Raw genomic sequence first — 144,179 nt, forward strand, 5'->3', positions numbered from 1 at the left:
AAATAGAAAAAAATAAAATAAAAGAGTAAAACGCTTGAATATAATGATCTGATGATAGCAATAGTCAATGATCGCGTTGAAAAAAAGTAATTGGAGCATTGAAAAACACAGGTGTATCTAAAAGATTGTCCACCACAAAATAGAAATGGAACTTTGAAACAGTGATTTGCCGTTTTCCCTAATTTTTGAAATTCTCAAAAATCAATTCATTGATATAGAAATTTATCACTGAAATGATTGGTAAACGAAATGGAAATTTTAAATTCATTTTCAAGCATTCAAGTTCCAACATCAGACAGCTGTTCGAACCCATCATTGTTAGTCTCAACTCTCCTGAATGATGAACCTGAGGTCGATGAAATTCCACTTCACGAAGATGGAATGGGTGGAATCGGCCGAAGACTTATCCATGAATATAGAAGACCAAAGAGGTTCTTCACGGCTGTCAATTGCAGAGCCAAGATTTGATAAGGACCTTCAATGTCTGACTGAAAAATCAAATTTTTTTTCAAATTCTACATCCGATGCTAAATTGTAATCTCGACCATTTCCAGTTTTTTGCAATGATCTGCAAAGTTTGAAACTAACATTTCTTTCCCAAAAATTAATCTCTCCTAAAAATCTACCCTTCCAATTTAACATTTCATCTTCATCACAAAAGATTATTTTTTAATTGGTCATCCTTTAATAATGATACATATAAAATGTACAGGGTGACTAATCGAAAACGAAACATCCTTCTTTTACATGAACGCAAATCCAACAATTGAAGCCAGTTATCTGGTATTTATGGATTCGGCACTCGAATAAGGGAAATAATGACCTCGAAGTATTTTAGTGGCATTGATGTTTCAAAATACTTCAAATTTTTTTTCACGAAAGTTTTCAGATTTTGAAATCCCACGCGATAGTTTTTAATACATTTTCAAGCTTATGAATTCCCGCACCTATAGTGTATATTTAACGGAAGAGAAACCTTCAAAATGAAAATTTATTAATCGCCATTGATGAACAATTATGAACGAGAAAAAACAGTAAGACATTTTTGGGATAAAAAAAGTATGTTTAATATAGAATGTGTGATTTATTAAGACATCTAATATTAACAATTTACACTAATATATGCATATCCGGATGGATTTTTTACAGCAATTAATAGTTTTGTACAAATATTTTGTACGACAACTAGGCAAGTATCTGCATTGATATTTCAAGAAAATCAACCTGCTTCACGCAAACGGGTCGATATTCTCGAGAAAAGTATCTCAATAATTTCAACATAACATGTAATAATACTCCAAATATATATACAAGGATATAACTACTTTGTTCTTTATACATTCATTTTATAAATAGTACATTAGTTTTTATACATAAATACGGATTAACAGTCTGACAGATTCATAGTATAAAATAGCAGAGCAGCCCTGAATAATGTGAGTTTTCTGCTTGGGGTTCGTAATGTAGTAAGATAGATGAAACAATGAATATGTCATTCTGCATGTTGCTTGGCACTTAGTTAAGTTTAGGATTTGGAAAATGTACAAAACATTACACGGGACCAAGAAGAGTTCTATAAAATAATGAATAGTGGGGGAGTATTTACAAATTTCATTATTTTATGAAACAAATACTATTTTTAAACTAATTATATGTACAAACAATTTTTAATAAAAACAGATAACAGGTGAATTCCATTTCACAAATATTCAAATTGCACGGAGTTACCAAATATTCAACATATGCAAAATATTACGAAAACTATGGGTCAATCCAGAAATATATAAGCTTCAATTGAATTTTGTGTACAGTGCGTTGATGGGTGTAACAAACATTATTCAATAAATTTTTGATTTTCTAGGATTTAGAAATGGCATAATATATGAACTACATGAAATGTAAATGATCAGAAATAATAAACTGTTTGGAATAGTTCTCAACTCGAATTCAGTTTGCATCCTTGACTTTTCTCCATAAACACCAATTCAACGTAGATCATTGAACGATAGCTATCACCTTCGCTGATAATAAAAATTTCATTCTCTGGCTCTTTTCGCCAGAGCCTTTGCCAGCTACCACACCAATCCTTCACTGAGTTGCTGGGGGTTGTCAGAGAAATTTCCAGGAGACATGAATTCGGGACTTCCACCCCTACCGCCACCATTACCCTGCATCATGTCAGGTCCTGGACCTTGTTGTGGCATGAATTGGTTTTGTTCGTTAGGCATTCCTCCAAAGTCTCCAGCACCCATAGGAATTGGTCCTGAGTGATCCATTGGTCCTCCTGAAATCATAAAATATAGTATTGGTGAGGAAACATTCATAACGAAAGGTTGTTCAATCTGTTGGAACGATAATTCGCAGAGGGTGTTCTTTTGGTTCAAGATATAAGATATGAAATCTTTCAGAACTGTATGGTTTTGGATCTTGTACTTTCAGATTTTAGGGACAGAGACAACCATATTTTTTGCACAATATTATTGAAATAGGGGTCAATAAAATTGAAACATTATTTAAATCAAAAGGGGTATATTTTACGGAGGGATCAGTTTTGTGTGAAGGAAGAGAAGTATTAAGCCGAAACCTTTCTTTCCGAAACCATTATATTTCATTAACAAACAGTATATACCACATAGAATGTGAGGAACCAAATAAGAAACAAAAATATTTTTTGTGACAAAAAAGCGAGAAGAGGTCGATTCTCAATGCAAGTGAAAAATCTCTCTATCATAACCTCAAACCTCATCAATGGTACCATCAGTACCACACCGGCCAAGGAGATCCTTCTAGATCTACCTCCTCTACACATTTTTTTGGAGAGACCGGCTAGATGGACTGCATACAGACTTGTGCACATTGTCAATTGCACTAATCAATTTAATGCAGAGTGCAACAGACTGTTGGTTGATACTGGAAGTCACAGCATTTTCGAAATGACCTCTGACTTTATGCCTCCAACTGTCAACTACGAACTGCCTTATAAAGTACTGTTCCCGGGTGGAGAGTACTGGATCCTCCCGGAGAAGGAAATATTAAGAGCAGACAGTTGTTGGTTCACAGATGGATCAAAACACCTTCCGGAGGTATCAACCTGCCCAGGAACCTATGCGACTGTATTTCAAGCGAAAATTTACGCTATTGAATTGTGTGCGGAGAGATCGAAAGAATCCAACCTCATACACAAATCAATAAAATATTGTCGGACAGTAAAGCGACGTTGGAGGCTCTTGGCTCCTACCGAGCAACGTCTAAATTGGTAGCAAATTGCCAAAAACGACTCTCCTCAATAGGAAAACTTAACAGATTGTTTCTGGTCTGGATTCCTGGCCATATTGGCCTGGATGGCAATGAGGTTGCTGACTCTCTTGCAAAGGAAGGTGCTGCAAGCAGCTTCATAGGACCAGAAACTATCATCGGCATCGCTTTAGGCTTTGCCAAACAAATATTGAACACCTGAAAGGCAAGAAGATTTATGGACTTCTGGCAGAATCTTCCAAGATTGCCTCACTCCAAAGTGTTTATTCACTCTTCGAAGCTTTTTACTAGACAGTTGTTGGACTACAGTAGGGATGAACTACGATGTCTAACAGGCCTTCTTACATGTCACTGTCATTTGAATTATCATATGCAAAGACTCGGACTGTCGGAAGACAGTGTTTGTCGCCTCTGTTTGGAAAATGATGAAATAGCAGAGTACATACTGGGATCCGAATAAGGTTTTTAGGGTTCGGCAAAGCCATACTGTTGCTATCTGATCCGTAAGACCACTCACCATACAAACTAATCGGCTTAGTTGAGAAGCTAGGTTTATTTGGTCGAGTGTGAATAGGTGTGAGCCACAATAAACCCTTGCGGGTTGCGGTGGAGGATTCAATAGACCCACTCACTTCGGAAGTAACCTAACCAAACCTAACCTCAATCAGTGTACCTCCTCACACGCTTTATGGTGACCATCACCCTTAGAATTTGGAGAAAGTACAAATTGCGTCATACACGTGATCGTTCACTATGTTACTTTCCATTTTGGCGCAGAAATGCTCCAATATGTCAGAAAACGTTTCGAGACTCATACTCTTGTATAGCAATTAATGGAGAACATCTAGTGTGAATTAATGTAGTTTGAACTGACAGATATTATGCACGGCTTTCCAGTTTTGATTGCATGAAATGACTTTTGTGAAATTATTGTTATCATTTTATGATTTGTTCACATTATCTTTCAGATGAAGTATAATAATTTGAAATGGCGAACAGTTATTTTTTCCGCCAAAAAGAAAAGTTATTCAGTAAACAGTTACATGCATAAATTTCTAATGAAATTACCTTTTTAGTGATATATCACCCTTAGTACTTTCCCAATTTAAATTATGGTGTGCAAGGGGCAGAGAAGGAGAAATGACCGTAGGGATTATGATAGAAAGATATTTCCCCTGGATTGAATATCTACCTGTTTTTGCATTATCTTCTCAACAAATGGGTTTTAAAGGTATTTGATCTGTTTTCTTTTTCACTGTTCATTGAATATGGTAGATTTTTATATTATCACTTTATAAAACCACAAAACGTGTTTGAATGGTGACTAATTTTGGAGAGAAAGCTAATCTATAATGGTGTGAAAATCTTTCAACAAGGTTTTTTCAATTTCAGATACGTCTCAATAAGGGTAATTGAAATATACATGTTGATGTTGAATAAAATGTATCACACATTTACTGAAATTGAATCATACCTCCTTGTCCAAAAGGTAAACCTTGTCCTCCAGGTCCTCCTCCCGGATGGTGTCCGGCGAAAAACGGTCCATCATGAGGATGAAAAGGTGGGCCTCCATAGCCGAATTCGAATTTACCATCAGCGAAATACGGAAATCCTGGTGGGCCGTCTTCTAAGCCTCCAGGAGAAAGGTTCATAGGGAAGCCTCGCATTTTTCTTGAACCACCGAAAAATGGACCCCGACCCATCGACGTCAACTGTTTGAGTCGTCGCTCTTTGGATCTTTTGTTTTGAAACCACACCTGAAATAAAAAAAAAACAATTAAAAAATTGTATTTGATCAGGTATTAGAATTGGTATTCTTTTGTGAGTTACAGACCCGAAATTTTATTATGTTCATGAAATATTCGTTTTAAAAATTGGTAGATATAAATTGAAGGAAAGAGCGTATGAATTAAACTTGACTCATATGTTAAAGAATATAATACCAATGAATGCTTTCGTGAGAAAATATTATAAAGTTTATATAATAAAACCTGTAAATTTTTTTCAATATAGCTTTTGTGTTCAGTCCATTTTTTATGTTGATTTAAAAATACTCCGAGATCTCTCTCTCTCTCTCTCACTCTTTGTATGGCCATTGCTTTCCTCTCGTGCGCATTGGGCCAAAATCCTCCTGTCAATAATTGACAGGAGACACAGCAGTCTTACCCGAGACAATGCTGCCACCCCCTAGTTTTTTCTCACATGTTTGTAAATGAAAATACTTCATTACTTCAAAGTTCGCACATGACCTCCTTTACGTGGTTATCAGAACCACCCGGCCTGAAGACCGGTGTGAATGAAGCGGGCCTTCACTTCACATTTGTTAAACATTTTCACATATAGATTTCTTTCACTCGTTATCTTTATCGTCTGTCCACTACCACGAAACCTTCAATATTCCCAGATAGTGAATAGACTTCTATATTCATAATTACTGACAGTAATAAGATCCATTGTTATCACATGATATATTATGTAATTTGATTGTGAGATTTATTGGTTGATCTCGGATTCTGCCGTACTTTTTGACACTTTGCCAAGAAGAATTTGTAAAAATAATGCTAGTATCATCAACATAACAAATATAAGTCTCAATACTGTTCCTTGAGGTACGCCGGTTTTCATAATTAAATCACTTTATAGGTTTTCCTATTTTTCAAAGTAGAAAAATCATGTTGAATCATATATTTTCTTTGGTTATTGTAGACAAAGAAAAACATGATATATCCACCACGTGCCCTTCGATAACGTATGCGATGCGATTATAAACCCTTCATCTGAAAACTCTCACAATAAAGATTTAGAAAATCTGGTTGACGTCAAAGAGAAAACTGAAGTCGGGCGATTTTACGGTGATGTAATTTATGAAAAGGCAAAGTATGCATTCAAAGAAAGAAAACAAAAAAGTTTAAAATATCTGAAATGGTGACGGGCACCAGCTCACTCGGTTTATACGAGAATTCATAGCCAACTTGAGTTTTGAGGCGGTCGTCGTAAACAACTCATTCGGGCCGTAAAACGTTGAGGCGGCCTTTTTCAGATATATAAATATTATTTTTAATATGTGTTTTACGGCTTTATAAATATTTTATATTTTTATATATTCAGGTGTTAAGATTTTTGTAGTTTATAGGCGGGACGGCTCAAAGCGCTTGAATGTGTAAATGTCAAATTTTTATTTGACCGATTCCACATATTTTCTGGTCTTTCTTTTTTCGTCTGCCTTCTTGAATGAGCTTGATGGCATTTTATGTGAATTTTGTAATACATAAATCATTGTAACGAAGTATGGGTAATAGGAACCACAATAGAGCTTTTTCGAAGAGACACCACATAAAAATTACGTATTTTTTTACAAAAGGCAACTACCTATGAAACTCTTTATTTTATTATTCACTCCATCCAGTCCTGGTTATGTGAAACCCATCAATCGAAACAAGCTCACAATTATACAGGGGGTTCAGAAATTTGACTACCTTATCAGGATTTTTATTTTTTCAGTCACTTCACATGTTATGAATAGCATCTTGAATGGACATGATTCCTTTTTTGATTTGCTCCACTAACCAACTTTTCTAGAAGTTTTTTTGTGTTTTGTAACGCTGAGAAAAGAGTTTTGTATGTGTTTACTATACATACAAATAAGAACATGATACATGTCCATCATACAGATTTTTAAATTTCGATCATCAATGAAACATTGAATAAGAAATATATTTTGCTGCAAATTTTTGAAATGATGAGCCCGATAATAAAGTATAATTTGTCAAAGAATGAAATCATTTTGAATTCACAATGGAAGTCATGGAACAGTTTGTACAAAAACATTCTTCCACAGGAAAGAGAACTCTGCCACACTGTTCTAGACACCAACTGATTGATAGTCTAAACTAATTTTCTATTACTCAGTCCTATAATATGTGGCAGGATGAAAAATCCACTACCAATAATTTCTCGCTAAGGGTGAAGAAACCATAGTTTCTACAAAACGTAAGAGCGTACGACAATGGTAAACACTCTCTCCATCTATGTAGCTAATCTCAATCTCTTCAAGAGCAGTTCTGAGCTAGAAGCCAGATACTTCTCGTAAACGGGTATCTGATATGTAGAAGATGTGTTTGTTACATTCAACGTTAAGAAAAGTAGAAGACGTGACTTTGGATCCTCTCAGCATCAGCTGAAATTGAAAACAAACTGTGATAGCCCTATCCTTGATAATTTTCACAAGGTCTAAAAATTGATTCCGAATAGGAAAATAATCAATACTATATTAGAGAGTTGGTAGGCCGTAGTCTCAGACTGGTATTCCCACAAATAACTACGACAAAAGTTGACGGGCCTCTATTTTCATGTGCACATAAATATATTGATGAAAATGTTATCAGGGCCATAGTTGACAGACATGAGTATCATTCAAACATAGACGATAAGTGTACACACCTTAACCTGTTACTCTATGTGATCCAATCTGCAGCGTGTTCAGCCAGGAATTGACCAATAACCCAAACCTATTATACAATACATGTTTCTTAGACGGAAGTTCTTTCATGTTGAACGGTGAAGTGAATAGATATAATTGTCGTTACTGGAGCGATGTGAATCCTCATTTGGTGATAGAAACACATTTACAAACTCCACAAAAATTCAATGTCTGGGCCGGCATTCTTGGTATTCATATTGTTGGACCATTCTTCATTGAAGGTAATCTCAATGGAGACACATTCTTAAATCTATTACAGGGCTGTGTAGCTCCTATGATTACACAAACTATGGTCACACAAACAGTTCAGCAGAAAAAGAAATAACATTCCACCAGGATGATGCACCTACACATTTTGATGTTTGAGTAAGACAGTTTTTGGAAGAACAATTTCCAAAGCATTGGATCGACAGAAGGTGTAGTGGCCAGCTAGATCACCTGATCTCACACCTATGGACTTCTTTCTGTGGGGACACCTGAAGTCGAAAGTGTACTTTACTAAGCCTACAAATCTAGAAGACTTGCGACTGAGAATTGTTCGGGAATACTGATAGCTGACACCGGACATCTTCAATAATGTACGGAACGCTTTCGAGAGTCAACTGTATTATTGTATGGAACTAGGTGAAGGTCATTTTGAACAATTTATCTGTTGTTTTTGTTTCCGCTGATATTATTTGTTGTTGATTTCCTCAATAAAATGAGCGACAATTTTCTGTTTTTTTCTTGAATAAAACGTTGAACATTTAATTTCTCGCTAATAAACGAGCCAATTTTGAAAAAAATTACAAAAGTAATAGAGGGACACACGACCTTTCAAATGATGTATCACTCGACCCCCCATGTCATTGAAAAAAATAATAGAGGGGGTAGTTGCTGATCGCAGAGGCGTGAAGTTTCGGGTATGATCTCCATATCAGAATCAGCCCCCCTAGAAATAAAACTTGATGTGTTCTTTGAAATTTTCGATTACATTTTTGTTTCTGACTTACAGGGGGTCAAGTTTTCGTTGAAACGCCCTATTTAATCGTATGAATAGAACTTAATTGAACTGATTTGATTTTTTTTTCAATCAGGCAGAATTTTCAAGAAAAATTTCTTGCTCAATTAACAGCTTGCGGTAAAAATTTTCTTCCTGTCACAATGCCGCCATCCGTTAATTTCCAGAAATATCCTACACGTGTGTTGGTAGAGAAACCGCACGTAATTTTGCAGTTTTCATTTAGGTTTCCATATGACTGAATGTGTGCTTCTGGTCCCCAGGATACTTCGGGCCCTGGAGAATAGGTTACCAGCCCATTAATCTAGACCGCTCCTAATATTTTATAAAAACTACATTTGTTTCGAAAGCAACTGGCGCATTTGGAACGCATTTGTTTTTCATAACTAACCTAGTCTCCAAAATCTTACAAAAATAAAAAACTGTCGAATCAACCATTTTCGTAATCCCATACTGTTATTGTGATTTAACGGTATTCAGATGACAATTGAAAAGTTAATGTTAACACCATCCGTCCGTTAAGATTTTTTAACGGTCGACGGCCGTTTCAAAATTTTCATATTCTTTTTGATATCGCTCTTGAGTTATTTTCGGCAGTAAATCAACACTCGCTGCACATGATTGTCCCAATATTTCAAAAGAAATTTGATTTGTTTCCTCAGTTTTTTCAATTTGATCCATGATCGTTGTTGAAGCGAACTCGCGAACAAAAAAAACTGACGTTGTTCATAATATTGTTGTGATATTGTTAAAATGTTCCACGACAACACGATGTTGGAATTTTTCTGTAGAATTACGAGGTACGTGGTTTGTTCTTTCCTTGAAATCAAAATGTAATCTTTCAGCGGGAATACGGAAAGTCTTGAACGACACCCAGCTGATACGCAAATAACGGATTCGGTTGTTATAATCCTCGGCTGCGCCTTGGATTACAATATTCAACCTCATCCGTTCTTTGCTACATATCGACCTTGTAACGTCAATAACTAGATCAATTTGAGTGTCTCTGATTGAAGTACAAACAGTAATTCAATCAGTAAAATATGTGGTATGTATATTGTATCTCTATTCCATGCAAGCAACAACTTTGAACTCAAATTTACAGCAAATGTACGGCGACTGTCAGAAGATTACAATCATTTCTACGCAGCTCTATAATTATATTCCTACCGCGAGTTGCCTAAAAATCACACACTCAGACCACACCTCAGTAATACGCGCAATTTACGAAGACGCGCTTCAGTCGTTTTTAAATGAAATTCTTAGAGTAGTTTTACAAATGTGCTATGAAGAAGACGTCGCCAGATGACAGTTGAAATGTTGACGTCGCACATTCACACTAATTTTAACCTGTTTATTTGTCAACGAAGTTAATCGACCAAATAATGCAGTTCTCGAATAGCGTTACAACAAAACCAAGAGTAGAAGAGTTGAAAGGTCTTAATAACTTTAAATCTGGATCTCTCAAACTTCACTTCACTTTTCATTGCCGAAAAACCTCAAATATATCTAGATGCTGACTGTATTGAAAAAAATATATAATTTTGCCGCTAACGGTAAATTCACGTTAAATTCACAGCATCTTTAAGATATTTAATTTTCATTTAATAATCCAAATGTAACTAAATCTTTCATAAGTCCCGTGGCAGTGTGCGCCAATTAAAGTGCAACTTGATCCCCGTCAAGAGTAACGTTGATTTGTTTATGTTTATTTACTGTATTTTTCATGAAGATGTCATCAAATTTACATACTTCCTCATTTGAGAACAGATCATCTATAAGGAACAATTCGTTCAGGCCAGTCTCATTTGAGAACTATTTTAGGCAAATAGTTAGGTTAGGTAAGGTTAGGTTAGGTTAGGTTAGGTGACCTTATTGAACAGAATTTCCACATTCAATGTCTGAACTTCCAATGATGATAAAAATTCCTTGCGTGTAAAAAATTTAAATTTTCAATGAGAATTGTGTGTATAAATGTACACGCAGATAAGTCTGGAAATCGTAGTGGAGAATGAAATAATATATGCATGATGAATTAATGACATGAAGTGATATTTTTCATTGTTCGAGGAGTTGTTGCATGACAGATCGACTCAACAGTACTCAAACTATTAATACTAACAGGACTATCGAAATAGATCAGAAGAATTTGACAAAAGTGCAATATTTAAACCTGCTTTAGATTCGGATCAACGATCTTCAGCAAGTCTTTGAAAATCAAGTCAAACGTAAACAGCGATTACGTCTACAGGTGTAAATAAGACTTCACCTTGATAAGAATCACATTTCAGAAGTCGGGAATAGCAAATATATCATCACAACATGCGTAGCACCATGTGTCTGTGTATAGAAAGAAATTGTTTATTGAAGAAAAAAGAAACGAAACTTTCTATAATTTTTACCATTTTTATTTGTAACTAACGTTACTGCAGTTTCATCCTATACGGACATTTTCAACTTTTATTTGTAACGTTAGTTACAAATAAACATAGAAAGTTACATTTTTTTTTCATTATGATTTCCTACCACGTAGTAACGCTATATCCATTAATTTATTAAATAGTTTATTCGTCACAGATATGGAAAATTCATCATGATCCCTTAAGTACTTGATTTTTAACTGTATGTGACATTTCTATACCTTTCAAATATAATCAAATGTTTGCTATAATCTTTTCTGGAAAGAAATGGTTTCTTCTTTATAAAAAACAAAAAATATGGGAATCTTTCAAAGAATAGAAGAAAGCCATTACCTTCAAAATATGAACATTGAATTATACACAAAAACACTTTTCACTATTCAGTTTGTACTCCAAACATTCGTTAGAGAATTGAATCAGATATCATTCACAGGATTGCTACACAATATAGTATATGAAAGAGGTGAAATTTCACCCACATGGAACACTGCCATCCTCAATGGCGAACATCCAATGTTTCGGAATGAAACCCTTGCCTTATTGCTTCTTCAGCACTAATCTGGATGAGATTACAAGAAAAAGCATTCAATTCAATCATGAAATTACGACTTCATGTCACAAATGAGTGGAATCCACCCATGTCATCGATGACGTTATGACATTCATTTCCTCATTTGATTTGATCCCAGTCAAAATCATTCTTTCCCAAAAATTATTCTCACTTAAAAATACCCCTGTCAAAGTGTTATCATCATTTAAAAATTTTTGCCATCTCCTTTTTGCTGAAATTCTGATTTTCTTCTCCGCTTTTTCCTCTATTGTTGTTATTATTATGTTCAAAGCAATCATTTTAGTCTAAGACATGGCAGTGATAGCAAGCAAGCAATGAACCAGTGAAATAATTGCAGTGATATATATATTTTTTACAACAGTCATGACTTTTCTGGCTTTCTATATGAATTTTGCCTGATCAGTGAATTCCTAATGTACAGTACGTGTAGAAAAAAAAATTCTCGAAGATATTTTTTCATCGACAAAGTATGAATATTTTATTAAATTGAGGGATGTAGCCTTTACTATGTGGCAGGAAGTCATCATGAAAAATGAGAAATGAAACTTTCTGTGTTTTTTACCACTGTTATTGGTAACTAACGTTACTGCAGTTTCGTCCTATAAGGGCATTTTGAAACTTGTAAATCAAACTAAAAATTATTGATTACATAAACCTTTATATAACACCAGTGTATGTTATAACAGAGGTACTTAACTTAATTGAGTACCTGAATTCTGTGACAATGTGGGTAGGTACAGTAATTTGAAAACCGGTTTCACAGATAAACAAAAAAAAAAGGTACTCAATTAGGTACTGTATTGAATATGTCACTTATGAATTTTCATCAAGTATCGGCCAATTCCATCAAATATTTTCAATTTTTGTAGAGTGCAATCTAAGTTTATCCTGTTTCTGAACATAGAACAGAAACGATGTTTACTCTTGTGTTTCTCCCTGTATTTTAGAAACTTCTGAAAAATGAATTATTGGCATAGCGAATGCGTAGACCAAACCGCCCCGATCTCAACAACAGTTGTCGGTCGAGATGAACGCACCCCCGCCGTTTTTTATACCCACGGGGAGTCTTTGTAGTGCCGATGGACGGTGTGGTGCCCCACGGTTAAACTTAGAGGCTCAGGCGCCCTCTTTTACCTTCGTCAGGACCACTCGAAATCGGAGATGCACGATTTTTCGCTGGAATATTAATATTTATTTCATCCTTAGTTTTTTACAATATATCATTGACATCAGAATGACTTGTTGTTTCTAATATTTTTGGTCTAATTTTATACTTTAGCAAACCTGAAAAATGTATAATTATTACCATTATAAATATGAGCTGATATAATCCATTTTATGATTTGAATCTTATTAGAAAAAATTTAATTATGTAAGAAAACTACTAAAAAATTTATTCAAAAGAGAAAATGAACATGTCATCGACAGAGTTTTTAGAAATAACCAAACCAAGTTAGACGAAAATGTAAGGATTCCCTAATGGACAGAATAAAACACAAAAACAAGATTCAGATGCATTCTTCCGTTTACAGTGTTTTTTTTAAATACATAAGTGTAATAAGTGAGATTTATGCTGTATATGAAATTCATTTTTATATAACTGAAAACATTCGAAGAAAACAAATTCCATTATGTTCTATTCTTGAAAAACAAATCAATCTGGTTCTTCAATTCATATGAATAAACAATTCGTAAGAGGCGATGAAATATAAGCAATGAATTACAGTCCATAGTATCTACATTGGGTGTTAATAAGTGACCAGAACATTCTCTAAGGTAGAGAATTTAGAAACATTTTGAGCGTATAAGAGAAAATTGATTCGAATCGAAATGAACATACATGAGCTTGTGTTCCACTGTTTAGAACCTTTGGTGTAGTAACGAATATTACTGGAGTTTTTTCCCAACACCCAATCGTTATTTCAACACCTAGACATGGGTTTCGATCACCAAGTGATTATCTTCAAGAGGAAAATTAATTAAAATACCAAACCGTTAAAATACATTTTAACGGTTTGGTATAACATAAGAAATAAAGAGAATTTCTGGGTGAAATTATTGTTTAAGGACCAAGCTATACTTATATGTTCATGTTATACTAGAAACTTCATTTATAGTTGAGAAGAATTGAATGATTGATGTGTTGCCTGTTCACATTCAATTCTTCCAACCGAAGTTCTTGCAAGAATCTGCTCATTACATCGTTAATTAGAACATAATAATCAGGGGCATCACCTTTACGTTTTTATATCTTGATTGTTTTTTTTGTTTAGTGCCCATATATCAAGTAACACACTGGGTATAATTCTATGTTCGAATCTTGTAGTTATATCTTATATATTTTTGTGATTTCTGTAATGGAAGCCGGCTAGATCACTTAGCGTCCATTTTGATTAGAAATCCTTCATTTTATTGTTGATAACATGTTTGATCCATGGCTATAAAAATCCCACGAACAAAGGTGGATAAATCAAAGGACGGGGTAGTATCGATGATAATGATAACAATTTATTGCACAAATTTTAATGAAATTTTTAATCACCTAAACATATGATACATATGAAAAATCATCGAGGTTCACAGATATTTCCTATGATGATTTGAGGTACTTACAAAAATAAATAATACAGTTCAAACTCAAAAATAAAGAAGTGAATGAAAGAATAGTATTCGGTATATGAACGAACTGAACATTGGTATCAAAAACCTAGGGGTAATATTTGACCAAAAATCAACATTTGGAAGACACATTTCACGAAAAGTTTTCTGAATCTCAAGGGGCTTATGGTTTTATTATTAGAAATTGCAGAAACTTCCATAATAATAAAGCTATGAAGTTGTTGTGTTACACCTACATATGTTCGAAGATCGAATAAGCAAGTGTCGTCTGGAGTCCATTCTATGAGATTTATAATATATGCATTGAAAGAGTGCAAAGGAAGTTTATTAAGTTTTTAATTTTCAGAACAGATAGTTCTTACCCTGGAACAAGTTAACTTTAACGTAACACGACCTGTTTCATAATCTCAGTTCATTTTAGGCCTCTCAGAACAAGAACTAATATAATGCTCATTTCTGCAATATATGTTATTTGCACGAATTTCAGTAGTTTTTTGTTCCCACTGTGATATATTTTCCACAAACCTTTATAATTTTATTAGAGTTGCAAAACAAAAATGTATTTAATTTAGGTAATAAGGATTACTCATTTTTCTTCATTCATTGCTCTTTGTTCGAATTTTAGCATTGTGAATATAATTTTGTATTGTCCTATAAATGGGTAATTGTTGGACAATAAAGCTATCATTATTATTATTAGTTTCTTAAGTATATATGCAGTTACAGTTTGTAGTGCAGAAGATATTATATCATTCTAAGATTTATTTGGCACATTATTCGACAAATAAGCAAGTAGCAGAAGAAAACAAATAGATATTTTTGAACGAAAAATATATGTATATTGAAATAATTATTGAAAAATTTGATCAAAAGGAATTAAAATGCAATGAAAAGTGTGAAAACTCTTCATTTCATATTGTGACTACCGATAGCTAGTTATGTAGATATTCCAATTGCCGGAGTTGAAAAACAATATGTACCAAAGTTAACCGAAACTCAGTAAAATAATTTGCATTCAATTATGAAAAACACAATAATTAAATATATTTGAAATATCTGACATAGAACAAATCAAGATAAACTATTTAGGAAGTATTTGAATTGCAATTCAATCTGCTGGTAGAAGAGTATATCAAAATATCAATTAGTGACATCAACTATCGTTTATTTCATACTTTCCTGTTGTCCGAAATTAGAGCTGGGGAAAAAACTTCAATACGCACTTGGTAATTGAACATAAATAACTCTGTGCCACTGAATTGAATTCTGGGCACAATCAAATTATAAACTGTATGTCAATATTTTACTGTTATATCTAGATTATCAAATTTCAACAGAAATTAACAATTACCGAGAGGAAATTAGATTTGCAGTTCAAATAGGAAGCCAACCTAGCAGTTATTTTCGGCCAATTTTAATGGGACCACACTAAAACCATTATAAATAGCAATACTACCAACCGCAGACGTAAAAACTTGCCACACATCGTGGTCATAAGTGAGATGTATTGGGAAAAGTATTCGAAATGAGGCACAAAACAAATGACATCATTTCTTAGATTTCTTTTGTTTGATGCCAAACAACGCAGGTGTTTCGAGAACAATTGTGTCAGATACATATTTTTAATCAGCGTTTCTCAATTGAATTTTCAGCAAAAGTTTGAACTCTTCCAAAATTATCAAAATATATGATGGGATTGGCCGATACTTGATGAAAATCCATAAATAACGTATTCAAAAAACATTTTATTGTGAGATTTTCACTGAACAGTTTCACAAAAACGCAACACGTGTTTCGCCATACAATAGCTTCTTCGGGTGTGTCTTTACTGAGTGAAGCGTGTCTTTACTCAGTAAAGCCACTATATGGCGAGACACGTGTTGCGTTTTTGTAAAATTGTTTAGTGAACATCTCGCAATAAAGTGTTCTTGAACGCGTTGAAATTATCAATATGGAAATTAAGAATAGAGGGTAGCACAATATTTGAACAATCTAACAAAAACACAAGCTGGCATCATCAGGAGATGATACAGTGCCATCCCCAAAGTATGCACCATAAAGGAAACTTATTTTTTAAGGGTTTTTCGACAAAAAGTTATTCCTGATAAAAGTTTGTGCATCCCCTAAAACTAAACATGTACCAACAAAATGTAGTAAAACACACGTAATATACGAGGGGCCTTCAAATATTTGATTTTGGGACAAAAGTACGATGAATAGACATCATCCTGTATACGACGGTTCATTTGAAAAGCCTGTAATATTACGAATCACACAACTATGGTGTCAACCACGGTAAATTTTTTTGAAGAGTAAAATAATTTTCAAAGTTTTTGGTGCAAAGTTATTTTTATTTTTTGTCAACACCAAAAAGTACTCAAAATTATACAGTAGGTATTGTAACAAGAACTTGATATTCAATAATATCAAATTACGAAACATTAGAATTAAATAGGTATTTCGGAATGAACTCATTGATTTTCTGAAGATTTTCTTGTCTAAAGTGATTATCTAAAATAATCTCTAGAAAATCAATGAGTTGGTTCCGAAATACCTATTTTATTCTGATGTTTTGTGATTTGATATTATTGAATATTAAGTCCTTGTTACAATACTGTATAATTTTGTGTAATTTTCGGTGTAACCAAAAAATCAAAATAACTTTGCACCAAAAACTTTGTAAATTATTTCACTCTTCCGAAAAATTGACCGTGATTTACACCATAGTTGTGTAATTCGTAATATTAGAGGGAAATAAACCGTCATATACAGGATGCTGTCTATTTATCGTTTTAGCAATTTTTGTTTCGTACTCCCCATTAAAAAATAATTGGTAAAAAAATAAAACAAATGCTGAACAACTTTTCGAAATAACATTTCCCGCAATTTTTCAAAATAAGAGTACTTTACTCTTGTCTCAAAATCAAATATTTGAAGGCTCCTGGTATATTACGTGTGTTTTACTGTATTTTCTTAGTGCATGTTTAGTTTTAGGGATGCAAAAACTTTTATCAGAAATAACTTTTTGTCGAAAAACCCTCAATAAATAAGTATCTCATATGGTGCATACTTTGGGGATGACACTGTATATTGGCGTCAGAGACATTGTTTTTGTTCCGTTGCGGAAAAAGTTTACCATTCAATTTGTCGAAAAATTACCGCATATTTCAAACTACTTTTAAGTATCTTAATTATACAAATTACTTATAACAAATTATTTATTGAACATCCAATGATTGAAAATCACTAATGAAACCTTCTATAATGAGTTGGTCATTGAGTATTACGATACTTTTTTGTTTTAGTAAATCAATTTATGGTAAAAATTTCATATTTAGCCATTAATATAACTTTACTAACGCGATTCCCAAGTGTGATAAGCAATAATAATAATAATTGTTAACGAAAGTTTTAGAATAGATTTTCTGAAAAAAAATGTTCAGAAGTAACTCTAGAAATAAATTGATGGATGTAGCCGATACTATGTGGTAGCTGTTACAAATAAAAGTGGTAAAAAACAGAAAGTTTCGATTCTCTTCTCTTCATAACTCTAGAAATACTTTTGCAATCCCTCTGATCGGAATATGTAAAAGATGTGAGAATGCAATGACTGTCTAGACAAAAATATAATTCAAAATTTTATATTTAAACTGTTACACATAACATACTCATAAAATACAAATATTGTATTTTCTATCTTCAGTTCGAAAATTCATCAACAATTTTGACATATAATAAAGAATCTTTGGCTAATACTGCAAAGGGGCAATCTTCAATTCAGTTGAAACCTTCAAGTTACAAAAAGTGTGCTAATGAAAAGCATTTTTTTTAATTATTGACTTCCAAATGTATACCTACCAACAGATCAATCTATTTTGCGAGTTATCATGAGTCAAAATTGTTTCTGTGAAAATTTCAAAGGATTTTTGGTACATTCAATTTTTTAGGATAATCTAAAAAATACAATAAACATTCCAATTAAATTTATTTTTCTCTGTTCCACATTTTGGTGGGGTATGTACAAAATATATTTTCTCAATAAATAGTTCCTATGAAATTCCTCGACATCAGAAGAATCAATCATTGGCTCAATATATCTGAAAGAATAAATTCGGTAATGTATTGACATATCATTGAACGGGTATATTAAAACTGATATGATAATGGTTGAATATACCAGCTACCTTTAGATTACAAAATAAATGTAAGAACTGTTTGCATCATTCCTATTAGGTTATTTGAAATCGTAACACTATAGGGAGAACCCCTGTTACCAATTTTCAAAACCATTTTTTCTCAATCTAATATATCTTGACAAAAGAATGAGTTCGAATATTTCAACACAGTATAATCAACCGCCTTGTAGGTCACATCAATCATCCATTATTTGAAACACTTCGCGTCGCGTTATTATTAATATAAGAAAAAACGAAAATTCCGAGTGAAACCGCAATTCAAAAACCAAACACAATAAAGTATTACAAGGTTGAAGCCTATTATTTAGTTTTTTGCAGGTTTTTATCAAGTTACATTCACTTCAATCCACGGAACCCCATTCGATTCGTTGCTTATGCGAGTGATTGACTTCTAATTTGGCTAGTTGTGGTAATTTTCCAGTTTTCTACTGCCACATGTCAAACAGAATCATAATTCGGTAAATATCAGTCGAAATGTGACCCCTCTAGCGATGAACAATAAAAGCTATGTATGATGCTTATTTTATGACTATTCTCACCAGCGCCGTAGATCTTGTTTGGCTTTGGAATAGCAAGAGGGAAACGAAGTTGAGAGTCAGTCAAGTTCAAGTTGGAAAAAGGGAGATGTTGACTGAATATGTTTACTGAAAATTGTGTAACTCAAATATGTTATCACGAATTTTTATCGGCAAATAACATCACTAACAACAAAACAGTTTACTGCAGAATTTATAGAAGTTGTATAGTGGAGAAACAAATCAATGAAAATGTGAAAAGGAATTATAATTTACATAACAATTCGTTAAAATATTCCAATCTATCATTTCGTCTGTTTGGGGTGAATGAAAAAAGCAATGAAATAGTTTTCACGAGTATTGGGCTAAAAAGAGCGAAAGAGTTAACACAAAATAAAAAGTCTAAATTGTACACTTCAGAAGAGAAATTCCACTTGCCTTTCTTCCACCCTTAAGATAGGAGAACTAACCATATTCGAAAAAAGTCAGGTTTTTATAAAAGGTTTCAGATGCGATAGAAAACATGTTCTAAATATATACCTCCAGAAAACATGTAGTTACAAGTAACAGTGTCGTTAGTACTATAAAAACTTTGATAATCCTTGCTCACCAAGTCAAATATCGTGAGGTAATCACTCCAATCTGATCTCCACAGATCAAACACATTTTCAAAATATGAAGAATGATTTGGTGGTTAGTAATCTTCACATTTGGTAGGATGGGAGTGCAAGTTCTGGTCTTGTTATTTGTAATACGTTCAGGAAATAATAATACTCGCATGTTATCGTGGTGGAATTAGGAATAAACAGATGTGAAATAGACTATCTCAAGATGTGCACTGTGCTGGACAGAAACATCCTGCACCATGTGGATGTCGGAGAGAATTACTTACTTCGGGGTGGAACAACGTCACTCACAAGAGGTAAGCTCAGTGAAAAACTGTCTCCGCGGAAATTATCAGCACAAAGTCCGACATATCTGGTCATCGGAACTGTCGGGTAAGTACAAAGTTGCTGCCACAAATATACTTACCGTTCCGATTTGACTCTACTACTTTGGAGTATTGAAGTGGAGAAGCTGTTCTCCTTTTTTCCTACCATATTAGCAATATGTTTTCTTTGTTTAGCATTTCTCTTATCAATAAAGTTGTTATTGAAATTATTATCACCCTACCTATAAGTTATAAACAGATAGACAGAGAGAGAGAGGGAGGAAGAGAAATATTTGGTTTCAAGAACAAGCAAGCTTAAAAATGTGATGCACCATGTTAGAAACATACGCATCATTCAATAAAACAAAAAAATGTTCTAAGAAAAATTGTTATTCAATTCTTATGATTTATTGATGATTCAACACAAAGTGTGGCGAAGCTAACAAAATAAATCATTTCCGTCGTTACCTTTATAAAAAATTCAAAAGTAGCTATATTACTTTGAATATTGTTTATTCCAATAACCAAGTATATTCAGAACAAATCATTTTGTACGCCACTGTTTCAAGTTGAAATAGAGCTACCCACTTGAATAGATCGCTACAATAACAGCATAAAAGAGTATTGTTAGTTCCAACCCCTGGGTTCTGTTCAATAGGAATGGGGGCGGTCTGCCAGTATGTTACGTTTTGTCCAAAGAAAAGGGAAGCATAAAGGGCACCACAAGTCGATTACTTGCGGTTACAAATTATCTTGATGACATAAATTCATGAAAAATTCAGCCTGGGGTAGTTCGTGTTGATTCGAAATATATGAATTATGAATAATAGCGAGTTATTTACTGTTCCATGATCGATTAAGGGTTGAATTGTGGTAAGATACACGTTCGGTCTACAAACAATTTATTGATGATTTGATGGTTAGTTGAACAAATGGATGATACTCGTAGGAAATGATATTGTGCTTGTTAGCTCTTAAGAGAGAAACAAAAGCAACAGAAAACACTTCATATACAAAGTTACTAACGATTGTAACTCTGATTTTCCAAACGACCAAAATCACAAACTCCCTCTTTCTTGTCTGAATCTAAATCTGATTATCGTAGCCGCACATGGCAAACTTTTCTGAATTGTGCTATTGTTTTACAAAAGAAAATGATATTAATACCATTTTTGTCTCTCAAATGGATAGCTCGAAACGCAACCTTCAAAGCGTTATTTATAGACACGCACCGACGCCCCCCTGCCGGTATCGCCGCAATCGCTATATCCCTGCATTTTAATTCTGTATATCTTCGAAAATATTCATTTGAACATGCTGTAACTGGACTACATTAAATGCACAATGTATTCAAGGTACTTAATTGGATAAGGAATAATGCTGTATTGCTCAAAACCGCTTCGTAAAAAGTAAAGGATGAAAAATAGTTACTGTGGGTTATCCCTAAGAGATATACATATACCATCTCGTAGGGTTCAGCCAGCGTTTGCAATGTAAGTGCAAAAAATGTGTTTATTTACGACATCACATTAGAAACCTCTAAAATTATCAGTGTTTCTCTACTATATTATGCATGTTATATACATAAAAATCTTACTCTTGAGTCACTCCATCTATTAAAAAACCAGCATCAAAATCAGTTGCGTAGTTTTAAAGATCTGCGCATACATAGGGACTGACAGCGGAAAGCGACTTTGTAGTGATCTGAATTTTTTTAAAAATTTTGGGGCACAATGAAATGACAATCTTAATCGCCAGGTAGATACTGGTTACTAAAACTATTTTTTTTTTTCGAGGAACCCTGTCAACAAAAACATATGAAACATCATTTTGAAAATTTGGAAATTTTGATTTTGCAAAACATAGTTGCATATTTGAACTTGAAATTTCCCACTTCCATTCAAAATTATATTTTGAGAATTCAATCAAAATCTACTTTGACCTCAGAAATTACGACATTGAACTGGCCACTGTCTCTCTGTGTTTCTATAGCACGGTGACTATTTTTACTCTCTTCTATGCATCACAGAGGACGAACTAGAATAGTTTACGTTATGATAGATATATTACAATAGGATAGTGACACTTTGAAAGGATGCACGAGTTCTTTGATTTTTTTGAAATGTTTCAATTCATGTAAAAATAAAAAAAAATTGAAATGGTTTTTTTACAGATGAAGAGAACCCTTGAATATACTAGATAAAGAAATAGTAAAGTTCCAAGATGGATAAATAACATTGTTGTCTGCAATTTTTATTTTCAAATTTGATGGTTATGAGAAGGAATGACCACTTAGAGAATACCAAGTGGATATTATCGTTGTCCGAAATTTTCAAGTCGAAACAGTTAATAATAAATTTTGAGTTGAGAGACAAACATTTCGATTACTGAATCAAAAAAATACAGGTCTCAAAGCGAAGTAAGAAAAAAAACAAATAATAAGATTAGTGTGACCTTTCTATACGTCTCCGTTCATTTACAATCACAAGAAAGTTAAACAAAAACTAATGAATGAACAAGAAACTATTTGACTTTGTGTAATTTCCAGTCATTTGTGTTTTTATTGAAGTAGTTTGTATTCATGAATATGTGTTTTTTTCAGTATCAACGACTACTACAATCCAAATAGGAATGTAGTTGACACGTCATGAAGAGAACTTCGACCACGCCACTGAAGATGACTGCCGCAGTTGCAGTCGAAACGTTTGGAGATTGTAACAAAAGAGGACCACGGCATAACCCGGAAGCCAATCAAAATATAATTCGTATGTTTATGTACCGCTAATAGTTATAAACAGAATCAGTCAGAAAAATCAAAAGGCGAAAATAAAATATGTTTTCTAATCCACAATATGAATAACACTTAGAGAGAATATAGTTTAAAATTTGTTAGATTATGAATTTGCACAATGGGTACTCGATCCAAGTTTGGTTGAAATGTGTAATATAATTAGGTAACATGTTGAGATATTTCTGTCGAATTCCCCGCACTGAATATTCAATCTCAATGACCCATTAAAAAAATCACTGCGGTAAAATGCACCCCGGTGAGTCTGGTCTACCAAATAGGTCAGTTTCTGAAAAATGTTCGATCCTTCTTGGTATTTTGGGGTGCTGTGTAGACGGCTGGTCGTTTTTCATATTAGCAACGGTCTTCAGCCATTTTTATTAATTAATCTATGATTTCTGTTATAATTATAGGTTAGCCAATTCTTCTTGTACAGTTTTCTGAAGAATTATTAGTTATTTGGTTTGTTCCTTCAGTAGAAATGATAATGATAGTGGGCGTGCTAATTATTTTTGAGAACTGTTATTTAGGAGGATGATGATACTGAAATGAGTTATTATAGGAGAGATGAGTCTAAATCATCTAAACTGAAATGAACAGTATATTTTCGAATGGTATTTTGTTTGAAGAGCTGCTGAGAACATAATTTTGTATTAATTTGTGCCATAATTACATATAATTATGGTTTATATCCTCATGAAATTTGATGTTATGACATAAAGTATGCACATACTTCTATGCGTGAGGAGGTTTAAAAGTTATGTTTCATTCTACGTATAGTTCTAAGAAATTGAACAGATGATAAATTACTGACAGATCTAGAAGGCTAATAAAATATGCTTGTCAAAAATAACAAACAGTTCGTCATTTACTTTTATTGTAGATGATGAGAGGTGATTACGAAATATATTTTATAGTAGAAGAGCTTTTTGACTTCTTACTTCTCCAACTTCATACAAAAAAAGGTGTGTTTTATTTTAATTACTTCTTGCTGTGATTTATTCGATTATTTGTTTAAGTTTATTCATGTATTAAAATATTTATTGAAATTTATTTATTACTTCCGGTAAAATTAGACTAAAAAATAAGAGTGGAGGTACATAAATTTACAACAAGCTGCAAATGCGTTTAATAGTTCAAAACATAGTTAAAAATGAGATTTTAAAATTCCGAATGATTGCGATGCCAGGAAAAAAAATTATTCGAGGTCAAAGGTCAAAAATCTCGAAAAAATTTGGTTTTTCGCGATTTTCAGGAAAACGGTGAGTTTCATAATAAAATAACCTCAGATAAAAATTGTAGATCATAAAATTCTCTACAAAAAATATATCAATTTTTTTTTCAGAGTCACCGTTTCTGAGATACGACGAGTCAAAAAGTTGCAATCGTCATTATATACATAAGTGTGTGTGAAGTTGTAATTTAAGTAAAAATATTTTTCTATTGGTATACATAAGTATAAATACAAGAATATCAGGTAGAATGAAATCCAGTCCCTTAATTTGTACGCTAGTGTATTATTGTATTAGTGTATATTAAAGCTGCAGAACAACGTCGTCGAACTTTGGCAACATCTTCATCTTCCGATATTCTATTTGATGAACTTATGACAGTTCCTACCAGTCAACAGAAATTTCTTGCAAATACAACAAATCTCGGTTCATTTCAATGTTGAAGGATAAGTTTATTGGCGAAAATATATTGGTTAAACAGGCTAATAACGATGCCGACGTACTGATTATTGAAAAAGCTATAGAGCAATTTAATTTGACAAATACAACTATTGTTGTTGGTGAAGATGTAGACTTACTCGTACTTCTTACTGCTCGAACTCCACCTGAAAAAACTATTTTCTTTCTAAAGCCAGGAAAAGCTCAAAGTCAAACCGAAATATATTCGTCAAAAAGTTTATCTCCTTTTGCATGTACTATTTTTACACGCAATAACTGGCTGTGATACGACATCTGCATTTTACAGAAGGGGTAAAGCAACCGTCTTTAAAATATTTGAAATACAAGATTTAGTTCAATGTGCTGAAGTTTTCAAAAAAAGTAATTCGACTCAACAAGAAATTATCACCAACGGGATTCAGTTTCTTCTTTCTATGTACAAAGCTCCGAAAAAAAACACCTGCTTAGATAAGTATCGATATGCATGTTTCGTAAAAAACACTGAAAATAAGAAACAGGTGCAATCAGCTTGTCTTCCTCCAACCTCAGTTGCTGCTCATCATCATCTTTTCCGGGTATATTACCAAGTTCAAGTGTGGCTTGGTTATCAGCTAGACCCAAAAGACTGGGGTTGGAAGTTGGTCGACAATGCATTAGAACCTATCCAAACTTTACTCCCACCTGCGCCGGAAAAACTGCTGAACACAATTTTTCGCAACTGTAAGAAGGAATGCAGCGCTAAATGTGGTTGTAAAAAAGTTGGACTGTTATGTTCTCTGGCATGTACACATTGTCAAGGCCAGTCATGTTCTAATGCTGAATCACCAATAGTGGAGGATTCGCTGATACCAACGAGGAAACATGCGATACATCACTCTTGACGCAGTTTACCTACACCCAGGATAAACATCAAGAAGGAGAAGAAGATCAAGAAGAAGAAGACTAATAATAAGAACGACAAGAAGAAGTATTTGAAGGTTATGACTCAGATGAATAAACTTTTACATTTTTTTAATTTCAATCGCTTTTATAATTTCCAACCCTTCCTAATATATTTTATTAGGCAAGTTTTCAATTTGACAGAATCACAAAAGACATGTGGAATAGGCCTACTGGGGAAACCACGTTAAAAAAACGCGCTAAGCACACTACCTCATAGGTGGCGTGAAAGGGTATGCATATAATGACGATTACAACTTTAACAACTTTTTGACTCATCGTATCTCAGAAACGGTGGCTCTAAGAAAAAAAATATTGATACATTTTTTGTAGAGAATTTTATGATCTACAATTTTTATTTGGGGTTATTTCATGATGAAACTTACTGTTTTCCTGAAAATCACGAAAAACAAATTTTTCTCGAGATTTTTGACCTTTGACCTCGAATAAATTTTTTTCCAGGCAACGAAATCATTCGGAATTTCAAAATCTTATTTTTAACTATGTTTTGAACAATTACACACGTTTGCAGCTTGTTGTAAATTTATGTACCTTCCAATGTCTAGATTGGCCGAATTATTACTCTTTTTACAAAAACTGAAATTTTGACTAGGTAACTTCAGAGACTTCCCCTCCGCTTGCGACAGAGGACGGTTGTGCCGATAACGACCGTCCTCAAAGATAACACGTGAATGTCGTGGTCGAAGTGGAGTCCAAAAGTGAGGTGTTTTAGAAAAATAAAGTCAAGTTCGAAGTTGAAGTGAAATACATTTTGTGTGGATATCGACGGATTCGACGAGGTCGTCAGTGTGATAATAGATGTGTTATTTGTGAAAGTCATTTTGAGAGGAATGGCGCCCTCCTAGTAAAAAAATTAAGTGTTTTCATGAAAGAAAAATGGAATGAGAAAACTTAGGGTGGCAGCATTGCCTCGAGCAGGACAGCTGCGCCCCCGGACGACACTTCTGTTTACTATGGACAGGAGGAGTCAGGCCAGATGCGCTCGACTGAGAAGCAGCGGCCATATAAATTAAAGAAGAAGAAGCTAACTTCAGTGTGTCGGTTTATCGTGACGATGTGCGCGCGCATCGCCATAATAAGTATTACTTCAAACTGTGGAATACTTCCACTTCGAAGAAGAAAGCAATTGAGCTTCAGTAAATGGCTGCCGGCGGGTAGGTCAGAACCGACGATGTATACATATTTTCTATATTGATTCCATTTGTTAGACGTGATAATTTCATGGTACAAACCTGAATAACTCTCATTGGTAATCCAGTCTCTTTCGCAAGCTGCTCTCGTATATGCCTAGTCGGTTTCGGTGTCTGAGAGAAGGCAGTCTTTAGTATTTCCAGCTGTTTTGCTTTAATCGTCGTTCTGGGCCCTCTGCGTTTCGACCCAGCTCCACTATCATCAGGACTTTTGTTTTCCGTTTGTGAATCTCTTGTTTCTGGGTCGCCGTCCAATGACGTTTGATCTTCGGAGTCATCCTGGCCTGTTTTCGAATCCTGTAACAATGAAAAAATCAAATTCCACTGATATGATTGGCCATATTGAGTACAGTTTTCCTGATTTAAATTCATTCAACAGTTCAACAGTTAACAATATTTCGGAAGGCAAGAGGTCTTGATCTTGGGATGAAAGAGGCAGAAAAACAATACTTGATTACTTTATGTTGGTTCAGATTAATAGAAACTTTCATTTTTAAAATAACTTTTGAAGTTTTCAATAAAAAGGTTGGAGATGACGATATCAGTAATACGCCTACCAAAAATCCAACTTTTATTTCTGATCTAGTTAAAATATGAATAACTTTTTATTGAGGTATAGAGGATTAAGAAGGTAAATATTCTTGCTAGAAAGCTCAGATTGCAGGGTTTATCACAAAAAAGTTGTGGTCTCGATCATCTATGCAACAATTTTCAACAATTTTTCTATAATCTCTTCGATAACTTTTGTATTGAAAAATTTCACTTTATACTTTTATGTAGATTATACTCCAACTACTCACCGGATTTAGGGACTGTCATAGTAGATGAAACATATATTTAGAAAAAATCAATCGAAGAACTGAGGAATTAATATTGACGACATTTGAGAGACTCAATTCATCAGAAAGTTAGAATTTGAATCGCTGGCGTTGATGATGAACGATGATTCAATTCAGATTTAATAAGAAACCAATTTTTTTTCTATAACTGAGAAACTTGAGATATTTCTAATTCTATTTAATTTTTTTATTGTACTTTTATTTTTTCAGTTGTTTAAATAATTTTTCATCGAACATAAGTAAACTAATTCATTTACCTACCTGTCCTATTGAGCTGCTGATATCTGAATGAGGCAAGGAATTGTTGTTCGTTTCTCCAGGTGCAGGTGGAAGGGAGCCATGTAATGAATGATGTTTCAAAACTGAAGACGCCGTACTGTTGTCATCGTCATCATCATCTTCGGACGCCGAACCCATCAGAGATTCTGAAACAAAATAAAATATGGTGATATGTTCATACATGATAAGAATTGACAAATTATTTATTTTCGATTACAAATATATAAAGTGAATGTCACATAGAACTCTATTAGGAGCTGACGGTTGAAAAGTGAAATTATGAAAAATGAGAGGTGAGCATTTTCAAACGAATACAATAAATTATTCGTTTGAAAATGTTCATAGGAGATCATCATGAAATTTATTGCAAAGAGAAGGCTAGAAGTTCAAGGAGTCATTGTATGGAGTTTTTTAATATCAGTCACCAATATGAATCTGGGCTGTATATAAAGAGTATCGAGTTGAAGCTTGGAGTATATCAGTTAGATTTTCCAAACAGAATGCCATGTACCGCTTTCAATATTCGCAGTCTGCCATTGAAAAGCTTTCAAAAATATGATATTGTATAGGTGTGCATTTTTGGTTCAGCCTTACACCACTGATGAGACCTACGGCGAGCTGAAATAGCGCTGACTGGTGTTGAATCATGAATGTCGAGACTGGCGTCGAAATTTCGAGATTAAAATCGAAATTCGAATTATGAAGTCGTAGTGTTCAAGAAAGAAGTAATAAAAATATGTGGCCTATTTTGCGCTTCCATAGAAGTGTATTTTCTTCCTCCAAATTTATCGTAGAAATCAATTTATACCAATATAAGAAAATGGGCTTTCACAGCCTGAGTCACGATTAACGAGAACAAAACTAAGGTTTGAAGGCAATGCTTATACTACCAAGAGTTTCGTCTGCTACTGCGGCAGATATCTCCACTGGTGCATGTGTCAACTGTGAGGATGAAGATACTATCTCGAAGTTTCACCAACAGTCGTTGCTAAGATACTAGTAGGAGGCGAAACATTTGGTACAACATATTCCTTTCTACCACGGCCCAACAGATCAAAACGTGTTCCCTCTAATAAGGATATATCATTATAAATGTATATTCTATTGGGAAAAATGTCGACAAAAAAACGACAGTGATAAATAGCACGTGTTCCCATGGGTTGGGCTACCTATCGGGCGCGTACCCAGGTGGCGGATAGGGGAACGGCCAGGGGACTGAAGGACCTGTCCGGAAAGCCAATTTGGCCTTACGGACGGGGTTGCCTGACTCCTGGTCAGTGGCAGATATGAGTAGGGTGAAGGGAACTAAAACTCACCAAAAGCCACCGTGGACCAGCCTACCCAAGCTAAGGTGTAAGGAATCGTGCCGACAGCTGAATGGTCGCAGAGTTATATATATGGTTACGAACGATCCTCTTGGGGAACTGGGAGAAACCTCATTGTAATCAGCTTACTTCTGGTAATGCGGGGATCTGCCAGAGGTGACTCTTCCCTTGCTACTCGTGGGAACACACATTAATGAAACAAACACAAAAACAGAAACAGAAACAACAAAAACAAAAACCAATCCCGAGGCTGGACAGAAGTGCTCACCTCAATCTGAGGCGGTGGCTGGGGATGAACAGACGTGTCCACCCCAATCTACCGCTTGGAATGAGGCTGGACATAGCAGATCACCTCGTGATGTAATACTAAGGCCAAGGCGCAAGCGCATTTGCGGTACCGAGGCCAAAAGGAGATAGAGAGCGAAAGAGGCAGGAGTGGCAGCAACTATAAGTGCATCCTCCCCACTCCATCTCCAACAGCACTTCCTGCAGCGGGCGCCAAGAGCTCCACCTTGAATGAAGGCAAGGAACCAGCTGCCCCTACAGAAAAGCTCCCTCACTTGTGCACCTTCACGGAGGGAACCTCAAGAACGTTGAAGAAGCCGCGCAACGACAGTAATGTCGCTGCACCTTCCAAAACCTTCGCGGAGGCCACCGTTGCCAAAGAGAGTGTGTGTTCGGCGAGTCTTAGCCTACACCTGCTAATATAAAGGAGATGTCTCCTAGTGACCTGTTCACCTTCCTGAGAAGGACAGGATGGACGATGACTTAGAAGGACAACTCCTCGGGAAGATGTTCAATGGGTCACATGTGGCCTAAGTGCTGTGGGTCTACACTCACCCTCCCTACTGAACAGATACAGATGGCACGTGTTATGTTAAAAACGTAAAGCACGAAACTCTGGGTAGAGTGAGAGATATTCCAGTAAATGAAATTTAATATCCTTTGATCTTGCTTCATTTGCATCACTTCCGTGATCCTGCTTCATTTGCATCACGGAAGTGATGAAGTGATGAAGCAGGATCAAAATAATAGAGAATTGTAATTTCGAATGGATATTGTTTTGAGTTTGTATCTGTATCTATAGACTTTTTCTTCTTTTTTATCGGAAATATTCGAGAGTTCGGAAACTATCTTTGGATATTTGTAAAATTGTTCACATATATTAAAGCTGAAGCTGCAGGAATTCATCCGAAAATATCTAATTGAAGAACATAAAAGGACATAAGACCTATCACAATAAAAATAATCTGATAGTGTAGAACATTGAAAGAAGGGTGAGGATTTGTCCCTCTACCATAAGTACAAACACGAAGAGTTTCTGTCTCACGCGTTTGATATTTCGACATAATTCGATTACCAGATCGCTTTTACTCGTTAGCTCTTGAACTTTCTCAAAAACCATTCATATTAGTAGTTATCGCTTTATTAAAAACGGCTAGACTCCAAGAGTCCAGTATCTACATTTGATTAGAAAAGACCAAAAATTTAACATACTATTTGCAGATGCTTTTTCTAGTCTTTCCGATTGAAGATGCCAAAGCATATTTTTGATGACAAAAAGAAGCTCAATACCCTGAAAACTATATGGAAAAATTTTTGGCCTGAAATTACAATAATAAGTGAAGTTTGATGCTGAAAGAAACCAGACATCAGTTATTTGTGAAAAAATTAATGTGGGGGAACAGAACATTGATTCACAATTCCGTTAGCTGAGTCGAACAATTTGTTGAGGGACAGGTCATACGCAGACATATTATGTCTTGCTCATCAAAAAATTGGGAAACTATTTTGAACTTGAACATTGTGAACATCTCAACAACTTTAAATGTTTATTAAGCTCAAATCAGACCTTCTTTGGAATATGGCTCATATATATAGCCCCTGCACTGACCCTGCTAGATTTTAGTAGTGTCAGTGCAGCCCTTTGCCTAACAGTGTCTACCCAATAGCATCCCGAACATCACAGGAAACATTGAAGAAACATCGAAAGAAAGATGGGGACGTGTAGTTTTTCTTTTCCAGTTAGTTCAATTGGGAACTGTTAGACTGAATTAATGATGTTTATTACTGGAGTTTTATCCCAACACCAAACCGTTATTTCAACACCTCGACACGTGTTTCGATCACCAAGTGATCATCTTCAAGAGAAAGATTTAACTATATATACGTACAATGTTATACTTATTCATACCATAGATATCTCTGCTAGGTACCTCGATCTTGGGTGTTATAAAATTAATTTCACAATGTTGCTCCATCTACTAGTCTCAAATTAATTTTACAACATGTCGTTTTGTGATAGTCAGCTAAATCGGATATTCAAAATATTATTTCAACAAGCTACATAGTATACTATTAGGTATTGATCCCCCATCGTTATTCATAATATTATTATGTTTACTTATTTCTACACTCTAGGCATTTAGATGCCTGTTGTTGTTAACTTGTCTAAGTAATCTTAATGAACTGAAGTCTATGGAATGGTTGCAGTCCTGACAATTAATTTCCTGAATTCCAGACTTTTCCGAATTCTCGACTTTGACTTTGGACTTTCTAAAAGGATTTGTAGTGTATGACTTGTTTTAAATACCACCTTCATACCTAGTTCCTTGAAAATCAGCTTCTGAAAACTTATTTCTTTGGAGAATAGTATAATTGTAGAATAAACTGTTTTTCAAAATGAATGTAATATTTTGTGAGTGTTAAGTGAATGTATTCTCGTAATAGTGCCGCTTTGGAAAGTTTTTTGACAATATATTGGTAATATTTGGTAATATAAAAAACAAAAACAGTATAATACCACCCGGTTAGTCTTAAGAATGTTCCTCCAGTGCATCTCCATTAGAAAATATAAAGATGTATATGGTTATTGGAATCATTGCTATGCTATTTCTCTCTCCATACAAGCCATGAAATTTCATTTGCTGTAGTCACCGCAAAACATTTGTTTGTTCTGGATGGAATCAGCAAGAGCAGTGAATCAACTTTCCGGACATCGCCAGTCAAAGGTGTGAAATACCGTATCCTTTGCTTCACCAAGACTTATGTGTAGAGGGGCCGGAGGGCATTTATTGCCTTGTTTCCCAGCAGGCCCAATACTAATTGGGCCCGGTCGGGCCCCATGCGGTCTCCGATACGAGAAATAATGGTTGCTTATTTGCTCGATTCAATGAAATTACAGGGTGAACGTTCCAATTTAAATATTCGCCATACATTATTTGTTTCTCAATATATTATCAACACTCAATTAATTTTTCCTTTTTTTTTGGTAAGAATAAAAAATACTAGGTTCCCAATGATATTTTTTTCTCTGATTTCTGTGATAGTGGAATCCAATGAAATTCCATAATGTTCATGATATTACATTGATAATAACAGTCTGGAAATCAATGGAATATATTTTCCAAGACACTAGAACTGTTTCTGCTCAAGTCAAAAAATTAGTACTTGTGATGCACTGTTTGGAACCTTTGGTGTGGTGATAATTATTATTGAAGTTTTTCCCATCACCAAACCATTATTTCAACACCTCATTTATTTATTTATTTATTTATTTATTTATTTATTCATCCAAACAGGCTGATTAGCCTAATTACATGGATATAACAAAAAAAAAATTTTTAGTTCAATACCAATACATATACAATAAAATTAATACTAAAAATAGCAACATAATGTTTACACAACCTTAACTGCAAATATACCAGAATGACAGGGAGACGTTATTCAGAAATACTAACCAAATAATTTAATATCAATTGGCGAAAACTGTTTTGCGATAAAGTCCAGTCCAATGATATTAAAACACCTGTTTGATTAGCCAATCGGAGCATGTATACAAGAGAAGATCTAGATCCGTATAAATTTACAGGATAGTTAAATTCAAATGATGAACGTGTGCGTCGCAGCGGTACATTAAAAGGTATTAACGATAGAATTTCCGGACAATTTATTCTATTGTTTGAGATTTTATACAAAAATATCATAATATTCAAACAACGTCTTTGCTGTAGAGATAATATTTTAAATTCTGCTCTAAGTGTTGATGTTCGCACCGTTCTATAATCCGGCCATTTATGATATTTTTTGAAATACAGATATCTCAGCAATTTATTTTGCACTTTTTCTATATCACCTAATAGCGTTGCATTCTCGTTTGACCAAACTTCGGATGCATACTCAAGTTTGGGCCGAACTAAGGTATAATAAAGTAATTTAATAGTTTTAATACTGTTGAAATGTCTACTTTCTCTAATTATATATCCTAACATTCGATTAGCAGATTTGATGACATTGTAGATATGGTTGGCAAAGGAAAATGTGTTATTATAGGTTACCCCCAAATCTTTAACTTCCTCTACACGCTCCAATGCTTCATTGTCCAATGCTTTTCATGTGTATTATTCAAAGAATATCAGCTCGAGCTGATTCTGGAACGACAGGCATATATTATTTCAACCACTGAAGAAACCCGAACTCGAAAATCGATGTAATAAAAAACAGATAGACAAACTGATATTGCTAGAAGACTGATCTGAGATTTTCATAAATATTATGAAGATAAGTCTTCAGGAAAAAGAAAAGTAATTTCTACACTGAAAGTGATACTGAATATTTTATTCATGATTATTCTTCCTTCATAGAAGGAAGTGAACTATCAAGCTTGATTACTTTTTACTTGTAAATCAGGTAGTTATAGTAATTCCAATATCCGGTTATAAGAGATCATATTTGAGTTTAGAACTTCGAGCTGGTGGCATTGTTCACTGCATTTTTACCGTGATGATCCTCAAAGTATCAGATCATATTTCCATAGAACTTGCAGTACCACTTCGACTAAACATAACGGTCCAAGATGTTTGGTTTGAATTCTTCAGGTAGAACCTTTCAAGAATCTCTTCTGCCCGACAATTCTAGTTGCCTGTAAAATATTTCGAATACATGATTTTCCATTTTTATCTTCACTCAGAATATTCAACATTAATATGACTTTCAACTCGCTACCCAATTGTTGCCTTCTTACGAACCACTCTCAAATGTCGAAACGTGCGAGCCAAGGGTTAACGAGGTTACGCCAAACGACATGCAATTCCCAGCACGGTCAACAGCTAACATAATATCATTAATATATTTTAAATCCAGTAAGTCAATTGAAGTTATGTGGGAGGTATACCGACTTTTAATTTGTCAAAACAAAAAATAAACTGGATAAGAAATGCATCTGGACTAGGTAGATGAAGAGTATTTACAAGTTTTATTGATATTTAATGTTATTTTGAATATAACGCCAATCCTTTTCAAAAGCCTGAATGCTAAAGTTTATATATACATACATCACTTTCATTCGATCTAATTACTCAACATCAGAGGGAATAGTCTCAGAAACTATGAGGATAATTATTCAGTATTTTATCATAAGGTAGGTTACATAACCTTTTAATGAACAACCAACCAAGGGTTTTGGACCAAAATGAACATAACGTACTGGGCTGTGCAGATAACTTACGAGTAGTCTTAACTCACAAGATGTTTTGATAATATAATAAGTGGACGAATGCAGCATGTTTTAAATGATATGACACGATACACAGAAAAACAATTGCACTTAAACCAAATGAATTAGCATTCAAAAGAAGTTATGATAGATGAACTGGGATCTCTATAACTTTTGGGTGCAGAGAACGCAATTGTGGAAACAAATCACAGTTCTAAGAGGTGATACTAGATCCCATGCTAACCAGGAACTAACCTATCAAATGGAGAGGTAGCTCTGCCGCTAAACAGATGTTCCTTTAAAAAGAATTGGGGGATTAACCAGTTATACTCAACGATAGTTGAACCTATGATAACATATTTGATTCGGTCTCCAAAGATAAAAAACCAGATCATCATTTACAATCCAAGCAGAGAACTGAGAACGCTTGTTTGGAATAACGGGGGCATCAAGAACCATATTCAGAATCGCACAGGTTCTACTACCTTTACACCTGGTAATTACGGAGAGATAAAACTGGTTCAATTTAGACTAAAATATTGATTGTTCGATTAATGTATATCATGTTTATAGACAAGATGACAACAAAATGCAGTTTTGGCTTCAACTTCTCGTTTGAGAAAAATCGTAAAGAGTGATTGATAAAGAATTTTTCCAAGGTATAAAAACCAGAAGTACGTGGTGTACAGATATGTTATAAAACGAATATGGGAGTGGAGCTACTTTAGAGCTACCTAAACCTTATAGCATTAATGGATCTAAAAGTGATATCGAGACTGATTTGGAAATATTGTGAGGCATTGCCAAGATATATTTAAGAACAAAGACGGAAAAAACATTATAAAGAAGAAGAGAACCAAAGGAATCAAATCCTTTTATTTGTCCTACACCTGAATGAAACCTGAATGATTGTGAAATGTTCATTCAAATTTTGTGTACCATTCTGACTGTTAACCAAACTCCAAATTAGTTTTACACTAAGGTTCGATCAGTATATTGAATATGTTGGTGTAACTATTCCAAAACAGAAAGACAAATACAATAAAACAAAAATAAAAAACACACATATGAAGAGGAATGGTCTGAATTATATCAATATTTGACTAACAGCTATGATATGTATCATGATCAGAAAAGAAAAGGATGTTATGAAATGAGAATGGAAAAATACTTTAGCGATGATGAAAATAACCGATCTGTTAGAAATGAGTAGGGATGAAAAAATAGTTTTCACGGTATTACCGTGAACAAGAATTTTGCACAATAATTACTTGCTGTCATTTATTATGATTTCATAAGGATAACATTGTGGCGAAACAATAAAATGTCACTGTGACCCTGTATAACTTCTTAACGATTCTTGCGGTTAACCTATGTAGCACTAGAACAACACAAATTGACTTAGTATCTGGTTAAGATTCGGGACGTAACAAATGTGTGGGTTTTTCGTGTAAGAAGCCAATAAATTGTGGTGTCGTAGTTCTTTACAAGTTCAAATATACATTTTTTTGTCACAGTGAATCTAAGTTCAAATTTGTCCCTCCACTACTTATTTCATTTTGCTGGTGGGGCTTGTAAAACAGTTAAGTTATGAAATTTTACGTTATTCTTACTGTAAAGGAAATACATTGACAGTTAAGAAAATTTCCACGTGAAATGCTGAAGACAAGTCCACACATCCAAGGTTCAATTAATTACACTTTTGGTATACTTCAGAGAGTAAACAGTTCCACTAAATGTCCGTACTATCCCCTCGATTGGTCGAGTGGAGCATTACAAATTATGAACAGATACTATTTCGATGAGTGCTACAGAATAGAGGTGAGAACCAAACCTTTTCTTTGTTATTAAGATGCAAACAATGCTGCCTGATCTGGGAATAAGGATTGCAACATTAGGCTCTGATTTTATAAAACTATTAACTAGTATTGAAAAAAGTATTTGGTAATATTCACAAGATTTTTTAAACGTTATTTCACAATATCTTGAAGATTTTACTATAGTTCTTATGCATCTCCATAAATAGAAGTTTTGGTATTGAACATTCAAATACTTTTCTTAAAACTTCTCTCACTCTATAATTAGACTTTCGTGTGGAATAAATATGAATCAATAAATAAATCCGAAAGGTTTGTAGTATTATTCCTGACAAATTCATATCTATAGGCAACATTCCTTCGTGTGCAAATAATCCCAAAAAACACATCCCCATTTGTCAAACCACCAAAAAATTTATGTAATTATTCTTTTAAGAGTGTTCACAACGAAATAAAAACGAAACGGTGGAACGTCAAATATATTTACTAAAACGCCGTCCACTTACAATGGGTACAAAAACTTGTTTGTCATAAATAGTATGCAAATTTTTGTGGCAGTCCAAGTTATGGACGTGTGAAATATTGCACTACTGTACTATACAGGGCGATGGCTATTGGCTAAAAACATATCATTAATAAAATTATTATTTTGAAAACATGACCAACCATTGACCACTTAGACTTTGATTTCATATATTTGGTTAAGGATGTTAATACTACATTTTTACGACCTTATCGGCAATGTTTCCCTACATTAACTTATTTTTTAAAAAACAGCTCCATTTTCGATGGATATTCACTTCAGGATGTGTCTTTATTCTGAATCATTTTTCATTGCGAGAATTAAGAAAGTAGAATTACCTTTATTCCTTTACTAAGATTTATTTCTGGTGCATGTTGCATTATATCAACGATAACAAATGAATTCAGAGCCATAAATAAAACAATAATTTTTCATCAAACTTGGCGTTTTAATATAAGACCTCATAAATATTCAACAAGAAGAACAGAGAAAAAGCGGCTGTCTCTCTTATGTTAATTTAATAGTTGTTTCAATATCCATAATCATGGTATATGCCATAATTAACAGGAGTCCCGTTGAAGGAGATCGATTTCGAATGAAGAACGCTGCACTTTAACAAATCGAATTATTTAATGAGTTCTATCTTCGGATAAAAATGATACAATATTTGCATATGAACTACACTTATTGAGATTGAAAAGTATAGAAATACCGCATATATTTTTACAATTTATGGGAATTAAAAATGCAGAGTAGAAATTGATTCTGGTGTTGTTGACTCGTATCTCCTCAGTCCACTTTTCGGTACTCAGTCACATTTTCTAAATAGGGAACCAATCGAAAAACTGATAATATTGTTTGATAGGCCAGTCAATTTTGACATGATTTTTGGCAAATTTGTTAATAATTGCAAGATTTTTGCCACTACAGTTGAATGAGAGAAAACATTTGAACAAAAGTTCCTCAAAAAAATCTGAAATGCATACAAGTTTAACAAAATTGTTTGGCAACCAGAAAAATGAATGAATTTATTGTATCCAGAAATTTCTCCATTTGCAACAGAAAATTCTGTTTTTCATTTGAACTTCCCGTCTTTTTCGAAATACATTTCAGAAAAATTACAAAATACTCTCATTATGGTTGCAAATGTAGATGTTTTCATGTTTTCATTCATAATAATTTCAATAACTTGCTGATTGGATTATATATGTTTTACCTGCAGAACTTTTATAATTTTGATAAATCAATTAGAAGAAAAACGGGAGGCATAAGGAAAACATGACGTTCCGTAACTCTTACATAATTAAAAATAACATTCAGGGTTTGAAACATTATTAATAGCGGTACTGAAACTTTTTCGCAATTTTCAAGGCAAAATATGGCATCAAAACCTTTCACATTATTGAAATTATTGTAAACTAACAACCCGCCGCCGGCTCCCCGGCCCGTACCGCCGCAATTGCTATGTTCCTGCATTTTAAATCTGTAAGATCTTTGAAAATATTCATTTGAATTACATGCTGTGAAGAACCATATTGATCTAAATTGTATGCATAATGTATTTAACGTAGTTAATTGGATAAGGATCAATGCTGTATTGCTTAAAATCGCTTCGTGAATAAGCTATTATTTCTAGAGGATAAAAATGCTTATTGTGGGTTAAATCTAGGAGATGAAAATATACCATCGCGAGCTTTTTTGTAGACTTTTTTAAGGTGTACAATACTGTAGTAGGTATATTATTTTGATCTATTTCGAAAGGTTCAGCCACATTTGTAATGTTATTGAAAAAACCCGTATCAAAATCCGTTGTGTGGTTTTAAAGATCTTAGTATACATAGAGACAGACAGCAGGACTTCGTTTGTACTACATATTGACTGATAATAATAATACTATGTATTTATTTTAGATCATACAATTATTGTATAGGAAACGTCAAATACAATCGAAACAACAATATGCAGAATAAAATATAACGGAGTTACATTGAGTCAAAAACAATTAATATATACAATATACATTCAAATACATTTAAATAATACACACTTTATGTACAGTCACTTTTATCGAAGTTTTCCACTGAATAAATAGTCAGATCAATTGAAAACTCTTTGAGGTTCATTTTGAACTTTTTGATATCAGAGATTTTTTTTAGAGTAGTGGGTAGACAATTGAAAAGTCTTGTTCCGGCCAAAAAGGGATTATTTCATAGGTTGACGTCCTATGTGGTTTGATTTTGATTATATTTTCTGATCTTGTGGGATATCGATGGCACTGAGAGTTGGACTCGTAGTCATCAATATTTTTCCACCAAACAACCATATATATGAATTGCTGGAAAGTCAAAATTTTATTTTGTTTGAATGAGGGACTATATGATTCGGTTCTACCGGTTAAAATTAGACGGAGAATTCCTTTCTGAGCTATATAAACACGACCCGCTTCTGTACAATCTCCCCACAATACGATATTGTATGAGAGCGTAGATTGAACTATATACTACCCGTTAATAAAATATTTTACATCCATAACCTGACATAGTTTCAACAGTGCATAAAAGCTGCTATTAAGTTTTCTAACCGCATGGTTTGAATTTAATTTCCAAGATAAATTAGTGTCAACCAACACCCAAAAATTTGTTTTTTTTTTGGGAAAGAAAGTTTTTGGCTTTCTACTACTCCATCTTGATACAAAAAAAAAGGAATGAGGGAATCTTCCAAATAAAGGAAGGAAGTAATCAATTTGAAAATAAGTAACACTATACATAGATGCGTAGATCATGCAAAGAAGTAATTTTCTGACAAAAACTGTAAGAAATTCCTCCTGAAACAGCTACTTTCATACAAACATTGAATTACACGAAAGAAAAAAATCTTTCGAAACAAATACTTCTATATGAACACTGAATTATACAGAAGATACTTTTCTCTACTCAGTTTATATTTCAAACATTCGTTGTGGAATAAAAATCGGATATCTTTCATATGAGTTCTACTTTGAATGAATGCTAATAAATTGCACTTACATGGAACACTGTCACCCTCACTGGTATACACCGATGTTTCGCCTTAAGACACTTGCCCCAAGGCTCTTTAGTACCAAATTGGGTAACATTATAGAAAATACACACAATTCATTCATGAATTACGATTTTTTATTGTCACGGAATACGCTTGATCTGCTTATGTCATCGATGACATCGTGATGACATTCATTCACCTATTTGATTTAATCACAGCCAAGAGAAATCTTATTTGAATTAAAGGGGTTATATGTCTAGAAGTGAATAATTTTTGGGAAAGAAAGTTTTTGGCTTCCTACTACTCCATCTTGATACAAGAAAAGGGATGAGGGAATCTTCCAAAGAAAGGAAGAAAGTAATTAATTTGAAAATAAGTAACTCTATACATGGATGTGTAGATCATGCAAAGAAAGAACTGAAAGAAAGTCCTCCTGAAACAGCTACTTTCATATAAACATTGAATTACAAGAAAGAAAAAATTCTTTCGAAACAAATACTTCTATATGAACCCTGAATTATACATAAGATATTTTTCTCTACTCAGTTTGTATTGTTTGTTTGTAGTTGGAAGATTCCCTCATCCCTTTTTTTGTATCAAGATGGAGCAGTAGAAAGGCAAAAACTTTCTTTCCCAAAAATTAATTACTCCTAAAAATATAACCCCTCCAATTAAAACATTTGGTTGTTTCACTTGGGAGAATTGTAACATTATTGACTAAAACTTGTATATGATTAGTAAATACCAAAGAGTTCAATCAATATTGATTTTTCTGCATTAACGACAAGTTTATTATCATGACACCATGTCGTAAAATTATTGCTGATGAAATTCAGCCTCTCTTTAACCTTCTTAGGACTATCTGCTGCAGCAGAAATCGATGTGTCATCAGCATAAAATACAATCGAGGATGTTCCAATATACTCTGGCAGGTCATTAATGTGTAGCAGAAATGTTACTGCCGACTGATCTATGGAGAGTGTTGATGGATCTAAAGTTTCATTGTTTTTGGTAACCTGCTTCTCAAAGATATCAATAATAGATTTTCATTGACTATTTTGCTGATTTTTCATCACGAAACTTGTTATAAGTAACCACAAGACTCCTCGTCAATGACGACAAAAGAATTCGACGCATCCCTTCCAGCTTTATCGGTAATATAAATTTCCACCCCCGACGAAAATACTCTTCGTTTACCAAACGCAACCTCTCACTTAACTATCGATTAACTTTCCCTCGCTTCCCCTTTCCAAAATTGCGTCACTGCGTTCGGAAACACTCAACGCCAACTTGTGAGTTTGAGTGTTTGCTGCAAGAGTAGGAAAACAGGAGAACATGTGTAAAATTTGACTGAACAAGATCAAGGGTGCGCAGAACTCAATAAGGGAATGTTTCTGTTTTTGACATGTTTCGTAAGGAATAATTGATCGGATATGCGAATGAATAGGGATTGACTATTTCAACCTTTTCGGTGAATCGAGGTTTCCTTCTGTGCTGGCTATTATTGCAAGAGAGAAAAGAAAATATTTCTTGTTTGAAGGTGATTGACAATGTTTCGTGATGAATTTCACTAGTTCGGACTTCCATTGTCTATTATATAAAATGATTTGAAATCCCTGAAACAAGTAAAAAAGAATAATTAAAAAGAATAGTTGAAAATAACAATTATATTAAGCAACAATAAACCTGAAATGAAATGATAGTGAAATAACCTACAAGTAAAAAATATAATAATTGAATAAATAAAAATTAAAGGAATGCAAAAAGAAAATAATAAAATAAAAATAAAAAAGTGTAGAGATTCCAAGTCACGTTAGTTCACGACGTTTCGATTGTTGGTATCTACAATCGTCTTCTGGTGATGACTGATATTTCTTGTTACTCCATTCGGCATTTCGACTAGTTTCTTTCTTGTTTGTAGTTGAAAACTTCGTGAATTAAGAAATAAGAGATAATTGCGTGAAAGATTTTAATCGAATTTGAAATTTGAATTATCTTCTATAGTCCGTTCATAATTTGTCGATAGCACAAAATGAGGGCCCAAGTCATAAAACGGTCGTAAAACTCGTAAAATCATATGCGGAGGTTCCTGAGGTGTTTATTCATTAAATATAAAGCTTCAGTTTATATTCGAAACTTGCCTTGAAAGGGTGAAGTTGTTACGAACGAAAATAATTTTTGGTTTAGTACATTTTTTAATCGCATTTAATTTACGGCTCTGTTGTTTCGGCGTCTACGGCAGTAATTAACGTCTCTAATATTTATTTTGCGAATTTTGTGCAGTGCGTGAGTAACTTTTTTTCATATTCCTACAAACATATACGTACCTTTCGTTCCTGCTTGTTTTGTTTGATTGCTTGCGATGGCTTCGTCATCATCATCAACATCATCAAGTTTTACACCGGTACTGTTGCGTACAGACAGTAAGTCTGTCTATTCACCAAGAGAGAAGACTATTGTTTTGAACGTTCACGATGCTCTGGTTTCTCAGAATCCCACAAACACTGTTCAGAACATAATCAAGAGTTGTGCCAACATGACGGGCGTATAGGGGAGTCAACAATATATAGGTTCCTATCAGAAAGAAAAAAAAGGTATAGCTAACCCAAATACAAACGAATACTTAAAGAGGGGGAGAAAACCCATTGAAATTGATGAATTTGCCAAAAACGGTATTCGAAGGAAAATTCACGAATTTTTTTACAAAAAAGAAATACTCAACTTAAACAAAATTTTACAAGAAGTTAGAGACGACCCGGATTTGCCTCATGTCGGACGAACCAAATTGTGGCAAGTTTTAAAAGAATTAAATTTCCGGTGGAAGAAATCAGACCGAAAATCACTTTTGATTGACCGGGAAGAGATAATATGTTGGAGAAGAAAGTATCTAAGATCTATACGAAAATTTCGGGCTGAAGGAAGGCCAATTTACTATCAGGACGAAACGTGGGTAAACGCAGGTCATACTCTCACAAAAATTTGGACAGATAAAAATATATCAAGCTCCAGGCAAGCCTTTATGGAAGGTTGGTCTACTGGTATTTCCCCACCCTCTGGTAAAGGCAGTAGAATAATAGTTTCTCACATTGGCAGTGAAAAAGGATTTGCTAAGAATGGTTTGTTGGAATTTGAATCCAAAAGCACAAAAGACTATCACGAGGAGATGACAGCTGATGTTTTCGAAGAGTATTTTGAGCAGATGATTGAACATATACAACCAAACTCAATTATATTATTAGATAATGCACCTTATCATTCATGACTAGTTGAAAGACTTCCAACGACTGCGTGGAAGAAACAGGATATCATTGACTGGCTGCGGAAAAAGTCTCTGCCTTACGAAGATGGAATGGTTAAAGCAGAACTTTTAAAAATTGCCCGGCAACACAAATCTAAGTTCAAGAAATACGTAGTTGACAAAATGGCGGAAAGACGAAACATCACAGTCCTTAGACTTCCACCCTACCACTGCTAATTAAATCCAACTGAACTCATTTGGGCAAAAATGAAACGCTATGTGGCTAGAAAAAATACATCATATAAAATACTACATGGATCAATAAGTCCCGAGACTAACCCAGAGTTGGCGCTCTTAGTAAACCAGTAACCACGTGTTTCTAGAGTACTAACCTTTGCTTGAAACGTGTCGAAATTTTAAGTCGATCGGACCAGAAACAGCTGAGTTATCGAGGTTAGAGTAAAGTCGTTTTGTAGTTTGTTTAAAAAATGGAAAAAACCGAGTTTCGTGTTCTGATAAAACATTGTTTTTTAATGGGTAAAAACACCGTGCAAGCGAAAGAATGGATTGAAAAATGTTACCCGGACTCTTGTCCATCAAAAGCAACGATTTGTCGGTGGTTTGCCAAGTTTAAACGTGGTCGTACCGACACAAATGACGCAGAACGCTCGGGTAGACCTGTGGAAGCTGTTACACCGGAAAATGTGAGTGAAGTGACAAAAATTGTAATGAAAGATCGTAAAGTGAAGCTCCGTGAGATTGCTGAGATGACACAGATATCATATGGAAGTGTATTTACTATCCTTCATGAAAAATTGAGCATGAAAAAGGTTTTTTCTAAGTGGGTGCCGCGATTGCTTTCGATGGAACAAAAACAGCAACGAGTCGATGATTCAGAAAGCTGTTTATCGCTATTTACTCGCAACAAAAAAGATTTCTTGCGTCGTTACGTGACCATGGACGAAACATGGATACATCACTACACTCCAGAGTCAAAGCGGCAGTCATCTGAGTGGCGCACAGCTGGCGAAAGCCGTCCGAAACGTCCGAAAACGCAGCAGTCAGCTGGCAAAGTGATGGCGTCAGTTTTTTGGGATGCGCATGGCGTGATTTTCATTGTCTACCTCGAAAAAGGTAAATCGATCAACAGTGATTATTATATTGACTTACTGGTACGTTTGAAGGAGGAAATCGCAAAAAAACGACCGCACATGCAGAGAAAAAAAATCCTTTTTCACCAAGACAATGCACCTCGCCACAGATCGATGAAAACAATGGCAAAATTAAACGAATTGGGCTTTGATCTGCTTCCCCACCCCCCATACTCACCAGATTTAGCCCCCAGTGACTACTGGCTTTTTGCTGATCTTAAAAAAATGCTCCAGGGAAAAAGATTTGGCTCAAATGAGGAGGTCATCGCTGAAACTGAAACTTATTTTGAAGCGAAAGATACATTTTTTTATAAACATGGTATTGAAAAACTGGAAAAGCGTTGGAACCATTGTATCACCCTAAAAGGAGATTATGTTGATGAATAAAAAAAAAATTTGTAAAAAAAATGTTGTTTTCATTGTTAGTCTCGGGACTTATTGATCCATGTGTTACAAGCTGTACGTGAATTGTTATATGAGTCTTTACAACATATTACAGAACAAAATTGGCGAGATGCAGTAAGACATGCAATAGAAGAAGAACAAAAAATGTGGGATCTTGACAATATAATTGATGCGACTGTAGAGACACAACCGCTAATTATTAACCTGCAAGACGACTCGGATTCCGAAGATGATCCTGTTTATTTTGAATTTGAATAGTTTTGTAAGTAATCGAAGTTTATATCATTTAAAAATAGGTATTAATTAAATAAATGTATCTTTTACAAATTGTAAGTAACTTATTATTTTTGAATAAAATAAAGAAATTTTTTTAAAATAAAAATACAGTTTACAGTACCTACAGTTTAAGAATATTAATATATTTATTTATTTAAAGTAACTAATGTTTTAATCATATGCTCTACGACACTGGTCACTCATTTCCACTCAAAATACCTACATAATCGGATTAAAAGTTTTATAGCTGTATTGTATTTCTTCAGATACAAGGTGGGTTAGTCGAAAACATCTTAAACTGCCAGTTTTAGTTTGGTTTTTGTTATTATATCATATTAGCTGTCCTCTCTGTATTTCAGTTCTCTAATGAGGGTCAAACTTGCAGTGAGCTATCAACAAATTATGAACCGACTATAAGCTCAATGTTTTAAGTTTCCCCTTTTTTGAGCCATCAAAATTTTCCACTTCATTTGATGGTTGATGCCATTGATGCTCCACATTTTTTTGTAAATATGTAATTCAATTATCAGAGCGATAAAAAAATCCCAACTTCACATTGGATTAGGTAGTTATAATTTCTCATGTTATCAAATTAATTTGGGATAATTAGAGAGTGTAAAACTTTTCCATCCCCACTCTACTGCGTTTATATCAAATTAAAAAAAAACACTTTCTCAGATTTTCAATATAACTCCTAAACTTGTCACATTAGTCAAATGTGCTCCATTCTCAATCTGGTAGCAGATTAAGTTTCTTCATAGATTTTTTACGACCAATAATAAAAGAGACACATCTCTTGGAATGGTTTGAATTAGATGTGAGTTTCAGAATTTGTTTTACCGCCTACCACCCAAAAGATAAGGAAGAAATTTGGTAATTTCTTTTCTTTCAATCCATTCTTCGATTATTTTTTCAATCATATTGCTTAACGTTTGTTTGAAAGTGGTTGACAATGTTTCATGGTGAATTTTATTAGTGCGGACTTCCATTGTCTAACATGAGTCTACTATGATTCGAAATCTATGAAAAAACAAATAAAATTGGAATGAATAGCTAAAATTATCACCCGAAGACGATTGTGGATATTTACAATCGATACGTCGTGAAGTAACTTGGGTTGAAATCTTTTTAAATTTATATTTTGAATTTTTTGCTTATTTAATTTTTTCGTTTTTAGTTCTTTTTTACTCTGTGGTTATTTTCATTTTGTATTTTGAGTATTCTATTCGTTTTATTGTGATTTTATTTTTTAATTCACTTACGATATCCTAATAAATAAAATAATCCCTATTAAATATTTGAGGTTTGGCCGAAATATGGCTACGTAGACGTTTATTATTCATTTACACTAATATAAGCAGGGAAATAGCCGTTTCTACGAGCTACGAATTGCACTTTGAAAGGCGAGATCTCGTTAATCTTCAGCTCGCACAAGTTTTGACTTCTGAGAATTGTCGTTCGACAGCCAGTTAACAGAAAAACCGACAGATTTTTTTCTCCTTCGACATTGGAGGTATTCAATTCGAAGATGACTCAAACCTCTATATAACTTGAGACAGGGAGGTTTTCTTACTGTATTTTCGGTATCTGTATCTGTAGAGTAGGGAGGGTGAGTGTAAGCCCACATCACTTAGGCCACATGTGACCCATTGCATCGATGACCGAGGATTTGTCCTCCTAGGTCATCGTCCATCCTGTCCTTTCCAGGAAGTTGGACAGGTCACTGGGAGACATCTCCTATACCGGGTGTCCCACATTTTATGTGACAGGCAATATCTGGTTTGTTGAAGGAGATACACAAAAATGTTTCATACAAAAGTTTTAGGAGTTCATGAGAGCTATATTTTGATATACAGGGTGTTTGGTGTAGGTGCTACAGACCAAAATTCCATTTTTTAAAATAGAACGCCCTGTATATCATTACATATTCAGATGCTACGTTAAATTCTGATATCATTTCATGTTTGGTTTTTGAAATTCGGTTACGGCGTTGTTGAGTTATTGCTTAAAATGTAAAGTTTTGAGAACGACTATTATTTTTAAAAATATCTCATACAATTATTCTCTCTGCATCAGATCACATGAAAATTAGTCAAAATTTTGGGTGTTCGAAGTAATGGTTTTAATTATGAGTTGTGGAATTCAGTCAGGAATCATTTTGAATATGAAACAATTGCGAAATTAAAAGAGGTGTATTCGAAAACAAATCTTTAATTAATAACAATGTAAATAATATAACTTGATAAATCATTTCATAAGAATGGTAGGTACCTAGAAATAAGTCATAAAAATTGGTCAAAGTGATGCCCATTAGATATTATACAGGCTTCGAAACGTCGAATCACTTCTCTCGTACAAGTCGCTCTTATAATATCAGGCGTAATATCACTGCACGCTAGTCGAATTTTCATTTTCAGATCATCCACATTCTGCATAGAGGTGTGTCCACTAGCCCCATATTATGGAGGTGATTCCTTAGTTGACACTGGTCAGTCAGAAATCCTACTGTTAAGCGTATATTTTTCAGAAAATTTTCAGAAAATCATCATTTTCCATTTCCAAAACATAAGAAGATTCACCTGTGAATAACGCTTCAATTGCAAACGGCTTTGACACACATATTCTCCTGACGTGTGTCAAAGAAAATATGTCTGTTTGCAATTGAGACTTTTACCAATATGTTTTTGTTACTGGTTGAAAACGGAAAAGGAATTTTTTTTTCGGAACGTCAATCATCTGAAAAAGGCTATATATCAACATTCAGCTTTTTCCAATGATTATTTTACTCGAAGGCAAATTTTATGAATTCTACAAGTTACTTTTCAGTGGTATATATTACGCAGTGACTTTTCTAGGTAAACCTTTCAGTTTACTCTTTATTACACTTCAGCATATTCTTTTATCATTTAACTTTGTTTATTTTTCAGATTGTGGAAAGATATACACCAAAAAAAGGTAAGAAACATAGAATTCCCCATAGAAAATATATTTCAAAGAAATAAGTGGGTGTCTATCTAATACAAACCAAGATACTACAATACAACTATTCAGCAACAATGACATAGTTCAGGATTTACTAGCAAAAAATCGGGAAATAGTTTCGCCATGCAGGATGGTGGAAAATGCAGAGCGGTGGGATGATGAAAACTTGAGAGTCCTCACTTTTAAACCGTCCCCAAAACATGACTGAAGCACATTTAAATTTTAGAAATATGCAAATGCAACTAATGATTTATTGGTATACACATGCTACCAGAAGAGCAACACTTTCCACTTGTCTATATTTTGGTTGATGGATTTGATTATTTCCGATTCAATCACTCATACCGCTTATACATAAATCAAGACCCAAATGTCACAACTCGGTTGACCTACTAAGGCGGACCACCATAGTTATCAATGCAACGGATTAAACAACATAAATCTTAACTTGAATCTTGTTAAAATATCTCACTGTATAACTAACTCTCCTCATTTATAACTAGTTAGAAGACGCACAACTTGAAATGAAAAATATTCGACAAATAAATCAAAATCGATTGTCCAATAAGCAGAAACACATCTTTCAAAGCGACCTCTTGCGCCCAAGAAACCATGGCCTCGAGCCAAAAACGTTTCTCACTGTGTCATATTTCATATATTAACGTCAGAAACATTTTCATGGGGGCAACAAGGGTCTAAACATTATGTGTTCTGTAGTTATCCAACAGACGTGTTGAGTGTGTTCCATGTCATTGTAAATGATATTTGATGATTTCAAGTTGAAAGAATAAAACCGAAATATCTTCAACAAATGATTATTTTTACTGAGAAAATGTCAGTGTAAAAGATCTATATATCCATTCTTCGCATATAAAAGATAACATTCTAAACACCAATATCTTTTATTAGTGAACACTAACATTTAAATTCTGATTAGTTCAACATAATCATTATTTTTACAAATCATATTTATTTGTTCGTATTGAAGTTTCTTTATTCATCTCCTCAGCGATATATTTCACAATTAAGTTATTAGAAATCATTTTCTTTGTGGAACCTAATATTGTTATTATCGCTGTTTTTAGTGCGGTCGTGTGTAAAAATTGTGCACTTTGCAGGAGAACACAAAAACTGATTATTTTTTTATTGCTGTTATAATTTTATATTGTCTTTTTATCTGCTGTTTCTATGGTATGAAAAATTAAAGTATACCAATGGATTATATGGAAAATAACCAGTTTTTAGGCTTTTCTGTGAAGGGACAATTTTTACATAGGAACTTTTGCACTAATAGTAGCATTTCAAATATTTTTATAGTTGATTAAGTATGTATTATGAAACCTTTTTCTATTGGATAAGTAGGTTAAATGATTTATAAATTATACCTTCGAACCATTCACAGTTGACCAGATTCATAACTCACCACTTGTTATTGTCACATTAATCTAATTAAAATTGAAACAAAACAGTGAAATAATTTTGAAAATTCATCAATAAATATACTGAAAAATAGTCATCCGATCTAGTCTCGAGATTGTTGCTAAAAAATATTTGGAGGATAATTTTTTAATTTCAACTATTGAAATGAATGAAATTCGATAAGAGTGGAGCCAGTAACTGAAAAACTTGAAGTATGTACTGAGACAACTAAGCAACTATGAACATTTCATAAACTACACCTCACGATTTGATCTCCACAAACTTTATTTGAAAAATATATCACATGTTTTGCTAACACAGTACCTTCTTCAATAGTGATTTGAATTTCAATCGTCCACTTGTCCAGCTACAACCAGCCTGAAGGTGCAGTTTGTTCAATTTCAAGGGAATTTCAGTTGACATCGATCGGCGACAGAAACACATCACTAAAACTTCTGACGACGAAGTCGTCATTATAGTGGCCGCATTATTAAATGTACAAGAAAATAGTCACAAAATAGAATGTTGTAGGTCAATCCCATTAATCAAAAGAGGGCAAATCTGGGAGAGTTTCATCATCTTTTCAACGACCTGAAAGAAGACGAGGAGAAATTTTTCCAGTATTTCTGAATGATTCCAAGCAAATTTTCAGAACTTCTGAATATTCTAGAGCCTGCCTTAACAAGCACGTTTGAACAAGTTAATTTGGCTCATTTGGCCAGTCCGTCACAGCACGTACCGTTATTTGCCGGACAGGATCAGATAGCTGGAATTCTTTCCGGCGGCGGACGCTCTTGTCTGTTTTGTACTGTACTTGTGGGCGATTTTCCATTCATTTTCATTGTTCCAATCCTATCCGTATTTTGACAGGAAGGGCCGTGCTGTGCTGTGTCGGAGAAGTGGGCGACAAGCTTTACAATGTCAGCTAACTCACGAAACTTTACTTTAAGATCATTCAAAACGATTTTGTGATTTTTTTTTGTTTTCTGGTGTTACTGTCTTATTTGGACGTCCACTGCGTTCTGCATCATCGTTGTCTCTACGACCATGTTTGAAGTCAGCAAACTAACATTCAATTGTTGTTTCTATGGAACGGAGTCCTTATAACACTTTTCAAGTTATTGCTTTGCTTGAACAGTATTTTTTCCATTAAGAAGCAGTGTGAAATTGAAACACTAAATTGTTTTGAATCCATTGTTTTGAAAATAATAAAAGTAGTGTCAGTCTCAGCACGATAACTCACAAATTTATGAGTAGAATATCACGAAATTTCAACAGATTTCTTTTGAAGGTTAGTACTAACTGAAAAAGCGGTGAATGCAATGAGATTTGCTCCATCTATGTGTTAGGCCAGATACTTTACAGACCATGTGGTAGCTTCAAACGACGAACAAGGATAAAAACGTGGACTCGGAAAGTAAAACGAGTGTATCTAACCAGAAATTTCTAATGTGACAAGTGATATTTTTCAAAAGTTTGGTTATTGATGATAAAATAAGAGTGGTTAGGAACCCGACTAGCTTCATACGACGATAATTTGACTGCACTTTTCCATTTTCCCACCCACTCAATTCTCAAACTAGTTGAAATTGAATAAAATAGCAAAAAATAGAAAATATTTTTGAATGCTTTTCTCAGATTGCTTTTCGGTATCACACTCCCGACTCTCAGTCGGGATATCCCTGAAAGATGAATTTCATTTTAAAATATTCCTGATATATCATAGAAAAAGTAGTTTTTTTCGCGAGAAATAGCCATTACTTGCTTGAATGATTCACTATATCGCCCCAAAAAAGGCAAATTTTTCAATTCTCACGACGATAATCACCAATGAATTTCTTCAAAATTTGATAAAATTTTTATTTGTCATTTCTTAATGAAGAAGCTTTTGAATATGCAGACAAATAGTAATAGACAATAGGAAATAGAGTTTATAGTATTGCAAACGCTTGTGATTTTTTTCTGTGTCAACGGTATCGACTGTTATGTTCATTAGCTCCGTTTTCTGGGTAAACTATGTCAATAACTTCCTAAGCCACCTAGGAAGATATTCGCCCAACGGCCATGTAACAAAGCAGAATAATTCCAACTTCAACTAAGAAACTTTTGATTGTGAGTCGGTCGCATCACTACCTTCACCAATTCACGATTAGTTATACACTAGTGTGAATTAACTCGACCGTAGACACGTTTATTACTTCAGTTTGAATTGAAATATTCCAAGTCGCCTTATTTCCCCAATCTCCCCCATCACGCATCAGAGACATCTAGCAAAGTCTTGGCTCTCGTAGCGTAGAGCCTAGCCGGGTTTTGTTTTTGGCATGCCGTCGACGTAACGGACAACGTAGTGGGCAGTGAGTGGAGCCCTGAGGAGCCGTCGTCCACCAGACAGCATATCCAACACTCTGACACTGAAACGGAAAACAATGCTAAAGACGAGGGTCATAGGTCTCGGAAGCCCACGGGGACGGGACGGGACGTGCGGATGACCTGCAGGTTTGACGTATGATGTTTTGAGTAAGAATCGTCGCTGGGGTTTAAATCGTTGTGAAAAGAATACATAATTCAGTGACTAATTTGACAGCAGGTACACTGATCTATAAAATACAAATGGAAGTAATTAAAGAATTGAAGTGATTAACTTTTCTCATGAAAATATGAAAAAAATAGGATTTCCAAAAAGTTTATCCGAACGTTTACATTGTCTCAAAAAATCAAGTCTTATGTTTGAAACTATACAAAGTAAGGATGTTTTTGTATTTATGGGTCTTAGGATAAACCTCAAAAGACTTCAAGAAACTCATGCAAATTAAGGGAATGTCTTTACAATTGAATAATTATATAGGGACCAGGTTCCCTCTATTACATATCTACTACCATTTCAAAAGTTGCTTGGTAATATGAAAAACAAGTTTGTTCGTAAATTGGAGAGATATTTTTTGGACACTGAATAATAGAAAAATTATAAGGGAATCAATATATTAAAATGTATTTGAATATTCTCAATTGATGATCAAAGATTCCACTCTTCTTTAAATACATTCTTGTGCCCATTCTTGAACTGCTCGGACACATTTCAGCATAATATTGCGATCGATAGTCCGAAATGTTTTGATTATTTTCTATTGAAAGCTATTCAAGTCAGCATTTCGTTCCTTGTGAAGATTATTTCTCAAATAACCTCGCAGAATAGGTTAGGTTAGGTCCAAAGTGAGTGGGTCTATTCGACCCTCCACCGCAACCCGCAAGGGTTTATTGTGGCTGACACCTATTCACACTCGACCAAATAAACCCAGCTTCTTGACGAAATCGATTAGTTTGTATGGTGAGTGGTCTTTTAGGTCGGATGGTAAGAGTACGGCTCTGCCGAACTTTAAAAACCTGATTCAGTCTTCAGCGGGGCAGGCACGAAGTATGTGCTTTGCTGTTTCATCATTTTTCAAACAGGGGCGACACACACTGTCTTTCGACAGTTCGAGTCTCTGCATACGATGATTCAAATGGCAGTGACCTGTTAGAAGGTCTGTTAGACATCGTAGTTCATCCCTACTGTAGTCCAACAACTGTTTGGTATCACATCAACGTGCAACGTGCTTTGGAGGATATTACAAGCAACCCCGCCCGACGTGGACCTTGCAAAGATGATAAGGTTATCTGCATAAGCTTGCAGATCTACTTTCCTTCTGTCGAGGGCATCAAGCAGACTAGAGTCAAGAGCGACCACAGAAGGGTAGATAGTATCTCGCAGAATAAATCAAGAGATAAGGTCGGGAGCCCTGGAAGACCACCAGAAGCTAATACACCCTTCTACAATCCACGTGCTTCATGCTGCACGAATTGTAAATTGTGTTTAAATATAACTGGATGGTTATTACAGGTTATTCAAAATGACAGTCTGTGTACCCTGTATAGTCTATACGAAGCCAATTCGAACAGCATAAAAACTAAATAGTTACAGAACTTAGGCAGTTTCTTTGTATGGCATGGGCGGCGTGATATATCATACGTGGTTCAATCATTATTTTCATGTGAGAGGTTTCATGTGGTATTAACTGGCAAATTTATTAGACCCGGTACATTAGTCTTTTATTTAGCTGTTCAGATTGACTTCGTATAGACTATACCATTGAAAGAACTATCATAAAAATATGTATCAATAATTCTTGATTCAATTAATAGGCACCCTTGTTGAAAAAGTTGGATTCATTCGACTAAGAAACATTCTTAGAACATATTGTATCAATTACACATCTTTATCAAAATGTTTCGCTTGATGGTACCTAAACCGTGTTTGCTCCGTTATAGAGTACACTTGAAAAATGTGTAATTCAATTTTATATGAAAGTCGGTCGGTAACCAGTCGACGTGGCTGTTTTGTTCACTCACTCAAATCGACCGCCGTGTTGGTCGGTATTCAAGCCGCAGGCTGAACGATCGATTTTCACTAGCTATCGTCCAATCCGTGTTAGGAATCACACGTTAAAATGTAAGACCTCGTTAGTCCTTACCTCGCACAAGTTTCGACTTCTGAGGGTTGTTGTTCATAGGGGTGCGACAGCTGGATAACGTAAAAACAGATTTTCCAAAAAGTAGTTGTTTGGAGAGGGTTTTTGCTATCAATTTAATTCTGAAAGAAACGTTTCGGTGTACTCTATAATAGACAGTATCATTGCTTTTCCAGTTTGAAAGCCGTAGATTTTTGTGATTTCTTCCTGACGTGTCGCTGGCGCGAATGGCTAGCTTCTTCAGAGGTTTAACCATCATGGCTTGCTGTCCGATGACTACCTTTCAGGCTTCGTGAAGCGTATTAATGCCTTGTCAGGTAAGCCGTTGTATCTGTACCTGTATTTTTACATGTACTCGTACCTGCTCTTGTACCTGTAGTCGTATCTGCACTTGAACCTGGAACATTAACAATCTCGCTGCCTGTTGTCCTGTTCGTTATTCTCGAATTCCTTAAAATGGGGTTCTATATTCGATTCAGGTTCTCCGCTTCTTCTTTTCTGTTGAAATTCTCCGTGTGTTAATGGATCTCTACTGCCTCCCGTATCAGTCGACTATGGTATCCCATATCAAACGGAATAGGGGATGGTGGAGGACTATCAAATTCGAAAAGTAATGATACTGAAAACCTCAGCCGTGAAAGTCCAAACCATTTTGTCTCTATAGACAGTTTTTATTTTCTTTTCACCTTTCTCTGGCAGTTTCTCACACTTTTGGTTCAATGATGAATAAGTGAAAGACAAAAACATTTGAAAAAAATTAATCTCTTCAAAAATTGTGCCCTTTTCAATTTGAATATTCAAAATCGTCAGGGATCCATATAACCAACTACCCCTCTCACAAACATAAAAGAGCACGTACGCATCCTCTCTGTTTCAATTCCGGCGTGTAAACAAAACCGGAGCTTTATCTAGAGCCGCCGGCTTAAGAAAACAGATGACTGTCGAATGCATACAGAATTTGCGATTTGTCTGAACCAACAGGCTTTGACGAACTAGAGAGTAAATAGATACTTCGAATGATAATTGAAAAGAGAACATAAGAAATTTAGTGTAGAGGAATTACGTAACATTTTTACTAGTTGAAACAATTTTTTCACAATAACTCAATGAACACATCAAATTTCAATGAGTCAATCTGGTCTAAATGGTCGATGATATCGATGAAATGAATGATAAAGGCAAGTAAATAATAAAACTAGATAAATAAGTAAAAAGGTGAAAATATTTTTAACGAGAAACAGTAGTAACAAAAGCCATGAATATTATATGAAATATGAAAGAACGAGGAGATAACTGAATAAATCATGGGTGAATCATAAGAATTTACTGAATGCGAGTGAACAGCTAAAATAAATTGAATTGTCTGGGAATCTTCTTTGTAGCCACTTCTTTTCTTGACGAAGGAAGTGGTGAAAGCTGCAATGACTTCATTCTGGTTATCTTCGACTGGTGTATCGAGTATGAGTTCAATACAAGTCACGACAGCGTTAGCCAGCTAAATAAAGCAGAGAAACAGGAGAATAAAAAAGTAATATTGAAATTTATATTTTTATAATTTTAGTTTGAGTAATTGAATGAAGTTATTGATTTAAATGTACCAAGTTTCCTTACGGTGTTATCGTACACTACTTCAATGGTAAAAAAGTATTCCTATGACAATTATTCGCAATTTATAAACGCGGTGTTTTGATAAGTTACTCACACTTTCTGATGGCATTGTTACGCTTATGGCGAGAGAATGAATCAGCGAAGCTAACAAGACGAACGAGCGAAAGAACCATCTATATAACGTGACGTCATATCGGCACGCGCATGACCATTCAATTGTCTCTGTGAAGTGAATGCAAAAATACCGAAATGCGGTCAATACAGTAAGTTCAGAACGTGAATTAATTCTGACAGTGTGATAATCAAAGTTTAATTGAAGTATAGTATTCAATTTCAATTTTGAATTATCGATAAAAATTATTGAAAATGAAAAAGTGTTAAAGAATCCTCGTATAGACGTAATATTGTTGACAGCTGTAGTTGGTAATAACATATATTTTGTTTCTTTCTGTTTATCTGATTTTACTCGTATTCAAATTGATCATCTGATAGAAATATAGATGATAGAAAAACATACATATTTTCCAGAAAAGGTTAATGTTTGGGCAATCATTGATTTAGATCATATCATAGGCCCCTTTTTTATTGAAAGGCGATAATTATTTGGCACTGCCCCATAATAATGTGCCAACTTTAGCAAACTTGTATTCTGATACAGAAACCTGATCTGATCCAGCGAATATGGTTTCTACTAAACGAAAGCATCATTAAATCAAAGTTCGGCAGTACCTTTTGGCCTGCACCATATTCTGATCTGACGTCATTAGACTTCTCCTTATGGGGATACGTCAAAAGTATTGTAATAGAAGTAAACTCCTCAACTGAGAAGATAATAAAGGAAACAAGGAAATCGTGCAGGCAATTCCATCGATCCTTGCTTCCTATTCACCGACTTGGAAATATTCGCTCAAGATACTGCCATACATTGACTTGGTGAGTGGTAGGGTGGTGCTTTATCTTTCTGAAAACATAGAATATTCGCTGAAACTTGTAGGTTTGCTGTGGATATAAGTTCTGCCAGCGCTAAATGAATATTGCCATCCATGGAATTGGCCGCAGTGGTAATGCGCCCGACTCACTATCGGAAGATTGTGGGATCGATTCCCGTCTCGACCAGATATTTTTCTCGAGAGAATTTATCTGATTGAAGCTGGAATGATTCTGCAACCGTGTTAGGAATCACACGTTGAAAGGTGTGTCCTCGTTAGTCCTTAGCTCGCACAAGTTCCTCAACTTCTGAGAGTTGTCGTTCGTATGGGGGCGACAACTGATTAACGGAAAAACAGATTTTGAACAGATTTTTTTTCAAACAATCGAAGAGAAAGGGGTCTAGATATGATCTCCAATCATTTCTGCACAAGCATTCATCTTTGAGGATAATATGCCTGTTCTTCTCTCATTTAGTTGGGATTTTCCCAATAGCGACAATTTTGTCGGTTAGTGTGAAGGTGCGTTAAAAAAAAAGCTGTTTTTACTTATCTACTGTCACGTGACACACTGCTGAAAAAAAAAGTGTAACTTAAAACCAATACACGTTTCGAAGCATTTTTAAAAGACGTTTCCATTAATTTATCTTCGAATTCATTACATTTGGCTGATACATACTGTAAACAATATACTCCAATTCACAATTATGTAGACATGAAAATGCATTTGTTTTTGTTTATTTACATTATCAAGAAATAAACAGTATTACATGTTACTTTTTGAATATGTTGTAATAATAGTAGATTATTTATTGAAATAACAATGAAATTTGTTGACGCAAGCTGAAGGCGAATTGAAAAAGTACCGAAGACTTACATGAAAGTCTTCTTTCTACTTGGAAACCACAAAACATGAACATTTCACACACAGTCGCCCACCTGTGACGGGTTGATCGTCGACTGTTTCACAGCGGTTCTTCAAAGATTATACATTCTTTGCCACAAGTCATGCTTCCGAAATTACTGATCATATAACACACTTTTTGTTTTGTTTTTCTAATCCTTTGTTACGCACCGACAAGTGAGAGTGAACCAGAACAATTAAAAAGTTTGTTTTTCGGAAAAAGAGCATGTCGAATGAATGAGGATGTATTTCAGTTATGGATCATCTGCATTATTGGTTTTTTGAGTCTTATTTCAAGCCGAATTGGAGTAAAATTTACTCAACGCCGCTCTGTAGAGGAGGTTGTGATTGAAATAAAATTTGAAAGTATATACGTCTTTCAATAATCATCGGTTTCAGGTATACTACTTAAAAATGTAACAGATCTCGACATTACGACATCTTGTAAATTATTAAAGCTCCTGTCAGATTCAACTACGTTTCATTAGGAATATGAAAAGTTCAGATGGATAGATGATTTAGTGACCGAAATGTGTAGGAAAATAAATATTGAATCAACAGTTCCTTGTTAAATAATTTGTAGGAATAATGTGTAGGAAAATAAATATTGAATCAACAGTTCCAACAAGAGGAATACCCTGGATGTTTGCTTTTGGAGTTTTCACAAAACAAAATACTTTGTTGAGTCATCAGGACTTCACTGTTGCTGTTTTCCGTGACCATGAAAATGAGCTTGCAGACATTCGTTATTCAATACAAGACAGCGCTATTTCGACCCGCCACAAGTCTCATCAGGTCTGAAAAAATTATTTAATGCTGTACTCAATCGAACCTAAGTAAGTGAAGGCAATGATATTTTACCTTTAGAAGACCAAAAACACCGCATCCAAGAATATTAAACACAATTGAGGCTTCTCAAGGCGGTCCTCTGCAAAGTCAAGTTTCAACATCGACCACCGAATATGATTAGTTTCTTTCTGTCAGATCAAAAGAACAAAGCATTCGTGAGCCAAATCCAGACAGCATTGTTTCGACACTTTGCATGTCCCATAAGTGATGCCAGGCTGAACCATGAATATAATGCTTGACTCACCTGTTCTTGACTCACACTGCCTTATAAAGTACTGTTCCCGAGAAGAGAGGACTGGATCCTTCGGAAGAAGGAAATATTGAGAGCAGATACTTGTTGGTTCACAGATGGATGAAAAACACCTTCCGGTTCCGGTGCAGGTGTTTTCAGTCGCAGACCCAGGACAGAAATTTCAATCTGCCTAGGAACCTATGCAACTGTATTTCGAGCGGAAATTTACGCTATTGAATTGTGTGCGGAGAGATTGAAAAAATCTAACCTCATACACAAGCCAGTAAAAATATTCTCGGACAGTAAAGCGGCGTTGGAAGCTCCTGGATGCTACCGAGCAACGCCTAAATTGGTAACAAATTGCCAAAAACGACTCTTCTCGATAGAAAGACTTAACAAATTGCCTCTGGTCTGGATTCCCGGCTATACTGGCCTGGAAGGCAATGAGGCTGCTGACTCCCTTGCAAAGGAAGGTGCTGCAAACAGCTTCATCGGACCAGAATCCGTCATTGGCATCGCTCTAGGCTTTGCCAAACAAAGATTGAACACCTGGATGGCAAGAAGATTCATGGACTTCTGGTAGAATCTTCCAGGATTGGCTCACTCCAGAGCCGTACTCTTACCATCTGACCTGAAAGACCACTCACCATACAAACTAATTGGCTTTGTTAAGAGGCTGGATTTATTTGGTCGATTGTGAATTCGTGTGAGCCATAATAAACCCTTGCGGGTTGCGCCTAACCTAACCTAACCTGCTCTTGAAGGATAATCCTGAGTAAGTAAAGACGATGGCATTTCACCCCACAAAAACCCCATTTAAAAACAGTTGAGTCCAGCATTACATTTATGGTTAAGCCTAAGGCAGGCGAAACAGCGCTGTCTGGTGTTGGATTACGACTAGTTTCTTTTTGAACTCGGTTTTCAACTAGTTGCCTTGCAGTGACAGCTGCATTGAAAGACAGGAGACAAATGTCGATTGGCGGTTGATATCGGAACATGTCGTTGCAGGAAACTGTCGTGAGTAACCTCGTTTATTTTTGATATTCTTGCACTAAGTCTTCTGTTGTTCATAGTTGATATTTTCGAAAGGGAAGATGGAATCGCCTTTACGTAAAAAGCGTAAAAGAAAGTTTAGAAAATAATCAGCTACTCAACGTCTGAGACAACTCACTGAAGAAATACGACATTATCATCGTTCGAGCGAATAATGTCCAGTTTTAGCGAGTATACTATACTTTTTCTATAACTCATAACAAGAAGATTTTGAAATGAGGTTATTTTGTGAATGATATTTTGAATGAGATGAATACCATAAAATTCCATAACAAGGAGCAACCTGAAAAGTGTTGAAAAATATTTCCTGTTCTATTAAATTTTAGGTATTTTGAATATTGATAGGTTGATGAGAATTGAATACAAAACCACTGGCACCCTACTACTCCAAGAAAGCGCTTATAAATTGGTGTAACATAAAGTTGCTTTGGTTTCTAGTAATTCTCATTTTGTTATTAAGAGACTAACTTTTGAGAAGTATGAATTTGTTTGCCTCATTACGAATTTTTTATGAAGTTCATATTTTTTACTTTCCGGATGCATGTTTTTATTCCTGTTTCTCTTCAGATACTATATTTCGAAATGTTCTTCAACTCAGTTGGTGAAACGATCGGGAAGAGAATTGAAATTCTGGTGATTGGGAAAAGTGCTTATCTTTGGATTTACAAAAATTCAACTAATTAAGGGGTAAACTTGGCAAGACTTTGATATCGGTTCGATCAGGAGTATATAAATTGTCGTGCAAATCATGCCCGATGTTTTTTATAAGTCAACCTAGAAAAACATCTATGTATAGTACGCATAAGAAGCATAGATACAATTTCCAGAATGGAAAAATGAATTCAATCAATCTCCTCACAGAGGAATATGAGTTCAATGATGAATTCAAAAATCTTCATTCCTAGAAGAAATGTTCAAAATTCAACCTTCCAGAAACGAGCCGTTAAGTATTATTATAATATAATATAATAATTTATGTTTATTATCGCATACACTGATATACATTACATAGAGTGCTATGGAAAATAAACAAGATAATCACAGAAGCCATAGAAATCTATAGTATAGTAATAGTATAGTAATCAACTGTATAAATACTTAATCTGACATTGAAAAATAATGAATGATCAACTAATGAATAACCTTATTTACAGAGACAGTAGTTTCAGACAGAATACAGAGTTATTTTCGTCTGCTCAACAAATGCGTAAGTTAAATTGTTGTTTGAAATAGTTTGATTAATAAAATCAGAAAAAAAAGCTCTTTCGGTATTCAGAATGAATTTCTTTACTTCTCTCTTAAATATCTAAGAACTGTTGGTATTTTTGATTTTTTCTGGTAATATTTGGTATAAGCGTGGTCCGAGGTATGTTGCATTTCTTTGTCCTGGTTTTGCCACATCGTTGTGGTCAAATGCTATGACTTGTCGGATCATTTTTGTGTATGGCTCTTCAGCTTCCTGAATTATTGTTTCCTGCAAGTGGATGTCGATGGATATCTCTCGAATACTTTTACCATCAACGCTGGTGTCCCCCAGGGATCCATATTGTCTCCAACTCTTTTTTTATTGTATATCAACGACTTATTGGAAAAAACGAATCCAATATACTGCTTTGCTGACGACAGCACACTTGTCCCGTCATTCCATCTGGATTCCAGATGGAATGACGAGCATACCCTGAAGCTGCTGGATTCCATCCAGAAAAGAGCTATCTATCTGATTGGAGAAACGAACTTGCAACCTTGATAGTCTGGAACATCCAAGAAAGGTTGGAGATTGGTCTCTCTTCTATAGATACTTTCACGGGAGGTGTTCAAATGACTTGGCACATTTGATTCCACCGAGAGCGGTACTTATCAGAAATACGCGACGGACTGTGGCTGCTCATCGTTTTGAGGTTCAACTCAGTACACCTCGCACTTCACTGTTTAAAAACTCTTTCATTTAGAGAACTGCGCTCGAGTGGAATAAACTTCCTGAGAACGTTTTTCCAAATGGATTTAATCTCCAGCGATTCAAATCCAATGTGAATCGCTGCTTTTGCAAAGGCACCGCTCTTAGAACGCCTTAAGGATTTTCCTGAAGTGCTTGTGTTTTGTCCTCAAAAACTTAAGCACTTTAGGGATTTTTTTGCTTATTTCTGATGATATGGGGGCGGGGGTCTGGATGGTGATTACGTCAGCAGTGGTCATTTACTTTTTTACACATATGGCAACCCACACAGTGTCTATGTTTGAAAAATGCATATAACAATATTTACGTAAGCATGGAAAGGGGTGAGAGCTCTGACTACTTTTGTTGGCGAGAGGGTAGGGGGATAATTGTAATAAATATGCTTACGTAATACTTGAATGTTTCCAAAGTGTGGAAATTATTAAATTCTGAATTTCCCTATATCAAATTGATTAAAATAACTCGCTTTTTTCTTACCAGGTAATTATACTTAGTCCACCTAGAATTATTATTATGTGATAATGAATAATTTTTTGGCCTGTTTCCACTAGTAAATTATAGATTATACTGGCTTTTCATGAATGGAAATCTAACCTATAATGAATTATCCAATGAAACCATGGATAGTAGTTATTGTTTCTAGAGTATAAAAAAGAACGATTTTCATATTTTTCCAAACAGTTTTCATTGATATCAATTGATTTTTTTTTCTGGAAAGTTTTATATTTTCTATACATATGAGACATTTCGGAGGCTTCCAAAAGTTGTTGTGACGAATAGTTTTGAATAGGGATATATCTTGCAAGAAAAAATGTTCATCATTTGAAAGTGTCTACTGGGTGATCTGAAAGATCAACGAAAATATTAAATCTTCTCAACCTAGAAAATACTGGTGGTCAACACCATTCTCAAAAGTATTCCGACCATTTGTCGGAGCATCTCCTTGTTTATTTAACACACTACAAGCCGGCTATAAAAACATTTCGGAAATCAAGGATCAATAACCGTATCGCTTCCATTTTACCGCCTAAAGGGATGAAGTTAAAACGCACAGTAGCCTGTAAAAACATACCCCATTGTTAAGAGTTGTTACCCCGTACCAAAAGTAAATATTATTACGAGGGGGATTTTTTGGAACGATCAGTATATGTTCGGAGAGTTTTCTTTTAATTAAAAACTGATACGTTGGTTTTTCGCTAATGCACGACAAATATAGAGCAGATCAGTGTTTGATTAGAGTGAACGGATTTCGACGAGGTTTGATTTTTTATCACTGGAAAAATTCGTGTTATCATCCATTGCAAGCTCCCAGTGGTGAAAAATATCTATTCCTCACATAATTGATGTGAAAAGTTCATTTCAAATACTGCATTCCAAGTGAATGTTAGACTAGAAAATATAAAATTAACCCATTAGTGCATAGAAAATTTTTTATTAGAATTTATCAAATTTCCCCATAGAAATACTTCAAATGTGTTGTGTTCAACATGTTTTGATAATTACTTCTTCAATTTTATCGTCAGATGAGAAATTATAACACATCCTTTTAAAAGGACCTCATGCATAATTTCATGTTTACCATAAAATGTTGAAGACTGAAAACAACATCAATTTCTCAGGTATTTATTGTTTCCTATGATAGGTTATGAAGCAATGTTTTGGGTGAAGCCCTACATTACATTTCACACAGATGAATTTTGTATTTTTTCCACATATCTTACATTTTTTGTCATTCTCATGATACTGAATAAGATGATTCATGCCATCGAACCTTACATTCTGAATAGGAACAGATGCCTTGTATTTTGAAGGTTTTTCACCATGAGTTTGCAAAAAACTGTTTGCAATGTACCGCCGAAAAGTGAGCAGATTGACACAATTGGGATCATGCGGTTTCAATTTTTTCATAAGCAACCAGGCATTCACTATGCTAACATCTAACAAATATTGAAAAATTGGCCAATACCACTTCCTTTGTCTAATTCTAGATCGATATGCCGCCACGAGCCCATCCATTTTATCGACACCATCCATTATCTGATTATAGTTGTGAATAACTTTCGGTTGGGAAATATTCTTTTTAGATTTTGTTTCCCTGCACCCTGCACTTCGCAGATGTAACACTTGTGTCTTCGAAATTGGTAGCCATGGTAACCTCTTTGTTATCTTTCCATTGTGTTAGTGAAAGTTTACCGTTTGATAAAAATTTATAGGTACCTCTCTCTGATTTGTTCCAGAATCCCTTATCAGGAAATGGACAACCCTCCATCCTATTAGCTCTAATGGTACCTGTTGCACATATATTTCCTGCTAAATGAGTCAATAAAGTAATGCTGGTGAAGTAATTATCAAAGTATAATTTGAAACCCTTATTCGAAGGTATTCCTGCTGAGTTCACCAGCGATATCACAACATCTCCTCCTAAGCCAAATTGTTTCTCATTGGTGGATTTACCAGTATAAATATCGAAACTAACTATATAGCCAGTATTACTACAGAGGGCCCAGTTTTTATAGCCGAATCTGATTGGTTTTCCCTTTATATACTGCTTCGCATGATGCTTCCCATAGTAAGGTATCATGCTCTCGTCGTTCTCTGAAATTTTTGTTCAAATATGCACAATATTCTCCAGAATATTGTCATCAAAAAATAGTTTGAAAAAATCTTCTGGTGTCTCTGCCATTCGGGCCTTATTTGATGGTAGCTTAGGTTCGCAGTGGATATTCATATCGTAATCTGGGGTATTCGTGGACCAATTATGTGACTTGTTCCTTTTCTTGCTCGATTGATTTTGTAGTATAGAGGTTGGTCGTTGAGATGTAGGGGGCATTTGTGATAATAATTGTTCTTTTAGAAGAGATAATGGAATATTTGATTCATCATCATCATCACTTTCGATGTCATTATTTCCATGACCTATTTCACATGGTTGATTGAGGATACCACGAGATAAGTGATTTATATTACCTTCTTCTTGGTCAGATAAGTCACTATCTTCGTCTGTTTCTGCCCTAGTATTTTCAGGTGGTTGGATATATATGCTAGCGCTATTAGAAACATTTGTTTCTTGTTCATCATTCTCTTCTAAATATATATTGAAGTAACTCGTGAAGTAATAATCTGAAAATAACCGGAAAAATTGTACATCATCCATGGAGTCCTTTTTATGGGATCTGTCAAAAACACTACTATATTCATTAGGTATAACATGCGAATGAGAAAGAAACGTCATTGGGTGTTAGAAAAGAGGTTATTTTATAGAATATCCTGGTTTTCATGATAATGGAATTGATTATTAGATGAAAATATTGAGTACTCACCCTCCATTTTTATTCGAATATAAACTTGGATCCATAATAGGAAATTTCAACACTTATAGCGCTCTACGGACGGAACTTGTTACTTCATGCAATAACAGTGAGCAACTGGAAGGCATTGGCGATGTTTTGCGGTCGAGCAAAGCTGGAGGTACAGCATTGACAATAAAAATATCGACATCCTTTTAAAAGGACCATATGCACTAATGTGTTAATACTGAACAACATGAACTTTGGTATCAAATATCATGGAATTTGTAGAAATTGAAGTGCTCAGTGTAATCAAACCTGCCACTGTTTTGAAAATCAGATAAATTTACTTATTCACGTAAATCAAGCCCTACGGCTGATCTATCGATGCTTTTCTTCTTATTGTCCAATCTATGCTAGAAAACGTTGAAAGGTAAGAACTTATTCATCCTTAGCTCGCATAATTTTTGAGGTTAGTAAAGTTAGTGGGTCTATTCGACCTCCACCGCAACCCGCAAGGGTTCATTGTGGCTCACACCTATTCACACTCGACCAAATAAACCCAGCTTCATAACGAAGCCGATTAGTTTGTATGGTGTGTGGTCTTTCGGTTAGATGGTGAGATTACGGCTCTGCCGAACTCTAAAAACCTAATTCAGTCCCCAGTGGGGGAGGCACAAAGTATGTGCTCTGCTGTTTCACCATTTTCCAAACACAGGTGACACACACTGTCTTCCGACAGTCCAAGTCTCTGCATATGATGATTCAAATGGCAGTGACCTGTAAGAAGGCCTGATAGACATCGTAGTTCATACCTACTGTAGTCCAACAACTGTTTGGTATCAAGCTTCGAAGGGTGAATAACCACCTTGGGGTGAGCCAGTCCTGAAAGATTCTGCCAGAAGTCCATACATCGTCTTGCCATCCAGGTGTCCAATGTTTGTAAGCCTAAAGCGTGCCAATGACAGGTTCTGGTCCGATGAAGCTGCGTGCAGCACCATCCTTTGCAACGGAGTCAGCAGCTTCATTGCCTTCCAGGACATTAGATATGGTCAGGAATCCAGACCAAAGACAATCTGTTGAGTCTTCATATCGAAGAGAGTCGTTTTTGGCAATTTGCTAACAATTTAGGAGTTGCTCGATAGGAGCCAAGAGCCTCCAACGCCGCTTGACTGCCCGAGAATATTTTTATTGACTTGTGTATGAGTTTGGATTCTTCCAATCTCTCAGCACACAATTCGATAACGTAAATTTCTACTTGAAATACAGTCTCATAGGTTTCTAGGCAGGTTGATATCTCTATCATGGGTCTGCAACTGAAAACGACTATAATACTGACAAATAAAACTGTCATGCAGCCAAATAACAATTTGCTAGGGCCGGGTATTTCAATATGAGATTTTTGATATCAGTTAAAAGGAACGGTGAAATGATTTTTGATTTTACGTAATCAATACATGAATACATTATTGAACATATTGAGTGTGTTGAAGCGAATTTATGTAATTAAATATGTTTTAATGTTGATAATACATACACTCAATATTTTTGAAACAATTGAAGATTGTGTTTAAAGAACCCAAAAATTGAAAAATATGTTGGGTGTCGCGTTCAGAAAGTTAATATCGACTCCATCGCTTGAAAAACAGTTTTTATTGAATAAAATGCACAACTGAAAATACAATGAATCCGATTGGTTTCTTCAATATGCCACCACTGGCGTATTCGAGTATCTACAATCGAAACGTCGTGAACTAACGTGACTTGGAATCTCTATTTTTTATTTTTATTTTCTTTTTTTCAATTCTTTATTTTTATTCATTCAATTGTTCTATTTTTACCTGTATTTTATTTCACCATTATTCCATTTCAGGTTTATTTTGCTCAATATAATTGTTATTTTCAGCTATTCATTTTCAATCCCTCTTTTTTAGTTGTTTCAGGGATTTCAAATAATTTTATATAGTAGACAATGGAAGTCCGAACTAGTGAAATTTATGAACAGTATTTGGCCATTTTGCTAGAAATATTGAACCGAAAGCCTGATTTTCGATTCAAATACATATCACTGAGATCATATACGTCATGCTATGAATAAATCTCTGTTTTGAATATCCAAATCTCCACTTAATTACTTCTATCACCACTAATGGTTTTAACACGTCCGTGTATACCGCCGACAGCGTGAACAACACCACGAAATAGTCCTCGTCCTGAAGGCGCATTTCACATAGAGAATTTAATTATATTTTTTCAGATAGAAGAGGGAGCCGTATCGCTCAGCATGGTTTGACCGATGTGAGAACAAGGTGTTTGACAATGGAACATCGACAACAATAATCAAGTTCCTACTGCTAGCGGTAATGATTTGGTGCATCTTACAAGAGGAGATGTACGAGCAAACCAGTGGCATCCAACATAGAAGAAATGAAAATGAAATCGGTATGAAATCAGTTCTCGTTGACTAATTTATTACAATCGTGATAATCGACTGCAGCTTTGTCATCCGTACGACAAAAAATATTTCAGATAACCTTGGCTGAAAGAAAATGTTGAAAATAAGAAACTTAATATTAGTGCCATCCAACACCAAACACTGCCTATGGAAATTATTGGTTGCTATTCAGTAAATTGTATCAGTTGTTGTTGATACAGATTTTCATCAAATATCAGCCAGTTTCATTCAATATCTTTTTTTAATGTATAAGAAAGGTGAAAAATTGTAGATAGATATTGGATATTACTGAAGATGAAAAGTTCAAAGGCTCTTTCTATTTGGTTTGGATCCTCATATATTCTGTATTTTTAATAGACATGAAATCAAAACTTAACTCCCCGAAGAACAGAAAGACCTTCTGCATGTGATTTGAGGTGCTTGAGCCATGATGATAGAAACAAGTATAGAATCAGGCTTTTCTGCATATTTATATTAAAAAATGTTAGAAACAAACTTGAGAAAATCAAGACATAGATGAATCTAAGCTGGTAGAACATATTTCAATGAGATTCGATGTTCATATCTAGCATTTGATGTAGTATACATGGCTATTGAGAAAAGAGGCAGAAAGTAAAATTTTACACCTGCTGAAAATTCTAAATATATGTATAGTGTCATTGAATATCGAAAGATATGTTAATGCAATTTCTAAGGTTTTCTCCTAGGATTTGATAAATTTGAAAGAGGTTCCTGGTTCAAGAAATGCCATCCAAGAAGACTGTATTTTTATTGAGAATTAAATACTTATTGTTTTGATATTAATTGTTTTCAAATACGCAAATGGAATGAAAAAAAATGTGTTTTTTTGTCGTTTCAACTCGCTTAGTTTCCATGACCTTTAAAAAATAAATTTGAATATTTGAAAAAGGTTCTATGAGTTTTCCGTCAAAAAATGCATTTTTTCGTTACTTCACGAAGAACTTTTAATTTTGGAATTTGACGCATACCAATCAATCTCCAACAAGATATTATTTTGTATTGGGTATACAGACACCATGAACTCACCATTCTTTCAATTTTTTTATTAGCTACATTTCTACTAACAGCATTTTTTTTAAATACTACCTTTTTGAATTATTTGCGAAAACCGTCTGGTATTGCCTCCCAGAAAATAATTCAGAATACAGAAGTTGCTTACAATTAGTTAGTCTATTTATTCCCGGACATATTTTCCATGAATCATTGTTCACCTCCGAGAAGGGGTTGGATCCACCCCCAGGGTCCAGGGTGAAACCAACCACCGTAGAGGATTAAGTTTGAAGCAGAGAGGTATGCGTAGAAACTAGATCCAAATTTCCGTGCAAATCAATGCTGTTCTGCCAAATTTTACATTATTTACCTAAAATGATTGGACTAAATGTGAAACAAAAATCGAATAGCACACACACAATTTCCAGAGATGTATAGATTCAGTAACACTTTTGTTTGAGAACTTCTGTCTCAGTGACCGTCAGAGCGCAGTCTTTACAATGACTGTCGAATTGCACGGTTGAAAAACAGCATGCAGGCCTTAAAAAAAGCACAAGAAATAAAAAGTGTTATTTCTTTTTTCTCCTTCGGTCGGATATACTTGCCGCATCATCGAGCTGGCTAAGAGGCCAGCAAGAGGCCGTTCGACTAAATAATGTATATGTATATAGATCGCTGCAATTCCCACAAACACTGACTATCAGTCCTATCGCACGTAATCATCTCATTACTATTATTATTATTTGTTCTGGCTACGGCTTGCACATACAACTTGTAATTTTAAGTGAAATGTGTATCAGATATCGGTTGTTTTTTATGGCGTTGATAAATATTATTGTTGTTGTGGTTTGGAAGGTGTCGACTCTATTAGATTGAGAGGATAAGAAAATGCAAAACGCGTTTAATTTCATAAAATCGATTACTTGTTCACTCTCAAGATGAAAATACAGCTAGTGGCGCCTAATGAAAATCGTTTATTCGTTTCATTCTGTCCAGTATTTCAACCAACTCATATGTGGCCGATAAATCGAACATTATAGTACCGTATTGTGTTCCTAGCAACAGTTTTCATTTTTGAAAGCAATGACGTTTCAGTTTCCACTTCTGACCAGTACTCACTCAAAATGATAATCAAAAATTTCACTGAAATCTGTACAAAATGTATAGCCGGTCGGTTCGACGTGGGTGCTTTGTTCACTCACTCGAATTGACTGCCGTGTTGGTCGGTGGTTCAAGCCCCAGACTGAACGATCGATTTTCACTTGCTATCGTCCAACCCGTGTTAGGAATCATAAGGTAAAAGGCAAGACCTCGCTAATCCTTAGCTTGCACAAGTTTAGATTTCTGAGGGTTGTCGTTCGTAGGGGTGCGACAGCTGATTAACGAAAAACAGATTTCAAACAGATTTTTAAACAGATAAGGTGTTTTTTTTAGAGATATAACAGTTTGAAATGGAATGAAACTAAGATGAATTTTTAAATTGACATGAAATTCGCTTTATTGGAAAGATAATTATTCTGGCATATGACCGCCACGCCTGGCTCGGACGCAGTCTAATCTGGAGGTACAATTTTCGATGACTTTTTCCAACATTTGTAGCCGTATATCGGCAATAACGCAGCGAATGTTGTCCTCCAAGTGATACATTGTTTCGAGTTTATCGGCGTAGACTAGCGAATTCACATATATTTCCACAGAAAATAGTGCAGCGGCGTTAAATCACACAATTTTTGTGGCAATTCACGGGTCCGAAACGTAAAACTATGAAGTTACTAAACGTTTTCTCCAATAAATCAATTATGGTATGAGCTGTGCGACATGTTGCGCTATCTTGTTGAAACCACAGCTCCTGCATATCATTGTTGTTGAAAATCAGTAGTCATGACTCTAAAGCGGTCATCATCATCATCAAAATCCGAATTATTACCAACACGTTAAAAGGTAAGACCTCGTTGGTCCTTAGCTCGCACAAGTTTCTCAACGTCTGAGAGTTGTCGTTCGTATGGGGGCGACAGCTGATTAATGGAAAAACAGATTTTTAAATAGACAAATACTAGCCTGAGTCGCGTGTTTTGTTGTGAACTGTTTTCTCTCGTTTCCACTACACGAACAGCAATTCAAATACTACATTCTTTAACTGTCTACTGCTTTTTTTTACTCATGTTCTACAAATTAAATCTCGTTCTTGTTTGAAATAATCAACTACACAACAGATCGACAAAAGAAGCCTGTCTAGTGCCACCCCAGATTAATACTTTAAATAAAGTAATAATGTCGGCGACCATTTCCACATAGCGAACTCAGTTTACAAAAACACAGGCAAAACATCAAAATCTTTTGATTTTCCCGCTGGCCGACGGGACATTTCATTATACAGTCGTTCGCGACACAAACTCTTCAAAATGTTTCTTATTTTGACAACCCAAGTTTTTGTTTAGTTGAAATCGACACAGTTGCTGTTCTGTTGTGGTTTTGTCCGGTTGGTGGAGAAGAACATCAGAGATGAACATCCACATAACAAACTCAACTACTCTTAACTGATGGTAAATTAACATTACGTAATTATAAATTAGATCCCAAATAGATAGATAGATACATAGATAGATATATTTATTTAACTACGTTATATAATGTAAAAAACAGTCTAATTCTTAGACTAGGTTATGAATATCTACACAAAGTCATGAGTGAACAAACATTTAGATATTAAAAATCAAAATTAAAAACAATAATAAAGCACGAACAAGGAATTTCACAAAAGGCTAACAATATCGTAAATCTAAAACAAGAATTCTAACTTCAATACCAAGATTAACAACTAACAGTCCCTTCTTATAAGTTTTTATTATATACAACTATAATAATATCAAAAATTATTTTATAAATATTCTTCTACACTGTAAAAACATCTAGATTCAAAATAATGTTTCATTCTGATTTTGAACTGATTAAAATTGAGGCTGCTCAAGTTTGGCGGAATTTTATTATAAACATTCAAGTTCAAATAGTTTATTTTGGAAGTTGTTAAACGCAGTTTGGGTATTTTCATTAAGTAGCCAGATCTGGAGTTATATTCATGGTTTGGAGAGAGTTTTTCATAATGTTGGTTATTTTTAGAAATCTCCAATAAACAGTAATATATATATACTTTGTAGGTACGTGTGGCAGATACCCGATGAAAAAAACAATAGCTAACCCAGCTAATGCCGCGCAGAGAGTTGACGTAAAACCATCAGGCACCTGTGCAACGTCTTAGATTTGGAAGATTGGTCGCAAGTTATTTTCCACTATGAAAAACAGAAATTAATTTCGTTTTGCCGATGCGACCAACCGATAGACTGGTTTCGGGGTGCTTGCCCCATTATCAGTACCGGGCATGGTCTGAAGGGTGTGAACCGTCTGAGTATAACGACCAAACAAATATAATTCCAGCTAGTCATGAAATCATGTGCCTGATGGTTTCAGGTACTTCAACTCTCTACGCGGCATTAGCTGGATTAGTTGTTGTTTTTTCATCGGTTATCTGCCACACGTACCTACAAAGTTGTAGATCTGTATGAGAGGAAAGGGGCAACCTTGAGCATGTCATAATGCACCTCTCCACACATTTGTTCACATTTCGTGATTCTATACAGGGTGTAGCTAAATAAGTGTAAAACATTTAAGGAGGTGATTCCTCATCGACAAAAAGATAGGATCTTTCATATAAAGACATTTCATTGGAGCATCCCTTGTTAAGATACAGCCCCTTAAAGGGGTACATAAAATTTGTATAACAATTTTTTCACAAGCACTAAAAAAGTTACAATATTGAAATTAATCTGACGTTTTGTCCTACCAAAAAGACACTTTAGCCAGAAATTTATTTGGTTTACCCCATAGTTGTAAGGGGTGGAAAACGCAACCCCTAAAATTTATTTTCAATGTAACTTTTTGTCTTATCATTTATTTACCATTTACAAATTTATTTCCGATGTCTCATGGGTTTTTTGCCCAAAATAAACCAGCTCGCAGCAAAAAATTATTTTACGAACAACTACACAGATACATCGTCATAAATGCGAAAAAACGAAACTGATCTATTAAGTAGGTTGCCATTAGCCATAGTGACATTGGGATGACGCTGTCAGTTTGTGAATTTTTAAAATTTAATTAATACTAAATGTGTGTTGTTGTTCTGTTCTTAATTTGTTATTTTAATAATTCACTTTTTATAAAAATGGCATACACAAATGAGGAAATGGCTGATATGCATTACGTTTACGGTCTGTCGCAAGGGAATGGGTTAGAAGCTTCTAGAAGATATGCTGAAATGTATCCTCAACGGCAGCATCCTTCACATAAAACATTTGCTCGACTTCATCAATGATTACGAAAATATGGTTCATTCGACAAAAGAACGCAGGATTGTGGTCGCCATCGAGAAGTACGAACACCACTGCTTGAGGAAGCAGTACTTAATTTGATTGAAGAACAACCTACTACCAGTACTAGAGAGATTGTTTGCCAGCTAAATGTTGATCATATGGCGGTATTTCGAATTTTAAAAGAACAACTCTTATACCCTTACCATCTGCAATGAGTACAGGCACTGTTACCGCGAGACTTTCCGAACCGTTTTTAATTTTGCAATTGGATGCTGGAAATGATTAGAAGAAATTGTGACTTTCTGAAGACTATAGAATTCACAGATGAATGTAATTTTTCTCGGGAAAAGATTATTAATTTTCATAATAACCACATATGGACTGATGAAAACCCTCACGCTATTGTCGAAACTAACCATCAAGAACAGTTTCCTCTTAACGTGTGGCTCGGAGTTATTGAGGGTGATTTAAATGGGCCTCATTTTCTACCTTCTCGATTAAATGGTGAGGCATACGTTCAATTTTCAAGAGAAGTGCATCCAGTTCTGCTGGAGAAAGTTCCTTTGGACGTCAGAAGGGATATGTTTTTTATGCATGATGGGGCTTTCGCCCATTTTAGGTAAGTAGCACGTCAGCATTTAACTGAAACATATGCAAATCAGTGGATAGGTTGAGGAGGACCACAGAACTAGCCCGCTCGCTCCCCGAATCTCAATTCTCTCGATTTCTCTATTTTTTTACAGTATTTGGTTTATCGTACTCCTGTTCGCGACGTAGAAACCGCATCATCGATGAGTGCAGGGTAATCAGAGAGACTCCAGGAATATTTGAGCGAATACGTGGCTCAATGCGCCGACGTCTAAACGCATGCGTAATGTGTGAAGGTAGACATATTGAACATTTACTATGATTTCTACATGTTGTGTGTTTTGTTATTAATAAATTAGTTTTGTTTCTTACCCTTTGATCGTTCAATGCAGGTACTGACTACAAAATAACAATGAATCCAGTTCGCATTTATGACGATGTATCTTTGTAGTTGTTCGTGAAATAATTTTTTGCTGCGAACTGGTTTATTTTGGGCAAAAAACCCAAGAGACATTTTTGTTTAGAATGAAACAAGCTATCGTAAATAAATTTTTAAATGGTAAACGAATAATAAGACAAAAAGTTACATTGGAAATAAATTTTAGGGGTTGCGTTTTCCACCCCTTGCAACCATGGGGTAAACCAAATAAATTACTGGCTAAGTGTCTTTTTGGTAGTACAAAACGTCAGGGTAACTTCAATATTGTAACTTTTTCAGTACTTGTGAAAAAAATTGTTATACAAATTTTATGTCCCCCTTTAAGGGGCTGTATCTTAACAAGGGATGCTCCAATGAAGTTTCTTTATGTGAAAGATCCTATCTTTTTTTCGATGAGGAATCACCTCCTTAAATGTTTTGCACTTATTCAGTTACACCCTGTATAATACTAAATAAAATGGCGAAAGTGCGCAAGCGCTGATATGAATTATGGCGAAGTCGCCTGATGAAATTTGCGATATCAGAGATAGTGAATTGATATGACGTTTAGTTGAATGTACATACTATCACCCAGTTTTGTTAGATAAATTGGCTTTTCGAACACAAGCTCATACTCAATGTCTGATTAGTCATATGATTTTCAAAAATGTACTCGAATTAAGCTCGTCTCGACTGGTAATTATTCACTAAATGTTCTGAAACTCCGACAAAAAGTTATGCAGACATGAAATGCGCATTGCCAATGCATATAAACGAAAACTCAAAACATCCTTCAGCGCTCGTAAAGATCCTGGGACTATAGTTGCAATCTGCATCGCTTTCATCGAGATAGTCGTGTTCCAAGTGATAAGTGACGGGTGGGCACCACGCCGACGTTCGCTAGCCCCTCCCATTATGCTCTGTCTACCAATTACGTTGGTTGCTAGTCGTTACCCCTCGATCTGCCAGTTCCTGCTGTCTGATCGTTGTTGCGCAAGTCGCCCGGGGGATTTGGGGTTAGGGGTGCAATGCACGATGAAGATGGATTTTAGAGAAGGTGACTGAGAAGGGAAAATAAATATTTGAATTATGAAAAATGTGAATTCGTGTAACGGAAGATTTATTTATCAAAAATTTACTTGAAATTGTTGAAAGATATTAATTAGTTTTTTATATGAAAAGGGTTTTTGTAGTAATGTGATACTGTTAGGCTAGCTCAACTATTTGTTCCATTACTTGGAACTTTTATATTTTTTTGTTATGAATGGTTTTTGTATATAAAGTGCAGTATTTATCCTCTATCTAGTATATATATATATATATATATATATATATATATATATGGGGTTCTTCATAAATATATATATATATATATATATATATATATATATATATATATATATATATATATATATATATATATATATATATATATATATATATATATATATATTCCATTCATTATCTTTCAATCAGGAAACAAAGTGGAAAAACAGTTTCGGAACTCCTGATTTGAGTTTAATGAAATATTGAAGTTTCTGGGGTGGATAACTTTTCATCAGTTGAAAATAGCGTTTCTAGTTGCCAAAGTGGTTGAGCCAAGACGCATACAAAATATCAACGAATTCGAAACTTGTGCGAGCTGAGAATTTACCTTTAAATGTGCGATTTCTAGCCTGTTTGTCTCCAACGAATGGAAAAGGAAAAATTAGGTAACTATTCTCAGAAGTGATAGACTCACAACTTTCAGTAATCTAACAACAGTAAAGCATATTTCTATTTATCAAACCTACAGAATTACCTAAACCTTGAAGTTCTTCTGGAAATGGGAATGAATAACCAAATAATCACTTTACAATAATAAAAGAAAACAAAGGCTGGGGTGGTTTTTATACCTGAGTTTTCATTCGAGCATGGCCTACCAACACCCCGGATTTCGTTCCCTATGATTGTGAAAGCCTATGTTCTCATATATACTACAAATCATTACAGTTTCTGAACAACTTCACACATTTGGAACCAGAGCCCAAAAACAATCCAATACCAGATAACGCGGCTACGATCCGCCATAGTTCAGTGATGCTAGACTTACTACGGATTGATTGTTGAATTCAAGTGTTTTTAAAGAACAAACCTGAGCATTAAAAGGATATGATATCTCTACTTAAGAAGTCACCATCTATGGGGTCGACCGGAAACTCGACATTAGTATCATAGATAAACGAGTATTCCTAAGGTGGTTCTCCTAACAAAGCCAAGTTCATTCGACGTCAACCGCCAAATGATATTTCATCTGTCTTTCATTGCAGTTTTTATTACAAGACAACTGTATATGAAACCAGAGTACAAAATCAGACGGAGCTTTTTTCCTCGCCATAGTCCGGTAATGCTAAAGTGAACCACCTATGCTCTGCTGAATTCAACTGTCAATGAAAGGATAACCCGAGAAAGTAAATCTTATGTCATCTCTCATCAAGCTGCCAAGCTTGGACATCGACCTGCGAACAAGATTCATCCTATGTATTTCACTGCAGCTTCAATTGCAAAACAAGATAGTTGAAACCACGAGCAACATCGTTGTTCTCACTAATGTAGCAAGACATATAGCGTTGTTTCTTGACTCTAGCATGTTTTTTAAGGATAGTTGAGTCCACCAGTACATTTGCAGTTCATCAGCTAAGCACCACTGGTGAGACCTATGACTGGTCGGAACAGTACCTACTGTGTGGTGTTAGGTTAGGTTAGCTCCAAAGTGAGTGGGTCTATTCGACTCTCCACCGCAACCCGCTAGGGTTCATTGTGGCTCACACCTATGCACACTTGACCAAATAAACCCAGCTTCTTAACGAAGTCGATTAGCTTGTATGGTGAGTGGTCTTTCAAGTCAGATGGTAAGAGTACGGCTCTGCCGAAATCTAAAAATATGATCTGGTCCCCAGCGGGCAGGCACGAAGTATGTACTCTGCTGTTTCATCATTTTCCAAACAGAGGCGACACACGCTGTCTTCCGATAGTCCGAGTCTCTGCATATTATGATTCAAATGACAGTGACCTGTAAGAAGGCCTGTTAGACATCGTAGTTCATCCCTACTGTAGTCCAAAAACTATTTGGTATCCAGCTTCGAAGGGTGAATAAACGCCTTAGAGTGGAAGATTCTGCCAGATTCTTGCCATCCAGGTGCTCAATCTTTGTTTGGCAAAGCCTAAAGCGATGCCAATGACAGGTTTTGGTCCGATGAAACTGCTTGCAGCACCCTCCTTCGCAAGGGAGTCAGTCAGGCTCATTGCCTTCCAGGCCAGTATGGTCAGGAATCCAGACAAGAGACAATCTGCTAAGTCTTCGTATCAAGGAGAGTCGTTTTTGGTAATTTGCTAATAATTAAGACGTTGCTTAGTAGGAGTGAAGAGCTTCCAACGCCGCTTGACAGTCCAAGAATATTTGTATTGACTTGTGTATGAGGTTGGATTCTTCCAGTCACTCCGCACACAATTCAATAGCGTACTATCTGGTGTAGTAATGTTTTATTTTTGGGCTCTGTTTTCAACTAGTTACCTTGCAATGAAAATCTACAGTGGAAGATAAAGGACGAATCTGGTATGGTGTAGTAATGTGTTATTTTTGGGATCTGGTTTCAACTATTTACTTTGCAATAAAATCTGCAGTGGAAGATAAAAGACGAATCTGGTGCGGCGGTGGATGACGAAGCTGGGCTATTTCATGGACTGTCTTGAGCAACTTCGTTTATCTTTGATATTCCTGGATTTGGTTTCTATAGGTCATATAGTTGGAGTCTACGCCAACAGAGATATCAGCGCCTTTTCTTGAAAAATATGTACTTTCAATCACAAATTTGGTTGCACATTACTCATAGATACCTATTTCTCAATACCTCTCAAATTCACATTGAAAACAAAGGAACAAAGGTAATTTATTATTGATATTATCTTTATTTTCATGACTAGGCTAGGCTAGGACAATTTTATGACCACTACTTCCTACAGTGTGGGTACCTTGGAAGAGATAAATGTTTCGAGATTTCACATCACCAAAACCTATTGTGTAGATACGTATTTCGAAATATGTATTTTGTTATACGTTTGTATCTATACATTCTCGATACAGTTTAGAGAGTCATTTTGATTCCCGTTAGAGTACTGTATACATGGGATGTTTCTTTTCCGCTTTCGACGCATTGTTCACGAGATGGAACTGTTACAAGTTAACATATCTCTTTCTCTTAGACGAAAAGTCGGATCTTTCCTGCACCGGTGAGAGTTAATACCTCGAAACAGGTCTATATCTCTGATTTACTCGACTGATTTCTGCATGGTCCTGCTGCTGGATGGACGAGACTATCCTCTCTGAGGTAGCTTGCATAAATATCTGTCGGATACAATTCAATATCCAGCGTGGTATTAGTCAGGGATATATTTGTTTTTCGGCAAGCATTTACCAAAATCCACCATGTAGGTGAGTTGGGAGAGGTGAATGCTTCTAGATTCCATTTCGAAATATTCATTTTCTTACACTCCGACAATTGCATATATTGTTGAATTGTGTTTTGCCGATAATATTGGATTTTATATAGTCATCACTTTTCTCAAGTATGTCTCACGAGACATTGAAAGAGTTTTTACACGATAACAAAAGAATGAAATAACTCACCTTGATGGTGGGATGTGATCACAGCCGCCTTATTTCCGCTGAGATAGTCCTCCTTGCAAATGAACTTGTTATCGTCCAAAACATAGAGTTCCTCACCGGTGGATAGTTGTTTCCTGCACACCAGACAGGTGAAACAATTGAGGTGGAACACTTTGTCTCTTGCTTTCCTCACTAAGTCACTGGGCGAGATGCCTTGACCACAACCACCGCACTTTGTGCCGTATCTCCTGAAACGAAACAATTAAAGTGTGTCAAAATAGGAAAAAATGTCGGTGCGGTAAAGAGGTTTCCGTTTTTACGGGCGTGATTTTTACGCTTCGCTATAGCAGTACGCGTCGGTTGAGCGACAGTTAAAGGTTGTTTGCTCTCGGTTTTTGTGGCATCGGCCAGGAAAAAAGTGGTGTGCTCAAAGATGCGATTTACATTGGCTGAGAAACTTTCAGTTCATTGTCCAGGTTATACAGGATAACGCAAAAGAAGTTTGACCAATCTATGTTACGTCAGTGTTTTCGATATTTTCAAATCAGAATTTCCGCAAGTGGTTTTTCGATTTGATCACTTTTATACGTTATCCTATTAGAAAAAGCATCAAGTCAGTGATCGTTCCTTGTTGGATATTCTAATATCATCATCCGAGGAAGCAATAGTCCATTACTCAACACCTGCGGACCATTCACAGTTGACCAAATACCGTTATTCAATACCTCGTCGCCAACCACAGATGAGCAAATTGATTACTTTACGGTCTATTGAATTATTTTCATACGCAAGTAAGCCTTTTTTTAAAATTGCTCTTACATTATATGCATTGAATATTACCTACTGGAGTCCTATCCCAACACCAAAACGTTATTTTCAACACCTCGACACGTGTTTCACGATCTTCAAGAAGAAGATCTAACTGTTGTTTTTAACACCTCGACACGTGTTCCAATCAACAAGTGATCATATTCAATAGGAAGATCAAACTGATCACTTTGATATACCTCAATACATGTTTCACCAAGTTATCATCTTCAAGAGGAAGATCAAACTGATTAGTTTGATATTTCTCTTGAAGATGATCACTTGGTGATTGAAACACGTGTCGAAGTGTTAAGATAACGGTTTGGTGTTGGGATTGAACTCTAGTTATATTTATTACTACACTGAAGGTTCCAAACAGTGCATCACAAGATCATATGCATTGATGTGAAATGTAATTATTTGATAGGTTTGATTCAATTTGAAGTAGGTCTATTTTTTTCTTGTTGGAGCATATCGATAAAACCTTGTTTTTGAAAATGTTTCTGTACTGTACAGTTTTTCAATTAAGATGTCACGGACTCGTTGTTATCCAATTAAAATCATAGTCCATATACTTATATATGAAAAAATATTTGATTGATCTAATCCAGTATTATAACGCCAACCGATTTTCCAAAAGGTTCAGCGTTATTAAACCGCTTTGGTAACGTTTGGCGAAAGTGGTCTTTATACACAGAAATTAGCGTTGGTTTCAGTAACATTGGTCGTTAGAAATTCTACTGTAAATGCCTTGTAAATGTGGTCGTAGTTTCAAAACATTTGAATTAGCTCTGGAAACATCCTTATGAAAAAAATGATTGCTGATGGAATTCGTGTCAAAAAACAGTTACAATTATACCTTTTGGGAGTTTATATTTGCATTTTGGGACTGGTGCTAAAAATTTTGCTGGTGTTGATTTTGAAACATAATTTTTTTATTATTACCATGATTCATAAGTACTACTCACATTTCATCTCAAGAACTGTCTTAGGTTGTAAACCCAAAATGGTTTAAGAACATGTCAATATATGTTCAAATAAACTACTGAAATTGAATTGAAAAGTCGTTTGAATTGACAAATTATTATATTTTCCACACTCTTTGACATAAACGATTGAGGCATTTTTTATTTTTTAGTATTTTGAGCTTGAATTTCCAACAAATGAAAAAAAATATTTACGAAAAAAAAAAGTATACTTAAAGATATGTAGTGTATAATACACCGACGTTTCTTTCAGATATAAACTTAAAGAAAAAACCGTTTCGAAAGAACTTCTTTCACATGAATTACAAGAAAGGAAAGAATCTTGAAAAATGAGAAATAGAACTTTCCATGTTTCTTCACCACTCTTATTTATAACTAACGTCACTGCAGTTTCGTCCTATAAGACCATCTTCAAAAGAATACAATTAACGTTTTGAAATGTCCTTATAGGACGGAACTGCAGTAACGTTAGTTACAGATGAAAGTGGTAAAAAACATAGAAAGTATCATTTCTTACTTTTCATGATGATCTTCCACCATTTAGTAACGGCTACATCCATCAATTTATTGAAAGAATCCTCTCGAAAGAACTACTTTCATATGAACATTGAATTATATAAAAACCCATCACCCTCAATGATTCACTTAGAAGTTTCGGGATGAAACATTTGTTAAATTACCTAATCAGCACGGTTTCAGATAACATTACAAGACGAAGCACTCATTTCTCTCATAAGATTATGACTTTATTTCACTGAAAGGAATAAATCAGCTCTTGTCATGATGACATTCAAACGGTTTGTTAATCCCAGCCATAGGAATTTCATTTCAATTGAAAAAAATGTGTTTTTCTGTTAGCCAGCTAAAAGTAAATATATTCAGGAGACAAGAGTTAATTCGGAAAGAGCATTTTAGCTTTCTACGTCCCCATCATTGAGCAAAAAATTTGGGAAACTTTCTGAGGATTTTTTTCTCTTCTAATGGAAAACCCTTCAGTGATGTTTTCTGTACTAACTAACAAGATCCGACTTCCAGTATCGTGACTCGCCTTTTTAATAGAGAGGGATCAAAACGGCAAAAAGTAAAACCTCCGATAAAGGGCAAATGAGCGACTCGGATAAAGTGCACTCTCATTTATTTATGGTAATGGTTGAGCGTTTAAGCCTCCCCGACAATTCCACGGTATGAATTCAAAGGAACCCCTCCGGTATCCCCCAGACTGCAATCATATCATAGCAATTATCTTGGTTAAACACGATTGCCCTCGATGGTATTCCACGCGAGAAGGAATTGTTTTTTTAATAGGCCGGGAGAGATCTTGGACACTTTTGAGGAACACGAAATTTCATACTACGTTAAAAATTTATGAAAACTCGGCAAATTGCATCAGGGCGACTAAAATATATTGTGTAATAATAACGTCGATTCAAATCAAGCAAAGTGAGTTAATAATATGACTTGGCCATGAGGGACATGAAAACTTTTTCTATACAGTGCTTCTCAAAAGCGATGGATAAATTCTATGAAACATTAGACAAAGAAAACGTCATCTCCTGAAGACGCACTTCGAGAAGAGTAATGAAGTTCTGATGATTGGGAAAATGTTTGTTATTACATTTATTTTACGCCCAAGATTTCTTTATTGAAGTTTTATAATTATTCTTTTCGAAACGGGTTAATTTCCTTTATGGCTTGTCTGTATAGATTTTCCAAACTGGATGTACATAATGTGTAAGAGCATCTTCGTATACACCACCAGGTTCATCAAAAAATTTGCTAAAGTAGGCAAATCATCTTGAAGAAAGTTCAGTTCTCTAAACTCCATAGACTTCCTGGGATTCTGTAGAAGATTTTTGATGGGATTATTGTTCAGATCTTTGAAAATATATTATCACTCGGTTTATAACAGAAGACTCTGGCACTATATTTATGTATTTGGTCAAAGTTCTCTGTATTTTTGGTTCCACTGATTTTATTTTATGCATCATTAAAATAAATTCAGTGCTGTAAAAAGTAAACTGGCAACATAAGGTGCGTTTGACGTTAGATGTGAGGTATTTTGTCGACCTTTTTTTTTGTATATTCACCTTTTACAATCTGAAAAATCTTTACCTACCTTTCAATGGAAAAATTCATACACCTGTAGAAAGGGAAAACTTTTCAGTTCACCTCAATATGTTGATAGGTACTGCATAATTCACAGTACTTTTCACAAAAAAAAAATCTGTTAATAAGTAACTTCATTATAATTTCTATATTTTTCGAAATGTTAAAGGTAAAATCAGTCGAAAAAAAATTTCAATTGAATCAGAAGTATCCTTTAGGAAACTTTTCACGCTTTTCCACAAAGATTTTGAAATCTACTGAATAGTTTTGCAATTGTTTGACAACACGGAAATCCAATTGATCTCAGAAAACACATGTTCAACATGTCGTCGACTGAGCAGGTTGTGTTATCAACGGAGCTAAATAAGCTGAAGAAAAGTGAGATAATTGATCTAATTGTGACTAAAATTCTTCCCGATAATTTCGGTGAAAATAAGATTTTACAAAGTTTTCTAAAATCCATTCAAAAGTTGAATCCAGAGAAAAACTCTGTAGTTAGTGGCGATCATGTCTCAAAAAATTGTTCATCCGAGTGCATGTTTATTTCGAAAAAATGCCAGCAACTTGAACGTGAGTGTTTACTTCAAGATAAACTATCTGACCAGATGGCAAAAAGACTGCAAAAGATGATGATTTAGCATGGCTGTATGTCGGAAAAATAAAGGGGCAGATAGATTATGAAGTTATGCGATAGTTTCTGGATGAAGCCTTCCCGAATGAAGTTATTAAGTGTTTCAAATTAAATACAAAGGGAAAAAATAGTTCTTTCAAACTGGGTGTATCGGAATCATGTAAGCAACTGTTGCTAAATAGTGATGCATGGCCTGAAAATATCATTATAAAAGAATTTCTGTTTTTTCCATAATTGCTCTAATTTATCTAATGTATCACATGGTTTTAACAAAAATAACGCAAATCTAAAAATTCTCAATTTGAATATCCGTAGTATCAGACACAAAATTGATAAATTTGAATTTGTCTTGCAAACTCTTGGTTATCCGGATATTGTATGTATCACTGAAACTTGGTGCAAAGATTATGAAATTATATCAGTCAATTTGAACTCGTACAACGTCTCAGACTACTTTTGTAGGAAAGACAAAGATGGTGGTGGAGTTGCCATATTTGTTAGAAATGATCATGATTTCATAATGAAAAGTACTAAAATTCAAAAATGTCAAAATGTTTTCGAATATGCAGCTATTGAGGTGATTGTCTCTGACCTTCGATTATTCATAATTTGCTTTTACAGGTCACCGGCTACTGATAGTAAAACGTTTCTCACTAAAATGGAATCATTTCTTGAAACACTCAGTTATAAAAATTCTAAGTCGCTTAATATTATTTGTGGTGACTTTAACTTCAATTTTCATGATGAAGTACATGACAGTGAGGCAAAAATACTTCGTAATCTACTTTCAGCATATGGTTTGAAACAATGTATCTTCGAATATACAAGGTTACAAGGAGACAGTAGATCCACAATTGATAATATATTCTCATCGGTTGAGTATGAAATTGAAAACAAAGTTTTGCATGTTGACTTCTCGGACCATGCCCTTCAGTTTATAACACTACCTATAAATTTCGTCGCCGCTGATAAATACCATTATTTTTTGAAGAGAAATTTTAATGATCATAATATCCTCCATTTCATTAATTTATTATCGGGCGAAAATTGGAATTTTCTATACTTCACTGAATTTGACTTTGATACTAAATTTTCCCATTTTTATGATGTTTTTCTTCAAGCTTTTGATATATCCTTTCCTAAACAGTTTCAAAAAATTAAACAAAATCAAAATTCAAGTAGACACAAACCATGGATTACTAAGGATATCGTTGAAGAAGGTATATTACTCAGAGATATTTATAATTTGAACAAGAACCAAACCAATGTACATTTGTTGGGTCAATATAAGCAATTCTTAAAAAATCATAGACAAAAAATTGTGCTCTCAAAAAGTCAATACTTCAATAATCAATTCCTTAAGGCTCAACATAAATCTAAAGCTGCCTGGTCTATCATCAGGAAAAATACTATTATCAACGATTCATCTAAATGTTTACCCAGCTATTTTGACATTGGCGATGGTGTACTTGTTGACGATGGTCCCGGTATATCTCAAGCATTTAGTAGTTATTTTGTCGATTCAGTGGAGTCATTAGTAAAAAATACTGCACCTGGTGGCATTGAAATCGTTGTGTAAAAACTGAGAGTCTTTTCCTCTATCCAATAGATGAAACTGAACTCTTGGAAATAATTAAATTCGCATGTTCGAAAAATTCCAGTGGGGTTGATGAATTGCCAGGCAATGTTTTATTAAAGGCTGCTTCAAAAATAATGGAACCTCTGATTTATCTAATCAATTTATCTTTCTCTGAAGGTATTTTTCCTTCTCGGCTTAAGCAAGCAATGGTTGTCCCAGTCCATAAAAAAAGCGATAAGCATGTAATGTCGAACTATAGAGGTATTGCTTTACTATCTCAATTTTCGAAAATATTTGAAAAATCATATCAAAACAGACTTGTGTCCTTTTTAAATAAATACAATATCGTATCTGACAACCAATATGGGTTTCAAGTAGGCTTGTCAACCCAGGATGCCATCCTTTCTCTACATAATCATGTATTATCCAACTTCGACAACGGTGAAAAATCACCGACTTGACACGGGCGTTTGATATCATACATCATGGTCTTCTTCTTGATAAACTGTTTGACATGGGCGTCCGTGGTCCAAGTCTGAAATGGATTGAAACCTATTTAACTGGTCGTACACAGGTTGTTAAAGTTAGGCTTCAGACTGGGTCATTTGTCTCTGAATCTCGAAACGTTGTTACAGGTGTGCCCCAAGGTAGTGTTTTGGGGCCTACACTATTTATTTTATTTGTTAATGACCTTTCAAAAACTAATCATTCACAGTGCTCTATACAATTTGCTGATGACACATCTTTTACTGTCAGTGGTTCGGAATGTGAAACATTGTCAGTAAGAGCAAATGATGCTGTATCCAACATGCAAAATTATTGTTCTAAAAATGGCTTGATTCTAAATAATCTCAAAACCAACACCATTCTCTTTACAATTCAGGAAACTGATTGTAGTGTATTGGTTAGGTCTGAGATTAAAAGTATTGAACAGGTAAACTATAAAAAATTTTTAGGAGTTTTTATTGATTCCCAAATCAATTGGAATCATCATGTTGATTTCATACTGAAGAAATTAGCGACACACTGTTTCGTTATATGGAATCTGCGTAATTTTGTGTCTATTTAAATTCTTAAAAGTTACTATTATGCATATGTTTACTCTGCCCTCAATCACTGTATTATTTGTTTTGGCAACTGCAATAGAATCAGTGACTTATTAATTTTCCAGAAAAAGATTATTAGAACAATTTGTTTTAAAAAACCACTCGATTTCTGTAAACCACTTTTTGCAAAGTTGAATATATTAACTATTACTTGCATGTATATTCTTAATTGCGTAATCTACGTTAAATCAAATTGCTCCAAGTTTCAGAACAGAGATGATACATGTCTTCTTTCGGGCTTCACCCTGAGAAAAAACTATAACATTTTAATTCCTAATCATAAGTTAGCCAAGGTCACTAATGGACCTCATATCATGTCAATAAAACTGTACAACAAGCTCCCAATATCCATTAAAAAAATAACTAGTGTAAAGACCTTTAAACAAAAAGTTCGGAAACTATTATGTGAAAAGGTATTTTATTCGCTTGATGAATTTTTTCAGTCTGATTTGGAATTTTAAATTTTAATTTTTGTATCCCTTTTAAGGTCTAAATGTTATATAGTATATCTTATAATTATGTTGTTTTATGATTGTGACCTCATTGTAATTGTACTGAGTAATGTGACTTTTTCCATGCCTTTCCTAGGTCTACGGAAATAAACTTTTTTGATTTTGATTTTGATTTTAGATAATAAATTTGTTGTTTTTTGGAAAACCATAAAATTAAGGGATTTCGCAATGTTACAAGCTAAGTCGAATACATTTTGTTTTTGAGGAGTCACTAGTTTATAACATGCAAAAGATTGGGGCTAACCTGCAAAAATGAAAGACTTACTCACTTATATTCAAAACAGTTTTTGACCCAGCCCGACTCTCAAGTATTCTACGAAGCATCCACTTGCTCCTGCTCTTGAATTGGATGAAGAAGAGAATGATATCGAATACGTAGATGACACACCAATTGATGACGGTGAATAACTGGCAATAAAGATCAATGTCTCGTTGACTTTTATTTGAAAATGTTTGTATTATGCTCGTTACGTCAAATGTATCTTTATAATTTTTTTAATTTATAATTAACAGTATACTTCAACATTAAAGACTTATAACATTTTTTATTATACCTATTTTTCATCAACTAAAACGACACCAAACTTAAAAAACGCATTTCTGAACATTTTGATTTCGGTGACTATAATCGTTCTTTCCGTCGACCTTTCGTATATGAAAGAAGGACAGTATTTCCTAGAATAAAAGTATTTTTATATTTTTCTTCAATGATGAGAAATCCTTACATATTACTTGTAGAATACCGCACAAGCGTAAATATTTTATCAGATTAAAAACAGATTTTTTTAAACAGATCTACAAATTTTGAATGACTATGTTTACCATTTTCCGAAGTCTCATATCTATTTGCCCCTGTCATATTTTGTACATGTTTGAAAATATGTTTCCTCGCATAGCTTCAGCATCGACATTTTCGACGAAATAAAAAGAAGTGAAAAAGATACGCCAGTGTATATGGCGTTGTGAAATATACGAGTTCCAGAGATCGTTAAATCTCACCTCTTGTTCTATTTGGACGAACATATTGATCGGGAGGTCTGCCTGCTGCTGTACATATAGTCGAAACTACAAATAAGAGTTGCGATCAAAATGGATGAAGTTTTATTTGGTTAGTGGTGCTCATTTTTAAAATAACTTCGAATTGACGATATTTCCATCACGATGTTTGTTGGGAAACAATTATATCATAGAAGTGATCTACCTTGAACACGACAAAATTGCATCTCTCGCTCTACAACGTGGAATAAATTGTGTGTACACTTCACAAAAATTGCATATGAAGGTGCACGCACACAAAATAATTCTTCGATAGTATCTGCAAAGTTCTGTCCATTTCTTCAGGAGTTCAGCTCTTTTCTCCAAGTTAAAATCCTAGCGTTTTCTAAGATGGAAAGAATTGTTTTGTGTTGTATGAACTCATGTTTCTTGTTCAATGCAAGGCATTTGGACTTCTATCGTCTGAAATTAATATTCATTTTTCACACTTCACGACGTTTCGTACATTTGGTAATTCAAAATAAAATTTTCCTCTTTTTGAATCTAGGAACTGGAACCGACATTGATAACGCATGCAGAGATGCATTATTTGCAAAATGAGTTCCACCGTTTATATATTGATAAACGATTCATTTTGTCAGGCTAGTGCGGGTATCTGAAACGTTAAATTGAGGAGGAACGGGCTGCAGAGCACTGAACTAGAAAATCGCACGATCTAGAAAGAAAATGAGAGAAACGCGTGTATAACTAATCTACATGATCTTTACTGTATATATGTTCCAATCTCAAAGACGAACCTAGACAAATCCTATTACCAATTAATATATCGCAGTAAAGAGAAAAATTTGGTGAAGGTATGGTGGTGGCCAAAATCTGCCATTATCGGACGGATAGCTCATTTGTGTCGTAATATATCGATAGAAGATAATTTGTATACTTCTATACTGTTTTCAAGCTAATAACACGTTTTAAATGCTTGAATGTTAAGATAAAAATAAAACAAACAAACATAGATGGAATATACCCAAACTATGAGGCACTTTAACCAACATTTACAGAACTGGAATTAAACAATTTCGAAAGCAAGCTGTTTTAGCAGCATTTTGCTAATATTTTTCAGAAATAAGAAACATTAACGATCGATAATTCCGACTTAGCCGAATGGCGCGAATGTGAGATTTGTGAATCGATCGAACGTGCCATCTAACTTGTTCATTTCATCCAAGTCGCTGGAAATGATATATACCCAGTAAAATAACTTACAGTTTACAATAATTTGTTACGGTCAAACTATGTTTCAGAAAGCAGAATTGATTCAAGTGTTTTTGTTCAGGAGTAAACACCCTGTGTTTATATAAAGTATGAAATCTTTAATAATGTAGTTCATGTTATATACATTTAAGGATGTAGCCGTTACTACTTGGTGGTAAATAATTATGTAGAAAAGAAAAATTAAACTTTCTATGTTTTTACCACTTTAATTTATAACTAACGTTACTGCAGTGTCGTCCTATAAGGACATTTTCATTATAAGTTTGAAAATGTCCTTATAGGATGAAACTGCAGTAACGTCAGTTACATTTGTAACTTTCGTCCTATAAGGACAGTTTAATCAAAAGTTTGAAAATGTCCTAATAAGACGAAACTGCAGTAACGTTAGTTACAAATAAAAGTGGTAAAAAACATAGAAAGTTTCGCCTTGCATGAAAATAACTTGAGGTTGGATCAAATTACTGCTAATCATGCCCACTTGAAGTACGCAGTTGAGTAATAACATGAATCAATTCATGAAATTGAATTGACACGTAATGAGATGTTTTCTGTTGTTTTTCATCAGGTAATACTAATAAACTGATCAGTTTTTTCAAATTATAATTACTATCTCATCAGAAATCAGAGTAGGTATCATTACATTGCTGACAAGATTAAAACTCGATATCTCTCCATAAAATCTTGGTTAAAATGCCGATTGTAATAAATAGGTTATGAGGTAGAATTTTGAGCCAATGTTGAATGATAAAAGAAATATATCTAATAATAATTATAAACGATTAATGAGACTAATGGCGAAAAGGAATAAAGGGAGATCTATATTCTAGTGAATCAAATAACTGAATTACAGTTGACTGTTTCATTGTCAGAGGGTTTATAAAAATATGATTGAGCGTATAAAAGTATTATTCAAAAATTGAGAATGCATACTCATTAGATGAGTATAAAAAAGACGTGACGAAATCAATATTGTACATTTTGATCTTCTGGCAACATATCAGACATACGCATTGCATTGAAGATCTTCGAAAAAATGCATTTCCATGTTAAGCCACTTGCATCAGATGACTTTATAAGAGATGGGATCATACTTCTTGATCTCAAGGATCAACTTTTTGTACCTTTTGAACTCGCATTTTGTCAACGTTCGCTAAGCATGAACTGTAAATGAAGTCACAATAATTGAAGTGACTCAAAACATGCGACTCACTTTGTCAAATTTGAAATTTAGAATATGTTGATTGACTCGAAGTGAGTAATGCAAGAGTTCTGCCTACTAGACTTTTTATGTACTTTTCTAGCTGAGTCGCTTACTTGTGAGGGTTTGTTGTCTATGTGAATAAACATGTTATTTTTCAGAATATTCCTATAATTTCTACAATTTTTATTACCGAGAAAAACTGTCTCAGATTCATCTGAATGCATCGTCCGTGTTCTTCAGCAGATTTTTAGCCTTTTTGAGTACATTGTTGATAATTTCTATAACTGCATTAGTAAGTATAATCTTCATAAGCCTGTACTCCACAATGTTCAACCTCATATAAAATCTACCGTGTGTATGATATGAACTGAGATGGGCCTACAATAGATCTCTGAGGAACCCCAGAAAACAGATGAAAACTTGATGAATATGATCCACTTATCAACATTCTTTAGAATCGTCTATTGAAATTATTCGAAATCAAAAATGTTGATTAAATATTTAACCCGTAATACTCCTCTACTACTACCTCAATTTGACACAGGGTGATTCCTAGCTGATTTTGTAAAACGCTTTGGAGAAGTCAAGTAATACCAAAGCAGTAACATGTACGTGAAATTTTATATCGTTACCCTTTCATGTATTATATTGTGATGCATTTTTATGAATGATAATTGATTCAATTCGATAACGAATGTTTGGATTAGAAACTGGATAGGAAAAAGTAATTTTTGTATAATTCAATGTTCATATTAAATCAGTTGTTTCTTTTTCATCTAATTCATTGTTAATTGTAGAGTAGTTATTTCGAAATGGCTTTTTCTTTTAGTTCGTTTCTGAAGAAACTGCTATACATAATCTACGCATCTTTGTAGATAGTTTATTTTGAACTCAATTGCTTTCTTTTTTCCTTTCGAAAGTTTCATATGATTTTTTTTGAATAAAGAATCCGAATTCAGTACAGTATAGTCCTTAGGAACATCAAATTAGCCAGAGAATATACTGAAAACGTACTATTCTGTTAAATTTTCAAAATGAAGTTTGAATTTTTCTTTTCTTATACTTCTACTGAACATTTAATCATTTGACGATAATAATCAACCCTCAAAGCTAGTTTCAAAATTTGCTTCATTATTATTTCGATAGAGGAACGAGGAAAGAGAAACCAACTTTTCCAGTAATTTTTAGGTAACTAGAAACATCAACATATTTTCGGTCAATTTGCAATATTTCGAAAATAAGAAAAATAGTTTGCAAATTGAATACCCTCTCAATTCGGGAGGAATATCATGAACTGAATGTTCTTTTGTCGAAAATTAAAATTATTCAAATATTTCAAGAAAAAACTTCAGCAATTTGAAAAATACCTACGAAATACATCCTACCATAAAATACCTGACAACCGTACATGACAATTGTATGAATTGGAATTATTGAGAGTTTCGTCTCTCATAATTGGAAGTGTCGAAATAAAACTTATATGGTGACCAGAGTGCCAATATATTATTCAAGTCCATCACAACTAACATGTTTACTGGTTAACAGCTTGGCCATAACAAGGCAGTTTTAGCGTTTCGAAGTCGACACAAAGCTTTTGAAAACACACGTGAAGGAATAAAAACCAGTGACGGCCGTCAGTCTTTCGATGTTACGTCTTCTTTTCGCGAGTTAAAAGGCACGAATCTTCTTGCAACGCTGTTATTCGATTTGCGTTGATATTTTGTTAGTGAAATCATTAAAAAGTAGAAGCCTATAAGGAGCTATATCGAATTAAATCAATGGGTTTTATATATACAAAAAATTTGCGAAAACTAACGGAGTGCTGTGTATATACACTTGTAATTAAGTACTAGGTATATGAATATGTTTCATTATTGTCCCAAATCCGTTTATGCTATCAAATTACACTGAAGGAATATGACAAACTTTTATTAGATACTAATATATAGGGACTTCATTTATTATTCGACATTTGTGATTTTTTTCATTCATTGTCTTTAATGCAAGGAATCACACGTTGAATTATGAAACCTTCATAGGGGTGCGACAGCTGGTTAATGAAAAAACATATTTTAACAGATTTTGTTCAACAGATTGTCACCTTTGTTATTCACCAACTCTTCTCCTTAGAATGAATTTTTTTCTTGTGGTTTTAATGCGTCGCTAACGAGGCCTTAATATGGATGTTGTTTTCAGTAGTGATAGACTAATTACGAGTCAATTTTCGGATGTAAATTGCCTGATAATTGGCTGTCAATTTTATAAATGAAAAAATTATAATCTTACAATTTTCTCTCTCTATTTTCCGAAATGAAAATGGAAAATAGGATTCTTGTTGAGGGTTATATGACTAAAACAAGCTGCTAACTTTTATTCATATTGTAATAAACAGAACACAGTATTACCTATTATGCCATATTTATATCAATATTTTATGATGATCACAGAAAACAGAAAGAATTTTGAAAATGTATGAATAAATGTACTTGGAAATAGATCATTGAATTTTGCATATTTAGCGTAGAATGACTGGTAGCCGACGTCATTTGACTTATCTGCAATCACCGCTATATAATTAATAAAGTATTATTTAGATGTAGCCATCGTAATGAATGAAATACAACACGAGCGGAACAAGTTACTAAAAAACTTGAAGTAGGTACAGACAACTAAGCGAATATGAACATCGCCGTTTGGGTCAGACACCGGACAAAATTCTTGCAGTCGAAACTTCAACTGGCCATAATTTTCACATTTTTAGAGATATTTCGATAACTCATCCACAGTTTTGTTCTATTTTTCCTGAATTTTTATAATTAATCTATAGTGAAAAAATATCTGTCAATTATATTATTGCATGAAGTTGTAAAATTATTACAATATGTTAAAACAACGATAAAAATAAAATAAATACAACAATAAAAATTAATTGGCGCTCCGGGGCGACTTCATTGATTCCAGTGGCGCATTTGCTTTTTCAGCTGCAGGAAAACCCGGAAAAACCTGCAGCACCACATCATCTGAAGATCTTGATCTAACAATGTCCTCTCTCTCATAAAACAAAATGTAGGGTGTCTCCAGAGGCTCCAATAAATTCAATGCATCACCAGAACACTTCGTGACACGACTATCGTCAAACTTATACCAGGCCGTTTCTTCTTTGACCAAGGCGTAATAATGACCACATTCAACGCCAGAACCACATTGAAGAATGACTTCATGAATATTATAACAGTGGTCTACTAGGTTGAAATGTTCATCTATTTCGAACCTTCCAAAGAGTTTCTTGCTTCCGTTAGAGGTTGAGTCTTCTTTTTCAGTGCGGTCAGTGAACTCAGGTCATTCTTGGCCCCAAAAAATGAGTTGCATTCCTCGTAGAACTGGTACCATTTCAGTGGAAGCGCTTCTTGAAGCAAGAGCCGAATCGATTCCTCTACGAAACCCTTTTTCACTTGGAAGGATCGATCGCAGCTTGAGAAATGGTTCTTATGGAGATTCTGTGAAACGTGTTCTTCCTTACGAATCAGTAGAGAGTTGTCCTAAAAATCTAGAGAAGAAAATTGGATTGGATAATTTAGGAAACACTTGTTACATGAATAGCATTTTACAAGTGTTGTTCATGACGAAGAATTTCAAGAACGAAGTTTTAATAATGAACGAGAACGAGAATTTTTCCTGCTTATTCATCAAACTCAAACAACTGTTCATGCAGCTGCAGTTTCGTAAGAAGGTATCATCTTTCCCTCCAACCGATTTCCTGGAGTCTTTGAAGTCTACTAAATACTCGTTAGGACAACAAGAGGATTGTTCCGAATTCTTGGGGTTCTTGTTGAATACTCTTCATCTAGCTTCTCCTAATACGACTAATTACCAGTCCGTGCAAAGCTTATTGTTAAATCATCTGAAAATGGAATTTTTAACAAGCGATGATCGACTGTATTGTCAAACATGCGCCAAACTAACTGACTGTTATAAGGAAACAAGTATATCTGAGGCACCAGTCAATGTAATAAGTGAAAAAATAAAAAAAACCCTCGAATATTCAACAATATTTGATGAAGGTTCCGTGATTTCCATATTTTCAGTAACAGTTAACTTAACATTGTTAAAATTCAACCTCATATACTAAAATTCCATAATAGTAGGCACTGAATTCTCAGAAATATTACTGCATTCATACGAAAACATTGTTATTAGGTTGTGATTCATATATTTTTTCATCTGATAAAATATATAGAATGATAAATTACATAGAATCGCAACCTGACAACCATGTTTTCATTCAAATGCAATAATATTTCTGAGAATTTAGTGCCTACTATTATAGAATTTTACTATAGAAATAATGAAATGCCTAGCGATATTTTCAGCGTAATGCTGGCCTAAGTGTTATATTTTGCCAATATGATTATCACCTTCGAATGAATCAATAAATCATACTTTGAAATTGATCGAATTGAACAGAAGTTAGTGGAAACAATTATATGGAATGGGTTTCGCAGAAAAAAGTGTTTTAAATCGAAATAGAACAGAAACACGAAGTGAAGTTTAAAAAACAACTAACGAATTAATTTTCAAAAAAATCAGGATATATTGTTATCAAGTGTTTGTTCTATTTTTGTAAATTCAAATTGGTCACTTGGATGTTACCGAAAGAAGATCTGTAAAAAGACGAAATAATGAGAAACTACAGCCTAAGTCTTATACACTGTGATACTTCATAGATGAAAAAACGGTTTTGTGAAAATACGTTTAAGTTTTATCAAATCTCTAGTTATTTTTCCTTTCAGGAATCGCCAATAAAACTGTATTTCAGTGTAACAAAATTGTAATGACTTTTCCAAAATAACTTCTGACAGTCTTTCTTTTTTATAACAACTAAGTATATGGTGAGCAAGAAATATAAAAACAAGCAACAAATTGAATAATTGTAAATTTTGAATAACAAGTTTCAACAAGTTCCAGTGTCTCTGGAAAAAGTTTTGGTATATTGCGGACAGATTGGAAATGGTGGTTCAAATTTTATACGTCTAGCAGTAATTCTAATTGTGACCGAAAAATAAAGCAAGCGAAATCAAAATTTTGAATAAGGTTGATGGATAACCTTTGCTACATCAGCTCTGCCAGTGTATCGAACAAGGGAACATTTTAAGAAAATTTATATTTGGCAGTAATTAACGTATTCAAAAAACACTTCAATTTACAAAAATTGTTTAGTGAAAATCTCACAATAAAGTGTTTTTTGAATACGTTAGTTATGGATTTCATCAAGTATTGGCCAATTCTATCATATATCTGCCAGTAATTGATTTAGTTATGAATCGTTATAATGAAAAGTTATAATGAAGTAATAATGAAGCACATGAAGATAATGATGCCGCTCAACTTTTAAAATGAAGAATTGTATATTACTGGTGAGGTGAGTGATATTCTGAGAAAGAAATTCAATGAATGAAAATAGACTTTCAGAATAAAATGGAACCAAGTTTGTATGAAGTTATTGATGTATTTCTATTCATAAAGCTTTTTATTTCATGAAAGTACGAAGTAACTGAAGTTACCACTTTTGGTATTCCGCAGATGATCTCAGTTGGCATTAGAGTTTTGATATTGCACCTGACATTTACATAAAAAGTTCTCCGATGGTGTTTACACTATCAAAATTGCAAATGAAATGAATTTCAGAATAAGTTATTCGACATAATTTAAATGAACACTCCCAGTGTCGAATATAATAAAATATATAAATAAATATAAAAATTCCAGAGAATGTATGTGCCGCCAATGTGCAGAACTAATCTGAACGTAACCGGATCCTCTAGCTCTAGACTTAACACCTAGTATGACGAATTAGGTATTCGGTAAAACGAAAAGGTCGTATCACGGTCTCAATAACTGATACTTTTGGCTTTGATTTTTTCAGTAAGTTGCTCTGTTATCGGTTGTAGGGTTCAAGGTGTCAACTGAACTCCCACACCGTTTATTGTTTATTGCCATGAATCTCCGTTGTTATATTTATTCGTACGTATGTTTCATACTGAAAACTTCTCAACCTAAATAACTTCTTTCTAGGAAATAAGATGGAAACCACTGAAGACGTCTGTCCCAGTAGCAGACTAAACGTTCAGTGGTTTCATTCAATCATTGTCTACCAGCCTGGAATTCGTTCTCACTAATAATAATAATATAAATAGTCAGTAAGACAGGTCAATAATTTTCAGGGGACAGTTTCAATGGATATTTTTAGAAATCACGGTTTAATTCTCTACGGGAAATGATCATTACCTTAAGAATCCACATCCTATTATTTTTCGAAGAGAATAAAAAAATTGAAGTTACAAAGTAACTGGTGATAGTTGGGATACAGTCTATGAAACTGCTGAAATCAATGTGAGAAAAATTCTTCTTTGGCTGAATAATAATCTATTGAGTCTAAATGTGAATAAAACAAAATTTATGGCTTTTTCACTAAATTCAGATGATCAGCCGCATATTAATGAACTGAAATTACACAAAATGACCTGCACAAAAAATTACAATTGTAAATGCCCGATAATAGAAAAAACTGTATCCATTAAATATTTGGGTCTTGTTATTGATCAACATATGAGATGGGACAAACAAATTTCATATGTAATACAAAGGATGAGGCTACTCATGCGTAAATTTTATAGTCTCAGAGATATTCTTTCTAAAAAAAACTTATTATTAATATATCAGTCTTTGGCAGAATCCATTATAAGATATTGCATGACATCATGGGGGGGTACTTTCGACAACCACATTAACAGCTTACAAATAACACAGAACTCAATTTTGAAAATAATTTTGAAAAAAAATAGACGATTTTCAACGGATCATTTATATCAAGAGACTAAATTACTAAACGTAAGATCATTATACAGTTACCTGTGTCTAATATGGATGTTCCCGAAATTTAGTAATTACTCAACACGTATAACGGTAAGAACTAGAGCAATCGAGAATTTAAATATCAAAATACCTCTATACAAGAAAAGCCATACACAAAGATACGTGTTTTATTATGGTCCGAAATTATACAACATACTCCCAGTAGAATTGAAAATTATCAAAGGAATTAATAAATTCAAACAATTCATAATCGAAAACCCTCAAAAATTTTACATATACTAAAAGGAATAAAAAATAATTTTACACATTGAATAGCAACTCCTATACCATTTGTATATTGTTGTATATTGTATTTTTTTTTGTTTTTGTTTCCTCAGAGTTTGAAAAAAAAATGTTTATTTTATTTTTTTCTCTTTCTCACTAATCGTATTTCTCACTAACTGGAATTTACTTGCGACGAAAGTAATGGTTATCAATTGGTAATTCTGCTAAAAAACTACAGAAGTAGCAGCGCTCATAAATAAAAGCTGGTGTATTTCGGTGTTCATCTGTTGACAGTTATTCTCCAAAGTTTCAGACATTTTGGACCCGCAGTTGTTATGTAAAAGAGTGAGTTGAGCTGAGTGCTTTTGTGAAAATGGTCAATCGAGTATCTAGCTGCCATTAAATATCAAAGCTGAGTTGGATCCTGTACATGGGGACTCTGCACCATTATTCACCACAGAGAAATCTTGGTAAGCTGAATTCAAAAGTGGCTGCAGATACTTTTGGGAGACGATGAACTTTCGGGACGTCTGAAAAGTGCAACTACCGGCGATAACATCGCCGGTGAACGTTTGGGACATCCAAAAACTGCGACAACATCGCCGGTAGTTACAGTAAGAGAGATAGTAAAAGTTATGAACATGTCAAAAAATGTGTTTGTTACATTTTTAATCAACTTTCAGGCATAAGAAAGCTGCCTTCGTGTTGGGTGCCGCGTTTGCTCATGTTAGATCAGAAACGTGCTCGAAAGAACATTTACAAGGCTCTATTGGCGCAGTTTAGGTGCAATAAATCCAGGTTTCGGCGCCGGTTAATTACTGTATATGAAACATGGATACACCATTATACGCATGAAACAAAAATACAATTCAAACAATGGACTGCAAAGAGGGAACCGGCTTCTAGAAAGCAAAAACTGTTTTTTCGGCTTGGAAAGTGATGACGACTATCTTTTTGGGAGTTATTTCCATCAATTTTCTTCAAAAACGGAAAATCATCACAAGAGCACACTACGCATCTTTACTTGACAAACTGAAGGCAGAACTTGCGGTAAAACGACCACATTTACAGAAAAATCAAATCCTGGTTCACCAAGACAACGGACCGTCTCACACCTCAGCGGTTGCCATGGCGAAAATCCACGAATTACGGTTTTAACTTCTTGACCATCCACCTTAGCCACCAGATCTTGCCCTAAGAGAGTTTTTTTTGTTCTTCCATGTTGAAATTGCGCTCTGAGTAGGGAGATCTTCGTCAAATGAAGAGGCAATCACCTTCGTGACCAATTATTAGGCAGAGAAAAACGCCGAGTACTATTTGGACGGATCACAGAGTTGAAAGCATCGTTAAGAGAAGTGTGTAGAGTTGAAAGAAGACACTATTGGAAAATAACAAAAATCTGAAAATTTGTCTTGTATCTTTGTTACGTCGGATACTTTTTAGACCACCCTCGTAGTTCTAGTCGGCTATGAAAATATAAGAATACAGAAAAAAGTGCTCTCTTACAATTTGCCAAAGTCTAATAAACAATACTCTGTAGAACAACAGGAAAAAATTATAATTTCAGAGTATAGCCCAAATTAAATTTTACTTGATGCAGGTGACGATGATCCAAATCAATTAACAAATGGTTGTAGAGATCATATTCGAAATAAGAAACTTGAAATAAATCTTGGTTCACATTTTTAAGCATAATTTCAAAGCGATAAATAGATATTTTTTCGTTTTATCGGATATCCTGTTATATAGAGCTGGCTAAGTATACTCAGCTAGTTTCAACGACTAATCCATAAAGTTCTTCTCAACGTATTCCTCTGCAGTGAAATCTGAAGAAAATATGTCTTGAAGTTTTGTCAGCTTGGATGCGGAGGCTCTATTCAGAATTACAGTATAATATAACACTTCAGGCTCCAGTTCAGAATTAAGTTAAGAAAAACACTCTATCAACAGTCAATTTTGAGTGTATCTTTTATAATACCTTAGAAATTGTATTTTCTTTCGGAATTTATGAGTGCCTACGAAAGAAATACAACTCCGATGTATGTATTTTATTCATCAGCACTCAATTTCAAGTATAAGTTCTCTAAGTGAAGAAGTTTCCATAAATTTTACGTGGTTTTGAATAAGAAAATTTCAGTACCAAAAGAGTGTTTCGAATCCACTCGTTTCGGTAAATGTATGTCAAATATTTCATGAAATTTCATGTTTCTCATAATCGGATTTAATGAATAGGCACATTTTTTTAATTTATCCATGTCCCCAAAACTTCGTCAATTGGGAGATTACAACGTTAACAATATGTAAGCCAAAAATTGAAATTTAAAATAGTTATGAAGTGCTGGAACCACAAGCATCTCCTCCGCGAACAGATAAATAATTTCATAAAAATATCGATTTCACTCACATTATACCACGTATAGCAAATGTTATTATGAAGTTGGTTGGTCTTTAGTTGCACAGCAGGAAGATACCACTCGTTTCGGTAAATGTTTGTCAAATATTTCATGAAATTAATACTGATTAAGCAAACGTACCTGAAAAAGTCACTCCGGCAAAATAGCTTGCTTTCCCTGGAAAAACATTTGTCTGTGAGTGGAGCATGACAGTCGAAACACCTGACGCATTCCGCATGCCACGTCCTTTCAAGGACATTTAGTAGAAACTTGTCGAGGATCGGCTTGTCGCAGCCTGCGCAGGCTATCAGCATTCCGGCGGCTGGCTCGCACCTACCTAAAACATTAAAGTATTTTTTCATCATCTGATAAATCAAATTCATCATCATCAAATGAAAACATGACGTTTTTGTAAATAAAATGCATTTGAGAGTTTTATTTCTATAATATGAAAAAATGGGCTCCGGTTGCTATATTATTAGTGAAGATGAATATCCAACAACGGCTCGAAATAAAAGTCCAGAAACAAACCATGGTGAAGGTTTCAAGGAGGTATTCTCCTATTGACTGTTTCCTTTTCCAGGACCTTCTAATCTGCAGTCAAAAACCACCCGAAAAAAAACATTCAGTTGTCAAAAAACAAAAAAGCTAAGAACAAAGAATTTCAAAGAGGAAGATACTAAGATAATTTCAAAAAAAAACACACGTCTTATAAGAACAGATGTGACAATACCTCAGATAATGAATATTAAAGAACTTGAGGTTTCAAGGATGAATTATCCCATAAATTGTTTCCTTTTCCACAACCAGAAATACTGTAAAGAATTTGCGGTAATAGCGAATCCGATATTGTGGTGATCCAATCGAAGACACAAAGAGTTTTGCTTGTGTTACACGTTACTGTGAATCTGAACTTGACAAGCTTTGCTTTTGTCAAAGTTACTCTTCAGGTATCTTGGAGATGGTATGTAGGTTTTTATGATTGACATTTTGTTCACAACTGCGTTATACATACCTCAAAGACAGTAAGGCAACGGATGGAAGACTCACAGTGCATAATACTATTTCTATTCTTCGCCTTTGATAATGCCTATCGCAATTGTAGACGATAGGTCAAGCATAAAAACCGACAAACCATGATCAACTCAACCGGAAAATACCTTCAACCTGGTTATCTCCGGCTATGAAAGTTTACGAGCTTCGTTTTGATAAATAACGAAATTGGTGTTACGAGAAATGCAGCGGTAAGAGCAGCATTGCTGGATTCATATCTAACTTCTACAGACCTGTTGCGAAAGCTTTTTCGATATTATTAATTTCATAAACTACACCTTACGATTTGATTTCTACAAACTTTATTCGAGAAATATATCGCGACATGTTTCGCTAACACAGGAGCTTCTTCAACAGTGATTTGAATACTACAAGTTGCTTCTTACGCTAATATTTATGTGCCACAGGTAACTATAATTGGGACTACCTCCATCAAATTACCTAAACCTCTAAAATAAGTATATGCCTGAGGTACATCCTCCTTTATTATTACCTGAAGCATATTGCCTCACTTCTACAACAATAATTATACCTTCTTCCTTGGTTTTTTAAGAAAACATGTTCAATAATGATGATCTATTCAAATCCAGTTGGTCATTCATCAGAATTTTTGAATTTTCAAGTTTATTAATTTCCATTGCTTCCAAATGATTCAGTTTCAAACCTTTATTTTCTATGTGTAAAATTTCGAACTCTTCGTTGAAGATACGATTTTTTCTTAAAAGATGATTTGAATATGTTGAACTTATTTTCTTATTTACATACCACATTTCATGTTCCTGGATTCGATTCCTAAATGTTCCACCAGTTTGACCAACCAATATATTCATTATATAACACACATTGATTTATATACCTCTCATTTCTCGAATTTGGATATTTTGTCTTTATTATTTTCAACTAACTTTTCCAAAATCATTTGACAACTATTTTTACTGACGTTTTAAATGGCTGGGAGAAATGCTATCCCTTTCGAGATTTGAATATCTGAACAACTTGTCTTATCCTACGCCTGGTAAATATATTGCCTAACCTGAATGCATAATTAACGAGTTATTCTTTTGAAATATATTACAAATCTAAGTGATACATCAGCTGGTGTCTCACAGTAACTTATTGTCTTTCATATGTATTTCAGCATAAGTAATATTTTGATCGCATATTTTGATAGAACAACCAAACTTATCAATAGTCATATCTATTTATAGAAACTTTAATTGAAAAAGGACATTATACATAAAATATAGGCTAGAAAAGAAGGTGATCAGAAGAAACAATGAAAAATTTTCTAGCTCACAAATTATCGAAACTTTGAATTAGAATATCGAGAAGTTGCAATTAACATCTTTTGCTATTTTTGTCGCGTGGAACATTGAACAATGACCAATGTAATAAGTTAGAGCTGGCCTCGTTGAAGTACACAAGGTCAATATTGATTTAGAAATTATTTATGACATCAAGTTATTTGGCTTTGATCGAATATACAGAATTTGTGAGTAATTTTTCTATGCAAACTATTTCAAAACAAAGTAGACTGTCCAGTATTTTGACAAGAAGTGAGTATATACTTCTGTCTTTATCAGAACTAATTTTTTCTCAATTTGCAGACTGAAATAAGTAAAATGAGATATTGAACTCTTTATGTGGAAGTGGCATGCAGACCACATGCCAGGTTATCTAATTTCCTTCTTAATGCCACAGACATAGTGGATAAAATGGAGAAATCTGGAGTTAATAAGCTTAAGTGCCCGGAGTGAAATAGTGCTTATGTGGGACAATGTGGTCAAAATTTCTCTAAACGGTATGCTGAACATGAAAGGTTCTTCAGACTAGGTAAAAGTGATTCGACGTTTTCAAACCATTCTTCGGAATGCAATTACGAATCTAAATGATGCAAGGAAGGGTTGGGAACACAATTATTTTTAATCCTTGAAAATTCATAACCATAAGCATTGCGGATATAACATGCTAACTGATCAAATCGATCTAGTTCACTCACCGGTTTTCAAATTAGCGTACCCACATTGTCACAAGTAAACAAAATTCATTTACTTACTCGATTAAGTTGAGTATAGTAGAAGTAACTGATATAGTGATTCTTAAAGCTATCGGCGAACTCACAGGCCAAAAAACCAATACAAAGAAATAATGCCGCTACGAATTACTCCACGTAGACTGAAGAACTGGCGGTTCGTATTGGATAATTTTTACTAACCGAGTTTTATAATTGGCTGAAGAGTCATAAAATTAAATTTGAAATCATGTTACGTTGTGTCGTCAATGTTCAGTTCAGAAACTGATCGCGATTTGAGTGATGAAATTAGATATCGGTGATGTTATAATTATTTAAAATTTTTGTTATTTGTTTGAAATGAAACCTTTTGAACACAAGACGCGATGTGATACGGGATTACCAAAACCTTTAGATGTTCATCTAATAAAATCATTAAAAAAACAATATACGACTGCTACAAGAGCAATGAGATTCCTACAATTGAAATCATAAGGAAGAAATTCCGGCCACAACGTGAGCTGCTGTGATAAAAGTCATCAGAATTGGATAAAGAAGCTAGGATTTAGATTTAAAATAATAAACAAACGTCAAGCAGTTATGGAAAGCAGAAGAATAGTGGAATTGCGTAACAAATACTTCGAACTAAATATAGACAAGAACAAAGGCAAATTTTCTATTTGGATGAAACTTGGTATGACACTCACGACATAGTTACGAAAGGTTGGACTGATGGTTCGGGAATGTGTACGCATAACATGCCTGCAAACAAAGGATCGCGACTAATCATTATGCATTGCGGAGGAAGAAAACGATGGGTTTCGAATTCTTTGAAATTATGTGGAAAAAAACTTGAGGACTGGAATGTTGACTATCATAAAAACATGGAAGCTAATATATTTGAGGCCTATACAGAGATGCATGGTTTGACCAGAACGGGTAAGAATATTAGGTGGTGTCGTTCCAACCCTTTATTAGGGATAACATTAGCCATTAGCTCCAATTAATTAACTTCAAAAGTAGTCTAATAGTAAAACGTATCTTGTAGTAAATTTGTGTTTAGTAAATGCTGAATTTTAAAGTCTCATCGGAGAAAATGTACAGATAACCGTTTTTTACTACTTCTGCTGTAAAAAGCTTCTGTTTTCAGGCAAAAAATTGATTCGCAAATTTGAACGATGTGGTAGTATGGCGCATACAGTTGTACCTGTTGCGCTGTTTAGTGATTACTTCAATGACTGTATAAAAGTGTAAAAATGGTTTGAGTACATTCTTCAAGACAGAATTGAAATAATTGTTATTTATGGGAAAGTTGGAAAGTGCGCACGAAAAGCGGCATGTCTTTTTTAACGAAAGACATCGAAAATGTAATGAGACTTTAGGAAAAGCATTGAAAATGCATAAATTTCATCCTTATAAAATGCAGATTCTTCAAGAGCTCTAAGAGGATGAGTATGATAGAAGAATAGAGTTTTTCACAACCCCACCTTCAATTCCAAAATGTTTCCTTGAATATTCTCTTGTGATTTTTCGTATGCTGTGGTATTTTGTCGCCCATTATTTTGATTTTCACAATATAGAGATGAATTCATTTGAAACGAGTACCCTTATAAGCTTGTTGCGCCTTATATAATGGAAATATGTTTAGAGGCCCTTTTTTTCCTTTGAAATTTATTAATCATGTTGAATTTCATCAATTCGGATTTCCATTGTCTGATATCATATAAAATGATTCGAAATCCCTGAAAGAATTAAAAAAGGAGAAATAAAAATAATAGCTGAATATAACAAATATTTTAAGCAAAAAAAACTGAAATTAAATAATAGTGAATTAGAATACAAGTAATAATAGAACAATTGAACAAAAGTTAAAATTGAAAAGTTAATTTTGTCGAAGCGTAATGTAGGTACAATATTGCGATATATGTTGTATCAAATAGTATGTTTTATCTGGTTTCTACCAGATAAAACATACTTTGGTTTCTACTTCTCCAGAAAGGTTCTGATGAGGTGCTTATCAGACAAGTGCCTGATTTCGTAACTTCGAAGTTCACTATTGAGATTCATAGTGTTTCATGTAAGTGAGATTTTATATACCAAACTAATATTTGGAGTATAAACTGAATGGGAAAAAGTTATTTTCGTTTAACTCAATGCTCATATGGAAGTAGTAGTTTTATATGTAATTCAATGTTCATATGGAGATAGGTATTTCGGAGAAACTTTTTCTTTTTTTCCATCTGAAAGTAACGACTATGTATACCTACTACTACACATCTTAGTAAAGAGTTTATTTTAAAATTGGTTGCTTTCTTGCTTCATTTGGAAGTTTCTCATAAAGATGGAAAAGTAGACAGGCGAAAAGTTTTTTTACCAAACAACTAAACAATTCACCCCTGTCAACTCATTTTTATAATCTCTCAAATAGAATATACATTGTACTTAGAAAATACATTGTTCTAGATTCATTAGGAATTGATTATTTGAGGTTTCTTGGACTAGAAATTAAAATATTCTCTTCTCTTAGTTTTTCATAATGAAGAAAAACCAGAATGTGATATTTATCGAATATGACTACGATAATGAATATCATCGGCAACATGAAGGTTTCGTAATAATAGCTTACCTACTTCATCAGTTTGTTGTGTTTCACTTAGCTTTTTAAATCTGATTTGACTCGAAGGTTCACTCAGTTTTTTAACGTAAAAAATGTATTCTTAGAAATTGACATACTACAGTTGTCAAAAGCAATATGGGAAAGCCGTCAGATAATCGGCTGTGAAATTGTCAAATGGCGTTCGTGAGTCTTCTTTGTTTTTTGCAACGTGATGCAATTAAGTACCTATTATTTTATTGTGGCAATAAATATAGACACCGTCGATTTTTTATTACTTTCAGTTTACGAAGAAAAAATATTTTCAGTATAATACTGATGTTGGCAGTTGTAAATCTCGTGGACATTGATTACAAGTAATTTCAACAATAAATTACTTTTAATGGTTGGGATACTCATTGGATATAATACCAAATAGGTATACAAGCGTTCTGGATCTTAAAATGTAACATTCAAATATTTTCTCATTTTTATGTTAATTCTTCAGTAGACTTGTTATCATTCATACTCAATTCAACTCTAGGGTTCCAACGAAACATACAGGGTGGACTAATGAAGACGGTACGAGGCCTATTTATCATAGTTGGCATCTATAAAAATTGAGGGGAAAATCTTTGAAGAAAATTTTCACCCATACCTGTTTCACGGGTGCGATCCAATCCTTATACCCTGTGGGGGAACACAAGTGATGCTCAAAAAATATTTGTTCTACAGAAAAAAACAATGAGGATAATCGTTGGTGCGGACCTCAATGCTTACTGCAAGCCAATTTTCGAGAAATATGGCATCTTGCCTCTACCTTGCCTGTTTGTCTATTATGCCGTGATATATATTCACAAAAACAGACATTGTTATTCGAATGTATCTGAATCTCATAACCATAATACAAGATCAGCGATTCGTTTCAAAATACCTTTTCATCGACTTGACGTGACCAGGAATAACTCACCTAAACTGCAGTTCTTGTGATGCACTGTTTGGAACCTTTGGTGTAGTATTGAATATTACTGGAGTTTTTTCCCAACACCAAATCGTTATTTTTAACACCTCGACACGTGTTTCGATCACCAAGTGATCATCTTCAAAGGGGAAGATTAAAACCGAGATCATCTTCAAAGAGGAAGATTAAAACCGAGATCATCTTCAAAGAGGAAGATTAAAACCGAGTTATAATCTTCCTCTTTGAAGATGATCACTTGGTGATCGAAACACGTGTCGAGGTGTTAAAAATAATGATTTGGTGTTGGGAAAAAACTCCAGTTTTAAACTGCAGTTATATACAACAAGTTACCAACTAGTTTGAAACAACTTCCTTTAGGATTTTTTAAGAGAAAATACAAAGTGCTATTATTAAAGTATTGTTTTTATTCCATCAATGAATTTCTCAAAGCTCCTTGGAACGACAACTCCACTTGATATTGAGGTTCGGTGTGATTTTTAACAATTTTAGACAATTGTATAGTACATACTCTTTCATTTTTTTATATACTTGTATTATAGATATTTTTTACTATTTGTCGTGTAGGATGAGCCTATGGAGTTATATGTATATTCTTGTGTTTGTGTGATGTTCCTATTTACAGTGGAAACATTGATCCTTCTATTTGAATTGTACACTACTTCAATTCTTGTTCCGAAAGGTGGAACACTGACTTGCTATAAATGTATTGTATGAATATGTAACGTGGCCAATAAAGTTCTATTCTATTTTATATTTCAAATGAGATTAGGGGCCAAGCGATAGCTCGTTTATAACGTCATCCGCATTTCTGTTTTCAATGCTCCTCGCAGAAAAGTAATCTGTGGCGCTAATCAGAAAGATTTCATTTTGGACGCCACCTACATCATAAAGATTTTCATAAATGCATTCTCATCTTCAAGAAGAAGATTAAACTTATTTCAATCTTCCGTTATTTTTTACACCTCGACACGTTGATGATCACTTGGTGATTGAAACACGTGTCGAGGTGTTAAAAATAACAGTTTGGTGTAGTAATATTCATTATTACACCAAAGGTTCCGAACAGTGCATTACAAGTACTCAGGTCAAGTTAAAGATTGTATTATTCACACCTAGGTGACTTTAATCTCAACTTGATTTTTTCGAAATTGTATTTCATCCACACTGCCCATTATATACTTATAGTTGAAATTGCTTAGATTTTTCACATCGTAGGAATTGTAATTCGAAGCTCGTAGTACATAAACGCAGTATTTGCCTTCTTCTGTAGAAGTAATAGTCTAGCATTGCCCTTTTTCATTTTACAACTCTTCTGTTTGACTCTAATTGCCAGGATAGCATTCGACTTCTATTTTGCTGCAGGTTCCAACATGATGTGATCAGTCTGCACATCTTTTAGATCTTTTGTTGCTGACGTCTTCAATATGAATCACCATAACTGTTAAAATGAAAAATGTCAATAAAATAATTGAGTTCAATCCTTCGGACATATTTAATCCAATCAAAGTGTGACTAACAATATTCCACATCTAAATGGATTGCTATAGAGTTTGAAAGACGTTTCAAGTATTTTTTTCTTTATGAAACGGTATTCAGCCGCAACGTAATTATTTCAGTAGTATCCCATGAACCGTCACCGTTTTCACTTGATTGATCTCACCGTTAAAAGCATGACAAATCATAAACAAAGGAAAAAATACCAGGAATTTTCATGCTATTGACATAAATATCATTTTCATTGTCATATTGTTTTTGCAACTTGGGAAGGATCGAAATGCGTGTAGATAGAACAGAGGTTTAAAAAAAGATATCTGCTGCTGTGGCATGTTGAAAATATGATAATTGAAGAGCAAGTTGCCTTTTTTTTTATTGAACCGAGTGTAAAAATTAAAGCTTTATTTTATCATATTTTCAAACATCGATGCTATATAGATATAAATACCCATGTACAATGTTTATTGTACTTTTTAACCTATCGCTGCAACTTGTGATGCCCTGTTTGAACCTTTGGTGTTTCAATCACCAAGTGATCACCTTCAGGAGGAAGATTGAACTAAAACTACATACAATGTTCTCCTTATTTATATCATAGATTCCTCTGCTAGGTATCTGCGTCTCAACTGTCTTAAAATTAATTTCACAATGTTGCCTTATCTACTAGTCAGGTAAATCTGATAACTAAAATTATTATTTCAACAAGCTATATAGTGAACTATTAGTTATTGATTCACCATCATAATTATTCATAATACTATTGTGTTGACTTCTTTCTCAGTTCTCATAGACATCTAGATGCCTGTTGTTAACTTGTCTAACTAATCTTAATGAACTAAACTCTGTGAAATGGTTTTGTTGCAAAATATGATGGGAGACTGCTAATTTTTCTAGCCTTCTATAAGGCTATGAGTGTTCCTTATATCTTATTTTGATAAATCTTTTAGTTTGTCCATGATATTTTGTATCGCAGTCCTCATATTTAATTTCGTAAATTCCAGACACTTCCGAATTCTTTACTTTGTCTTTTGAATTTCCTAAAAGACTCTGTAGTGTAGTCATACTCAGTCATACACAGAGTTTTTCTTGAATACTTGCAATACAAAAAAGTAAGAGGTTCAAGCGTGTTGACACAAGAATCAGAAGAATTTGATATGATGAATTAGAAAGTGGAAAAAGATATAAGAGTATGGAAAGATACATAAAATATTATTTGGAGTGAGATATGGAAGAAAACAATGTCTTCAAATCTGAAAGGATGAATATTCGCTAGAAATATTAGGAAGTGGAGGTAGATGTTCCATTGGAGGAAACCAAGAGGTAGGTATCATAAAAAAAATAACTGAAAAGAGAATGAGAGAAAGCATGAGGAAAATAAAAAAATCAGTACCAAAAAGCAACGAAACGTAACTTTCGTAACGATTGCAAGAAGGATACTATACTTTTATTCCAAAAACTTGCTTCAAAAATCTTAGAAAATATGTTAAAACGTCTCAATTTTTTAAATATTTCAAAATTTTTCTTCATGTTCAACCTCTCACTTTCTCGTGCTCCTGATAAAAAATTTGAACGAAATCAATACTTTCGTGGTACATAATTGGATAGACGTTTAGACTATCAATCAAATGTATTAGACAGAATTGACCGAAACTGATGAAAATCCATAGCGAATTCAAGTAATTCCTTATTGAGAGATTTTTCAATGAACAGTATACAAAACCACAGTATAATACACGAATTTCTTCAGAGGATTGCAATACCATCAAGTAAAGTCCGGATTTAAATATTTAATGATAATTTCTAATGCCCATTGACTATTTTATTTGTCTATACAATATTGGCTAAGAGTAATAAACCTTTCTTATGTCTGCAAGCGCTTACAACGAATTATATTGTAATAAACCCTATACGAAAACCCTATAACCCTATACGAAAACCCTATAGGGTTTATTACTCTGAACTATGGGGCAATAGTCAGATGCAACCATTACGTCGTAGGTACTCAGCCCAGGAGTTGAATTCAACAAATTTATCGAGTGATGCTTCAAACTGATATGCATAATCGATACGGAAAATGCTCGAGACGCTGTGAGATTAGTGCCTGTACAAAAAATGCGATTTCAGTTGAAATGAAGTCGCTGCAGATCATACTCGTTTGAAAAATCTCTCTGGGCCATCGGCAGAGATACTGTTCTTGAAATAATAATACCGTTTATTCACATTTATTTTTCTCACATACAAGAATTATTTAGATTTCTAGTCCGGTGTGTACTTATTTGATACTCGAAAGACAAAGGTTGCACTAGTTCGCCACTTACTACATATACTGCTTTCGAAAGGATAAAAGGAACACATTTTAAAACAGGGAAAACCTGCTACCTTCTTGTGATATTCTACAATTTTCCATTTGTGATGTTTGGGTCTCCATCAATGAGAAAAACGAAAATTAGTGAATTAAAATTAGTTTTGCGAGTACATATTACTTTTGTAAGTTTTCGCAGATACGAATGTTGAATTCTTTGTGATTTAATCACTTCAGGCGTCACTTTCAGAAATAGTTTGTTTGGTATTATAAACCATTTCAGGATAATAACACACACTATTCTAGGCAATGAAATAGACAAATGCAAATGATTTTTGAAAAAAGATTAATAACAACCCAAAAATAGTTATAAACGATAAAACATAGTATGCTCATTACGGAAAAAATTAACTGAAGTCGATCCAAGGTATAATATACTCACGGGGATAAAAAGGGCTGAATTTTGGGGATCAAATATAAAACTTGTAGGAAATATAAGTATCTACAACTTTTTTCTGATCCATTTTATCACATAACACATAAAAAAAAATTGAAAAAATCAGTATTTCGTTTTTGACTTTTTTCTCCTACAAAAATAATTTTTTCATTATGTTTTATGGAAACTTACTTTTTTAATTCTGAGTAAGTCGTAATTTTTTCAAATCAAATGATTCAGTGTGACAATTTATTTTAAAATCGAACTCAAAAAATACATTATTTTCAGACTCAAACACTCATGGGCTAAAAACCGTTTGTTCATAATAATTCACAGTGATATTTTTTGATGCAACTCTCTGCTTTCAGACGCTGTCAACATAAAGTAACATGACTATAGGAAAATGTGTCAGAAAATATGATAATTGTCAAAAAAGTTTTGTTAAAATCATTTTTAAATCATTTTTTGACGTTTTTGATTTATGAAAATAATATCGAATGAAATGTAAGATTATTGGATGAAATAACTTCAATGCAATATGAGAACATGCAAAAAATATACAAAAATAATTTGTTTTCTGAGAATGAAATTCAAATGATTTTTTCAATATATAAACATTGATTCATCGGAATTCAGTGATGGAAATTAAAAAAAATGTGTATATATACATACAATGTTTAGATTGAAAATATATATTTTATTCATGATATTCAAAATTTTATGTTGGTCTTAAACCTCATCAAAATATCAATGTTCTATAAATATGTTTTTTTAACCAGCAATGGTCTGTTTCCATTAGAACATCTCCCAAATGGTGAACAAAAAGAACAATACTATGGTAATGGTTCTATTTGTGTACGATTTGGGAAAAATTACCCGATAATGTGGACAACAAAAAATATTCGTTGATACTTAGTATATTCAATAATTCGTTTTTTCTGAAAAATGTTTCCATATACCACTTGAAAATAGGACTGTTAATTTCGAAAGGCCATTTTTAATATAAGGGTATGTCATTCCAATTGGATTTACAGAATATTCAGAACACCAAAAGGTGAGTTCACAGCAAATATCGTGGAATACAAATGAGTTTTGCAGAAGAAAAAGAGCAAAGAACAATTTTTCTCGAAAAATATGGAAATAGCTGGAAAATGTTGGAAATAGCTCATACAAAAGTTTTACATCTTTACGTTTCCTGTAACTTGTCCTGTCTAGTCTAATTGAAAATCATGAAAAATTTGTTTCCACCCCTAAAAGTCACCCTTATTCATTCCTCACACTATGGATATAGGTACCTACTATAAGTACAATATTTTCTACGACTTCTAATATTTTTTAGATGTTATTCATTTTTCTCTGTCAGATTTCTGAGAAGCTTATGCACTGGTATAAACGTCCCAAAATTCCGAATAAAGTTTGAACTTTATCCTATTCAGAATAAGCAAATTCTTTAGATTTACGCCAATAAGAAGAAGACGTTGCTGCAGAGTTAGGCCTGCCGCCCATCCTTATTTTGATATCTACTCGTTATAGAATATTTTGAATATCAATTTCCAATTTTCATGCTCTTTTTATAGATTGCTTTATATTTCAATTGACAAAATCATCATTTGAATATCGTAGGTATATAATACATATTTTCTGTGATTTAAACTTTGAAACTCGACTCATTCCCAACAAGAAAATAGATCAACTCCGACCTTCCACATATTATTTAGGAATCCTTGAATCTGTTAGCTGCGAAATTATTGCAAATATGAATTTCACCCATCGATATATAATTTTTCTTTGGATTGTTGATGGTTTATGTTCAATCACTTCTGAGAACAGCTGTTTTTTTATTACAGCTGTTTTCATGGGACATGAGGGGATATTACATCTCGCAATATGAGTCATTTGAATTGAGTTTTTGTAACTGGTTAGCATATTCCTCCAAATGAAATTAAAAAGTGACGTGGTTAAAATCCTGGAATAATAAAAAAGGGCTGTATTTCCTTTACATTATATTCATTAAAAACTAGTACTATGTTGCTGTATCGCTGCTGTTCCAATGTATTGACAGGATCAGAATCATCGAACTTAGGCGTGCGCAGCGTTATAGAACAGTGCTTTCAAAAAATTGTTCTACAGCGCCATCTAGTGGCGAGTTACAGAAAAATTGATAGCCTGAAAACCTTCTCTATGAAAACTTACTTATACATGTCAAGTTTCATCACAATTGGTTGAGCGATGTAGATGTCTATTCATTTTGTAAGCAATGCGCATGAACATGAATTGATTTTTTATTTTCATGTTTTTGAAAATCCATTCTCTAACATAGCAATGTCCTTTGCCATTGATTCCCTAATTGTTTTTTAGCTGAAATCAATTTTTACAACTTGCAAAGATGTAAGCTTTCTCATGAATCACGGTTAATAACAGAAAAAACTGGGGACGTTCTTTATAGAGACGATAGAATACTAAATTGCAATGTATCCATGAGAATGAAAAATTTTAATTTTTCCTTTTTATTTTGGGATGTTTGCCAAAAAACGTAAAAGTGAAGATGATCTACATTAGGACATCAAATTAACACAAAATCACCTACTAATTTTTGAGCCAATGAAGAATTTACACATCTCAGGAAAATCCTGTTTATTTTCATTTCAATACTTCTGATGGAGTTGAGAAAATATCAAGGAATGAAAAATGTTCTTCATCACACGTCAATACAGTAGACTTCATTCGAAAAATGTTTGCAAGAGATGGCCATGGAGGGGTCGTGATATATACAATTATAGCCATAGAATATAACTATGAGAAAAACCTTGACATCTAGGAAATAATAACTGACAACTACTTATTTTGACAGAGACGAACACATTCGCGTCAGAGAGGTTACCCCCAATACCTATCAGAATCATCCCTATGTATCTCATTCGATTTTTTGTTGTTTCAGAATTAGAAACTTTTCAATCTAAGTGAATTTTCGGCCGGACTAGCATAAATATTTCCTAACTTTTTTCGGAGCAGTTTTGTTAAGTTTTTTTCATATAATCATTATGAATTGTTCTATCATGGTGAAATTATAGAGTAGAGAGGTAGAGAGGTAAATTTTCAACTCTGAAATAAAACTCTTCAGAAATATTCTATTCCTAGGTGGTTTTGAAAACTAACACTATAGACAAGTGGTACCAGTTGGTACCGCAACACGTGCTTCGCTATACAACAGCTGTTTCAGTATCACAATGAAGTGTTTCTTGAAGATTTTAAGATATTGAAGTGAATAATTTGAGAGTTGGCTATTAAGTAGTTTTCAAAATGAAATCAATGGTGGTTTTGTATTTTCCAAGGGTGATTCAGATAATACGATAAATGATTTGAAAAAAACATGATTTTTGAAAATTACTTAGGAACTATAGGTACCTACAACGTATACTTCAACGTAAATCTCTCATATCGATAAAAACATTAATACCTCACCGTAATTTTGTGCATGAAAGAACATTTAATGAAGATTATGTAACAAAATAATACCGAAGAAAGCTCCTCTCGAAAAATTGTAAAAAAACTCAAGCCATTATTGTATATGTGAAAGAACAATCAAAAAGGATAATGTAACAAAATAATAATGAAAAAACCCCTCTAGAAAAATTATTAAAAAACATTTGAGCGTGTTCGGCCCAAAATTCTCATAGAAATTCTGAACCGAATAACTACAAATAATCCCACAATAGACAATGAGGTGGAATATGATAGGTCTTGAGGTCTTCTACCAAAAAAATAGAAGCCTTCGTTTGGCCCACCGTGTATGCACCAGAACCAGTACTTACTTTTAAACAAAACACGGTTCTACCTAGAAGAATATAGTATGACCAATCAAAAATCGGTGTACAAAATTTGTAAGAGTGAGATAGCCGTTAAAAAAAGTAACACCATCCATCATATGTAAAATAAATTTCATGAGAGAGATGATAAATGAAGCATATGATGTCGGTATCTTGTCAACTATTTATTCATGTTGAGTTTTCTCATTGCTGAGTTTCTCTCCGTTTGAATACCTAATAGTTGACTGCCGACGGGAGATGAATAAGTTATATTGAGGTTTTAACAGAAACAGATGATTTTAGATAAGTTGAATCATCAAGTATCAGAACAAAAATAGCAAATGAAAAACAGAACTGAAATTCAGGAGAGAATTGATTGACGTTAACTTATTAAAATTTAACAGCTCATTTCGATCTAATAATATGTCTAGGACTACCTATTAGGTACGATAAAACTATGCAGGAAGCAACCTCATTAACATACAGGCACAACCTTCCGGCAATATTTTGACTAAATAAACGAAAAGAGAAGATTTCGATCGAATAACATTTTCCTGCAAGTGCTAAATATTTGAGTCAAATTAGAGTTAATTAGATTGAATGACTGTTAGCTAAGGCAATCAGATGTGACTTAGCGATTTCAGTGTCGATTACGGAGGAATATTTTTTTCAAGATTGCTGAATCAACTTAAGTAATCTATCATTTTCGAAGATTCAAACATAGTCCATACTTGTAGATTTCTTATTCACCACATGATAATCGTTGAAATACACGACTTAAAGCCAAATCCCATTTTTGACAATGACGGAAGTTTCGAAAGTATTTTTGATGATGTATTGAAATATTTGTCGTAGGAAGGGGTAATCAAGTGTCAGGTTATTATTTTTTATTTCTGTTCAATTTGACAAAACATGTTGGACGTGTTGCTCTAAACCAAAGTCTGTGTTGGAAATTAAATAAATTCACAAGGTACAGAAGTGATATTTTTGATACAGGTTTCAGTACATGTAATCAGAATTGTTTATAAGTTCGAATAATAGTTGCTGAACTGAAAAGTTAACGTTCATGTTATTCAAATAATTAGTTGAATAATTACTTTTCGAAAGAAACATTCCTCAATCAAATCAGTCACCTTGTTTGTAACATTTCTCTATATCTTCCTTTTCTCTAAGAAATTTTCAACTATACTACTGAAATTGACTTTGGAATTTGATCACTTTAGTATCAGGTAGATACACAGCTTTACTTTTTTCTTAATTTTGAATTCCATTCATAAAAATGCTTATAGTATGGACATAACATGCTATAATATCAGAAACTGTCTATATATGAATCTTGTTTTCCACTTGCATCGAGCGTGTTTCATCTAAATCAGAAAGAGAAGAACCATTACATGAATAACAAACGTTTCTATTTCATCAGTCTTACGATAAAAACCTACATTGTCACGTATATCGACCAAAATATCACAATATAATTTTTCTTTGGATTGTCAATGGTTTATGTTTAATCACTTCTGAGAACAGCTGTTTTTTAATTACAGCTAAAGACATATTTTGATTTTGAAGATTTTCTCCATTTTCACATTGCAATTTCTTTTGTTTTCCGTACTATTCAATCTTTTCATGGAACATGAGGGGATGAAGAGAGAAAGTTGCGATTCTCCATAAATGATTAAATATTACATCTCGCAATATGAATCATTTAAATTGAGTTTTTAAAACTGGTTAGCATATTCCTCCAGATGAAATTAAAAAGTGGCGTGGTTAAAATCCTGGAATAATAATAACGGGCTGTATTTCCTTTACATTCTATTTATTAAAGACTAGTACTAGGTTGCTGTATCGCTGCTGTTCCAATGTTTTGACAGAATCAGAATCAACGAACTTCGGCGTGCGCAGCGTTATAGAACAGTGCTTTCAAAAAATTGTTCTACAGCGCCATCTAGTGGCGAGTTACAGAAAAATTGATAGCGTAAAAACCTTCTCTATGAAAAATTACTTATACATATCAAGTTTCATCACGATTGGTTGAGCGATGTAGATGTCTATCCATTTTGTAAGCAGTGCGCATGAATTGATTTTTTATTTTCATGTTTTTGAAAATCCATTCTCTAACATAGCAATGTCCTTTGCCTTTGATTCCCTAATTGCTTTTTAGCTGAAATAAATTTTTACAACTTGCAAAGATGTAAACTTTCTCATGAATCACGGTTAATAACAGAAAAAACTGGGGACGTTCTTTATAGAGACTATAGAATACTAAATTGTAATGTATCTATGAGAATGAAAAATTTTAATTTTTCCTTTTTATTTTGGGATGTTTGCCAAAAAACGTAAAAGTGAAGATGATCTACATTAGGACATCAAATTAATACAAAATCACCTACTAATTTTTGAGCCAATGAAAAATTTACACATCTCAGGAAAATCCTGTTTATTTTTATTTCAATACTTCTGATGGAGTTGAGAAAATATCAAGGAATGAAAAATGTTCTTCATCACACGTCAATACAGTAGATTTCATTTGATATATACAACCACATTCGCTTCAGACAGGTTAACCCCAAGACCTATCAGAATCATACTTATGTATCTCATGCGATTTTTTGTAGTTTCAGAGTTAAAAACTTTTTTATCTAAGTGAATTTTCGGCCGAACCAGCATAAATATTTCTTAACTGTTTACTGAGAGTTTTTGTTAAGTTTTTTTTTATATTCATTATACATTGTTTCATCATGGTGAAATTATAGAATAGAGAAGGAGAAAGGTAAATTTTCAACACTGAAACAAAAATCTTCAGAAATATTCTATTCCTAGGTGGTTTTGAAAACTAACACTATAGATAAGTGGTACCAATTGCTACCGCAACACGTGCTTCGCTATACAACAGCTGTTTCAGTCTCACAATGAAGTGTTTCTTGAATATTTTAAGATATTGAAATAAAAAAGTTGAGAGTTGGCTATTAAGTAGTTTTCAAAATGAAATCAATGGTGGTTTTGTAGTTTCCAAGGGTGATTCAGATAATACGATAAATAATGTGAAAAAACATGATCGACCAAAATATCGCAATGATGGGTCATTCGCTGTACAGTCAAATTTTGTTTCAACTGAGCTGATATTACAGAGAGAAATGATAAGATTTTTTTTTGAGTTGAAATGAGGAAAGTTTCCACTTTTTTTTTAATGATGAAGAAATCCAAAAAGCTTCCTTCCCAAAATATTTCCTTTTTTATTCAAATGAAATTCCCTGGAATTGAAAATACTAACCGTATGAATATGTATACATACTGACATTGTGACAAGAGCAGATTTGTTTTTTCCCGTGACATAATGTCGTAGTGTTATGAATAAATAATTGCTGCGTCTTGTAATGTTATCTAAAACGGTACTAATGAGGTGATAAGACAAGTAACTTGTCCCAAAACTTTGAAGTACACCATTAAGAATAATAGTGTTTTATGATAGTGACATTTTATATCAATACTTTTTCATATATCAAATTGTGTAGCATTTTTATGGATGACATTTCTTTGAATTTTTTAGTGAATGTTTAAGGAAAATGGAAAAAGTTATGTTCGTCTAATTCTATGTTCACTCGGAAGTATTTAGTTCCTAATCGTGTTAGGAATCACACGTTAAAAGGTAAGACCTCGCACAAGTTTCTCAACTTCCGAGAGTTGTCGTTCGTATGGCGGCGGCAGCTGATTAACGGAAAAACAGATTTTAAACAGATTTTAACAGAATATTCATTTGGAATACATTCCTGTGTATGATCTGCATATCTTTTAGGGAAGTTTTCATCGTAGTAATTTTTTTAGAAGTTTCCCACATTTTTCAATGATGAAGAAGTAGAAATACAAAAAGCTTCCTTCCTAATTTTTTGTTTGCAGTTGAAAATCATTGAAGAGACTCTATAGCTAGATTGACATGGAGTAACGCGGGTTGTATGTCATTTCTCTACGAAAATGTAAATACTTCTTGTGATCCAAGATATCAAAAATCTTACCAAAGAAAAGTTTATAATCAGGCATGCGCGCTGTTGCGGGTGGCTAGTTTACAATACATTCTTCTTACTAATTTTAGGTACGTAAACGACAATTCTCATGAAATAAATGATAAGATTTACTTCAAATTCTCGTCTGAATATATCTGAATGCGCAAAATCTGTCGCTGTTTCGGCTGCAGAGGAAATCTATACTACTCCCCATTAAATAACTCTTTTTTTCATTCATCTATATCATTCTTCAGATTTTGGGCTTTCTATATGGACTTCAAAAATCATTTTGATTCACTAATAACCTTTATCTATGTATACATATATGATTTTCTATATTATTAATATAATGACGAAAATATTTTCTCATGAAGTGTAAAAATACATACTTTTATCAACCCAGACGATCGTATAAAAGAGGTGTCTGTGTAGCTCATTAGTTTTCAATAAATAATGAAATAATGGAAATGGATGAATATTTTACATACCAACACGAACGCCATTAAAGTGACAACCGTGATTACATAATTGGTAAGGAATTTTATATAAAATAAAAATAAATGGTCTTTTTGCATTCTTTGAATGATGTCTTAATGTCCAACAATGTTAACTTGTATCAATTAAATTTTCGAATAAATGCAAATTTTTTCATTAAAAATAGTATGGAAATTGAACATACCCTATAGGTGTGAATTTCCTCATTCATCTTTAGAAATTCATGACTCAGAGAGGATGGTTTCATGTCAGATATTATCTATGATTAAACATTTTTGGCCAAATATTTGAAGCATGAGAAAAATGCATGTATCTATAACATTAGTATCATCATTATTATATAATTTAGGTATACACTGAGGCTCTATAGCTGTGAATGATATGACATCAGTCTATGTTTTCAACCTGTGCCACCGTTTTGTTACTAACTGATAACCTGAATTCCGAGTTTTGCTGAATTCAGACAAGGAGAAATAATCTTTGTGTCAAATTTATTGAAACTATCTATTATCTACCATTCTACACAAATACCAGTGAGACTGAAGTAATGTTGATCAAGAATCATATTCAACATAATGCCGTTTTCACTCTCAAACCATATAATAATTGGGACTAGCTTTTCGTTCGAACAATTTACTTGATTCGGATTATTTCCTTTCGAAAAAATTATTTATTTATTTGAAGATTTTAAAATTTTTTGAAATTCATTATAATTTATAGTTATATTTATTTTGCGGTAATGAAAATTGTCGAAATGAATAAGGCATCCTCAGGTATTCATCGATAGCCAGGCGGTTCAACGTGGGTGCTTTGTTCACTCACTCGAATTGACTGCCGTGTTGGTCGGTACTTCAAGCCCTAGTCTGAACGATCGATTTTCACTTCCAACCCGTGTTAGGAATCACACGTTTAAAGGTAAGACCTCGTTAATCCTTAGCTTGCACAAGTTTCGACTTCTGTGGGTTGTCGTTCGTAGGGGTGCCGACATGTTGTGATATGTTGAATTCATATTTTTCAATCGTGTAAAAAATAAGTTCTCTATTTGTGTATGTTTTTCTTGATATTCTTCTCTAGGCATTGAATAGGTAAAAGCAGGTTTTCTATCTTGTAACGTATTTTCATGTTTTACTTTCAGAAGTTTCATATCACCTACAAGTAAGTATTTGGACAACAACCCTGGCCTGACTAAATTTCAAGTTTTCAGGAGTTGTAGGATGGAACATATACTTTGGAAATAATGTGTGTTCAATAAACACTATTTTTTATTGATAAAGGTTATACTTATATCCAAATCAAGAACTTTTCTCAATAACCAGAAATGCATTTTGATCAAAGGTAATTAATTCAATATCAGAATTGAATGAAAACAATGAAATGAAATTTAAAATAACTAAGTAGGCATGTTTGGCTTCAAATATGTCTACTATATAATCACAAAAAAGTGATAGAGGTATCAAGTGATCGATTTACATATAAATCCCCAATTTGATGACGACTTTAAAACTAATGTTTAAATATTCTGTAGAATATACGGATGAACTTTATTCTATTTATTATTTATACTGTTTGATGAGTTTTGTGATTCTATGGTTGATAATTTAATTACTATAGCCAATGAGTCGTGACTAGATGTTTAAACGATTTCAATCCATCACTTTAAAATAGTAAAACAGATAAACACGGTACTTAATAGTAGATAATATTTATCAATTCATAACCAGAAACCCCAAAACTAACCTATATTGTGCGTTGAGTGATGCAGGTAACTAGAATTTGGCCCGATGGGCACATGGGTTAACCCGGCCCTTAATGTAAGGGTCCCCACAGGAGCAATCGCGGGACCTCCGTCAAGGTACGCCGCCAGATTGACTAAATTAACACAACCACACACAAAATCACTAAAATCTGTCCACTGCGTTTTTTCGATAACTGACAAGTTTCTCCCCAGTTCACTACCGAACCGAACCAAAGTTTATCTTCACCTCTCGACGCGCGATGATATAGCTATGTGTTCTGGCGATGTTTTCGACCACGCTTGTGATGACTTTTGACAGCTACCTGCTTGTAAGACAGTACCAACAGTATAACGTGTGGAATTCAACTGCTTCACTCCTGACGGAAATCCAGTTACCCCTACTTTTCATCGATCGCTCCGTCCCCACTACTGCCACGACTGATGACAGACCAATGTGGAGGCTTAGCTACGCCTAACTTGAAGCCCCGCCTTCACCTGGTAGCCATCAGCTGCGATCTTTATCTTTTGCGCTTTAACGTGATTTTCTTATGTTCTCTTGTAGCAAAGTTGAATATCGTCTGCTCGATTTTCTTGTCACAGGCTACTGTTTTGCATTTTTTTGATGTTAGTCTCACCACAGTCTGAGATGTGCATATTCCAGTGATGCGGACTTTTCTGCTGGAAGGTATTTATGATGAAAGTGCTGATATGTTTTTGCTGGAGAAGGAAAAATATTCACAGAGTCCTTTTTTTATAGCTTTTGCAATCTACAAAAAATAAATACCTGTAGAGTTATGTTTATATGTTTTATGATTATTTTCATCGGATCTCAGATAAAAGCGCTAAAGAGACACAGATTTTTTATACAGCGGTTAATTTACAGCTGAATCTGTTTATTATCTATAAACTTCATTTCAAACTGTCGATTATTGAAATTTTTGACTTGTCATAATCAACAGTTTGAACTGACGATTATAAAAAAGTAGGTACTTTATGATCCTTAGGCGCCTTAGAAGAATATTCCTGCTAATAACTGAATATATCACCTTTAGATAATTTCAACAGTTATATACCTGCTCACTATTACTACTAACCTTCATTGAGCATTGCGTTTTGAAATTTATTTTCCAGTTTTTTTCAGTAATGGAAACAGGATCTCAAAGATATTTTATTGCACTTCCCAAGGTTTTGAAAACAATTACATGCTTGTTAATGTTAACTGTAGCTAAAGATATTCTCTACCGATTTCTCATCGTTAGAAAAAATTAAAAGATTTATTAGATATTTCCTAATAAAGTGCACAATATTAATTATAGAAAATGTACCATTTTGATAGTAGGTACTTACCTTACAGAGTAAGAAATTTTTAATAGAAAAGATTGTCATATTGGCAGCTACGGATCTCCATTTTTTCAGGCGGGGCAAAAATTGGAAAATACCGCCCCCGCCCACTTATATTTATATCAACATTTGTACATAGATAGGCCTTTCGGAAATGATGCATCCATCATTGTTTTTTCTGTGTAGAGCCTATTTATTTACAGATATAGGTATTGACATGAACGTGTAGAATATATATTTTATACATAGTACAGGATAGGATTCAAAATAAAAATATGTTTAATAAAAATAATAATAACAAAAATATAATAAAGAATAATACCTATTGCATTTTGTTCAGCAACTAAATCTATGGCCTTGTCATAATTTAACTCGTGTGTAATTTGATTTTCCATCGCTAAGATTGCAAGACTCGATGTAAGCGTTCTTGGCTCGTAGGAGATTGAAATACAAATACCAGGAAAAGCATCCTGCAAATCATGCGCATAGATCTGTTGCAACAGATAGAAACCGTTAACCCTTTCTATATCACCAAATAAAAGTGGAGTTTGCTCTTTAGACACGTAAAGTTCCTGGCATAATTCAACGGTGCTTAAATATCGCTCGTATTTTCGAGCCAGATCTGCTCCATATTTTTGCAGTTCCTCAATTGATATTTTCAAAATATTAGTACCATTAAGAGAAGCAAAATTCCAATTCAGCATCACAGCAGCACAATCAAACCTCTTTTGGATTTCTGATATGATTCGATTAAACACCATCATTATTTTTTACAAAGTTTTGAACATACCTACCATTCATTAGCTTGAAGAATAATATCGTCTTTCTGAATTTTTATATATCTACCCTCAATTGATTTCGCGGAGAATATTCGCCCAAATAGTTGAATCAAAAATAAATTGAAAGTTCTTTATAATAGTTGAGAGATGACCTGCCTTGAACTTAGCTTCTGAAGTATGAGAAGTTTGCTTAACTTCTTCTACGGCTTCCTCTAGCTCTGGCAAATTATATAACAGGGTATGCACAGCAACATGTTTCGTCAGACTACTTTTTTTAAAATTTGTATTAACATATTTTTATAATGTCCCACCTAGTAGAGGAGCCAACAAAAAAAACTTTTTGAATCAGTCCAAATAGTTTGATAGCTTCCTGGCATGATGAGGCAGAATGAACACCTACAAGATTTAAGGAGTGAGCCAAACACAGTACACACTCGGCCAGCTGATTCCATTCTGCAACTGTTTTTGCCATTATGTCAATAATTTCATTCGGAATTGTCTTTGATAAACATGATACTTTTGCTTTCTTTGAGTGTTCCAATTCTGTTTAAAAAATCTGTTTAATATATGTTTTTTCGTTAACCAGCTGTCGCACCTCTACGAACGACAACCCTCAGAAGTCGAAACTTGTGCCAGCTAAGGATTAACGAGGTCTTACCTTTTAACGTGTAATTCCTAACACGGGTTGAACCACAGCAAGTGACAATAGATCGTTCAAACTAGGGCTTGAACCGACCAACACGGCAGTCAATTCGAGTGAGTGAACAAAGCACCCACGTCGAACCGTCTGGCTACCAACCGACTTAGGAGTTGAGTTATGTTTGGCGAGCAGGAAAATTAGGTTCTCTGTTAGTCTGACTACGCTGAGGACATTATCTATGTGATGAGATCCCTAGTAGTTTCGTGGAACCCGCGAAAAGGAAGACAGTTTGTGGATAGATACAATAAACTTTGTAGAACACAATGCAGATGTGGAGGTAGAAGACGGTTTCTTGGTAAATCTTACAATACGCACAAAAAATTGCATTTTTGTATCAGAATATATAAGCCAAGATCTTTTGATCCTTTGGCAATTAGCCAACGTCCTATATCAAATAGAAGTTAAGTGTCTGCCATTGCATCCAGTAGATCTGAATTCAATTTTTTCGGAGTGATTTTCTGCTAATAATTCAGCCTGATTGCTGGAGACCGTTGCTGGCCAATGATTTCCCCACCCCTGGCCAATTGCCTGGGTCCGTCAAATCAAATCCGGTTTTTTGCAGTAAATCCGAATCCGAGTGCAGGAATTTAGATTCTTCGTCTTGGAGAGAGATCGACGAGGAAGTTTTCATATATAGCTTCATCCCTTTCGCACGCACGGTAACCAGACGCGTGCTGTCGCGGTCTGCGATTCCTGCTGGCGAACGGCGCGTATTTTAAACTATGCTTACACGCCTCGCGAATAAAAATGTTCCTGCCAAGTGTAGGTCAGAGTTGAGTGAATAATGAATAGTCCATTCGTCTGTGAAGTGTGAATTTTGTCGCCCTCTGAACTTGCTGTCCGGGCCATAGGCTCCGGATTGCCCCCCCTAGATCCGGGCCTGCGAATCAGTACTGATAATTTGATCCATTTTTTAAGTAAATCGAGATATTTGCGGAAATTATTTTCGACATAATTTTCAATCAATCCATTTCATATTCAATCGAGTTATGGAATTATGTATTTTCCATATATAAAGATGAGACGTCTTATCATATATATCTCTCCAAAGAATTGACTTTTGTATGAACATTTTGGTGCCTTGGGATATATTATTCAATTTTCGTTAGTATCTATAGAAGGAATAATTTTTAAAATAGGTTGAATACTTTTTCAGTTTATTGATTGCAAATAAACAAAGTTTTTTCAATTTCAGTTTAGATAGATACCTTTTGATAATAGTTATTTAACTACTTATTTCTGAAATTTTTGGATAATATCGATTTTCCATGAGTAAGTAAGTATCAATTCAGAAGTGGAATATAAATTGCTTGCCTTTGTGAATTTCCAATTGTTTTATTAAAATAAAACAAATATGAACTGACATATCAATCTTATTATAGATATTCAGTATTATTAGGCACCTAAAAATTCTAACACGGTCATAATAGTGAACAGGTTTTTGAATTTCAAATATGTGGATTATGTGGATCAGGATCATGACACTTTTAATAATAAACTTGTCAATAACTCAGTTATTAATTTCATCTGCACTGTACGTACAATCAAAAATTGAACATTTCATGTTTTATTTTAACAATCACCAATAAATAACAAGAATTAGCTGCACAGAGCTACATAATGTTGGCAATATTATTCACCATATAATTATTCAATCAATATCATTATTTATAAGAGAAAGAAGTAGGTACGCAAACTACAAGGAACCTAATTTGAATTGAAATTAGGTTATCGTGAAATCAATTTTGCTCGATATGTTATTTCAAATATATTGCAGGTGAAAAATATTTCAGAAGTGAATGACGGCTGCTAAAATGGTAACAAAAATGAAAGTTGGTGTTTGAATCACAACGCTTGGTAGACATTAAGTGTTCTTAAAGCGGAAAATTACATCAAAATATCCAGGTACAGCATCAAGAACACATTGAAAAAGATTTCAATCGCCACCGGAAGTTCTGTGGAATTTGTTAGTGATTACATAAATCCTTTATAATATCATTTACTGACGCAGATACGTTTTTGCCAAAATGGTGGTCATTATGAAAATTTCAGGTATATATTCTTGCTCGTGTATGGCAAATTGTAAATGAAATATCTACCAACATAACTGAACACAAACAGTTTCTCTGAATAATTGTAACATTGCATAATGAATGAATGTCAACAAATTGTAATCTCTCACGTTGTAATGAACAACTGATGTAGATAATGCATGAACACATTATTTCGTACATTTATTTCTAGTATCATACTACTTACTCTGTTCAAAAATGAGGTGAATTTTAATTTTCTCAAAATTATTTGTTAATTCATCAATTTCTATTGAGTCTCCAATCAAAGTAGTCCCCCTTGTATATTCTACACTTGTGCCAGCGTGTTTTCAAATCCTCGAAACAATTCTGATACTAACCTTTTGGTATGTTTTTATATCTATCAGCTATTCGTGTTTTATCTCCTCAATTGTTGCAAAACTCCGCGCCGTCCTTTCATGGGTCTCATGATTCTCAGGAACAGAAAAAGTTGTTGGCGACCAAATCTGGTGAATACGGTGGCTGAGGCATGATTACCCTGTTGTTTATGGTCAAAAATTTCGAACGAGCAGTAACAAGATAGCAGGTGATTTATCGTGATGCCAAAGCCATGAATTGCTTCTCGTAAGAGGCGTATAACTTCAAGATAATACTCCTTACTGATCACATGCAGCAAGAACTCCCGATGCACTATGACACGGCAATCGAAGAAAACAGTAGGCAAAACCTTGGCATTTGATCGAACTTGTCTTTTGAGCAAATCTGGATCGCCGTTGACATCATTCAACAATTCTTGAACGATGCTCATGCGATGGTTTTTTGGTAAATATTTACCAAATTTTGAACGAAACTCGCTGATACACGCTTCATGCCCAAAATTTTCGAAAAAATTGCATGGTATGAGCCAACCGATATTCCGACACCCTCAGCAATTTCACTAATAGTGATTCGACTATTCTTAATAATAATTTTAATCACTTTCTTAACTTTTTTATCGGTCGTCGATGTACTGGGGCGCCAAGGGGCGGCATCATTCAAATCTTCTTGACCTTCTCTTGTATCACTCGTAAACAAATTTTTGATTCGGAGTACAATCACCGTACGCCACTGTCAATATTTCAAGTGTTTTTGAGCACATGATTTCATTTTCACAAAATTTTATACAAATTCTTTCCATTTCATTTTTTCGATAGCAGAAAATCGCCCTGAATACGTGAAAAATTTCTTACTAAAGATATTAAACAGTTGGAACTGGCAACATATGTTCGAGACAAGTGAAACAACATAAAAAAATCGCTTATCGAATATAAATAGCCTGCAAAATATGAACATTCACCTTATTTTTTGAACAGCCACGTATGGGTACGACTTTCTAGCCCAATTTTTACATTTTTCACTATCTTATGGATAATTGATAGTTCTGCTTTATTTTTCAAACCAATTTCAATAAATGATTAATCTGTTTTTCAACACAAATATTTTGTTTTCGTAAATATTTTCTTTGAATTCGTTAAATATGAAAAGTAAAGAATCTATAATAAAAAATAACGTGACATTTGGAATCACAAATATCACAAGTTTGAAAATGTCTTTATAGGACGAAACTGCAGTAACGTTAGTTACAAATAAAAGTGATAAAAAACAGAATGTTTCAGTTCTCTTTTCTTCATCATTAATAATTGTCATTACTTCAATTTTGGGGTACGATAATTAACTGCAGTAACGTTAGTTACAAATAAAAGTGGTAAAAAACAGAATGTTTCAGTTCTCTTTTCTTCATCATTAAGAATTGTCATTACTTCAATTTTGGGGTAAGATAATTTGTTTTTCAAAGGAATTGCACACTATATATATCAGCGAATTGAATTCATTAGGTTTGTGATAATATAGTGTTACTTTTATTTAATCCGTATCATAGAAAGTGAAAAAAATCATGAAAATACACATATTATACAAACTATAACCGTGAAATGTTATTTAAAAAAACCAGCAAAGTACATACAAATTCTAGTCCATGATGTATATTACGATGTATATCAAGTAATTTTAAAATTTTGTTTTATTGATAGCATATTTCTACATTTTTTCTTATCACTGATGTTTTTTTACTTTTTTTTTGTTCTGTTACTTTTAATCTCCACTGTATTTTTGTAAATACTATATAGTCTTTAAAATAACCACATTTTAAATATTTCATGTATTTATAAACATGACACCCTTTGTCGAGAAATTAACATTTTAGACAATATTTATGATATCATAATATAATATGATATATGGATGGAAACATGATATGGATACATATGAATATATATGAAAATAAATCTGAAAGGGCAATCAAAGAAGATCCTACCAATGTCTGGTCGTACATTCAAAATATGAAAGGTACATCAAGAATTCCTAGTATTCTATTCTGGAACGATGTTGAATGCAACAATGCCTCCAAAATCGTTAATGCATTCGCACAATTTTTTGAAAGTGCATTTTCTCCACCCCTACAATAATATGAACACGAATGTTATCTCAAACAATTCTATCATTTCTTTAAAACATTTTTTACTAATTGAAATCTGCAATTCTCTCAACAAACTAAAACCAAAATTTACAAGGGGAGATGATGATAATATACCTAGCTTTTTTGGTAAAGATTGTGCACACCTCCTAGTCATACCATTATAGACAATCTTCAATCTAGCACTGAGTACAGGATGCTTTCCTAACATATGGAAAATATCAAAAATTTGCCCAATTTTCAAAGCTGGTGTCATAAACAATATCCAAAACTACCGACCTATAACCTTGTTATCAAACTTTGCAAAGGCTTTTGAAATGTGCTTGTACAACAGAATCTTTCTTCTTTCTTTAAGAATTCAATTTCAAACAATTAACACGGTTTCTTTAGCAAAAGATCAACAATAACTAACTTAATGTTAACCATACACAATCAGTAAGTAATGCACTTAATAATAACCTACAAGTAGATACTGTCTGCACAGATTTTTCGAAGGCGTTTGACAAGTTGGATCATAACATTCTTATCAATAAACTTCACCAATATGGATTCGACTCCCAACTCTTAAACCTTTTCCGCTCATACTTAACGGAACGTATCCTATTCGTAGATTATAGGGGTCACAAGTCGTTCCAATTTATTGCAAACAGTGGTGCCCCTCAAGGAAGCAATTTAGCACCTCTTTTATTCTCACTCTTCATTAACGACACAGGAAATAATCTCTCTAGCAATTTCTTACTCTTTGCAGATGATTTGAAAATCTTTCGGCCCATTACATCACAGGAGGACTGCCTAATCTTACAAAAAGACCTTGACTTTTTGTACAATTGGTGTACCGAAAATAATCTTCCCCTCAATACAAACAAGTGTAAATACTCAAAATACACCCTTAAGCGGGTTATTTCTCATGATTACTGCATAAATAACACACCTCTTCAAATAAGCACTCATCAAAGGGATCTTGGTGTCACATTTGACCCTAAACTGAGTTTCTCCTTCCACTATGACACAATAACATGCTCAGCCAAACGGATGCTAGGGCTCATTTATAGTAACTGTAAGAACTTTCGTAACAGAGACAGTTCTTTAACTCTTTTCAATGCATACGTCAAATCTCGTCTGGAATATGCCTCCCTTATATGGTCACCCATATACAATGTCTACATAAACAAAATCGAGTCTAGACAAAGAGGCTTCATGAAATATATTACTTATAAGCTAGAAGGAGTTTACCCTGAACAAGGCATGGACAACAAAATATTACTAATGAATAAATTTAATCTATTATCCCTTCAAAACCGAAGAACCTACTACTCTATAATTTTCATTTATAAACTAGTGAATAATCTGATTGACGGTCCCGAACTAATCTCCCACTTCAGCTTTCATGTTCCACAAATCAATTCTAGAAATGAACTGACTTTTTATCTACCAAATTCTAGAACAAACATATTACTCAAGTCACCAGTTGTTGCAATAAGCAAACTTTACACTCAACTCTGTGAAAATATCCAACAATATGGGAGAAGGAATGTTTCATGAAATATAAAATATGTAAGAAACCTAATTGACAAAAAGTACAGGTTATTGTTGTGCTGTGTTCGGAATATGAGCTCGGATAATTAGATTATCCTTCCTTACAAGTTAGTCGAACAATCTTTCAATTTCATGTTGTATTTTTTCTGTATTCCTCGGACTTCAATAATTACCATCAAAGGACCAAAACCTCATTCCGCACTAATAAAATCCACCCACGCGAAATCCCACAGCCTAGACCGACCTTTGGAAAATCTTCAAAACGAATAACACGAAAGGTAATCTAATAACTACAAAAATATTCATAGCTCACTAATTATAGTGTGCCATCGAACCGTCTATTATAAAGAAGCAGGGGCGGTGTAGCTGTAGGAGAGCAGAAGAACATCGGGAGTCCTGGCAGTTGTTTTCAATGAAATGGTAAAGGCCTGGCTGTAGGCGGGTGTAGTTTTATTTGCAAACAAAAATTAGGTGCATTTTGAATCAACTTACCGTTGTATTCTTTTTGGTTTCATTTCTGGGACATATTAAATAACAAATTATATTGCAGGCAGTGGAGGCTCTTGTTGTTTGTTCAAGTGAGTCGGGTGAAAAGTTAACTTTATTTCTTGAAAGAAATGTCCAGTGCTCAATTTTTTTCATATTACCATCATTGGAAATTATATTCATAATAGATAGGATAAAACATTCATTTTTAAATTGCTGACTGACCTGATTGATATTGTTACGTCTATGTGGGCTCTTCAATGAAAGATAATAATTGATATGTGCAATGAAATTCAACAACTTCATTCTAAAAATCAAATATAACCCAACGGTATAGTTTGAATACTTACTTTTTGAAATTATTTCGTTATTTCGCTTCTTAGTAATCGTTTCTGTGAAAGACAATTTCCGAAGTGATCTTCGAACTACTCTTTGAACTAATCTATCCAATTTTCGAAACATTCTGTACATATAACCCACGTATATACATATACATATACCATACGTTTTCATGATAGTAACGATATAGAAGTCAGAAACTTAAACTCAATGGCGGTATTTAGGGGGTTAAAGGCTTTCTGAAAATCTCACAATGAAGTATTTTCTGAATACGTTAGTTATGGATTTTCATCAAGTATCGGCCAAGTCCTTCATATATCTCACTTCAAGTAATTTTGTTCTGTTATAGGAGACAGTCTTGAGAGGTAGATGGCCAATGATTTGCTCCTTGCTGTAAACTGGATAGAATTGATTAGGGTCCTTTCCATAATTTTCGCAAGAACATGTCTTTTTTCATCTGGATCTGGTACAAGCTTCAACTCCTCTTTGGCTTTCCTATCTTTCCGACAGATGAAGAACTTTATTTTATCGTAGACATTTTTGACTTCACTTCTATTCTCTTCAACTTTGCCTTCAGCCTCAACTGATGTTTCTTTTTCCAGATTTTGGCGGGTTCAATTCAGTTGTCAGACAGAACCTGTTTTTCAATGTTTATTTTTCATCTTCCTGTTTTGAGATAATGTGATATTTCCTGCAGATGTTGGTATATTATCATCAAAAATTCCATTTTTATTTCTGTTTCCCATTTCATCGCATTGATTTGCTATTGTATTCACCATATACACTGATCACCATTGCTTTGTCTATTTTGCAATGCAGAATAATAAGTATTTTAATAATAAGTAGTAATCACGCGAATATACTATTTATGGAATCGACAGAAGACTTAATACACGAAAATCAAAAATATCGGGGCTCTCAGAAGTGGTTTGTTGCAAAGTTGAACTTTCACAACTGAAGGAATATTTCAGATTTGTTTTCAGTGAAAGGAAAGATGCATATATAAAATATTTCAAGAGATATTTATTGCTCTCGTCAGGTAATTTACAGATTAGATACCTGAAAAACATGAAATTGATACGCATTGGTGAGAGCAAAAATTCTCGCCTTTTAAAAAGTTTGAATTTGCTGTTTCTAGACTATAACTAGGAAAAGAAAGCTTGTACGCAAGTTCATTTTTGGAAGTAATGATAATAAAGAGAATAATACTATTAAATAAGTTGTTAGCGCTGAGGAATTGTATTATAGAAGTTAAAAAATATGAAATGACTATGTCAACCAAAAATAATTACTAACTGTTTTTCAAATGCTAGATTCACAGGAGGCGATTGGGATGGAGAAGATGGAGTTGATACAGTACCCTGAAAAAAGGTGGAGTACTGCACAAAGTTCTGGAAATGTTGCTTCAAACCAATAATTTTTGGATATAGATGAAGACATTGAGATTGCAGGATTCCTGAAGAACTCTGAAATTAGTGAGTATATTATAATCGACAAGAAAGAAGGAAAAATTGATAGAAGAAGAAATCATAAAGTATATTTTCAACTGCTTTGTAATTTGGGCAATATACACCCCTGATCTCTTTTGTTTTGTATACAGGGTGTAACTAATTGAGTAGTGTAATGTCTCTTGGGTTTTTTGCCCAAAATAAACCAGTTCGCCGCAAAAAATTATTTTACGAACAACTACAGAGATACATTGTCATAAATGCGAAAATACGAAACTAATCTATCTAGTAGGTCGCTCTTAGAGATAGTGACAATTAAATTGGTATGACGCTGTCAGTTTGTGAATTTTCGAAATTGAATTAATACCAATTGTGTGTTGTTGTTCTTAATTTGTTACTTGAATAATTCACTTGTTATTAAAATGGCATACACAAATGAGCAAATGACTGATATGCATTTCGTTTACGGTCTGTCGCAGGAGAATGGGTTAGAAGCTTCTGGAAGATATGCTGAAATGTATCATCAACGGCAGCATCCTTCACATTAGAATATTTGTTCGACTTCATCAACGATTACGAGAATATGGTTCATTCGACAAAAGAACGCAGGATTGTGGTCGCCGTCGAGAAGTACGAACACCACAGCTTGAGGAAGCAGTACCTTATTTGATTGAAGAACGACTTACTACCAGTACTAGAAAGATTGCTTTCCAGCTAAATACTGATCATATGACGGTATTTCGAATTTTAAAGAAACAACTCTCATACTCTCACCATCTGCAACGAGTACAGGCACTGTTACCGCGAGACTCTCCGAACCGTCTTGAATTTTGCAATTGGATGCTGGAAATGATTAGAAGAAATTGTGACTTTCTGAAGACGATAGAATTCACAGACGAATGTAGTTTTTCTCGGGACAAGATTATTAATTTTCATAATTACCACATATGGGCTGATGAAAACACTTACGCTATTGTCTAAACTAACCATCAAGAACAGTTTTCTCTTAACGTGTGGCTCGGAGTTATTGGGGATGATTTAATTGGGCCTCATTTTCTACCTCCTCGATTGAATGGTGAGGCATACGTTCAATTTTTCCTTTGGGCCTCAGAAGGGATATGCTTTTTATGCATGATGGGGCTCCCGCCCATTTTGGTCAAGTGGCACGTCAGCATTTAACTGAAACATATGCAAATCAGTGGATAGTCGAGGGGGACCACAGAACTGGCTCGCTCGATCCCTGGATCTCAATCCTCTCGATTCATCTATTTGGGGCCACTTACATCATTTGGTTTATGGTTCTCCTGTTCGCGATGTAGAGGACTTAAGAAACCGTATCATCGATGCGTGCAGGGTAATCAGAGAGACTCCAGGAATATTTGAGCGAATACGTGGCTCAATGCGCCGACGTCTAGACGCATGCGTAATATCTGAAGATAGATATATTGAACATTTACTATGATTTCTACATGTTGTGTGTTTTGTTATTAATAAATTAGTTTTGTTTATTACCCTTTGATCGTTTAATGCAGGTTCTAACTACAAAATAACAATAAATCCAGTTCGCATTTATGACGATGTATCTCTGTAGTTGTTCGTGAAATAATTTTTTGCTGGGAACTGGTTTATTTTGGGTAAAAAACCCAAGAGACATTTTTTGTTTAGAATGAAACAGGCTATGGAAAATAAATTTTTAAATGCCAAACAAATGATAAGACAAAAAGTTACATTGGAAATAAATTTTAGGGGTTGCGTTTTTCATCCCTTACAATCATGAGGTATACCAAATAAATTATTGGCTGAGTGTCTTTTTGGTAGTACAAAACGTCAGGTTAACTTCAATATTGTAACTTTTTTAGTGCTTGTGAAAAAAGTTGTTATACAAACTCTATGTACCCTCTTCAAGGGGCTGTATCTCAACAAGGGATGCTCCAATGAAGTTTCTTTATATGACAGATCCTTTTTTTTTTCGATGAGGAATCACCCCTTTGAATGTTTTACACACCCTGTATAATATGAATTATTCTCTAAAACTAATCAAACAGCAATTTCTGATCATTTAACTAATGAATAAAATGAATATCTTGTGCACATATTTCCACTACATAGGTATGAACAGTAATACATGTACTCGTAGATGTAATATGTTGCATGCAGGAAACATATGCTTGTTTTATAGATCAAGTAAAATGAAATATAATAAATAATAGTAGTTTATGGGTATCAAACGTGATTCGTTTAAATATACATAGTATTTTACATGTTATATGCATATGCTTGAAATGAATAAAACATCTTGATGCGTTGTTTGTTACATAACCCCCTGTATTAAAGCTATACCTTTTTACGAATGCAATCTGAAGGGTTGATTTGCACATCCGATGGCCTATTGTGCAAGTGGAAAATAAAAAATGGGAAAACGGTAATGCTATTCTCTATTAGTTAAGTAGGACACTTCGATGCCAAAACAGGTTCTCTGCGGCCTTTGTAATTTCAAGAAAAACAGACAAGTTCATCAGGGAAGCCCGAGCACAAGAAAAAATTTGGAACCGGAAACGAATTCATCCAAAGCTACGGAAAAATTAGAAATGTCCTTTCTAAGTAATCAAGAGTTCAAAGGAATTGAAGAGTGCGAAAGAGAATACTTGTATATACTTGTGGAAGTGATTGTGTACTCAGAATTTTGGTCATATATTTTATAGCAGAACTCATTTGTATACCCATGGCTTCGTTTATTTATTATTTATGTATATTCAGATCTATAAAAGTAATAATTATTTATCACTTATTTCATCTTGAAGATTGCGCTGGTCGGGCCCTTTCCCGAAACCCCGATACATTCGTAGCGCGTGCCAAGATCATCAACCACCAATTCCCCACACCATAAGAAAAGAGTCCTTTGAATTCGAGAATCATGTGGCCTGAGTAGACGCAATGCGTCTAGAACGACAGCCTCCTGCATTTGTCCGGCTAAGAATTCTGCCTGAATCTGGCATGTCGATATGATCTTGAGATGGGTGAGGGGAACCAAACCTCATCAAAAGCCTTTGCGAAACATGCCACCGTGGACCAGCCTACCCAAGATAAGGTGTAAGGAATCTTGCCGACAGCTGAATGACCGCAAGGTGATATGCGGTTGCGAACGATCCCCTTGGGGAACCGAGCGAACCTCATTGTAATTAGCCGTCCTCTGGAAATGCGGGGCTCTGCCAGAGTGACCAACTCTTCTCCTGCTACTCGTAAGAACACACATGAACGAAACAAATACAAAAACAGACACAAAAAAAACAAAAATCAACCTCGAAGCTGGACAGAAATGCTCCCCTCAATCTATGGCGGTGGCTGGAGATGAACAGAAATGTCCACCCCAATCTACCGCTTGGAATGAGGCTGGACATAGCAGATCAGCTAGTGATATGATACAGACGCCAAGGCGGAAGCTCATTTGCGGCGCCGAGGCCAAAAGGAGAAAAATAGCCAAAGAGGCAGGAATGGCACTATAAGTGCATTCTCCTCCTCCCCCACTCCACCTCCAACGGCAAGGGCACTCACTACGGCGGGCGCCAAGAGTTCCGTCTTGAATAAAGGCAAGGAACCGGCTGCCCCTGCAGGAAAGCGCCCTTAATTGAGCACCTCCACGGAGGGAATCCCAAGAAGGTTGAAGAAGCCGCACAACAACAGTAATGTCACTGCACCTTCCAAAACCTTCACGAAGACCGCCGTGAGACAACTCAAGGTTGCCAAAGAGAGTGTGTGTTCGGCGAGTCTTCGCCTTCACCTGTCGATATAAAGGAGATGTCTCTTAGTGATCTGTCCACCTTCCTGGAAAGGACAGAATGGACGATGACCTAGGAAGACAACTCTTCGGATGGATGTACAATGGGTCATATGTGGCCTAAGTGTTTTAGGTTCACACTCACCTTCGCTACTCTACAGATACACGAAAGAGCCAGCTGCATGTTCCGAGTGTTTCAACTGGTGGAATGATACGAATCTCCATCTGCGCCAACGAGTGGTGGAACTGTCACTTCCACTACTTCTTCAGCAAGCTGGGAAGGAGCGACAAAGTCCTGCTGCCGATGATAGGATACATAATTCTTAAGACTAGTATTAGAGTATAGGACGTTTCGACTTTCCACCAGTTGCTCGAGTAAGAGGTGGATCAACTCACCAAAGACCTCAGATGTTGGATAATTTTTTCTGCTTTTCTAAATGTGTTAAACAATAAGTATAATGTCAGTTAGGTACGTGTGAACAAAATTATGAAAATGAAATGAAGATGAAAGGAAAAAATATTAAGAATACGAAAAAATGCTAAAAATACAAAAAACCAAGCTTTTTTTAGGACCTTTCGATTGCTGTTATTTTGCTTCTGCAACTTTTATTTGCATTTTTACTGTTTGGATATACTTAGCATTTTTCTTAGTGTTCGACTATTTTATCAATTAATTTTCATTTCAAGTCACAATTGTTTGATTTTTTTCAGAATTGATTGTTCTTACAGGTCTTCATTTTATATGACGAAAAAAAAATTCAATAACCTGAAGATAACTCAAGGACACACTTTGGTCTGTTGATTTACCCGGAAGAAATATATCAACAATGATTCATTCAAATTCTGAAGCATAGTTGAAGTTATAATCTTGGTGGAAATCTAAATCTTCTTCCAATCCTTGAACCGTTTATGACGGAACCTGAATTTTATATTCATAACTTGGAAAAAATAACCGAAAAAAGTTAATAAGTTTTAGGCCCTCTTCAAGGATCATCATTCATAGTGGCCATCACCACGCCCACGTTTCTGTTTCAGCATTCATCTGTTTCGGTTCAAGTGTACCTTGATTAGGTAGGTAGATATTTGGCTCGACAGAGGTTACGAAAAAATTAATGATTTTGTGTAATGTGAGTTCGAATAATCTGTTTTTAGTTTATGAGGTTCAGCGTCATTAGTAATTTTTCTTTTGGGCTATTAATATATTTTATATAAACAATATTCGTTCATGCCAACAGCCATTGAATATGATTTGTATATTCTTCAATAACAATATATATTTTAGTAGTCTTCATATTACCAAATCAGGGCAAAACAATTGCCCCTCGAAGACTACAGTTGGTCTGATAACAGTCAAATTCAAATTTATTAAAATATGTACAATATCAAATGAATGTCTATAAATATTTAAAAAGTTGTTAGTACATGCCATAATATTTTAACACAGTCTGCTAAGTTCAAACACTCGTGTTTGACTGGGTTATTTGAAAAATGAAGATTATGTCTACTGTTAATAGATATTGTTCATCAAAAAAATGAGTTGAAATGAAGAAATGTATCAAGAAGAGGGTTTTATTATGAATTAGGGAGAAAAAAATTATCTGGTATACTGAAATATTTCAATGAGAGCATATTTTCAATTTTTTCAGTATTATCTAATAGTGTAATGATTTTTTTAAATGCTGTTGATCTCAACTTTTTAATTTTTTATTGAATTATATTGTAAATTTCACAACCAATACATATGGAGTGTTGTTGCATGGGGTATTCTTTGAATGAAATTTTTATACCGGGTGTTTCAAATTCAATCCTCACCATTGGGATCTCGGAAACTATGAGAGATACGAAGATGGTTGAATTGGGGCAAAGTTGCGCATTTACATGACTAACAATATATGCCGTTAAAAAAGTTTTGAAATTCCGAGTATAAATCAAATCAATTCAATTTTATTTCTTTGCGACAATATAAAATTATATAAGAACTGTCATGTAGATAAGATACAATGCAATATATAGGTACGTATATGTACAGTACAGAGTCAGGTTAAAATTGATATATAAAGAGTATATATAATATAGCATATACAAATATAAGTGAATATAAATTATCACACATAAGATGACTAATCAGGTACATGGTTGGTTAGTTGTTTGTATTCATTCATGGAGTATAAACATTTTTCAACTAAATAAAGTTTTAAATATTTTTTTGATGTATTCTCACGTTCCACACCTTTGAGGTTATCAGGTAATTTATTGAGAATTTTCACTCCGATTCTACTTGGAGATTTATATGTAACATTAACCCTGGACAGTGGCGGTCGCAGATCATTGTTACGATGGGTGTTATAAGAGTGGAAGTCTCCATTGCGTAGAAAAGAATGATTATTTTTGAAAACGAATACACAAATCTCAAACATATTCAGACCCGTACAGGTGAGAATTCACAAGTTTCTTTCAAGGTACCGAGACTTTTGTGAGATATAAGTAAAGATGTATCATCAGCATAAATTGTAAGTCCTACGTTTAGAAACGATTTCGTTATTTCATTAATGTATAAAATGAAGAGAACCGGGCCTGAGACAGAGCCCTGCGAGACACCCATATCAATTCGAACCTTAGAAGATTTGATGGCCTGAAGAGAGTTGTTACTAAAATATTTCAAACTGACAAACTGTGAACGGTATTTAATGAAAGACTCAATCCAACTGAGACAAACACCTCTAATACCATAATTGTATAACTTCGATATGGGAATATCATGATCAACATGGTCGAAATCTCGACTCAGGTCACATAAAATGCCGTAAGGAATCTCTCTTCGACCAATGTGGTCTAGCAGATCGTTAAAATAGTGATTAATAGCAGTTGTAGTTGATTTTTCTCTTCGAAAACCGTGTTGGCTGCTAGTTAAAATGTTAAATTCATTCAAAAAGGCAATGAGTCTTTCTAAGTAACAATATTCGAAAACATTTGAGAAGCTACTGGAAATTGTTATAGGTCTATAGATTTCCAAGTTTTCTGGGCATTTTTTTTATATACACGTATAACTTTTCCGATTTTGAGATCAGAAGGAAATTTGCCGATTTTGAAAGAGAGATTCACCAAAAATGTTGAAGGCTCAATCACAATGCTAACAATTCTTCTCAGAATGAATAAAGAAACTTCATAGGGCCTTGACGAAGATTTATTTTTGAGCTTATTCCTCAATAAAACTAGCAGTTCATTCGGCAAGTACGGCCTCAAGAAATAGTATGAGTTTGAATTTCATGCATTACGTTAGTTATATTAGGAACAGAGAGTTTATTTCTGAGTTCCAGTGGAGCATTTTTGAATTTTTTTTTGAAAAGGTTGGATACAATGTCCGGATCTTCCACTCTCTCATGATTGTGACAAATTGTGAAATTTTTTTGTTCATTTTTATGTCTACTATTCAATTCAGATATTACTTTCCAGGCAGTTTTACCAGAATTGTCAGAATTAGTGATATTGTTTTGATAATAAAGTTTTTTTTCGCTCTAAAAGCAGAAAATGACGTTTTTTTGATTCTCTATAGACATATGCTAACTCAGGATACTTATTTTTCAATATGAAGAGGTCTTTAAGATTCGTACTGGATGATTTCACGTCCTTATAAACCCATTTTTTATCATCCGGTTTACAACACCCCCGCCGTAACAAAAAATTGACATCGAAATTATAAAAAAGTTTTGAAAGAAATTACTGTAAGCTTTATCATTATCAACTGAATCAAATAATCCATACTATTTTTTTTCTAGTGACTTCCCAAAAGTAGGTATCGCTCCTGAGTCATAAATCCATCTGTGAGATGAAAATGAGGTGTTAGGAGGATTCGTTGTTTCCTGGAAAATTTCATAGAAAATATATCTATGGTCAGAAATATTATTGTCTAAGACAACAGTAGATCCACCGTTGTCAAAATTAACGAAAATATTATCAATCGTGGATAAACTGTGACCTTGCACTCTCGTAGGCCAATTTACTACATGAAAAACATTGAAACATGAGAAGACATTACTCACTTTTACAAAATTTGACGAGTTGTTGTACGCATCACAATTGAAATTTCCAACCACTATGAAAAATATATTAGGTTTAAAAATCAGATCTAATATTTGTGCCAGACCCTCACAGAATATGTCTAAATCCCCATTGGGAGAACGATAAATATTTAGTAAAATGTATTTTTTGTGACACCACACACTTCAAAACTGAGAAAGTTCAAGATCTTTTACAAAAATTGAATTTTTTGCCCAAATTCCTACACCACCATTTCGGTGGTCAGATCTACAGAAATAACTAGCTGTAGTGAAACTTTGTATGCATATAATACTGTCAAGGGAATCAGGTTTATCGTTTAACTCCGTGAAACATAAGAAGTTTAATTTTTCGAAAGCAAAGATAACACAATGTAGTTCATTAATTTTATAAGTGTCAATACTGGCAATATTGAGAGCCAAGATATTTGGCGAAAAAAATTTGTCAGTTATATTTATCATATATATTATATATATATATATATATATATACGGAGATAACCGGAAAAAACAGAAATTTCTGATAATGGTTTTTATTTTTTTCTAGCTTAATTTTTCGAAGGATTCGAAAATGAATTGCACTTCCACATTGCTACTTTTTTCCTGCTACATAATGGTGTTTTCAAATTTGCTATCCGACGTTTCGTCTTCCGGCCACCATCATCAACTTAATTTTTTCTTATAGGCGCCACTTTCGATTATTTCTGTTTTGAATAGAACCAGATTTTACCTTTTCAATGATGTATCATGAGTTATCATTCTTTTTCGAAAAATTGGAGATATTGAAAAAAAATTAATTCTCATCATAATAGGCTTCGACTATAATGTTTCTAAATTTGACTCTCAATTTGTTACACTCAAAGATATTTTATTATTGTACAAGTCATTAAATTTTTGGAGAAAAATGGCTTTCACGAATGAAGAACAAAGATATATGATACAAATTCATTATCGTCACTTGGGGTGACTTTGTCCTCTGGGTAGCTTTGCCCAGTTTTGAAAAAACAGTTTCGCGCCTCCATAGTAAATAGCTGAAAGGTCCCTTGAGGTGCTGTATTCAATTAAACATACCCCCCAATGACTACGAGATATTCTATAAGTCGTTCTAGATAAGTGCTATCACCAATAAACTGTTTTATTTGTTAAGTGTGTCATCCATGAAAATTTGAGCTCCTCAAAATTTCATATACACAGCTTCTACGAAGACAAGGTAAGTTTCATCACTCATTATTATTATTAGTAAATGTAATGAAGAATATATTCCACTTGCAATTTCGTTCCTGCACCCAACCTGGAGATTGTTATTCGAGTGGGCAATGTCGCCCCACGTTTTACACGAAAATTGGGGTCACTTTGCCCACCTTTTATTCAAAGTGTTACATTGTAATTTTAGTTTTTTTACTTTCTCATCGTTCAGATAGAGATAGCATTGAAATCACCAAAAAATACGACTTATTTTTTCCACAACATTTCAAAAACTTTCATGTCGTTCAATGCAATTTCATTCCACACAGATTCATCACAAGACATTCACATCTTTTGTTTGAAGGTGATTGACAATGTTTCGTGATGAATTTCACTAGTTCGGACTTCCATTGTCTACTATATAAAATGATTTGAAATCCCTGAAACAAGTAAAAAAGTATAATTAAAAAAGAATAGTTGAAAATAACAATTATATTAAGCAACAATAAACCTGAAATGAAATGATAGTGAAATAACCTACAAGTAAAAATATAATAATTGAATAAATAAAAATTAAAGGAATGCAAAAAGAAAATAATAAAAAAATAAAAAAGTGTAGAGATTCCAAGTCACGTTAGTTGACGACGTTTCGATTGTTGGTATCTACAATCGTCTTCGGGTGATGACTGGACTGATTCCTCCGAGAGATGACTATTTTATAGGTCGTTGAAATACTTTCACTTTCTCTACTTTCCATTTTCCGCTTCACTGATTCCGTGAGAGATGCCCGATTTGGTGGGAGTTGGTCATTTTTCGTTTGATGATGGGTTTCCATATGTTTCGTATATCTACGCTGGCCTGGCTGAATACGTTGTTGGACAACATGTATGCGGCTTCCTTAAATTTTCTCCTGAACCAATGTTCCTCTCTGTGCAAGATCTCAGCTTGGGACCACTCGATGTTGTGTTGATGGGTCCAAACATGATCTGCTATTCCTGATTTGCTGGTTTCTCCTCGCTGTGTGTGCTTCTTGTGCTCGGCAATGCGAACATTCAATGGCCTCTTAGTTTCACCAATATAGGATTTTCCGCACTCACAGGGTATCCGGTAAATGCAATTCTTGGAATCGCAGTCCGCGTTTGGGGGCCTGGTTTTCGTGAGGCTGCTACGGATAGTGTTACCGGATCTGAAACAGGTTCTAATGTTGTACTTGGAACCAATTCTTCTTATCCTCTCCGATAATCCTCTGATGTAGGGAAGTGCAAGCACTGGTTGTGACGGCTTCTCTTCCTTGCGAGGCTCCTGCTGTCTTTTAGCCAAAGTCTTTTCTACCATCGCTTTGGAGTATCCATTCCGCTGAAGATCATTTTTGATGATGTCTAGTTCCTTCTCGAGACCTTCCTTTGTATTACAGAGCCCAAAAGCACGGTCTAATAGAGTCTTGATGATTCCTCTTTTTGTCGATTGATGGTGGTTGGATTCGTGGTTCAGATACTGTCCCGTATGAGTGGGTTTTCGGTATACAGATGTTTCCCACTTAGTGTCGGTCCTCTTCACCAAAACGTCTAAGAATGGCAATTCATTGTGGATTTCCTTCTCCATTGTGAAAGTGATGGAAGGTCTCACGCTGTTGATGTGTTTCAGAAAGGCGTCTAGTTCAGTATTCCCATGGTTCCATATTATGAAGGTGTCGTCAACATATCTCAACCAGACTCGAGGTTTCTTGTGGGCTTCTTCAATGGCCAGAGTTTCAAACCACTCCATATATATGTTGGCTATGACTGGTGAAAGTGGCGATCCCATTGGCAGTCCCTCATCTTGTGTAAAGAATTCGTCCTTCAGTTGGAAATAACAGTTTCGTACACAGCATCCTAGTAATTCCATAATTACTTCTATAGGTAGATTCGTTCTCTCTTTCAGGTTCCCGTCTTCGGATAGCTTTCTCTGTATGATTTGGAGTGCTTCTTCGACCGGAACGTTGGTGTAAAGGCTTTCCACGTCGAAACTAATTAGTTGATCTTCCTGTGTGACTTCAATTGACCCTAGTAGTTCGACAAAATGTCTTAGACGTTTTGGTGAAGAGGACCGACACTAAGTGGGAAACATCTGTATACCGAAAACCCACTCATACGGGACAGTATCTGAACCACGAATCCAACCACCATCAATCGACAAAAAGAGGAATCATCAAGACTCTATTAGACCGTGCTTTTGGGCTCTGTGATACAAAGGAAGGTCTCGAGAAGGAACTAGACATCATCAAAAATGATCTTCAGCGGAATGGATACTCCAAAGCGATGGTAGAAAAGACTTTGGCTAAAAGACAGCAGGAGCCTCGCAAGGAAGAGAAGCCGTCACAACCAGTGCTTGCACTTCCCTACATCAGAGGATTATCGGAGAGGATAAGAAAAATTGGTTCCAAGTACAACATTAGAACCTGTTTCAGATCCGGTAACACTATCCGTAGCAGCCTCACGAAAACCAGGCCCCCAAACGCGGACTGCGATTCCAAGAATTGCATTTACCGGATACCCTGCGAGTGCGGAAAATCCTATATTGGTGAAACTAAGAGGCCATTGAATGTTCGCATTGCCGAGCACAAGAAGCACACACAGCGAGGAGAAACCAGCAAATCAGGAATAGCAGACCATGTTTGGACCCATCAACACAACATCGAGTGGTCCCAAGCTGAGATCTTGCACAGAGACGAACATTGGTTCAGGAGAAAATTTAGGGAAGCCGCATACATGTTGTCCAACAACGTATTCAGCCAGGCCAGCGTAGATATACGAAACATATGGAAACCCATCATCAAACGAAAAATGACCAACTCCCGCCAAATCGGTCATCTCTCACGGAATCAGTGAAGCGGAAAATGGAAAGTAGAGAAAGTGAAAGTATTTCAACGACCTATAAAATAGTCATCTCTCGGAGGAATCAGTCCAGTCATCACCCGAAGACGATTGTAGATACCAACAATCGAAACGTCGTGAACTAACGTGACTTGGAATCTCTACACTTTTTTATTTTTTTATTATTTTCTTTTTGCATTCCTTTAATTTTTATTTATTCAATTATTATATTTTTACTTGTAGGTTATTTCACTATCATTTCATTTCAGGTTTATTGTTGCTTAATATAATTGTTATTTTCAACTATTCTTTTTTAATTATTCTTTTTTACTTGTTTCAGGGATTTCAAATCATTTTATATAGTAGACAATGGAAGTCCGAACTAGTGAAATACATTCACATCTGTTGTAAGCTAGAAATAGAGTAGCACTAATGAAAGAAATCATCATTTTCAAGCTTGAATTGTTGGAGGCAATTACTATCAAACTGGAGAAAAATTCAGTCCACGAGTAATAAATTATTGAATCATTAGCAAAGCAATGAGAAAAGACGAATTTGAGTTATAAATAAATTTATTCAATTGTTTGCAATTGTGAAGCAGTGACCGGTTCAAGATCTTTGACATATCTTTCCAGAAAATCATAATCATTGGCACCAAATCACCAACGATTTCAATGAAACTGTAATTTTCGAAGGGAAAACCCCAATTCATATTTCTAAATAGTTTACGTGAAATATTACAGACTCTGGAAAATATGAAATATCTTGGTAAAGATGTGCAAAAGCTTATACCTGAGTCAACCCAATACCTTATTTGATAACAGAAAGATACAAGTAAGAAGAAAGGTGAAAGTTAGACATCTATATAGTCCCCATCATGATTTTTGGATTTTATTGCAGAGGCATTACAACAGGAAGTGAGATTTCACATGAACACTGGATGAGATCAATTTAAAAGTTGTAATCTACGAAAACTCTCTTTGAAGAAAATGAATTTCTGAAAGTGAAATTTAGCAGAGAAATGATAATAAAGTTATTGAGAACTGAGTTGCATCTTCATAAAGAGTCTATACTCAAAGAATATATGAAAGAATTTTTCATCAACCCAACAAACTGGCTTACTGATATTTTCAGGTGAGTTGGTATAAAGACTTAAGTCAACTCAATATTTCATTACCAGTAATACACCAGGAATGTTAGGGCTTTTACCTCGGAATGAGAGAAAGTCAGCTATTAATTTGTTTAAACCTTTATTTTGGCACCCTAAAACTTGTCTCAAAACCTACTCATCGTAGGGTGTGCGCGACTACTGTTATTCCAAGGTTGTTTTTCCAAGGTCAA

At 34.3% G+C, this 144,179-nt stretch overlaps 1 protein-coding gene across 2 annotated transcripts; it reads right to left on the bottom strand.

Moving 5' to 3' along the window:
- Positions 1 to 1,064: 1,064 nt before the first annotated feature.
- On the bottom strand, positions 1,065 to 120,175 carry Lim1 (LIM homeobox 1). Of its 2 annotated transcripts, none has more exons than XM_074183479.1 (7): positions 119,803 to 120,175; positions 99,037 to 99,232; positions 78,191 to 78,417; positions 27,696 to 27,859; positions 26,638 to 26,892; positions 4,730 to 5,012; positions 1,065 to 2,284 (listed from the first exon to the last, which is right to left on the bottom strand). In XM_074183479.1, the coding sequence occupies exons 2-7, from the start codon at positions 99,207 to 99,209 to the stop codon at positions 2,073 to 2,075; spliced, it is 1,314 nt and encodes a 437-aa protein (XP_074039580.1). In that variant the 5' UTR covers positions 99,210 to 99,232; positions 119,803 to 120,175; the 3' UTR covers positions 1,065 to 2,072. The 2 variants fall into 2 exon arrangements, with proteins under 2 accessions (XP_074039580.1, XP_074039581.1); XM_074183480.1 differs by lacking the exon at positions 119,803 to 120,175 and adding an exon at positions 104,586 to 104,725.
- Positions 120,176 to 144,179: the final 24,004 nt, after the last annotated feature.

Source organism: Leptinotarsa decemlineata, unplaced genomic scaffold (genome assembly GCF_025532065.1).
Source record: "Leptinotarsa decemlineata unplaced genomic scaffold, Ldec_3_MD MMD2_tig00026340_RagTag_RagTag, whole genome shotgun sequence".
NCBI lineage: Eukaryota > Metazoa > Arthropoda > Insecta > Coleoptera > Chrysomelidae > Leptinotarsa > Leptinotarsa decemlineata.

Coding starts and splice junctions, on each gene's coding strand:
- Lim1 (XM_074183479.1), bottom strand. CDS start 99,209: ATGCTGATAGCCTGCGCAGGCTGCGACAAGCCGATCCTCGACAAGTTT. Junction 26,893..27,695: donor TCAGCAGCTCAATAGGACAG/GTAGGTAAATGA, acceptor TCATTGTTACAG/GATTCGAAAACAGGCCAGGA. Junction 5,013..26,637: donor TACCAATGAGAGTTATTCAG/GTTTGTACCATG, acceptor TTTTTATTTCAG/GTGTGGTTTCAAAACAAAAG.